This window comes from Castor canadensis, chromosome 4, assembly GCF_047511655.1.
Source record: "Castor canadensis chromosome 4, mCasCan1.hap1v2, whole genome shotgun sequence".
In the NCBI taxonomy this organism is placed as follows: Eukaryota; Metazoa; Chordata; class Mammalia; order Rodentia; family Castoridae; genus Castor; species Castor canadensis.
Genome location: NC_133389.1, coordinates 141,391,975 through 141,500,017, shown reverse-complemented (window position 1 = coordinate 141,500,017; position 108,043 = coordinate 141,391,975). Strand labels below are relative to the sequence as shown.

Sequence of the window (108,043 nt, the reverse complement as noted above, 5' to 3'; positions counted from 1 at the left end):
CTGGCTTACATTCTTTTGGGTATATGCTTAGGAGTGGTATTGCTAGAGCAAAAGTATTTTTAGTTTTTTGGGGAGTCCCCATACTGTTTTCCATAGTGGTAGTACTAATTTACATTTCCACTAACAGTGTAGGAGGATTCCTGTTTCTCCACATCCTTGCCAACATTTGTTGTTGTTTGTTCTTGATGATAGTCTTTCTAACAGGAATGAAGTGGAATATTAATGTGGTTTTTGACTTGTATTTCCTTTATGGAAAGGGATGTTGAGCATTTCTTCATGAGTTTTTGGCCATTTGTACTTCTTCCTTTGAAAAATTTCAGTTTAGTTCATTTGTCCATTTTTTGATTGGGTTATTGATTCTTTAGGAGTTTAGTTTTTAGGATTTTTTTTTTGAGCTGCCTATAAATTTCGATTATTAATCCCTTGTCAGATGTGTAGCTGGCAAAGATTTTCTACCATTCTATGGACTGCCTGTTAAGTCTGGTGACATTTCCTTTGCTGTGCAGAAGCTTTTTAGTTTCACATAGTCCCATTTGTCAATCCTTTCTCTGAGTCACTGAGCCACTGGAATTCTAATTAGGAAGTTATTGCCTATATATTCCAGTGTACTCTTTTCTGCACTAGTTTCAAAATTTCAGTTCCTATATTAAGGTCCTCAACCCACTCTTAGTTAATACTTGTACAGGGTGAAAGACGTGAAGCTAGTTTCAGTTTTCTACATGCAGATATCCAGTTTTCCCAGCAACATTTGTTGAAGAGGCTCTCTTTGTTTTGGGTGACTTTGTCAAAAATCAGGTGGGCATAGCTGCATGAATTCATATCTGGGTCTTCTATGCTGGTTCATTGGTCTTTGTGTTTGTTTTTGTGCCAGTACCATGCTGTTTTTATTGCCGTGACTCTGCAGTATAGCTTAAAGTTGGGTATTGTGATACCTCCAACTTTACTCTTTTTGTTCAGTTCTTACCTTTGCTATTCAAGATCGTTTGTGCTTCCATATGAGTTTTCAATGTCTGTGATGAATGTCATTGGAATTTTGATGGGGATTGCATTGAACATGTAGATCACTTTTGCCAATATAACCATTTTCATAATATTAATTCTAAGGATCTACAAGCATGGAAGATCTTTTCATCTGATCTTGTTCAATTTCTTTCTTTATTGCTTTATAGTTTTCATTGGAGAGGTCTTTAACTTCCTTTGTTAAGTTTATTCCTAAGTATTTTATTTTTTGAGGCTATTGTAAATGGAATTGTTTTCCTAAGTTCCTTCTCAGTGTGTTTATTGTTGGTGTATAGAAAGGCTACTGAGTTTTGTATATTGATTTTGCACCTTGCTATGTTGCTGAAGGTGTTTATGATGTCTCAGAGTGTTTTGGTGAAGTTTTTGGGAATTCCTTTTCTGTCATTCATCCCTGGTGTTGGCTTCTGGATATTCTTTGACATGTTATGGGTACTTAATTCAGGAGCATGTTTACAACCTTATATTCCCACACCAATGCAGATTTACCCTGATTAAAATGTAAATTATTTAATAATTATTCATTATTAAGTAATGAATGATAAAAAATAATAAATATAACTTTTTTATACTGACTTAGCTTTTAAATTCAACTTTTAAGAATTTCAGTTTCTCAGTTACAGTAGCCACATTTTCATAGCTCAGTAACCTCATACTCAGGTCTCGTACTGACCAGCAAAGCTATAGGTAACTGTAAGATGTATAACAGCAGAATAATAAATAAGCAGCAGTATCTTAGGAAGATTTGTTGTGGGAATGCAGAATGAGTTGCAGGGTGTGATGGTTTGAGGAAGGAAAGAGAAGTTAGAACTGGAACGTGTTAAAAGTCATTACTAGACTAGTAACAGTTGGGGTATTGAGAAGATAGTACAAATCTGAGAGATCTTTCAAAGACATAATTGGTATGCCTTGATCACTGATTGACATAGAAGAAGAAAAAATAATGTGTGATAGCTGGTTTCCAAACATCCTTAAAGATCTTTGCCTTCTAGCATTCAAACCCTTCCACACTGCATTGGGGTTTGTGTGACTAATAGAATGAGCAGTAGTGAAGGTATGTCACTTCCAAGATGAGGTTATAAATGATACAATGGCTTCTGTCATGGAGGTTCTCTCTTTAGGCTTTCTTGCTCTGGAGAAAAGCAGCTGCATTTCTCCAGAAATGTGGCTAGGACTTGAAGCCTGCCAACAACCACAAGATTTTGGAAGAGCTTCCAACTGACACAGGTGCCCATTCAAATATCAGAAATTCCAGCCCTGAGACCCTGAGCCACAACCACCAGGCTAAGTCTTTCCCTGATTCTTGGATTATGAGAGATTAAAAAAGTGTTTGTTGCTTTAAGATGCTAAATTTGAGTGAGGGGTAATTCATAACAGCACTAGCTAATAGTAATATCAAACAATAGTAAAATATTACCCAATTTAAAAATGGGCAAGAAAATTGAATAGGTACTTTCCAAAAGAAGGTAATTATCATATAAAAAAGTATTCATTATTGAAAACCAAAAAAATGAAAAGTTAAACCATGAAATGACACTATACTCACACCAGCATGACTAAAATTTAAAAGACTGATGATACAAAATGTTGATGAGGATATGGAGCAACCAGAATTCTTTTAAAAAATATTTCAAATATAATTCAAATACCATACAATTCACCAATTTAAGGTATATGAAGTGTAATCAATCAGTCCCGCCCCTAGCACACTTTTTCAAATGGCTAAACATAAAGTTACTATATGAACTAACAATTCCACTTGGAGATATATGCCCAAGAAAAATGATGAGTCCACAAAAAATATTGTACATGAATGTTCACAGAAACACTATTCATAATAGGTAAAAAGTGGAAACAATCTAAATGACCATCAATTGATCGGCAGGTTTTAAAAAGTTACATATCCACACAAGTATTATTAAGCAAGAAAAAGAAATGACGTGTTGTGGGCTATAACATGCACGAACCTTGAAAACTCTGCTGAGTGAAAGAGGCTAACCATAAAAGGCCACATATTAAGAGTCCACTTTTATAAATGTGCAGATAGGCACATGTATAAGGGATAGAAAGTAAGTAGGGGTACCTGGGGTTGGAGAAGAGATGGGAAGATTGAAGGACAACTAAGGGGTATTGAGTTTCTTTGTGGAATAATGAAAATATTCTAAAATGGGTAATGATGCTAGAGGCAGGAATGATTACATGTTTACACACCTAATACCAAATGAAAATGTGGGATGCCTTGTTCAAAATTTATTAATAGCAGATCTTTAAACCAAGCACAGGGCCCCTCTCAGTATTGAGCCATGTGAGACACAGGTTGCCGGCCCTTGAAGCTCCGGGGACATGGATGACTTGAACCTCATGCTCTAACAGGAAAGTCCATGCTCTTTTTTAGTAAACCATGACCCATTCATCTTTGGTGAATGAGATATGATGATGTCAGATTGTGATTACATGTGCTTGGTTGAAGACTGGTGTGCAGGTTAGGACTTCTTTTGTTCAGTTCAGTTCATATTTGACCTAGATCAGAAAAATCCTTTTTGATCCAAGTTTTGATAATGTATCTCTTAAAATGCCAAGGAGCTAAGAATAACTTCTTCAGAGTTGGAGGGAGAAAGCTCACGCTTGTCTAGCATGTTGTGGGAGGCATTGGGTTCCATCTCCAGCACTGCAAATAAAAACCGTGAGACAACTGGGTGCATCTTGAAGCAACTCAACAGTAGATCCTAGTGGTTTAGTTAAATCTTGGTTTCATTTAAGAATAAGCTACTTTCTGAATGTAGTTATGCTTTTGCTGATGACAGTAATTTTTAGTTTAGCTAATGAAGACATAGCTATTTTCTCTTAATCAGATATTCTTGTTGGTCACTGAGGAAGAGTGGGGGATCCATAGCATCCCAAGAAAACTGGCATGTGAAAAGAGTTCAGCTCTATTGGGTTAGGAATGACTACATGGAAAGCTCCCTGTGTTCAAGTACACTTAATCTGTTTGCGTCTCAAAGAATATTGAATTTACATTTTTATTTAAAATTTTTTAATGTTCTAGAAGTCACATCAGTCTGCTGGTCAAATTAGGGTGCCAAGCCTGGACAACAGATTGGGATTTTCCCAGGACAGACTCTAGAGGGCAATCTCTTTTTACTGCTAACCCAACTTGGCTACCTTCTCCCTCCCTCCCTCCGCCGGACCTTGTTCCTCTCAGCCTCCGCCCTGGCCCCGCCCCTCCGCCCTGGCCCCGCCTCCTGCCCTTTACCCATTTTCCCCAGCTGTCGTTCTTGCCCCGCCTCTCAGCGCCGCGCAGCGGAAGAACCTGCGTTGGCCGCTCTGGCCCCTTGGAGGACTTGTCGGTGCTCCGCGGCTCCTCACTGACGGCGCTGGGCGGGTCTGACGTGAGAAGCGAATCCCGCGCGTGACTCCCGGCTGCTTTGATTGTGGAATGTTTTTGGCAATGGGGCGGCAGGATTTGTGCGGGCTCGCGTCGAGGTGAGTGAGCGAAGGAGCGAGCACAGCGGCCTAGGGACCGCTCGCGGGACGCTTGGCCTGGACTTTTTGAGGCGCCCTGGAGGCGCAGCTCTCAGGCCGGCCCCAGCCGGCCCCATGCCCCGCCGCTCTCCCACCAGCTCGGGTCGGGCTTTCCCTTAAAATAGCGCCTGGACAGCAACGCTTCATTTTTTGCCCTGTAGCTTGTTAGACACCCTTGACCCCGCACGACTTTCTTTCCAAAAACCCCTATTTCTTTCTGTTCTTAAAGGTGGGATGGAGTTTGGAGACCTGTATCAACTTAGAGCAGTTTGTGGTGTGGGGTGTTTTGTGCTGCGTACAAACACGAGACTTGCCAGTTGTTGCAGCTGTGCTCGTGGTGTGATTGTTTTGCTTTGTCAGATGACTCCAGCATTAACACAGGCGCGTGGGACTTACAGGGTAGGGCCGTGGACATTTAACGTGTGCGGACCTTAACCTTTTGAAAGAACTCTCACTGCAGCTTGAGCTCCACACCGGACATTTGGTAACAGTCATTTTAGGATGCTAAGCCAGGATGCTACCACACCAGCCTTCCTCACTTGAGGGGAACCCATCTGTATTTCCTTGGAATGTCTCTTTGATTTATGAATAGTTACTGTTGCAGAGGAAAATATCTAACATTGTATCCACTGGCCTGATTTTCAAATGTTTGTTATACATTGAAGAATGACATTTATTGTTTTCTTAACGCTTTAAAATACCTTTAACCAGCTCAGGGAGAAATTTGGTAAATACAAAGGATATCATTACAGATACTCGTTGCTGCTTTTTTGTTGTCAACAAATACCAAATCATTTGAGAGACAAATGAGAAAGACATGTTTGTTAACTTAGTTGGGAAAGACCATTTCCACAGTTGTCTTTATTTCACCCCACCTTTCAAGATGCAGACTGACTAGGGCAGGCCAGGACCAGTTTGGCGGGTTTTGATCAGAGTTACCTTTCCAGCTCCAGCCCTTGAGTGGGTATTACCCTACCAAAACAGAGAACTGAGGCCAGGGTCATCCAGTTTACAGTAGCTGAATTCACAAATGTATGTTTCAGAGAGGAAAAAGGCCTGTGTGCCATGGTTGACATTGTTGGGCAATTTCTCTTGAACTTCAGCTCTCTTTGCTTCTCTGGCACTGTTCTTACGTTCCTACCACTACGCTCTACTATTTATCCTGTCCCATTGCCAATTTCGCCCTCGGGTGTTTTTTGTCCCCAAATGAATTCTCTGAAGATAACTCTCAAGTTTATGTGTCCAGTCTGATTTACCCTGAGCTCCAGTGCTGGTCACAGCCATCTGAATGTCTCAATTGAACTTCTAACGTTAAGTGCAACCCTGTTATTACTCATCTCTTGGTACAATCATTCTTCTAGATCTCTAGAGTTACCTAAGTTCTCCCACACTCCCAAACCTCACCTCTACCAGCTGACTCAAATAAGTACACACTCTCAAATTTATCACTTGTTATTTTTGCAGATTGATGGACTTACCTTCTTCCTAACTTGAGTAGGTTCTGTACAAGACTGCTAGATTAACCTTACTAATTTTTACATCAGTGCCTGTCTTCTGCTCAGAAGCTCTCAGAGGTACCCTTTTGCTCATGGAATTAAATTTAAAAAAACAAACAGTCGTTTCAAGGATTTGGCTTCAGTTTACTTTATGAATACAATAGTACTTAGTCTGTTCTAGCTGCTGGGAGGCACTGTTCTAGGCATGTCTTTTATACTGTAGCCTCTGGACTAGGTGTTCTTACTGTTCCTTGCAAAGGCCATTGGCATCTGAAAGGAGAGCAGATAGGAAAAAAGGCGTAGACAAAAATGGTATTTACTTACTATGATAAATGTCTTAAAGAAAAAGTACAGATATGAAGTTAGAAGTCAAAGGGGTTGCTCTTTTGGATTGTTAATAATACTCTTTTCTTTTCTGCTGTGTTTAAGAGTTTTGGTTCTTGCTCTTTGACTGCCTCTGTTCTCTTTTACTTCTACTTTAGTTGTTTCTTAGTTGATCAGAGGCCTAATCTTTGATGCTGTTATGATTTTCTGTGTTAGGAGACCAAACCCAGCATCTAGATGCTGGCTAGATGACAGTAGTGGGGACATTTGGGGGACTGGTGAGCTGGGGAGAATGCTCTGTCTTAAGGGGCCAGCTTCTCAGTTCTGGACATTGTTGCCATTAGAGAATGTATATCCAAGGTTTTCATAGTTATCCTTTTTTATTTTATTAAGGAAAAGCTGGAAAACTGCATTTTTAGGTGAAATCTCTTGCCTTTTTTAAATGTGGCTTTAAAATACTGTGCTGATAAAAAACATATTTGCAGACCCAGGCAGTAACCTTCCTGCCACTAGTTGCAGCTTTGTGTTATTTTTGCAGATAACTGAGAGGTTGTTCTGCCTCTTTGATTGCTCATGCATGTGACTTCCTGATATGTCTTTAGTCCTAACTTTTCTTTTAGTCTCCAGACTCTTCTTCATTTGTGGTCAGATGTTTCTACTTTTGTCATTACAAACTCTACTTAAGAGTCAAATTCTGTTTCATTGTATTAATCAACTGGTTTCCAATCTTTCAGGACTTATAGTCTCTTGCTATCCTTTCTTGAAATCTTAGTCATTTGCCTGGCGTTTTTATTTCATAACTTAGTAAAAATGCAATACAAACAGCTGTTCTTCATCCACTCATGCTTGAGTAACTTTGTCTCCTGGACTTGACTTTTCTGTCCTATTGGTAACTTCACCTTCCTACTTCTGTTATAAAAATCTTTAAGCATTACTTTCATTATATCCTCTTCTTGCTTGAATAGTTTCATGTAGAGTTGTTTAATTTTGTAAGCTCATATTTGTTTTATTGGATAACTGGAAAAAGTTTGTAAATAATAAAGTTTTTATCTTTCTAAGAGAATTGTTTTTATATGTTGGTATGCATCACAGTCACCTGGAGAATTTGTTAAACAGATTTCTTCATCCCACTCCCTCCGTTCCTTTTCAGTAGGTCTGTGGTGGGGCAAACAATTTATGTATCTAACAATTTTCCGGGTTATGTTAGTGCTGGTCCAGTGACCACACTTTTAGAACAGCTGCTGCAGGGAACCAAGTTGACATCACCAGAAGGAAATGACATGTCTGGTGACAAAGTGAATTTAGAAATAGGCAGTAATTGAGATGTGTATGCTCCCTTCCTGTCCACCAGATGGCAGTTTTGAGCTATTAGAAAGGAAAGGGAACACCATAAAATTAGAATTACTTGGGGACTGAATTTTCAAATACATATTTTTAGTTATAATTTTTTTGTCTCAAATATGCTAGGCAAGCACTGTACCACAGAACTACATCTAAGCACCAACATCAGACTTAAGTAAGAGTTGAACTTAAAGGGAAACAATGTGATTTATACAGAACCTGACAAGAAATTTTGTACTTAGTTTTTAAAATTTTTTGGTTTTTCCTTCCAGTAGTAATTGGTCCAGGGATTTTTTGGTCCTGTAAGTGCTGTGCACAATGTTTTCCAATTGTGTTTGTGTTTATGTTAACTTTCTCTGAGCGATACAAAATTCTGTCTCACAGAACTAGGACTTAAAGTTAGATCTGTGTTTCTCTGTTTCCTTTTTTGCCACAGACAGTGCTTAAACTGTTGCTTAAGATTTGCCAATCTGGCAAAACTTTGAGCTGACATTTGGGTACTGCCTCCTTAAGGAACTCAGAGTCTCTTTCTGGATCTAAAGAAATTAGTTTTTTTTTTTTTCCTTGCTGGGATTGAACCCAAGGCTTTGTGCATGCTTAGGCATTTGCAGCTTTTAAACATTCGGGTCTTAAAAGTTCCAAAAAGACATAAAATCAAGTTGAAAAACAATATGTTAGGAATGGTGTTAGGGTACATGTATTGATATTCACAAAAGTCTTTATGAAAACCCTATTTAGAAAATATTCCTAAATAAGCTAAAGTCTGTTGCTCCAGTTTAATTTTTTAGCAAGTATTGATTTTAATGACAACTTTTTTTATTCATTTGGATGGAGCTTCCAACAAAATCCCTATGTCCAAGTCCCATATCTTGTGAGTTAATTGATCTTTGGTATGACCTAAACTTTGGATTTTTTATTGGATCCCCAGGTGAGGCAAATTCAAAATATGCTCAGCCAGGTATGTAAAGTGTGACTGATTTAAACAAATAAGCAATTTCCCTCTTTGTTGTAGTTCTATTCAATTTGAGTGTAATATAAAAGGTAAGTAACTTATATTACAATTTTTTAAAAATAAATTCAGTCATCTAAGATGTGGTTACAAGTGGTAACAATGCTCATATGGCTTTTTTTTTTTTTAAGTCTCAGCTAGGCTATTGCCTTGAAAAAATAAAATAGCAATTTATTAGTTCCATCAAATAGTATAGTATCTGCAGATGTTCACAGGCCTTATCAGGCTGCTGTGGCTACTGATTCCTGCTTTCATTTCTCTCTATATATCATATTTAACTTGTTGAACAAGAACCATTCATCCCAGTACATTCTTTTTTTTTTTTATTATTAGTGTATTGTAATTATACAAAGGAAGGGGTTTCATTGTGATATTTCTATATGTGCATGTAATATGCTTTGATCATAGTCACCAGAAATTACCTTCTTATCCCTCTTCCCCTTTTTAACTTTCTTACAAAATTTTGTATGCGTTTCAGTGTGACCTTTTCATACAAACATATAATGTGCTTCAATCATGTTCTCTACCCCCTTTTTTCCCCTTCCCACTTCTTTTGTTTATGTTCATATTGTTGTCATCCTCTTCTTCTTCCTCCTCCTGTTTAAATCTAGATTCTGCATATGAGAGAAAACATGTAATATTTGTCTTCGAGTCTGGTGTATTTTGCTGAACATGACCTGTAGTTCCATCCATTTTCCTGCAAATGACACAATTTCATTCTTATGACTGAATAATACTCTACTGTGTATATATACCACATTTTCTTTATTCATTTGTCTGTTGATGGTCACCTAGGTGGATTCTGTAACTTGACTATTGTGAATAGTTCTGCGGTAAACATGGCTTTGCACATATCACTATTATATGCTGTCTTTTCATTGTACTCCAGTATATTCTAACTACAGTATTTCTCAAGCATAAGAACTATGTCTTTTGGCAAACTTTTTAAAAAGGACTAAAGCATAAAGATGTAATTTGGTGATTTTTCACAAACCAAACATGCCTAAATCACTGGCACCTGGCACAAGAAACGAGCTAGCACCAGCATTCTAGAAGCCTCCTTAGTGCTGCTTTTTGCTTTCTTATTTAATAATAATTTACATAAGGTACTTAAATGTACTGTTCTGAAGTTTATAGCATGGTGTGCAAGTGCTTGCAGTCCTGGAACCATCATCTTGGCTGCAGAGAGTTTATAACACTCATGTTTCTTCATGCCCCTTCCCAGCTTTTCCACCCTCCATCATTTTGACATCTATTATTATTGGTCATTTATGCAAAGCTGTGAATTATCCTTTTATTTCTCACCTAACACTTTTAAAACAGTAAAACTAGAAGTGTATTGTGTTCATTGCTTTGTAATTTGTGGGGTTTTTTGCAATTTGTGTCATAACTATTTTTCCGTGTCCTAAGTATTTCAGTATTTTTAGTGGCGGCATAATAGTTGAGTATAGATGACACAATTTAAAAACATTATTTGATATTTATTTCTAGTTTTTCTTCTTGTAGATAATCGTTGTGAACATCTTTATAAAACTTTGCAAATACTTGTGGAATTACTAGATGGAAGAGGAAGTTTTTTGTTTTTATTTTACTATTTTGTGATGGGGTCTTGCTATGCTGTCTAGGCTGCCCTCAAATTCCTGGGCTCAAGTGATCCTCTTGCCTTAGGCTCCTGAGTAGCTGAGACTACAGGTACATGCCCTCCCCCTTCTCCCCCAGATAATCTTTCTAAAGATTGTGGATCTGTATCTCCATACTGCTTACAAGAAGGGCAGTTCCAGTTTATACATCTCTTAGCAGTTTCTGAGAGTGCCTATTTTAGTGCATCCTCACCAACTTTTTTTATACTAACAGACTTTATTTTTAGAGCATTTTTAGATATATAGAAAAATGGAGCTGAAAATTTGAGCAGAACAATTTGACAAATGTATAATGCCATGTACTGTGGCATGCAGATTAGTGTCACCTTCCTATACATCTTCTGTCTCCATCTATTCATCTCTCCTCCAGAGCTTTGGCAACCATGGATCTTTTTATTGACTCTGGAATTTTGTCATTTTTAGAATATCATACACTTGAAATCATGCAGTATGTAGTCTTTTCACATTGACTTCTTTCACTTAATAGTATACATTTTTCATTTCCTCCATTGTGTGTGTGTGATGATAGCTGATTTCTTTTTATGGGTAATTCTCCATTGATGGATATGCTAGAGTTTTGTCCTTTATCCATTGAAGGACATCTTGGCTACTTATGTGTTTTGGCAATTATAAATGAGCTAACATAAAATTCATCCATTTCTTGTGGATGTTAAGTTTTCAACTCATTTGGTAAAACTCAAGGAGTAGGATTACTGGATCATATGGTAAGGGTATATTTAGTTTTGTAAGAAACTGCCAAACTCTTTCAAAATGGCTGTCTCATTTCATTCCTGTACCTATCAGCAATGAATGAGAGTTGTCTTTTTGCTTTTTTAAGTTTTTGTCCTAATATCTTTTAGAAGAGGCTTAAGCAAAAGGTGTTAATAGTATTTGTAAGTTGAGACATGGTTGTCCATGTCACTGTGCTCATTGTATTCTGTATTTTTTCAGGTTTAGTTTATTCAAAAGAACCAGTATAATTCTGCAACATCTGGTAAGTTTGGACTTCGTTTTGATGGTCTTATTAGTTTATGATGTTTAATTTTAAATGTCATTATTAGGGAAGTAGAGAAATACTGGGATGCAGATTACCTTGACCTTGGTACACTATTATTTTCAATTTCATAGTGTTAAGACTTGCTACCTCCTACGAGGCTTGTGTGTCATAAGTCTGTGGTAAACAGCTTGGGTAAGTCTGAATGCCTGAGTTTAAATAATACGTCCACAGCTTAATCTTAGGCAGATAGTTGGTCTCTTGTAGCCTCCCTTTTGATATCTATAAAATGAGGATAGTGTCTACCTTACAGTGCTTATAAATGATAAATAAGATAAGCATGTACCTGCTATGTAAATAAACATTTTATGTTAGCAATTATTGTACTTTGAAAGGCTTAACTATCCTTAGTTTATCAGAGTCTAAGGAAAATAATTTGTATTTACTTTTGTATCTCTTAGAGAGCCTGACAAGTATCTCATACATAAAAATAACAAGTCGTCTGCTACAGCACTAACTATGCCAGCTACTATTCTGAGTACTTGATATATATCAGCCCAGTTAATTCTCATAGTCCTCTGGGGTACAGACTGCAGATCTTTTATCCTCAGCTCTTAAGTTCTCTAAACTACAAGTTCTTGTTACGAGGTTTATGGTAAATGAACCTAACAGCAAAATCTGACTTATTGTACTTATAGCTGTTTTTTCTTTGACTTAACTAGTGTGAATCTTCATGGTTTGGTGCAAAAATGCAAAAGCAGTTGATTATATTATATTGACCCAGGCTTCACCTGGGGCGGTTTATGTAATAGGTGATAGGAACTGTGTTACTTGTCTAAGTTAAATGATGTGGCATCCCTGTTCTGTGGATCAGAAACCAAACAACAGAGAAGCCTGTGTCTCACAGCTAATAGATAATGCAAGGCGTGAGTTGAAACCAGGCAGTCTGCCTTCATTGACCACCTACTGCACTGTACAGCCTCTGATAAGAGTGGACATCAAGGAACTGTCTCGAAGTGTTCCTCAGTTATGTTCCAGTGAGATGAGGATGTACAGTCTGCAATATCCCTTCCTCCCTTATTCATTTTAGTCAACTGGGGAGTTTCCTAGTGAAATAACTTAGAACAGTGTCAGTTCCAGTGATATACATAGGAAGATGCAAAGAAAGGACAGACCAGATCACTTGGGGCCTATGGTGATATGGGGCATAAACCATTTTGAAGGAAGATAAACTGAACTCTTCTCAAGGCCTGAGGACTGAATGGTTCTAGGTCCCAATATTTGCTTTGACTTATGCTTCTGTGATAGAAAGGATGTATCCCAGGAAGGCTTACATCGTAAGAGCCATAGAGTCATGCTTTCTTTTTATTTCATAGGTCATGCTATCTTTTTATTTCATAGCATAGTGATGGAGCTATGACATTGATGGCAGTATTAAAAGCAGGGTTTTAAGATGGGACTCATTTGTGATAATGGTGTCATTCTGGGTAACCCTTCCAAGATATAGAGTGGGGAATAGAACCCAGAAATAAGGCCAAGGTAGTGAATTTCTGCAGATGGGACTTGAGAAGCTAATGAAAACTGGTGGAGCCTATTAATAAGGCCTCATTTATATCTTTGGGTTGATTTGTATATATTCTTACTACAAAAATATTCACGGAAAGATTTTTTTCTTCTTTCTCTATAATGTATTTTAATATAATGTGGGAAAGCTCATTTTTCAAGATAGGTCTTGCTAACTTTGCCCAGGCTGGCCTCAAACTCTCAATCCTTCCACATCTGCCTTCCAGGTAGTTGGGATTGCAAGCAGGAGTCACCACCATATCTGGCTTAGATTCTGTAATATTTTTTGCTCAAGGTCTGACCTCTGTAAATGCCCTGCAAGCATGGTTAAGTGTGTCAAGATCTATGCTTAAAGATACTATTGCAGTGTTGTAATAGCAAAGACTGGAAATTACCCAATGCCTGTCTGTAGACATTGATATGCAATAATATATTGCAAAGCTGATAAAATTAAGTATAACTGGGAAGTTGTGAAATCATTGGTTAAATGGTCTGGTTTCTTCCAACAAATTATAAGAGAAAGAAAGGAATAGATTAGAAGACTTTAAAGGTATATTAAAAATTTTAAAATGAATGAACTCTATGGATGGACAGTAGGTGTTTATTTTAAAAACTAAAAGAGTTGTACTTTTCCAGGGATGAAGACAGCTGTGACTGGAATAGTTTGAGTTAGGTAGGTAGAGGACTTTTGGGCTGCCTGGACAAAATTGACTCTATGATTTGATTTTACTCTACTTGTAGGTATCAAAATATCTGGACTGCTATAACAAATAACAAAGTCTGGGTGACTTAAAAACACATTTCTCACAATTCTGTAGGCTAGGGAGTCCAAAATCAAGGCACTGAAAGATTCAGTGTCTGGTTAGGGCCTGCTTCATTGTTCATTAGACAGATATGTTGGCAGTCTCCTGGCTGTTCCCTCACATGGTTGAAGAGGTGGGGGACTTTCCCTCAGTTTCTTCTATAAGGGCACTAGTCCCATTCATAAGGACTATGCTCATAACCTAATCACCCCTCAAAAATTCCACCTTCTAATACCTTGAGTATTAGGCCAGCATATGCAGTGGGTGCATTATAGGGTAGCAATACTGAATTTAGGGAAACTTCTGGTTTGCAGAAAGCTCTAAACAAGTCTGCCCTTTGTCTGGGAGGAAGAAATCACCTTCTTCAAGGATGCTCACAGCAAATATAGTCCTGATAAATAACCTAGGCAATGAGTGTTCATGCCCTTCTTGTTCATGGCATAATCAAAGGTGCATGGAAATTCCAGTGCCCATGGCAGATTGCTTTTCTCAACTAAGTGCTAACTCCTGGCCTAGTATTAACCAGCATTTTTGCCTTATAATATTTCAACATTCTACATTATATTTTGGGTGGTTTTCTCTGTGTTTGTATTTCATTTTACAGTAGAAACATAAAAAAAATATAAAAAGACAGCTTTACCTGTAGTAGTGACATGGGAATATGAGTGCTAAATTAGCAATGGGAGATACAAAATAACCTGTATCAGCATTCTATTTTTGTTGATAGTTTTATGGGAAAATGTCAAAGAATAGTAAAGAATCACTAAATTAGTGATGGTCCCACCCCAAGTAACTTTCATTGTAAACATTTTGCCAGTGATTACCACCTTGCATTTTTCTTTTAAAATATAGTTCAACAGGACGTGGGAAATATCTTTATTCTCCTTATTGTGAAAATGTTACCTTTTGTTACCACTTTATATAAATAGGCACCAGTGGCTACTCAGGAGGCAGAGATCAGGAGGATCAAGGTTCTAAGCCAGCCCAGACAAATAGTTCACTAGACCCTATCTCAAAAATACCCATCACAAAAAGGGCTGGCAGAGTGGCTCAAGGTGAAGGCCCTGAGTTCAAGCACTAGTACCACCAAAAAAAAGAAAAAAAAAGTCTTTATTTTACAGTAATTTGAGATCCACACAAAAGTTATAACAATAGTATATACAGTTCTTGTATTCCTTACCCACTTTCAATTTCCCCTAATTGTATCCCACATTACTGTTCTGTATGGAGTTATGTCCCCTTCTCTTTAGTCCCTTATGTTGAAATCCTAGTCCTGAATGTGGCCTTATCTGGAAACAGTGTTGTTGAAGATGCAGTTAGTTAAGGTCACAATGGAGTAGGGTAGGCCTTTATTTTTTAACTTAACATATTTAATTGGTATAGTAATTATACATATTTATACATTATGGCATATCAATATATGAATATTATCTGTAATGATCAGGTCAGGGTAATTGGTTAGACATATTATTTATTTTGGGAACATTCAAAATGCTTTCTGTTAGCTGTTTTGAAATGTTCAACTAATTGTTGCCAGCCAGTTATCCTACTTCACTATAGAGCATTCAAGGTTATTCCTCTTGTCCAAATGCACCCCTCATTTACTAATGTTTTTAAAGGCTCTCTAGCATGTGAATACCATAATCTGTTTAACTAGGTTTTTACTAATAGACATTTGGTCATTTGCACTCTCTTTCTCTCCCTCCAACTCCTCTCACTCCCTTTCTTTCTCTCTCTTTTCCTTTCTCTCTCTCTCTCTCTCTCCCCGCCCCAAACCCACCCCAGGATCTAACCCAGGTCCTCACATGCATTCTAAGCATATGCTGTACCACTGAGCCACACCTCTGCCTCATTTCTGGATTCTTACAAATGATATTGCTCTGACTAATGTTGTACTTGTTTCATTTGGCCCATAGGTAAGTGTAATCTGTGGGGTAAAATTCTGAAACAGCCGTTAGCGCGTCAGTGTGTGTTCTTTAAAAACAGGACTGGTGGCATATGTCTACAGTCCCAGCTCCTTAGGAGGCTGAGGTGGGAGGATCACTTCAGTCCACAGATTGTAGACAAACCTGGACAGCATAGTGAGACCCTGTCTCAAAAAAAAAAAAAAAAAAAAAAGTGTTGTCAGACTATTTCTCCTAGGCTCTGTGATTATGCTTCCACAGTCTGCTTACTCACACACAGGACATTATAGGCTATCCAAACTTTTTGACCTTTGTCAATTTGCTTAAAAAGTAGTTACTACAGTTAGAATCTTGTTAATTGGAATTTCTCTGGTGAGAAACTGAAATTAAATTTTAAAATGCAACTTTTTCTGTTTGATAGCCTTTCCTATAGCTATAGCTCTTCTAAGTGAATATAAATTATTTTTATTTTGTTTGGTAATGAATATTAATAAAAATTAATATCATTAAATATATAACATGATTTTATAAAGGAGAACTTAAACATTGTTTAATGCTATCAAAATGTGGACTTTGGATTTTATTAGATTTTAGTTACAAATGTGTTGTTTAGTTTTAATTGGCATACCCTAGTTAAAATTTTTAATTTTTTTTTTCATTTCTATGGGTTGAACTCATGGCCTTTCATATGCTAGGTAAGCACTCTCACTAAAGCAAAAAAAAATTCTATTTAAACTGACTTCCAATGTGAGGTTTAAAGTATTGTCCTTAGTAAAGGAAGATGTTAAAATTGGTGGTACATGAATCTGATAGCGTGTCACAGATAGAATCTGAAAAATGGCTGTATAAGTTAAACTCTGTTCATTATAGGTGTTCTATTAATACTGTATATCACATGAACTGTGAGACTTAGTGATTAAGTTATTGTCTGAGGCCCTGAGTCAGAACACAAGCAGCTTTTTTCCATCTTTACATGTAAGTCTGAACTTATTTTATAATCTATCCTCAAACTGCTTGTTCTGTCTAGCCTCCCATCAGTCATTTCCTCAACCAGCCTTTATTCCACTCATGTTTATCACCTTAATGTTTACAAATACTCATTGCTTATGGCTTAGTATGTTCTTAGAATTCTCTCTACAATTCTTACCACCCTTTAAAAAAATATACATCAAAGCTCAGTCCAGATATCCCCCCCTTTTTTTTAACTTGCCCATAGCTATTGTAGTCAGAATTACTTGCCTGCTTTTAATCATCTTTGCTTTCTAAGCACCTAACATAGAGCTCAAAATGCAGTAAAAAAATTAAAACATTTAAGAGTGTTTTATAGTTTAGAGAATTCTGGGAGTAAGCTATATTCTAAATCAGTTGATTAAGTCCACTCAGAACAAAAAAATAAAAAATTTGGAGGATGTGTAGTTTGCTTTGCAATATGTCTGTCTACAGAGTTTAAGAAACCTTTGTCAGATATTCATAGTTATCTGTTCCTTTAATTATTAACTTGAAAGATTTGTATTTTATGTGTGTTTTTCTGTGGCCTTATGATAAAAACTATATGAATTTTGACATAAAGTTATTCTGTGTTTACTCAGAGAATGTCTAAGCACACAGAAGCGGCAGGAGAAGTGTTGTTGGAAAGAAAAGGTTGTGCAGGAGTGATAACACTGAACAGACCGAAGTTACTCAATGCACTGACCCAGAATATGATTCGACAGATTTATCCCCAGCTGAAGGTCTGTAATTTTCTGAAAACATTTATATGGATTCTTTGTAAAGTAAGTTATAGTAGAAGATTTATGGTATTTTATCTGATGAAAACATAGGACTCTCTTGAATCTACATCTAGGCCCAATTGATTGAGTCCTCAGTACTTTCCTGTGTGATTATCCTTGAGTGCTCTTGCTAATAGAAAGATTGTTGCCTTATGAGACAGCCCCTTCTTCTTTTACATAACTCTTATTTTTCACAAGTTTCTTTTTTGTGTTCTGCCACTGCTTGTTTCTCTGGCATTTTGAACATTGATTCTGGCCCTGCTTCTGAGAATATGAGCGAACAGGTCTAATCTGCTTGTACATGACAGCCTTTTGGTTTGAAGACAGTTTTTAAACTGTGTGGCTCTTGATTCTTTCATACTATTATTTATATATTCATTTGTTCATTCATTTATTTAGTGGTGCTGGGGATCAAACTCAGGACCTCATACATGTTGAACAATCATGCATGATTGAGCCGTATCACCAGCCCTTTTGGTTGTGAGATAGGGTATCGCTAACTTTGACTGGGCTAGCCTCAAACTCTGAATTCTCTAGCCTCTGGCCTACTGAGTAGCTGGGTTTACAGGTGTGCATCACTGTCTCTGGCTTCTGCTGGCTTTTGATTCATTCATCCTTTTTTTTTTTTTTTTTTTTTTTGGTGGTGCTGAGGATCAAATCCATTGCCTCATGCATGCTGGGCAAGTGCTCAACCACTGAGTTGCACCCCAAACCCCCATCCTACCTCTTTATTAGCAGTCCTTATCAACTCCAGTTGCATATTTGATCAGTATTGGAAGTGGTTTCACTCTGTTCCTTATACATCTTTTCAGTAGAACAGAGCCCTGTATTACTGTGGTTATTGCTCTGTATAACCTTTGTGTTACCAGATTTATAAATTTATGTGAACTGTCATTAAGTATATAGTTATTCATCTTGGTCTCAAGGTTTTGGCAGATACCTGAAATACCCTTATGAAATTTGGATCATAAAATGGTACTCATGGAGCACCCTTGATGGAATAGACTCTTACTTTATCTCAGAGAAGAAAATGAAGTTCATTCCACAATGAATAGTATGAATGGGATCCATTCTTCTGGATATTTTATAAAGGGACGTGTATATATACACACATCTATATGAATGTGTATGTGTACATGTGATATGGATATATCATTATAAGTTTTTATTTATAATGTGCTTATACCATCTTATTTTGCCTTTGAATAGAAGTGGGAACAAGATCCTGACACGTTCCTGATCATTATAAAGGGAGCTGGAGAAAAGGCTTTCTGTGCTGGTGGTGATATAAAAGGTAAAGACTGCTTCCCTGCCCCCAGGTAAATGAGTTTCCCTGACTAGAACTGACAGAGTATTGGCAAATTTTGGGGTAAGGGGTGTTGGTAGGGCTCAAGTGGTAGAGTGCTTGCTTAGCAAGCCTGAAACCCTGAGTTCAAACCCCAGTGCCACCAAAAAAAAGAAAAGAAAAATTGGGGGAGGGGATTTATAATTTGCTTTGCATTTTAGACTCTTTTGTTATAGGTTAATAATTAAAATGTTAGAAAAAATTGGAGACTTATCTTTTGTAGGTTATGTTAGAAAGTGAGGGAAATAGGATTTTTAAAATTTTATTTACTCTTCTGAAATTTAGATACTTTGTTTCCTGCTATGAATCTTCTTAAAATATCTAATTATGGTATGTGGCTCCAGTTTGTATTATAGAGTGGATGATATTAAGCAGTTCTGTTAGTCACGCAGTGTGTTGAGTGACTTGCCAGTCCTCTAGTGTGACATGCATGCATGTCTTTCCAAAACTGTTCGTGTGCTTTCCTACTGCTCAGGATCCAAAGCATCTTTTGTGTGCGTGGTTTGAGTGGCTGCCCTATTGAATATACATTTTTCATGTGATTAAACATATAGAGATAAATTTAAGAAAAATCACTTTCTAATTGTTCAGGTCACTCTGTACATATTGAACTATAAAAGAGAAGAAATATTTGTTCTCAGGATCAAAGTTACGTAGTTAGTTAATATTACCAGAATATTCAAGATGATCATAGGCACTCCAAAAAATTTTCAAAGGTGATTTGTGAGCATCATTTAACTTTAATTTATAGGAAGCTAATTAATTAGAATCAAACAAGATTAGAATAAGATTAGAAGGAAATCTGAGAAGGTTTTAGTGTAAGACCTTCTTTCCAAAAGCAATACAGCTTACATTCATTTTCTTTTGGATTGGCACACATAAGGACAGCAGATAGGGAGCTTTTTCATTTATTCATTTATTTAATCAGTGAGATCTCAGAATGGCAAAATTAGATATGAGCTCTTTCTGTTAAAAACCAGGAAAAGAAGTCAATGTATGAAACATGGTGAAGGAAGATATGGTTGGCTTTTATATCTGCAGATTTTGCATCCATGGATTCAATTAATGGCAGATTGAGAATACTTTGGGAAAAAATTGCATCTGTACTGAACAGGTACAGACTTTTGTCCTTCTCATTTTTCCCTAGGCAGCCCAGTGTAGCAACTATTTACATTATATTAGGTATTGTAGGTCATCTAGGGATGACAAAGTACATGGGAGAATGTGCATAGGCTGTGTGCAAATACTGAGCCATTTCACATAAGACACTGAGGGCAGGGTCCTGGAACCAATCCTCCATAGATACCAAGGGACAACTAGCCTTAAAATTTAATCGGCAGTTCTTAGATAATCTTTTCCATAAAAATGGAGACCTGTACATTTAATTTGTAGTATAGCAGACAATTCTTGTAGGACATAAAGATAGGAAAGGCATGTGAGCTTGCAGTATATGGAGAAGGAAAGTTTGATAGCAGTCTTGATTGAATGGAATGAGTACAGTAGGGATGTGGAGTCTGGATGATGGAAGACTTCACTAGAATGAGGCCATTAGATAGTACCCATCAGGTGGCAGTGTGCTGTAGCACTGCCTTTGAGAAGTTCTCTCTCCATTGACATTATTAATAGACAAGGATGTTACTATCTTTATTTTCTTGTTGGCCCCTCTCGCCTCACCTTTTACCATTTCCTTTTAGTCTTTTAAAACTACTCGATTCTTTTTTTTCCCCTGTACTAGAGATTAAACCCAAGGCCTCATGCTTGCTAGGCAAGTGCTCTACCACTTGAATCATGCCTCCAGCAATGCCTGCCCTCCCCTCCCCCATTTTTAATTTGTTTTTGAGATAAGGTCTCATTTTTACCCAGGCTAAGCTTCAAAGTTGTGATGCTCCTGTCTTTGCCTCCTGAGTAGCTGGATTATAGGGATGTACCACCATGTCCATCCTAAAACTTCTTGATTTTACTCTTTTCTTTCTTGCTTTTGTGTGTTTGTAGGTACTGCTTCCTCTATCTGGAACTTTTCCCTCCTATTATTTTCTGGGAAATTCTTACATATTTTTTCAAATTCCTACCTATTTTGGCTCAGTCTTGACCTCTTCTGGAAAGTCCTCCTGTAATCACATCTTCCTGCTCACCATATATTTATTTATGCTATCTATAACATATATAGCACAAAAAGTGTACTTCTGTAGTCTTTTTCATTAGTCTGAACTCAAGGACAGCTGTCTTCCATTGTTGTCTTATCTGTAGCACCTAAAATAGTGTTTGGTCTGTAAGAGATGCTCAATAGATGGCTTATGCTTAAATTAATGTGGATCATTCACGTATGTATGTCTAACATACTTTATTTTAGGAATTGGTGTCAAAGGAAAGGTGTGTATTACAAATGTGTATTTAGGTGCTGGAAGGTGTAGTGTGTACCAATGAATAACTTCTAATTTAACAACTTTGTAAGAAGGATAATAGGAATGTAGTAAGTCTCTATAGTGAAGGAAAAATGAACTCAAGCTCAGTTTCTCTTACTGTAGTGTCACAACACAGATCACTTGTGATGCCAAATGTGTGGGGTTTTCCTACATACTAAGCAAGTACTCAGTTCTGTTTGGATGGCAGTTGGTTGTCCTCTGAGTCAATTCAGTTCTGATACTATCTACCTGGAGGTAGCGTCCAGATCCCACAGATTGAGGACTAAGGTTCCAAGACTGCCCAACCCTTCCATGTTAGATTCCAATTGCAAGCCCCAGGTTTGTGTACCTGTGCTCAGTGGGCATAAATGGGGCTCCCATCACTCCGTGCTTTCAGTTAATGTTTTGAGTAACTCCACCGTTTTGTGTGTTTGAGTAGCTCACAGAACTCAGGGAAACACACGTGCTGGTTTATTACAAGGATATCATAAAGGATACAAGGCAGAGGGCAAAGTATTGGGAAAAGCTTCCATGCCCTCCTTGGCTGCACCACCCTTCAGCAACTTCTGAAGCTCTCCAAACTTTGTTCTTTGGATTTTTCTGGAGACTTCATTTTATGAATACAAGTGAAATATGGACATCCTTGCAGAAATGTATTGAACAAAAATGGTACGATCTACTGCTAATACACTGAGTAGGGAAACCCACTGCCTATTCAAATTTTCCTTGCCTCTCTGTGCAGCATACCTTCCTCCCAGGTCCTGGGCAGGACTTCTCAACTGGGGGTTCTTATGATCTTCTGTTGGACAGGGAGGTGGGGCAGAGAATGTCTTCATGACCAGTTCCAAGACAGATGGGCAGGAAAAAGTAAAGTGTGTGACCTACTTTGGGGAAGAGAAGTTTCTATGGCTTGTCTTAGAGAATGGTTAAAAGAGCCAGAAACTGTGGATGAAAATAAAAATATATATATATCATAGTATCACAGTAAGTAGAATAAAACTTTTTGCCTTGAAGATTTGACATTGTCTGTGAATCTCTAAGTGTAATATGTCTGTGGCACCAGTAACTTTAAAACATTTACAAGCCATTCTGTAGTCCCTCTCCCTCCAGTACTCAGTTATCACCATTTTTTTAAACATATTTGACTATATTGACTAGAAACACTGTTCCCTTCATTCTTTTCTTTCTTCCATAGTAATCTCTGAAGCTTCAAAGGCAAAACAGAGGCTGGCTCAAGATTTCTTCAGAGAAGAATATATACTGAACAATGCCATTGGTATGTGTACTCTGCTAAGTTTTGAAAATGAAATCAAGAAATGGGATAGACAGTTTGGTTTGTTAGATGTTACCAATAGGCACTCTTTTTATTTTTTTACTCTTGCTAGGCAGGCACTTCTACTGTTTGAGTCACACCTACAGGCCTTTTTGCTCTGGTTTCCTTGGAGATAGGGTCTTGCTTTTTTGCCCAGGCCTGCCTAAACTTTGATCCTCCTGTTTTATGCTTTCTGCCATCACTGGGGTGACAGGCATGAACCACTGCACCCAGCTATTGGTTGAGATGGTGTCTCGTGAACTTTTTACCTAGACTGGCCTCAAATCAGTCTTAGCCTACTAAGTGGTAGGATTCCAGTTGTGAGCCACCATGCCTGACTCCAATATGTGCTGTTATTGAAACTTTTATAATCTATGTGTTTGGGCATAAATAAAGTTGATTAAACTATTCTGACTGCTTCTTCTAGAACAGTTGCATGTTAAGTATTTTCAGGCTGTGCCAAACTGCTAATTGTCATAAAATCAATATGAAAATATGGGTTCCTGATTGATCATGTAACTAGCTTCCTTGGAAAACAAAAAACTTGGGTCCCAGATTTCTGTAAAAAATGGAAGTATCAGGTCCTAATTTTTTAAAATTTTAATTAATTTGTTTGTTTGGTTGGTTTTGGCAGTATTAGGGTTTGAATCTAGCATCACATGCTTGCTAGGCTGGTGCTCTACCACTTGAGCCACTTTGACAGCCCTGTTTCCTAGTTCTTAAGGAACTTTGGAATGAAAATTTCTTCATAGTTAAGGTTTTAGGTCTCAGTGGAAACCAAACAGTACTTTTACTAAACACGTGTTTTCAAAAGTTAAATTACAGACAGTTACATAATATTTTTGTACCCACCAGTGCAGACATAACAGAAAACAGACAATATTTTGTTTTTGCTTGATGTTGTAAAGTTTATTTAAGAGAAATGCAGTACTATAAAATTTAAAGTTACAGTTTGTCCCATTTTGTGATTTTTTTCCTTTCTCTTACCAGAAGCCACCATTATCTATCCTCAAAAGCTGTCATTGTTATTAATTTGTAATATAACCTCTAAAAGTATTTTGTATCTTTTACTACATATGTATGAACTATTACTTTATGTTCTGAAATTTACATAAATACTATCTTACTATATACAGCTATACACCAACTTAGGATGATTCAATTTAATTCTTAAACTTTATAATGGTGTAAAAGCAATATGCATTTTGTAGAAACTACTTCACATTTTGAGTGTGGAACTTTTCTTGGGCTAGTGATAATGCATTATGATGCTCTTTCATGATGCTGCATCACAGCAGCAAGCTGTAGCTTCCTGTCAGCCATCAGATCACAAGGGTCAACAACGATGCCACACAATGTAATGTATTAAGTTGGGCATTGGGTAGATGTATTAAATTCAGTTTTGAAATATTTTCACCTTACAGTGGTTTTATTCAGACAAATTCCCATTGTAAGTTGAGGAGCATCTATATAGCATTCCATAAATTGTTTTTAAAAACAGAGTGTAACTGTTCTATAGCGTCCAAAAGTATGAATATACCCCATAATTAACTATTCTACATTTGTGAATATTTTAGGTTATTTTCAGTTTTTACAAATATAGATGGTTACACCCTTATATATTCCTTTTACTATCCATATGTTTCTCTAGAAAATAATACGTGGAATGGATGAATCATAGCATTTATAGATCCTTCATTTTGTTTCCAAATTCTCCCTCAAAGCATAAGACTTTTCTTTTTCTATGCATCTTTTGTCATAGCTACTATTGGATTTTTTGATCTTACATTTGAATTTAAGAATTGTTTTGTCTGGTTCCACAAAAGATTCTGTAGAGGCCTGGGGTGTAGCTCAGAAGCCCTAGCACTGGGGAACAGCAGCAGGGACTGATATCAATCTCTTGGAGATTTTTTATTGGAATGACAGTGAATTATGCATTAATTTGGGAAGACTGACATCTTTGGTACTGAATCTTTAAAAAAAAATTTATGGATTTATAATTTATAAGAATTCACCCATTTCAAGTTGCAGTCCAATAATTTTTAGCAAATTACCAAGTTGTGCAAGTGTCATCACAAATCAGTCTTAGAACATTTTCTTCCAGTTGGCTTTTTTATGTCCTTCCATAATTCCTTTAAATTTTCCCCATAAATGTATTGCTTTAACATTTTTTCCTTTTAAAAGATTTACTCTTAGGTAGCTTGTGGTTATTATTACTGCATTTAATGGTTATTTTCCTAATATGTTTTTTGAGTGGTATTTCTGTCAGATCTTTTTATATTCAACAATGCTGCTGAATTCTCTGGTTAATTCTGATGGTATTTCTGTAGATTTCCTTCACTTTTCTGCATAAGCAATTCTCTCTGCACATAAGTTTTTCACGTCTTTCTAATCCTTGTGTTAGACTTTTCCTGTTAATAGTTTAGCTAGAACCTCTGTTTAATGTTGAATAGTTATAGTGTTTTTTTGTTCTGGGTATCAGTGAGAAAGCTTTTTAAATTGTCACATGTGGGTGTAAGTCTCCTTATACCAAGTTAAGGACATTACTTAACAATATTTCATACTTGTTAAGGGTGTTTTATTTGTTCAGCCCTGATGGTGGTAATTATTATTTAGAGCTTGAGCATTTACTTTCTTAGCCTTTTTCTCTCCTGGAGAAGGCTTGCATCCTTACTGAGTTCCAGGATCAGTAGATGGAGTTCTAGCCTTGTTTATAAATGAAATAGCATCTTTTAACTTGGAGCTTTATGCATGTAGCAGATTGTACAGCTCATAATCTTTGGCTGTAGCTTACACTTAGCTTTTAACTTTGAGTTTCTTATGTGTTTCTGGCACCTGAGAATTTCCCAGGTTGACTTTGAATTTGGGTGTAAATTGAGAATTTCTTTGTTCTATAAATTCTGTGGTTTTGACATAGGAAAAGGGGACTGTTTTCTACTTAGCTCAAATTGAATGGACAGCTATCTGCTGTTTTAAACTAAAAAATTCCACATATAAAATTTTCTTTTACAGTTATTTTATTTACCTAAATATTTGCATATGAATACTGTCCAATAGGACTTTCAGCAATGATGAAAACATTCTGTTATGTATGCCATCCAGTGCAGGGGTGGTTCAACATACGAAAATCAATAAACGTAATAAACCACATTAACAGAAGCAAAGACAAAAACCACTTGATCATCTCAATAGATGCAGAAAAAGCCTTTGATAAGATCCAACATCATTTCATGATAAAAGCTCTAAGAAAACTAGGAATAGAAGGAAAGTTCCTCAACATTATAAAAGCTATATATGACAAACCTACAGCCAGCATTATACTTAACGGAGAAAAATTAAAACCATTCCCTCTAAAATCAGGAACCAGACAAGGATGCCCACTATCTCCACTCCTATTCAACATAGTACTGGAATTCCTAGCCAGAGCAATTAGGCAAGAAGAAGGAATAAAAGGAATACAAATAGGTAAAGAAACTGTCAAAATATCCCTATTTGCAGACGACATGATCCTATACCTTAAAGACCCAAAAAACTCTACTCAGAAGCTTCTAGACATCATCAATAGCTATAGCAAGGTAGCAGGATATAAAATCAACATAGAAAAATCATTAGCATTTCTATACACTAACAATGAGCAAACGGAAAAAGAATGTATGAAAACAATTCCATTTACAATAGCCTCAAAAAAAATCAAATACCTAGGTGTAAACCTAACAAAAGATGTGAAAGACCTCTACAAGGAAAACTATACACTTCTGAAGAAAGAGATTGAGGAAGACTCTAGAAAGTGGAGAGATCTCCCATGCTCATGGATTGGTAGAATCAACATAGTAAAAATGTCTATACTCCCAAAAGTAATCTACATGTTTAATGCAATTCCCATCAAAATTCCAATGACATTCATCAAAGAGATTGAAAAATCTACTGTTAAATTTATATGGAAACTCAAGAGGCCACGAATAGCCAAGGCAATACTCAGTCAAAAGAACAATGCAGGAGGTATCACAATACCTGACTTCAAACTATATTACAAAGCAATAATAATAAAAACAGCATGGTACTGGCACAAAAACAGACGTGAAGACCAGTGGAACAGAATAGAGGATCCAGATATGAAGCCACACAACTATAAGCAACTTATCTTTGACAAAGGAGCTAAAAATATACAATGGAGAAATAGCAGCCTTTTCAACAAAAACTGCTGGGAAAACTGGTTAGCAGTCTGCAAAAAACTGAAACTAGATCCATGTATATCACCCTATACCAAGATTAACTCAAAATGGATCAAGGATCTTAATATCAGACCCCAAACTCTTAAGTTGATACAAGAAAGAGTAGGAAATACTCTGGAGTTAGTAGGTATAGGTAAGAACTTTCTCAATGAAACCCCAGCAGCACAGCAACTAAGAGATAGCATAGATAAATGGGACCTCATAAAACTAAAAAGCTTCTGTTCATCAAAAGAAATGGTCTCTAAACTGAAGAGAACACCCACAGAGTGGGAGAAAATATTTGCCAACTATACATCAGACAAAGGACTGATAACCAGAATATACAGGGAACTTAAAAAACTAAATTCTCCCAAAACTAATGAACCAATAAAGAAATGGGCATGTGAACTAAACAGAACTTTCTCAAAAGAAGAAATTCAAATGGCCAGAAAACACATGAAAAAATGCTCACCACCTCTAGCAATAAAGGAAATGCAAATTAAAACCACACTAAGATTCCACCTCACCCCTGTTAGAATAGCCATCATCAGCAACACCACCAACAACAGGTGTTGGCGAGGATGCGGGGAAAAAGGAACCCTCTTACACTGTTGGTAGGAATGTAGACTAGTACAACCACTCTGGAAAAAAATTTGGAGGCTACTTAAAAAGCTGGACATCGATCTACCATTTGATCCAGCAATACCACTCTTGGGGATATACCCAAAAGACTGTTACTCCAGAGGCACCTGCACATCCATGTTTATTGCGGCACTATTCACAATAGCCAAGTTATGGAAACAGCCAAGATGCCCCAGCACTGACGAATGGATTAAGAAAATGTGGTATCTATACACAATGGAATTTTATGCAGCCATGAAGAAGAACGAAATGTTATCATTCGCTGGTAAATGGATGGAATTGGAGAACATCATTCTGAGTGAGGTTAGCCTGGCTCAAAAGACCAAAAATCGTATGTTCTCCCTCATATGTGGACATTAGATCAAGGGCAAACACAACAAGGGGATTGGACTATGAGCACATGATAAAAGCGAGAGCACACAAGGGAGGGGTGAGGATAGGTAAGACACCTAAAAAACTAGCTAGCATTTGTTGCCCTTAATGCAGAGAAACTAAAGCAGATACCTTAAAGCAACTGAGGCCAATAGGAAAAGGGGACCAGGAACTAGAGAAAAGGTTAGATTAAAAAGAATTAACCTAGAAGGTAACACCCACGCTCAGGAAATCAATGTGAGTCAATGCCCTGTATAGCTATCCTTATCTCAACCAGCAAAACCCCTTGTTCCTTTCTATTATTGCTTATACTCTCTCTACAACAAAATTAGAGATAAGGGCAAAATAGTTTCTGCTGGGTATTGAGTGGGGGAGCGGGAGGGGGTGGAGTGGGTGGTAAGGGAGGGGGTGGGGGCAGGGGGGAGAAATAAACCAAGCCTTGTATGCACATATGAATAATAAAAGAAAAATGAAAAAAAAAATGTATGCCATCCAGTATGAGAGCCACTAGCCACTGAATTTAAAATTTTATTTTATTGAATAATTTTATTTATTTAATAGTAATTAAATGGTTACATATGGCAAGTGACTATTAGTGTAGTTTTTTTTAACTAAATAAAAAGGAGATGGGAGAAAATAAGTAGTTTGCAAAAAAGAATTTGGCAAGGCAATACTCAGTCAAAAGAACAATGCAGGAGGTATCACAATACCTGACTTCAAACTATATTACAAAGCAATAATAATAAAAACAGCATGGTACTGGCACAAAAACAGACATGAAGACCAGTGGAACAGAATAGAGGATCCAGATATGAAGCCACACAACTATAAGCAACTTATCTTTGACAAAGGAGCTAAAAATATACGATGGAGAAATAGCAGCCTCTTCAACAAAAACTGCTGGGAAAACTGGTTAGCAGTCTGCAAAAAACTGAAACTAGATCCATGTATATCACCCTATACTAAGATTAACTCAAAATGGATCAAGGATCTTAATATCAGACCCCAAACTCTTAAGTTGATACAAGAAAGAGTAGGAAATACTCTGGAGTTAGTAGGTATAGGTAAGAACTTTCTCAATGAAACCCCAGCAGCACAGCAACTAAGAGATAGCATAGATAAATGGGACCTCATAAAACTAAAAAGCTTCTGTTTATCAAAAGAAATGGTCTCTAAACTGAAGAGAACACCCACAGAGTGGGAGAAAATATTTGCCAACTATACATCAGACAAAGGACTGATAACCAGAATATACAGGGAACTTAAAAAACTAAATTCTCCCAAAACTAATGAACCAATAAAGAAATGGGCAGGTGAACTAAACAGAACTTTCTCAAAAGAAGAAATTTAAATGGCCAGAAAACACATGAAAAAATGCTCACCATCTCTAGCAATAAAGGAAATGCAAATTAAAACCACACTAAGATTCCACCTCACCCCTGTTAGAATAGCCATCATCAGCAACACCACCAACAACAGGTGTTGGCGAGGATGCGGGGAAAAAGGAACCCTCTTACACTGTTGGTGGGAATGTAGACTAGTACAACCACTCTGGAAAAAAATTTGGAGGCTACTTAAAAAGCTGGACATCGATCTACCATTTGATCCAGCAATACCACTCTTGGGGATATACCCAAAAGACTGTTACTCCAGAGGCACCTGCACATCCATGTTTATTGCGGCACTATTCACAATAGCCAAGTTATGGAAACAGCCAAGATGCCCCAGCACTGACGAATGGATTAAGAAAATGTGGTATCTATACACAATGGAATTTTATGCAGCCATGAAGAAGAACGAAATGTTATCATTCGCTGGTAAATGGATGGAATTGGAGAACATCATTCTGAGTGAGGTTAGCCTGGCTCAAAAGACCAAAAATCGTATGTTCTCCCTCATATGTGGACATTAGATCAAGGGCAAACACAACAAGGGGATTGGACTATGAGCACATGATAAAAGCGAGAGCACACAAGGGAGGGGTGAGGATAGGTAAGACACCTAAAAAACTAGCTAGCATTTGTTGCCCTTAATGCAGAGAAACTAAAGCAGATACCTTAAAGCAATTGAGGCCAATAGGAAAAGGAGACCAGGAACTAGAGAAAAGGTTAGATTAAAAAGAATTAACCTAGAAGGTAACACCCACGCACAGGAAATCAATGTGAGTCAATGCCCTGTATAGCTATCCTTATCTCAACCAGCAAAACCCCTTGTTCCTTTCTATTATTGCTTATACTCTCTCTACAACAAAATTAGAGATAAGGGCAAAATAATTTCTGCTGGGTATTGAGTGGGGGAGCGGGAGGGGGTGGAGTGGGTGGTAAGGGAGGGGGTGGGGGCAGGGGGGAGAAATAAACCAAGCCTTGTATGCACATATGAATAATAAAAGAAAAATGAAAAAAAAAAAATTCTGTATCTAGATGCCCACCAGTCACTAAAGAATAGAAGAGAAGCAATAAAAGATGCTTTCGTGTCCCATTCATCACCATGTCATCCTCAGATGCAGACATTGTTTAGCACTGCTGCAGAGCCAAAATTTGGTGCAAATTAACATATACTTCCTGATCTGAGATCATTTCCCTTCCATCACTTGAAAATAAATCAGCCTTTTTTTCCTCTTATTTTTCTAAGGAAAAAAAAAAAAAAAAAAAGAATTTGGCAAAGTGTTAATATACAGAGAGAAGCCTTCAGGATATGATTTCAATACATTTTAATGACATGTAGTCAATAAGAAATTTGGTAGATTCTATATTCATGTCCTGCATTAATTAGTGCTTGATATTTTTTATCTAAAATATGTATCTTTAGCTGAAGTGCAATCTGTGTGTACATATATGTTTCCATTCTGATCAATAATTTCTTTCCGTAGAAAGGTCTAGGGAACTGTAGGTCAAAAGTGAGGGCAATGGATGTGTCTGTAAACGTGAACTTTGAGTTGTATTTTGGTGACTTCTTGGGTAACTGGGAATACTTTGAGAATTCCTAGATGGATCAAAACTCTGCAGTTTATATTGACCTTCAGTAAGGAAGTAATATTGGCAATAAGCTATAATAGAAGCTCAGTTATTTATCTTTTTGTTATGTTCTGTGCAACTCTTTCTCTGAGAGGTAAAATAGTAAAAGTTTTTATGATAGTTTTCAAGCTGGAACTTTCAAGTTGAGGACATACATTTAAGTCTTATTGTGCAGATGATGAAACATTATCTGATATGCATAGATATCATATATAACCAATATGTTTATCATTTAATACCTGATTGAATTGTCAAATAATAAAGCTGGAACTAGAATTTGGATCTTATAACTCCCAGTCCATGTTTTTTTTTTTTTTTGTATGTTGTACTTCTCTATATCCAGATACTTTACTTGTATAGGAGCAAATATGTTCTTTAAAATACAACTGTATACATTTGTAGCTTAAAAGACAGATATTAATTATACTTCTCAATAGTTGAGTAATGTAAGACATTTGTTTCAAATTGAGATGTTAAGTTATAACAAATAGTTAATCAGGAGTGTGTAAGTATTGGCATTTAAAAGTTACATATTTGATAAGCCATATAGTAGTTTTCTTTGATATTTCTTGCAAAAAATTTCTAGGAAAAATAGTCCATATAATGTGATTTTTGGAAAAAATGAATATTTTTTAAACATTGCAACTAAAGCTATACCTCTATTTCTTTTAGGTTCTTGCCAAAAACCTTATGTTGCACTTATTGATGGAATCACAATGGGTGGGGTACGTTCACTCTTTACTATTTTCATTGATATGAGTGAGTTGTATTAAAGATAATTGTTAAACAGAAGTGAAGTGATGAATGTAATACAATAGAACTCATTGAAACAAAATCATGTGTGGATTGGATTTCAGATGCTGGCAGATTTGGGATATAATACTTGATTATAGCACTTTTAGACTATCTCAACACAAAAAAATATTGTATGTTCTTAATTATATTATATTCTATTTTAACTTTTTGAATTGCAAGCTTTCTTAAGCAACTGAAACTGATTGCATGTTTTGTGTATGTACAACCTTTTTATCTTTTTCAGCACTGCTAGGGATTGAACTTGGGGCCTTGTACATGCTAAGCAAGTGCTCCACCAGTAAGCTACATCTGTAGCCTTTGGTTTTTTTGAGTCAGGGTCTCCCTATGTAGCTCAGGCTGTCTTAAACTCATGATCCTCCTACCTCAGCCTTGTAAGTGCTGGGATTGCACAGTGTGCCACCTCACCTTGCTTGGTGTTTGCAGTCTTTATAAAGTTCTTGAAAACAGTATTCTATAAATTGACAAATATTTACTTTACCTTTGCATTATTATAAAGGAGTCTAAAACATTCCTGGCTTTGAGTAACAATATGGAATAGGAGAAAACATGAAATTATTACAGAACAAGTAGTAAATTGTGTGGTCCTGATTATAACAAAGATAAACCTTTAAAAGAAGTGCAGGGTCAGACTGTATCTTCATGGCAGAAAAGGGATTGCATGGAGAAGATGGTGAATTGAACTGATCCTTGAAAGAAAGTGTTGGGGAGAAAAAGTAGCATCTCCTGACTCATTACAAGAAACACAGGTGACACCTCTACAGCAAAAGATGATCAACAAGGGAGAAGCATAAAAAAGCTGCTATACACAACACAGGAACAAACCTTCTGAAACAAAGACCTGCAGACCCAGGTTTTATGTTCAGATTCAATGCAGAATGGATGGTTGGGTAAAAGTATGCTTGGATAAAAGGGGTAGGACCCAATGGTAATAAATGAGGAAACTTAGCAAGGCCTGTTTGCACAGATTTTTCTTGGCTACTGTGTACTATTCCTTTTCTCTGGATATAAGGCAGGGCAGCTTTCACATGAGGATATAATAAAGTGCTTCAGGAGATGTAGGGCAGAGAATTGCTTTAGTACTAGCTCTCTTACAAAAAGGGGGGAGGGAGGAAGTCAGAGAGTGACCTCTAAAATATGGCCCCTGGGTGTTCATGCTCTGAACCCCAACAATAGATAGGACTTAGGTATATAAGTAGTAGGAGGCCAAAGGGTGAAATTTCAAAAATTCTGTCCATTCAATATTTGAGAGATTCAGTTACTTGGAAAATAAGAAGTCCCTCCTCTATTCTCATAGAATCATCTTAAATGAAGCCTCTTGGGTACCAGGACTTGCTTAGCTCTTGCACATCATTTGGAAAGGGATTCCACTAGCAGCTGTGCAGTTAGAAAGCACCCTCCAGAGCAGTTTGTTCCTCTCTTCTGGTTGGCAGATACTGGGCATGATTTGGTTGTTTTGTCTTTGTCGATGAAATGCTAACCTGAGGAACATAAAAGTTCTGGAGTGCCAGGCATGATGGCTCATACCTGTAATCCCAGCACCCCGGAGGAGGAGACAGGAAGATGGTGAATTGTAGGCCAGCCTGGGCTGCACAGTGAGACCTTCTCTTAGGGAAAAAACAAAACAACAATAACAAAAACACTGTATGGGAAGAAGGGGAAAGGAAATAATGTGAAGCATTGAGGTAAAGCAAAGAGAACCAGGGAAAAAAGAAAATAAAGCAATGGATGTGTCTAATATCATGTAAGAAAATGTGATGCAAAAAGAAAAAAGCGCTGTACGGTCAGATGAAAGGTTGAAAGGGGAAAAGGTAACATAAGGAAGGATGCATAGGAACTAAAATAGCAGAACTGACATTCCACTTTGAAAGTAGTAGATTAGAAAGAATTGGCTTGATATTACAAAGATTGAAGTTGTATCTGTGAAGGTCAACTTTGAGAAGCTCTCACAAAGCATTCAAAAACACTTAAAGGGTATAAATGATGAGAGTGGGACTGGGAGTTGTGGCTTAACAGTAGAATGTGTGCTTTGCATGCTTGAGGTCCTGGATTCAGTCTCCAGCACCAAACAAGCAATCCACTGTATGTGATGACTTAGCTTCTGTCCTATCTCTGGCTTATTCTTCTAGAATGCTACTGGTTATGTACAATCTGTAGGAGAACTGAGAAAATGGCCACACCATTTGCAGTGATCCGTAGAACCCCTGAGTAAGAATTTCATTTTTTGAGACAGGGTCTCACTTTTTTGCTCCAGACTGTCCTTATTCAAACTAAGAATCCTTTGCCTTATCCTCCCAAGTGTTGAAATTATAGATGTATACCACCATGCCCGGCATCTAATATTACATTTTATCAGTTCCCCTTTAAAATTAAAAATAGACTGTCATTTCTTCTAATAAGGTCTGCCCACCAACACACATCCAATTCCCTCTTTTAACAGTTATAAAAATTAGATGCAGTTTCTTCTGCATCTAATTCAGAGTTCAATCTGAACTCTGAATTTGGCATTTGTATTTTATTGTTACTTCAGAATATATCCTATCTCCCAAGTATATTAGATCCTCTGTAAAGGCAAAGACTATAATGCCTTTTCCCCAAAACTTCCCATAACAAATAGAAATCCACAGTGTGTGTATAAAAAATACATTGTTTATTGAAACAGACACTAATAATGAACATCGTGTATAGTCTTTGAAATTGTAAAATTAATAGATTGGCACGAACTGACTCTTTTTTGTAGTATGGTTCTTTATGTGTCTTGGTTTTGAAAGTTAATTTGCCTATCTTATTTATACTTTCCTTAATGTAAGTCTCTTCAAGAACTTTAGCTTTTAAAGCCATAGTTCTGTAGATCAGTGGCTTTCAATCTTGACTGAACTGCAAAATCATTTGAGAAGCTTTTAAAAATCTCAGTGCTCAGGCTTTCCTCATCTCCCATAACCATTAAGTCAGACATTGGCATTTGAGTTATGCATTTTTAAAGCTTCCTAGTGACATCAGAGTGCAAGTCAGATAATTGTTGATCTCTGTGTAGTGCCTTAGCTAGTGTGTGGTTCAGTGTCACCTGTGGACTTCTCTCTAAATCCCCCAAAGCCAATGGTTCTCATACTCCTGTTTGAATAAGAATCACTTGGAGGACTTGCTAAAGTGTAGGTTCCTCTTCCCACCCCTTTTCCAGTTCAGTCAGTCTGGAGTGTGACCCAAGAATTTGCATTTTGAACAAGTTAGTTTTCAGATGTTGTTGTTGATGCCAGAGGGAGGGCTTACTTTCCAAGATATTTCCTTAAGATGTGGAGAACACAATTTATTACTCAAAGCTTTTATTTTCATAATTTTAAATAGAATTTTAGTGTTTTATAGTTTCATATAAATACATTTTTTAAAATTGTTGTGCTGGGTGGGGGAACATTGTGGCATTTACAAAAGTTCTTACAATATATCGTACTTGAATTCATCCCCTTCACCATTCTCCTTCATCCCCCCTCCCCCCATTCCTGGAATAGTTTCAACAGGTATCAATTTTCCATTTATATACATGTGTACACTGTGTTTGCAACATATTCACCCTCCTTCACCATTATTTTTATAGACTGAACACAGAAGCAAAGTAAAATTTCGTTATTTGAGCATGGTCTTATCAGTTGGCTACTTGTGATTGGCTGTTTATTACAAAACTATACTCCTAAATTAGATATGGATTGAAGTGCTAAGGTTGGGTTTTGTTAGTTTGTTACATAGGAACTCAAGGTACAGAGTCAATCTTAGGCCAGTGACCTACTTATTTAATTTAACCAACTACAGAACCGAGAATAAGATGAGACAAATAAGCTTAAGAAAAAGTATGAATAATAATTGTCTCTGTCTTTGTTTTGATCTGGTCAGTACATTTTTTCTTATAGGAATTTTGTTAAGAATTTGAATAGTCCAAAAAATAATACTATAGAGCTTGGTTCCTTTCCCTCCCCCTTTTTTTTTCTATGGAAAGTATATTCTTGTTTTTCCAGCATGGAGAAGTTTTACTATCACAGTATCTGCCATGGGGAGTAAAACAGGACTTTGTAGAGGAGATGGCTAAATTCTACTAGGTTTCAGATTTATGAAATTTAAAGTTACTCAGTATTTTGATAGATAATAAAATAAAAATGTTACTGAGTGATTCTACACATAGTTGATCAAAATTGTGTAAAATTATTGACCTCCAGTGTTTCTGAAAAGAAATAATTGTTTATAAAGAGATGCTTGAAATACTTCAAGAGATACTTGAAATACTTTTTTTTGAATAACAAAAATTTTTAATTTGTTTTTCCCTTTAAACACATTTCTGAATCACATTTTCTAAATCACATTTTCTGAAGCTAATATATAACAGGAAGGCAAGTTTGTTTAAAAATTAAAATTTAAGCAGCTATAGAAAAGAGGAAAATTCTTTAAATTTTATTAAACCATTGCAGTCCTACTCCTATTTCTCTTCCCAACCAAACTGGATTTAAAGAAGAGTTGTTTCTTTCTTCCCTCTCTCCCCTTCTTTCATCCTTCTTGCAGTATAAACAGTATTGCCCCCCCATGCCAACTCAAATTATGGATGATATTGTTTTTGTATTTCTCAAAGCGTCTTTAGGATCCTGCTAGCAGGATTTGTAGAAGACCAGTGTGCCAACCCAAATGGACCACTTTATCATAAGGATTGTTCTGAGATACAGCAGGCATGGGAAAAGCTGTGAATATAGTGCAAGGTATCCCTTTTCAAGGAAAATTACATCAGAGGGAAAAATCTCCATTTATAAGGGTATCTCTCTCTGCACTAGGAAGAATGAGATGACTGAATCATCAGATTCCATACCAGTGGAGAAGGTACCAACTTTAACTATAAGACAGGCTGGGCACTGGACTACTGCCTGTAGTCCTGGCTGCTCAGGAGGCAGAGATAAGAGGATTGTGGTTTGAAGCCAGCCTGGGCAAATCGTTGAAGAGACCCTATCTCAAAAAAATCCATCACAAAAATAGGACTGGTGGAGTGGATCAAGGTAAAGGCCCTGAGTTCAAACTCCAGTACCATAAGAAAAACAACAAAACCTTGACTCTTGTTTGCCATGCTTTTTCTGGTCTCCTTCCCATAAATGCCTCTCCTACATCTTTCTTTTAGTTGAAGAGGTTGTGTAAGCTAGAGATTTCTAACTTTTCTCTGGATGCTCCTCATGTGCACATTTATTTTTCTCTTGATCTGTCTTTTGTTATAGGGGTCCTGGCTAAGAACTCAGAAGGGTAGAGGGAAAGTAATTTTCTTCTCTTTTCCATGATCAATGATGAAAAACTATGTTTAAAAGCATATTGTAGCAAGCGTTTGTTACAGAAGTTTTAGGCCAAAAGTCCTAGCTCTGGGAGTGTGGATGGAATAGGACTCAACACACTAAATTAAAGGGACGAGCAGTGGTAAAGGGCAGAGAAGGGAAGAACAAAGAGATTTAGTGATGCAAGATCTGTCTTCAAGGATCTAACAGGAACTTTGAGGTTGTATAGGAAAGGGAAACAAAGGTAGGGGTTGGAGATTAGCATAGCTGGCAGATTTGCACAGCTAACAGAGCAGGTGTTCTTGGTCAGGCTATGGTTTTCTTGATCATTTTCTCATTCTGGTTTAGCAAGGTAGTTCTGGAGACATTATCTCTGTCATTTCTTGAGAGAAGCAATGTGGTTCCTATGAAGGGTTTTTTCCTGTTCCCAGGTATAGTCTCAGTTCCCGTCATGGAGTCATTGCTCCCATTTGGAGGTGATCTCACCATTGCTTTGGGGATTGTTTCACTTCCTTGTCATAAAGGTGTTTATCCATCAATCCTGTTGTCCTTGGAATCCATGGTATCTGTAGAATAGAGTGACTCAGGAATAAAAAAGTTAAAGAGGCAAAATAGAGCCAGAGAGGAACAGAATCGAATTAGGCCAGTGACTGAATTCTCCTTTGGTATATTCTGATTGAGAAGTGATAATTGGAGTGGAAACGATACCTGGATCACTTTTTTAGGACCTAGACCAGCTACAGGGAATGTTGACTAGTGCTTAATTAAGTGGGAGCGACTGAAGCAGATTATATCAGCTACTATTGAGTGTCACTTGAGACATGTCCCTCATGAAAAGAATGAATAGTCCTCTAAGGTATGTTAATATATTGCAAAGATCTGTCAGATATAATTGGTACTTTCTTGGTTTTAAAAGATATTTTTCTTTTGTTACTATTAATGATACTTGAAAAGATGACATTTTAAAAACCTTCTTTTATTATATTAAAGTGCTGGGTTTTTCTTAATAACATTTATTGGAACCAGAGAGCTTAATGGAATCTGAAAGAAGAGATTAAATGATTTATTTTACTAAGTTAAAGACTTTCAGAAAAACTTGAATTCTGCTTCCTTTGCTTTACCCCCCCATCTTTTAAGTCTCTTTCTCTCTTATTTTTAAACACTTTAAAACTCTTTTATTTCAATTTTTTAAAATTTATTGTTGTGCTGGGGATTCATTTTGACATTTACAGAAGTTCTTACAGTATATCATAGTTGAATTCACCCCCTCCATCATTCTCCTTTACTACTCCCCCTTCCCCCATTCCTACAATATTTTCAACAGGTCTCATTTTTCTTGTGCATACATGTGTATACAATATTGGCACCATATTCACCCTCCTACACCCTCTCCCCACCCTCCTACACCCCTATCACTGGTATCAACCCCCCAGGCAGAACCTGTTTTGCTCTCCTGTTCTCCATATTTGTAAAAAAACAAAATGACATTTTTGAGTAAGATAGCTATACAGGAAGTTTCCTTGTGACATTTCCATGTTTATATGTATATAACCCAAATTGGTTCATCTCTATTTTTCTCCTTTCTACTTTAGGCCCCTTCTCCTGGTGATTTCAACAGGTTTAAAGATTCTGTATTCATTCTCGTACAGGAAGTACATCAACCATACTCACCTTCCTAACTTCTTTCTTTTGCCATCACTCTCTTATAGTTGACCTCCCAATAGTGTGACCTGCTTTTCATAATATTGCTTGTATTTATATTGCATCTATATTACACACATGAGAGAAAACATGCAGCCTTTGGCTTTCTGAACCTGGCTAACTTCACTTAAGGTAATGTTCTGCAGTTCCATCCATTTATCTGCAGCTGACAAAATTTCATTCTTTTTTATGGCTGAATAAAATTCCATTGTATATAAATACCAAATTTTTTTAATCCATTTATCAGTAGTGGGGCTTCTTGGCTGTTTCCATAGCTTAACTATTGTGAATAATGCTGCAATAAACATGGGTATACAGGTGCCTTTATAGTAACCTGACTTATATTCCTTCAGGTATATTCCTAGGAGTAGTATTGGTCGATCATATGGTAGTTCCATTTTTAGTTTTTTGAGGAATCCATACTGTTTTCCATAGTGGTTGTACTAATTTACATTCACAGCAACAATGTATGAGGGTTCCCTTTCCCCCACATCCTCACCAACATTTGTTTTTGTTTGTATTCTTGATGATAGCCATTAAGGTCCTTAATCCACTTTGAGCTGATACTTGTACAGGGTAAAAGACATGGATCTAGTTTCAGTTTTCTGCATGAAAATAATCCAATTTTCCCAGCAACATTTGTTAAAGAGGCTGTCTTTTCTTCATCATCTGTTTTGGGTGATTTTGTCAAAAATCAGGTGGGAGTAGCTACGTGGAATCATATCTGGGTCTTCTGTTCCACTGGTCTTCATATATGTTTTTGTGCCAGTACCATGTTATTTTTATTGCTATGTCTCTGTAGTATAGTTTGAAGCTGGGTATTGTGTTACCTCTAGCATTGCTCTTTTTGCTCAGCATTGCCTTGGCTAGTCTTGGTCTATTGTGCTTCCAAATGAACTTTAGGGTTAATTTTTCAGTCTCTGTGGTGAATGTCATTGGAATTTTGGTGGGGATTACATTGAACATGTAGACTACTTTTGAAAATATAGCCATTTTCACAATATTAATTCTGCCAATTCATGAGCATGAGAGATCTTTCCATCTTTTCTAGTCATCTTCTTCAGTGGTTTATAGTTTTCATTGTAGAGGTCTTTCCTTTGTTAAGTTTATTCCTACATATTTTATTTTCTTAAACTGTTGTAAATGGAATTGTTTTCCTATATTCTTTCTTAGTCTGTTCATTGTTCGTATATAGAAAAGCAACTGAGTTTTGAAAATTGATTTTGTATCCTTCTTTGCTAGAGGTGTTTATGATGTCTAGGAGTTTTTTGGTTGAATTTTTTGATTTTTTCAGGGTAAGATCATGTCATCTGGCAGTAGGGATAGTCTCCCTTTCCTATTTGTATTCCTTTTTTTTTCTTCTTCTTCCTGTCTTCTTGTTCTCTCTAGGAATTCCACAGCTGTGTTGAATAAGAGTGGAGAGAGTGGACACCCTTGTCTTAGTCCTGACTTTAGAGGAAATAGTTTCAGTTTTTCCCCATTAGGTATGATGTTAGCTATAGGCTTGTCATATATAGCCTTTATTATGCTGAGGTTTGTTCCTTCTATTCCTAGTTGTCAAAACTTTCCCATGAAAGGATGTTGAATTTTGTTGAAGGCTTTTTCTGCATTTATTGAGATCATAAAACACTTTAAAGCTCTTTAAGAAATGAAAAGAGCCTCCTTTAAGACTGAGATATTAGCAACATAGGAGGAACTGTGAGAGGAAAGTGAAATTTCCCTTGAATATCTAGTGTGTAGGCTATGTACGCCTATGCATTCATTTTTGTATTCACTGATGGACTTTCTCCAAGTGCGAATGGATATCTTCTTTTTTATGGTAGAATCTCTCCCACTGAGATTCTCTCTACTTATGATTTCCTTATATCTTACTAAGAAAGAGTTAGAGTTAGGATTGCTTTTAGTTTCAGAATTTCTCATAGTAAATTTTAAGAGTCAGTTGTGGGATCAAGGTTTTTCCTACATGCTAGGCAAGGGTATTGTCATTGATATACACCTTCTAGCCCTGAGTAAGTTACTTAAAGAGCCTTTTTCATAGGTAAGCATTGGATTATATTAATTTTTCAAAATGTAATGGATTATCCTCTAATAGATGTTCCTATGCTGCTTGGCAGTCTACTTCAGTCTGTTATCTTACCACTTGCCTGTCTTGTTAGAACCCTTTATTTTCTGCCTTCCTGTACCCCCGACCTCAGAGATGTTTAAATTCAGCATTGAGGAATGTTTCTAGTTCCTCAACCAACAACTTGTCTTCATTACCCTCTCCCCCGTTTTAAGATATTGAATCTGGAAAATAGAACTTTGACTTCCGAGGAGTGTGAGTATTCCTGGCAGCTCTCGCAGACTTGTAGATTCTCAGATCTACACAGAGCTCTTTTTCCTTTCCCCTTGTTTGTTACTATAGTTGTAATGGTCAGCTTTTTGACTCACTTTGTTTTTAATTGTGAAAGCATCATAGGTATAGGTCAAGTGGCAGACTCCTCTCCCTTATGCCATTCTTGTTCCACCCCACCATGTTGGGCTGATTGTTGATGGTCTAGACAGTTCTATTCTTTATGAAGTATCAAAATAGTTCATAGAGAAGAAAGGGGAATGGGGAACTCCTTTTGCATGGATAAAACACTTATTCTTCTAAGGATGTATAGTTATATGAAGTTTGAAACTAACCAGGGCCTCATTCTGATATTAGCTATTATTTGAAAGTGTTCTCAACCATTTTACCCATGCAGCAAAACTTACTGGATATCTACTATGTGCTGGATACGGGGGATAAAATAGTGAACAAGGCAGACAGGCTTTCTTTCCTCATGAAGCTTTCTGTTTCTACAGGCAAATACAGGGTGGTGTGACATCAGTGTTCCATATTCATACATGTGTAGAAAATACATCAACCATTTTCATCCTCTTTTACCCTCTTTATTTAGCCTCCTCCTCTCAGTAGCACCCTTCCCTTAACATGACCTGTTTTATGTTCCTGTCCTCCACTGTTTAAGTGTCTGTTCATTGTTCAGTGGGGTTTTGCCTTGGTATTTTACCTGTGAATGTATTGTATTTTAATCAGTCTAACCCCTTTTATTACTCTTCCTTATCATTTTCTCCCTACCCTGTACCATTCAGTGTATTTCATTGTGTCTTGTTCCTCTACAAATATGATGTATTTCAATATTATTCATTCTCTCATTCTGTTAATCTGGTGCTAATATCTATTGAAATGCATCAATATGTAATCAACATAAAATATACAGGAATATGCAGCATTAGCCTATTCACATATTAATGTGTAAAGTGTTTTTACTGTGTAGCCTACTGGTCTGTCTGCTAATCTAATGCATGTAATCACAAACATTTATAAAACTGTACCATAGTGAAACTGTATATACTGAGAAATCTGTTTAAATTCTATCAGAGATATACACCTATTTCAAAGCACCAATTTCAATCCTGAGTGATGGCAAGAGGAGATTCTCACATACACTCCAAAATTGCTGTGCAGTGTTCATTCTAGTCAAATGCTTGCTCATTTTCTCTTATTAGCACTTAAGTCCATGACTTTTTATGCATCACTCCATGTCTTTCTAAGTTTGTCGTTTTCTTTTGCAGTACTGAGGTCTGAACTCAGGGCCTCATACTTGCTAGGCAGACGATCAGCCACTTGAACCACAAAGCCCACCCATGTTTTCTTGACTGGTTATCAGCTCTGTTTATTCTAGAGAATTTAGTTTTTACACACCAAATTAAATTTTTTACATGTATCCATATTTTTGTGTGGGAAAATTAATCTTATTAATATAAAATCGTGAGTGATTGACTATATCTTAAAATAGCTTTAAATATCTTCATGATTACCAGTTTTTAAAAATTAACATATGTGCAATCTAGACTTAAAAAAAAATACAAGTGTAAAACAGGGAATCTGTTTTGGTGTGAGAAATAGTGAGAAGGGAGAGAGTGATGGGGGTAAATATGACCAAAGTATTTCATAAACATATATGAAAATAGAATAATGAGACCTGCTAAATTGTTTTAAAAGGGAGATATAAAAAAGAAAAATATAGAGGGTGAGTTTGATCAAAGTACATTATATGCATGTATGGAAGTATCACAATGAAACCCCTCTAATTATACACTAATAAAAAGGAAAAAAAACCTGCTTTTTGTCTAGAATAGCAATCTCTAGAAATGTAAAAGTAAATGGTTATTCCAGTTACTGTATTAACATATTTATATTTTTTGAAGGATTTAGTTGTTCACTTAAATAATTATAATTAGATTTTCTTTAAAAGCCTTAGAGCTATGTCAGTGCTTATTTAAGTGTTTACTATTTTATATTTTCAGATTTTGGAATAGTTGAATATATGTGAAATATCTTAGGGATAGGACTTAAACATGAAGTGCATGTGTATTTCATGTGCATCTCATACACATAGACTGGATGTGTATTTGTACAGTATTCTTAGTGTGCTTTTTGTTGTTATTTTGAGATAGGATCTTGCTGTGTTGCCCAGACTGCTCTTGAACTTCTGGGCTCAAGTGATCCTCTGGTCTCAGACTCCCAAGTAGCTACAAGTGTGTGCCACCATGCCTTGCTCAGTATGCTTGTGTTTTGACTGTGACTGATCACATAAGGTCAGATGTGGAATTTTCCACTTGTTATGATGTATACACAATTTTAGATTTGGAGCATTTCAGATTAGGAATGTTCAATCTGTTCTTATTCTGTCTTCTGTTATTTATGCTTGTCTATGTTAGCATTCATTATAGATTATATTACTGTTCAAAGGTGATTGATTGATAATTGAGTAAAAAACAAAGAATGTCAGAATGCTTGGTATACCATAAGTAAAAGGCACAGAAGGGTTATTAAATATATAAGAAAAAGCCTTCCAATAGAGAGAGAAAGCTGGTTTATCTATTTAGAATCAAATGGGAAAGGATATTTCATAATTGTAGAATGGTTAGATACAACATCTGAAAAATGTACAACTAGTTTCTATTATGTATCATTTCTTTTTTAAAAAAAATTTATTGTGCTGGGTGTGGGGGTACATTGTAACATTTTCAAAGGTTCTTAGAAACTCATTCTTGGATTCCCCCCTTTACTGTTCTCCCCTTTCCCCCCTCCCCTGATTCTGGAACAGTTTCAGCAGGTATTATTTTTGCATTTACATATATCATATAGGTGTATACATTATTTGCACCATATTTATCCTCCTAACCCTTTCCCCACCACCTCCCCCCTCCCACCAGTGCCAACTGCCACTGCCCTCCTATTCTCCAATTTTGTAGAAGAAAAAACATAAAAGATAAAACGAGAAACATGATAGCTGCACAGGGAGTTTCCTTGTGTTGTTTCCATGCATATGTGTATTACAGCTTGATTCACCTCTTTCAGTCCTCTTCACTCCTCCCTAGTCTGCTTCCCATGGTGGCCCTGGCCAGTTTAAAATTTCTATATTCATTCCTGTACAGTGAGCACACATCCTCATTCAAGTTTTTGGTTTCCTTCCCTTGCTCTATCCCTCTCTTGTATAGCCTCTCTTTAGTGTGACCTGTGTCCCATAATATTGCTGCATTTGTTTTAGGTCTACAATCCACATATGAGGGAGAACATGAGGCTTTTGGCCTTCTGAGTCTGGCTAACTTCACTGAAGATGATGTTCTCCAATTCTATCCATTTACCTGAGAATGACAAAATTTCTTTCCATTGTGTATAAAAACCACATTTTCTTAATCTACCTGTCAATAGTGGGGCATCTTGGCTATTTCCATACCTTAGCTATTATGAATAGTGCTGCAGTAAACATGGGTGGTGTGCAGATGCTTTTGTTGTAACCTGACTCACATTCCTTCTGCTATATCCCTAGGAGTAGTATTGCTGGATTATATGGCAGATCTATTTCTAGTTTTTTAAGGAGCCTCCATACTCGTTTTCCATATCGGTTGTACTAATTTACATTCCCACTAGCAGTGTATGAGGGTTCCTTTTTCTCCGTTTCATCACCAACATTTGTTGTTGGTAGTGTTCTTGATGGTAGCTATTCTAATAGCAGTGAGGTGGAATCTTAGTGTATTTTTTATTTGCATTTCCTTTATGGCCAGGGATGGTGAGCATTTTTTCACATCCCTGGTATTTTTAGCCATTTGTTCTTCTTTATTGGGTCATTGATTTTGGGGGAGTCTAGTTTTTTGAGCTCCCTGTATATTCTGGTTATTAGTTCCTTGTCTGATGTATAGCTAGCAGAGATTTTCTCCCATTCTGTGGGTGGCCTCTTCAATTTAGAGATAATTTCTTTTGTTGTGCAGAAGCTATTTAATTTCATGTAGTCCTGTTTGTCAATTCTTTCTCTAATTGCTGAGCTGCTTATGTTCTACTGAGGAAGTCCTTGCCTATGCCTATTGCTTCCAGTATATCCCCTGATTTTTCCTGTACTCGCTTGAAGGTTTCAGGTCTGAAATTAAGTTCTCTAATCCACTTTGAGATGATACTTGTACAGGGTAATAAACATGGATCTAGTTTCAGTTTTCTGCAGGCAGATATCCAGTTTTCTGAGAAACATTTGTTGAAGAGGCTGTCTTTTCTCCATTGTATGTTTTTGACACCTTGGTCAAAAATTATATGGGCATAGCTTCATGGATTCATATTCTGTTCCACTGGTCTTTGTATCTGTTTTTGTTCCAGTACCAAGCTGTTTTTATTGTTATGGCTCTTTAGTATAGTTTGAAGTTGGGAATTGTGATACCTCTAGCATTGCTCTTTTTGCTAAGTATTACCTTGGCTACTTATGGTCTCTTGTGTTTCCAAATGAACTTTAGGGTTAATTTTTTTAATCTCTGTGATGAGTGTCATTGGGATTTTGATGGGAATTGCATTGAACATGTAGATTGTTTTTGGTAGTATAGCCATTTTTGCTGTTGATTCTGCCAATCCACGACTATGGGAGAGCTTTCCATCTTCTGTAGTCTTTTATTTCTTTCTTCTGTGGTTTGTAGTTGGGGATTTTATTATTTTTTTGAGGCTGTTGTAAATGGAATTTTTTTCCTATATTCTTTCTCAATCTGTTCATTGTTGGTATTTAGAAAGGCTACTGATTTTTGTAAGTTGATTTTGTATCCTGCTACTTTGCTAAAGCTGTTTATGGTATCCAGGAGTTTTTGGGTGGAGTTTTTCAGATCATGTCATCTGTGAATAGGGATAGTTTGAGTTTTTCTTACCTTTATTCCCTTTATTTCTCCTTCCTGCCTTTATTGCTCTGGCTTGAAATTCCAAGACTATGTTGAATAAGAGTGGAGAGAGTGGACACCCTTGTCTCATTCCTGACTTTAGGGGAAATGGTTTCAGTTTTTCCCTGTTATGTATGATGTCGGCTATAGGTTTGTCATATATAGCCTTTGTTATGATGAGGCACATTCCTTCTATTCCTAGTTTCATCAGAACTTTTATCATGAAATGGTGTTGAATTTTATCAAAGGCTTTTTCTGCTTCTGTTGAAATGATCTGGTAGTTTTTGTCTTTGCATCTGTGAATATGCTATATTACATTTAATAATTTGCATATGTTGAACCATTCCTGCATCCCTGGGATGCTACTATGTATTGTTTCTCTTTGGCTTTAGCCGCTCGGTCTTTTCTTGTATATTTGATTACCTTTAATTGAGTTATTTCTAGTTGATTATTTAAAATGTGGAGATTATTTGAGCCATCGAATGACATTATTGTCTGTTATCTTTGTCTACAGTAAGTGTTGAGGCTAAGGACACAGTGATCCCAGATTATGTCAATCTAGTCAGTAGAGGGAGGATTCAAAGCTGGGTGTCATGCTGAATCCAGGCCACCCTCACTTCTAGTGTGTAGCCTTTAGGGACCCAGCATGGCAAGCCCTAAATTCCAATTTTTTGCTCCAACAGATAGAGCTTGGCTCAATCTGTTGAAAACTGTGTTTAGCTTTTTACCCTCTTAAAATCATGTAGGTCAGACTCTGGAAATAATTTTATCTGCTATAATAAACTATGGGAAGATAATAAATACTTACCTAAAATTCTCAGTTTATAACTGAGTGTGAAGCTGAGCTAAATGAGTTCCATATTATACAATAGAATATTAGTGTTAAAACTTAGGCTGAGGTTTGTTTCTTTGGTTTCTATCTGATACAACCTTCTGTTGTGATATTTTGAAACATTTAAAAATAGTTCAGCTTATTAAAATAGTAGAAAGTCATAGAATAAATAGATAAAACCATAATCATAGAAGATTACAGTTTTTCTTTTAATAGTTGAGACAGACATACTCAGTATATATACATATATACACATGCCTTACATGCATAAAGATAAAAGTGTAAATATTTTAGAAGATAATATGAGGAAATATCTTCATGACTTTAGTGGTAGAGAAGATTACTTAAATAACATACCAGATGTACCATAACAAAACCCAATCTTTGGATTGTTTAAGGACTTTTGTCCATTCAAAGACATCCTTAAGCCGGACGTGGGTGGCTCATGCCTATAATCCTAGCTACTGAGGAGGCAGAGATCAGGAAGATCATGGTTCAAAGCCAGCCCAGGCAAATAGTTCAGGAAGCCCTATCTTGAAAAATCCCTTACAAAAATAGGACTGGTTGGAGTGGCTCAAGGTGAAGACCCCAAGTTCAAGCCACAGTACACAAAAAAAATGACATCCTTAAGAATATACAGATAGCAAGTAAACATAAAAAAAAATTTCAACTGCATTACTCATCAAGGTATTTCAAGTTAAAACTGCAATGAAATACAGTTGACTCTTGAACAACACAGGCTGGAACTGGCATGAGCCAGATTTTCTTCTTCCTTTTTTTTTTTTTTTTGAGATTTATAACAGTTACTGTGTGGTCAAGAAATACAGAAAAAAATGTATAAAATATGTATAGATAATCTCTTTTACTACTGTAAAATATAGGCAAGTCTATTATAAAAGTTAAGATTTATTAAAACTTACGTACACAGGTTGCATGTAATGTCATTTGTGGTCAAAAGCAATGTAAACAAATAAAAGTAGTATTAAATCTTAACTACATAAATTAACTGTAATAAACTACTGTAATAATTTCATATCCTCTTGCTGCTATTGTGAGCTCAAATGTTGTGAGGCATTTATCATTGCAGGTGAGCATTTCAACTCTGCAGTAAATTGTGTATCACAATATGTTAATTAGTTGTTGATATTATCGGTAAGGATTCTGGTCGAAAGCAGAGTGTAGGGGGCTGGAGGTGTGGCTGACGTGGTAAAGCATCTGCCTAGCAAGTGCTCAAGGCCCTGAGTTCAAACCCCAATACCACTAAAACAAAGTTATATGTAGGGCTGAGAATGTAGCTCAGTGTAGAGCACTTGCCTATCATGCATGAGTTGTTTGGTTTAATCCCTACCATTCCCTCCTCCCCACCAAAAAAGTTATATGTGGAGTTTGATCGCTAGTGGTAACAGTGTACACCCTAGAGTGCCTAGAGCAGCCCCAGCGCTAGCCTAGTTACCTTCACACCCTACAAGGACCTGCAGTTGCCACAGCCAGTCACCAACAAGCAACAATGAGCAGCAAGACCAAGACTCAGCAGCCACTTAAGGCTCCTGCCACCTGAATCTGTGTTGCTGACTCTAAGCCCTGTTCCACAGACAGTGGTGGCACCTGCTGGCTGAGACAAGAAGCTCATTGCAGCAAAGGTTTGGGGAGCCATAAAGTGGTTCAATGGAAGAAATGGATATGGTTTTATCAATGGGAATTCATTAAGGAGGATATATTTGTACACCAGACCACCAGAGAGAAGAACTACCCTAGGAAGAGCCTTTGTAATTTAGAAGATGGAAAGTCTAGTGTTAAAAGACAAGAGGGTGCAGAGACACAAATGCTGTAAGCTGTGTGGAGTTCCAACTCAAGGGAGTAAATAAGCAGTGTTGTAAGCATTATAGATGCTCTTCATATCACAGTGATCCTCCATGTAATTCCCATCAGAAACATAGGTAGTGGCTGGGGTGTGGCTCAACTGCTGGAGGTCCTGAGTTCAGTCCCCCCACCCATAAAAAAAAAATCCACTAAAGTTGAATGTGAGGATCGAGGATTGGAGAGTGTTCCCAAGGGCCAGGTGTAACAATGCTGACCCTACTGCTAGCAAAGTTTCCCTCCTTACTGCATGCAGAGACCCTATATAGGTATCAGGCACAGTATTTTGACCCTCGGGTGCAAGGAGAAGGCTACTCAACCAGAGTGCTGGAGAACTAGGTAGACCAATGAGAGAATCTTATAAGATTGTAGACCATAATTTTCCAGGGGCCCTCCTTGCCAAAGACAGCCTAGAGAGGACAAGGAAAATAAAGGAGCTAAGACCCAAGGTCTCAGTCATCTCAATGTTGGTACTGCCACAATGTTAGTCACCTCCATAGTTATCCAGGAAATACTAACCCACTGATCCTCCAGCTAAGAATCTGTCCACTCCTGCGGCTGAGTAAATGTTAGCTTTCCATGTGTACAAATCATCTGGTTATTCAACAAGAAGAAATGAATGTGAAATTCTAGCAGTAAGAAATGATTAAAAAATTGGAGCTGAAGACTGTAAGTGCTTGCTTTGTGGCCAGATAGCTAGAACATCTGTGTTATCTGAGCACTATAATGCTTTATTATTTTTACCTAAAGACATCTCTTTTTGGTAATGACAAACATGCTTTGAAAAAAAAAAAAAGCCAGGTTTTTCTCAGTATACTTTTTTTTTTTTTTTTTTTTTTTTTACAGTACTGGAGTTTGAACTTAGGACCTTGTGCTTGCTGAAGCAGGTGCTCTGCCACTTGAGGCATAACACCAGCCCTTTTTTGCTTTAGTTATTTTTTTTGGATATGGTCTTATGTTTTTGCCCAGGGCTGGCCTCAGACCTCAATCCTCCAACCTTCCACATAGCTGGGATTATATATATATATGCACCACCACACTCAACTTCTTAGTTGAAATGAAGTCTTGCTAACTTTTTGCCTAGGCTGCCTCAAACTGTATTCCTTCTGTTCTCTACCTTTTGTAGAGATTAAAAATTAAAAATTAAAAATTTTGTATAGCTGGGGTTACAGGTATGAGCCACCATGCCTGGCCCTCAACATACCTTTAAAGGTTTTTAAATTGTGTCTTATTTGGTCAAGTTGAGATTTTTAATTTATGATAAAAGTCTACAACTTGATTTTTTAAAAAACACCCACCAAATTGCAAGCCCCAGTTAATAAAGGTTTTAAATGATTAAAATAACAAATCACATATGGATTTGCAACTGTCTGTGGGTTGGCACCCCTAATTCCCACTTTGTTCAAAGGTCAGCTGTACTAGCATACATTCATCAAAATGGCTAAAATGTGAAAGACAACTTCAAGTGTTGGTGAGGGTGTGGAACAACAAACTGAAGTACCACTGATAGGACAGAGATTGGTACTACAGCTTAGAAAAGTTGTTTTGGTGTCTCTTGAATGGATTAATACTCTTTGACCCAATATCACTCCTATACCAGACCAAAATGTATGCACTTATGCACCAAAAGATATCCCTAAGAATGGTTATTGAATCATTATTTGCAATTCCTGAAAACTGGAAACAACCTAGATTAGCTATGGTGTGGTATCTCAGAGCCAAATGAGGTGTATTAGATAGGAAGCAGCAACTCTGTCAAATGCTGTTGGGATTTCCAGTTAGATGAAAAGTGAACTCCTCTATTGGGCTTGTAGGATGCAGGGAGGGCATTTGAGGAGAATTAAGAATTGAAATAAAGTGTTATATTGGGGAATGAGTTGGTTTAAGCACTGGTTAGTACAGGAAAACTTGAAGGTCTGGAGTCTGTTTAGTATAGCAAAGGCATACCTGCTAAAATTAATAGGCCGAGTATGATATTAAATTTCAGACATTTTAAGGGGGAGTGTTACAAGTGCTATGTCCTTTGATGTAAGACACACAAAACTTAGTGTGAACTGCCAGTGGGCGTCCACATCCAGAGCAACATGGATCAGCATTATGTTCTAAGATCTCCAAGTCAGGTGGCTCAGATTTTCCTAGGCTTCATCTTTGTGAAGGGCTTTTAAATGGACTCTTGGCGATACTTGTGTCAGTGATCTGTTCTCAGAACTTTTTTGTTAAAAACTTTTTACTAACATATTGGGGTCTTTTATTTCATTCATTATTTGGTTAACCCAGGCTAAAACAAAAATGTATTATGTAATATAAAATAGAGTACTGAATTAGTGAATATAGGATCTATAACTTCTATATGAAAGACTGTAGACTGCAGGAGGCAAAGAGAAACTGGTCTCTTGTAAAGGAATGAGGATTCCCAAGGCTGTATTGGAATGCTAGTTAGGACGAGCAGTGCTAGGAGAAAAACCACAGAGAGTATTGCCTTAAGTATATACTGGAAACCAAAGGAATAAAATAGCTTGTATTGTGCGAAGCTAAGCATCACAAGATGTAGGTCAGCTGTAACTGAAAATCTGATAAAGAGACATTTTTTAATTGAAAAGAGCAGAGATTTGCTCAAACAGATCCACAAGAGAGAATGGGGCAGTTGTTAGACAAGAGCATGGGTCAAATGGGAATCCAAAAGACAAAAGAACATAGCTTACCTTCCTGCACACTGAACTGCAGGTGTGGACTAAAGGTGAATGTTAAGTAGCATTTGGCAATTTTTCTCTCCAGCTGTTTCTGCTTCTTTTGTGTGCTTTGTTCTCTGTGTTGTGCAGACTGCAGCCTTCTCAGACTTTTTTGTCTCTACCCCAATGAAATTTTAGCTTTTACTTGGCTGCAGTGTTATGCATATTATAATGTATGAAATATGTATAAATAGTTGTACACATTTGTTCAAATATTGCTAATACGCAGGGAAAAATATGAAAGGTTACTTACCAAATTGATAATAACTGTGTACCTTTGGGGAGAAAACCCCAAGACTAGGATTGAGAGAGAAATGAAACCTTTCATATTTAGTGAACACTTACAGAACTCTTATTGAGGGCTTGACATTGTTCCAAATACTGCACATGTTTTAACTCACTTAACTCTGATGTCAAAGGCAGAGTACTGGTTAAACAGGATTAAGAATGAGAAGAACTAAACAATAAAAAGTCCTCAATAATGTGAAAAGACTATCATACAAGCAATTTTAATGACAGCAACTGACTTGAACTTGGATACTTCATCTTCAAGTGTACTTCCTATTTATGATATGTCTGTTAATGTCATATGACTATTGTATTTGTCCTTTTTAGTGACATTTAAGTTTGAGATAGACTTTCAGCCAAATCTTTTGGTGACCAATTTTAAGAGTTTTATAATTGGCCTCATTAAGTATTATGTGTGAAAAAAACTAATGTTGCTAATTTTATTTGATGAAATATGTAAGTAAATAAAATACATTTATTTTCAAAATTACTCAATAAACTGGAATAAATTTTTGTGCTTTTTTAAATTATTGGTGTCACTCTGGTTTTAGGAAGAGTCAGTTATTTTGTACATTTTAATGGGTTTCATCATGACATTTTTTATACATGTATAGAATGTGCTTGGGTCATCCTCACCCCTCCCCAGTACCCTCTATTATGCTGCATCTATTTGGAAATGTGAGAACTAGGTCAGAATCAAGAAACATAATACCGATGGAAACCTCTCATTTAAAATAAGTCAATTTTAGATATCGGGTTCCCTTATGTGTTTTGTCCTAAAAATTCATTTGAAATTGTATGGCTAAGGACTTTCCTCTGACCTGTACCCTGAATCATATTCCTGTGGAATATAAAAATAATTTACTTGCTTTGTAATATTTGAGGGTTTATGCTTTTAATTTTTACAATATTTTGAACTAAGATCTTTTCCTTATTTCCCTAGGGAGTTGGTGTCTCAGTTCACGGTCAGTTCCGAGTGGCTACCGAAAGGACCCTGTTTGCAATGCCAGAAACAGGAATAGGTAAAAAATAACCAGAAAGTTTTTATAATTACTTTTGAATCATCTTCTTTTGATATATTTCAGATTATACCGCAGTTGTTGAAGGATTCAGTGGAATCTTGTGTGAGATATAACAATGAAAGAACTTTTATTTTTATTTATTTATTTATTTATTTATTTTGTGGCATTGGGGTTTGAACTCAGGGCCTCACCCTTGCTAGGTAAGTGCTCTACCACTTGAGCCACTCCCCGAGCTCATGAAAGAACTTTAAAAAAAAACAAATTAAGCAGGAAGGTACCTAAAAGTTTATATTAGCTCAGTCATTATGTCAAAACACCAAAGCAAGAATATTTAACTACAAACACTAATACCTTGTAGTGAATTTTAGATAAAGGATTATTAAGGAAAATTTTCTGACATATTTAGCTCTGTGACCCATTTAAAGTTAATCTTCACATATCATGGGTATAGATTGAAGCTTATTATTTTGTGTATGGAAATCCAGTTGTGCCAGTACCATATGTTGAAAAGGCTCTTGTTTACTCACTGAATTGCCTTGTACCTCTGACAGGTGTCTGTACTATGTGTGCCGATCCTGTGCCAATGTCATATTGTCATATTGTCTTGATTGTTGTTGCCTTATAATAATTTTTGAAATTAGGTAATGATAATCTTCCAAATTTGTTTTTTCTCCCCCCAAGTTGTTTTAGCTGTCTAGGTCCTTTGTATTTGTACATGAAATTTGTCAATTTAAAAAAAAAAAAGTCTTCTGTTGTTGTATTTGGATTGTCTAGAATCTGCAGATGGATAGATGTCAACCTAGAATTGACATCTTAACAATATTATGTCTTCAGACCTTTCAAGCCAGGTATATTTCTTTCAGTTGCTTAAGTCATCTTTATAGGTCTTATACATATTTTTGTGAGATTTATCCATATTTCATGTTTTTTGATATTATTAAACCTTCTGACTTAGGCAAAAGCATTCAGTCTTCTACCAACTAGTTACTACGTTTAGGTTTCTAATAGCACCCTTTATCAAGGGGAGGAAGTTTCTACTCCTGTGTTGCTGAGGAATGGTGTTTGGATTTTGTCAAAACTTTTTTCTGCATCTATGAGTTGATCATTGGTTTTCCTTTGTAGCTTGCCTAATGGTTAATTACTTTTTTCAACATGAAAATATTCTTCATTGCTAGGAAATGTCTGATTCTGATATGATGTGGTATCCTTTTTATATGTTTCTTTTCCTTTATATGTTATTGTGTTTGATTTATTAAAATTTCATTTGGAACTTTTACATCTTTGTTAATGAGAGATTTGGTTTGCAGTTTTCTTGGAATGTTCAGAGTAATGCTGACTTCATTTTCTGGAAGAGTTCATGAAGAAATGGGATCATTTTTCTGTAAATGTTTGGTAGAATTCATCAGTGAGGCCCTCCAGGCTGGGAGTTTTCTTTTCTTGGTAGTACTGGGGTTTGAACTCAGGTCCTCATGCTTGCTAGGCAGATGCACTACAGCTACTTCATTAGCCCTTTCAGGAAGGTTTTTACTTAAAATTCAGTCTTTAATAGATAAACAGCTATTCAAGTTACCTATTTGTTCTTACATCAACTTGGTAGGTTGGGTCTTTCAAGGAATTTGTCCAATTGTTAGCATAAAATTCATAATATTTCCTTTTTATCTTTCTAATCTCTTTAGAATCTGAATGATGTCTGGCTCTCATTTTTGGGGGGGAGGGGCTTTATCATTCAGTATCTTATATTTATTTATTTTTAAAATTTTTATTTTATTCATATGTGCATACAATGTTTGGGTCATTTCTCCCCACATCCCCCACCACCTCCTTTACCCCCCCACCGCCCCACCCCCTCGCTACCCGAAAGAAACTATTTTGCCCTTATCTCTAATTTTGTTGAAGAGAGAGTATAAGCAATAATAGGAAGGAACAAGGGTTTTTTTGCTAGTTGAGATAAGGATAGCAGGGAGTTGACTCGCATTGATTTCCTGTGCATGTGTGTTACCTTCTAAGTTAATTCTTCTTGAACTAACATTTTCTCTAGTTCCTGGTCCCTAACTCCTATTGACCTCAGTTGCATTAAAGTATCTGCTTTAGTTTTTCTATGTTGAGGGCAACAAATGCTGTCTAATTTTTTGGGTCTTACCTATCCTCATACCTCCCTTGTGTGCTCTTGCTTTATCATGTGATCAAAGTCCAATCCCCTTCTTGTGTTTGCCCTTGATCTAATGTCCGCTGTGAGGGAGAACATATGATTTTTGGTCTTTTGGGCCAGGCTAACCTCACTCAGTGATTTCTTCAATTCCATCCATTTACCTGCGAATGATAAGACTTCATTCTTCTTCATGGCTGCATAAAATTCCATTGTGTATAAATACCACATTTTCTTAATCCATTCATCAGTGGTGGGGCATCTTGGCTGTTTCCATAACTTGGCTACTGTGAATAGTGCTGCAATAAACATGGGTGTGCAGGTGCCTCTGGAGTAACCTGTGTCACAGTCTTTTGGGTATATCCCCAAGAGTGGTATGGCTGGATCATATGGTTGATCAATGTTTAGCTTTTTAAGTAGCCTCCACATTTTTTTCCAGAGTGGTTGTACTAGTTTACATTCCCAACAGCAGTGTAAGAGGGTTCCATTTTCCCCACATCCTCGCCAACACCTGTTGTTAGTGGTGTCGCTAATGATGGCTATTCTAACAGGGGTGAGGTGGAATCTTAGTGTGGCTTTAATTTGCATTTCCTTTATTGTGAGGGATGTTGAGCATTTTTTCATGTGATTTTTGGCCATTTGAATCTCTTCTTTTGAGAAAGTTCTGTTTAGTTCACTTGCCCATTTCTTTATTGGTTCATTAATTTTGGGAGAATTTAGTTTTTTAAGTTCCCTATATATTCTGGTTATCAGTCCTTTGATGTGTAGTTGGCAAATATTTTCTCCCACTCTGTGGGTGGTCTCTTCAGTATAGAGACCATTTCTTTTGACGAGCCAGAAGCTTTTTAGTTTTATGAGGTCCCATTTATCTATGCTGTCTCTTAGTTGCTGTGTGGCTGGGTTCCATTGAGAAAGTTCTTACCTATACCTACTAATTCCAGAGTATTTACTACTCTTTCCTGTACCAACTTTAAGAGTTTGGGGTCTGATATTAAGATCCTTGATCCATTTTGAGTTAATATTGGTATAGGGTGATATACATGGATCTAGTTTCAGTTTTTTGCAAACTGCTAACCAGTTTTCCCAGCAGTTTTTGTTAAAGAGGCTGTCTTTTCTCCATCGTATATTTTTAGCGCCTTTGTCAAAGACAAGTTGGTTATAGTTGTGTGGCTTCATATCTGGATCCTCTATTCTGTTCGACTGGTCTTCATGTCTGTTTTTGTGCCAGTACCATGCTGTTTTTATTGTTATTGCTTTGTAATATAGTTTGAAGTCGGGTATTGTGATACCTCCAGTGTTGTTCTTTTGACTGAGTATTGCCTTGGCTATTCGTGGGCTCTTGTGTTTCCATATAAATTTAACGGTAGATTTTTCAATCTCTTTAATGAATGTCATTGGAATTTTGATGGGAATTGCATTAAACATGTAGATTACTTTAAGGAGTATAGACATTTTTACTATGTTGATTCTACCAATCCATGAGCATGGGAGATCTCTCCACTTTCTATAGTCTTCCTCAATCTCTTTCTTCAGAAGTTTATAGTTTTCCTTGTAGAGTTCGTTCACATCCTTTGTTAGGTTTACACATAGGTATTTTTTTTTTTAAGGCTATCGTAAATGGAAATGTTTTCATATATTCTTCCTCAGTTTGCTCATTATTGGTGTATAGAAATGCTAATGATTTCTCTATGTTGATTTTATATCCTGCTACCTTGCTATAGCTATTGATGATGTGTAGGAGCTTTTGAGTAGGGTTTTTTGAGTCTTTAAGGTATAGGATCATATCGTCTGCAAATAGGGATATTTGACAGCTTCTTTACCTATTTGTCTTCCTTTTATTCCTTCTTCTTGCCTAATTGCTCTGGCTAGGAATTCCAGTACTATGTTGAATAGAAGTGGGGATAGTGGGCATCCTTGTCTGGTTCCTGATTTTAGAGGGAATGGTTTCAGTTTTTCTCCATTAAGTATAATGCTGGCTGTAGGTTTGTCATATATAGCTTTTATAATGTTGAGGTAATTTCCTTTTGTTCCTAGTTTTCTTAGAGCTTTTATCATGAAATGGTGTTGGATCTTATCAAAGACTTTTTCTGCATCTGTTGAGATGATCAAGTGGTTTTTGTCTTTGCTTCTGTTAATGTGGTTTATTACGTTTATTGATTTTCGTATGTTGAACAACCCCTGCATTCCTGGGATGAAGCCTACTTGGTCATGGTGAGTGATCTTTTTGATGTTGTTGTATTCATTTTGCCATTATTTTATTGAGGATTTTTGTTCATTAAGGAGATTGGCCTGTAGTTCTCCTTTTTGGAGGTGTCTTTGCCTGGTTTTGGGATAAGTGTAATACTGGTTTCATAAAATGTGTTAGACAGTTTTCCTTCCCTTTCTATTTCGTGGAACAGTTTAAGGAGGGTTGGTATCAGTTCTTCTTTAAAGGTCTGATAGAATTCAGCAGAGAATCCATCAGGTCCTGGACTTTTCTTTTGCGGGAGACTCTTGATTGCAGCTTCAATTTCATTTTGTGTTATAGATCTATTCATGTGATTAATACCCTCTTGGTTCAGTTTTGGATGATCATATGTATCTAGAAATACGTCCATTTATTTAAGATTTTTGAATTTATTTGAATATATGTTCTTACAGTAGCTCTGATGATTTCCTGGACTTCCATGGTGTTTGTTGTTACCTCCCCTTTTGCATTCCTGATTCTGCTAATTTGGGGTTTTTCTCTCCTCATTTTAGTAAGGTTTGCCAGGGGTCTGCCAATCTTGTTTATTTTTTCAAAGAACCAACTTTTTGCTTCATTAATTCTTTGTTTGGTTTTTTTGGTTTCTATTTCATTGATTTCAGCTCTTATTTTTATTATTTCTCTCCTTCTATTTGTTTTGGGATTTGCTTGTTCTTGTTTTTCTAGGAGTTTGAGATGTACCATTAGGTCATTAATTTGGGATCTTTCAATCTTTTTAATATATGCAGTCATGACTATAAACTTTCCTCTCAGGACTGCCTTTGCTGTGTCCCATAGGTTCCAGTAGGTTGTGTTTTCATTTTCATTGATTTCCAGGAACTTTTTAATTTCCTCTTTTATTTCATCAATGACTCATTGTTCATTAAGCAATGAGTTATTCAGTTTCCAGCTGTTTGCATGTTTTTTTGTCTTTATTTTTGTTGTTGAGTTCTAGTTTTATTGCATTGTGATCAGATAGAATGCACGGTATAATTTCTATTTTCTTATATTTGCTGAGGCTTGTCTTGTGCCCTAGGATATGATCTATTTTGGAGAAGGTTCTGTGGGCTGCTGAGAAGAATGTATGTTGTGTAGAAGTTGGATGAAATGTTCTGTAGACATCAACTAGGTCCATTTGATCTATGGTATATTTTAGATCTAGGATTTCTTTATTGAGTTTTTTGTTTGGATAACCTATCTGTTGAAGTTAATGGGGTGTTAAAGTCCACTATGACCACTGTGTTGGAGTTAATATATGCTTTTAGGTCCTTCAGGGTATGTTTGATGAAATTGGGTGCGTTGACATTGGGTGCATATAGGTTGATAATTGCTATTTCCTTTTGGTCTATTTCCCCTTTTATTAGTATGGAATGTCCTTTATCTCATTTGATCAAAGTAGGTTTGAAGTCTACTTTGTCAGAGATAAGTATTGCTACTCCTGCCTGTTTTCAGGGGCCATTGGCTTGGTAAATCTTCTTCCAGCCTTTCATCCTAAGCCTATGCTTATTTCTTTCGGTGAGATGGGTCTCCTGTAAGCAACAAATTGTTGGATCTTCCTTTTTAATCCATTTCGTCAAGCGGTGCCTTTTGATGGGTGAATTAAGTCCGTTAACATTAAGCGTTAGTACTGATAGGTATGTGGTGATTCCTGTCATTTAGTTGTCTTAGTTGTTTGAAGGTTTGATTGTGTGTACCTAAGTTAAGATTACTCTCTACTGTCTTGCTTTTTCTTTTCCTGTGGTTTGGTGCTGCCTGTCTTTTCATGGTTAAGTTGGGTTTCACTTTCTGTCTGCAGAATCCCTTGCAGATCTTTTGTAGTGGTGGCTTTGTGGTCACATATTGTTTTAGTTTCTGCTTATCTTGGAAGACTTTTATTGCTCCATCTATTTTGAATGATAGTTTTGCTGGGTAGAGTATCCTAGGGTTGACGTTATTTTCATTCAGTGTCTGGAAGGTCTCACCCCAAGCTCTTCTTGCTTTTAATGTTTCTGTTGAGAAGTCTGCTGTGATTTTGATAGGTTTACCTTTGTATGTTATTTTTTTTTTCCCTCTTACAGCCTTTAATATTCTTTCTCGGGTCTCTGTATTTGTTGTTTTAATGATAATATGCCATGGGGTAGTTCTATTTTGGTCTGGTCTGTTTGGTGTTCTCGAGGCCTCTTGCATCTGTATGGGCATAGATTTCTCTAGATTTGGGAAATTTTCTGTTATTATTTTGTTGAATATATTACGCGTTCCCTTTGCTTGCACCTCTTCTCCTTCTTCAATGCCCATGATTCTCAGGTTTGGTCTTTTGATGGAATCAGTGAGTTCTTGCATTTTCTTTTCACAGGTCTTGAGTTGTTTAATGCATAGTTCTTTGGTTTTTCCTTTAATTACCATTTCATCTTCAAGTTCTGAGATTCTGTCTTCTGTTTGTTCTGTTCTGCTGGATTGGCCTTCCATTTTGTTTTGCAAGTCTGTTTCATACTTTTTTCTGAGGTTTTCCACATCCTGAGTTCCTCCTCTTTGATGTTGTCTATTTTCCCCCTGAGTTCTTTTATCTCTTTATTAATTGTGTTCTCTGTTTCACTTTGGTGTTTGTATGTGCTTCTATGGTTTCTTTTATTTCTTCTTGTGCTTTTTCAAATTCTCTATTTTTGTTGTCTTGGAATTTCTTGAGTGTCTCCTGTACATTTTGGTTGACCATATCCAGTATCCTCTCTATAAAATTCTCATTGATTACCTGTAGGATTTCTTCTTTTAGATTATTCTTGTGGGCTTCATTGGGTTCTTTGGCATAGTTTATCTTCATTTTGTTGGAGTCTGGATCTGAGTATCTGTTGGCTTTGTTTCCCTCTGGTTCCTGTACTAATTTTTTGCTGTGGGCAAACTGGTTTTCCTGTTTTTTCTGTCTTCCCGTCATTGCCCTTGGTGTTGTTATTGTCCCTGTACTGTGTGCAATTAAGTATTTTCTAGCTTGTAATAATAACAGTGGTGATATTTAGAATGGAAGGGTGAGAGGAGTTGGAAAGCAAAGAAGTTAGAAAAAAAGGGAAAAACAAAGAAGTATAAAAAAACAAAACAAACGAACAAAAGTTTCAAAGATATGAACAGGGAAAGATAGTGTACTAATCATCAGTAAGCTATATAGGCACTAGAGAGACAGAGGATTGAAAAAAACAAACAAACAAATAAACAAAAATCTCCAAGTTCAAATGCAATAAAGTTTCAGTCTTAATAATTTTGGTTTGTCCCTCAGCCTCCAATCCTGGAGATGGTGTGTCAGAAGTAGTTCTGTCCTCTCATCAAAGGGGAAAAAAACCACTACAAAGTGTCCCAAGTTCAAATACAATACAGTTTCAGTAAGTTTTTCAACATGCAGGTGTAGTTCGGTTATTGTCTCATCAAAGGAAGAGAGAAAAAAAATAAAAGAGTCTGGAGACAGTTCTTTGAATGGCTATCTGAGGGTGCAACTCACCTGCCTGCTGCAGTCATCCTACTGTTGCTGGAGGCTTTATTTATGTAGATCTCAGGAGTGCGCTTAACACTCACTTAGCCTAGCAGGCTTTGTTTACTTAGTTCTCCTAGGTACGACTGCCACTGTTACAAGCTTTCCCCTTTCCAAGCACACTGGGGGAGGTGACACTGCACCTGCTTTCTCAGGCCAGTGTGTTTATTTACAGTTCACATGGGAAGTGGGCCTTCCCCCCCTCCTGTGGAGTTTTCCTCCCACCACCACTTTTACAGGCTTTCCTGCCCCTGGTTGCTGGGCGTGTGCCTCCGCTCCTGCCTTCTCCAGCCCGCTTGTTTATTTACAGATCTGTGAGGGATTTTCCCTCCCCTCCTCTTTGGTGCTCAGGGAGCCCCGCCCTCTTTGCTACATGTCTTTTTTGTTGTTATTGCTTATTATTCTTATTGCTTATTTTTTTTCTTTTTTCCTTGGGTGGGGGTCGGTCTGTCTAGGGGGCTATGCTGATCTGGCCCAGTGCTGTCTGTGGGAGTACTGCATGCTCCTTAGCTCACCTTGTGGTCTGCGTCTTCCCAAGCAGTCTGGGCGTTGCTGTCTGGCTGTGGTTCGGGAGCCCTCCTGGTTTGTCTGTTTAATGTGAAGTGGAGATGCTATACGCAGGCTGGAGGTGTGGAGGAGTCAAAGTTTGGCCTCTTCTCGGTGGTTTTTCCTGTAAGGTATATCTCCAGCGTCTCTACAAGATTTTATTTTAGGAAGCACCCTTTCTGCTTCCTCCCTCTAGCTGCCATCTTGGAATCCCCTGGCTCTTATTTTTGATAATTGTTTTTTGTGTCTTTTCTTTTTGTCCCGATAAATCTAATTAGAGATTTATTAACTATATTGATCTGAAAAATCAGATTTTGGTTTTCTAGTCTCCTCAGGTAACATCTTTGTTCGTTGGTTTCAGATGTGGTTATAGAATTCTATTCTGGTGTGATTTTTAATTTTAGTGCAGTCTTAGACTTATAGGGATCTGACCTATCATTTTTCCATATACATCAGTAGAACCTGTACTTCAGGTTTTGAATTTTGATCTTTTCCTAGGCTAGCGATATGTGGTAAGGTGCTGTCTGTGATGCTGCACAGAGGCAGTGAGCTATAGCTGGGGGTCACCCATGTGATGAGAGTAATGACAGATGCTCTGCTGGGTGCTGTGTTGCGATGCTATGATCTTCAGTAGGATAAGTATATTAATACATTAAAATTTTTATTATCTTAAGTTAAATGTACAAAAGGGTTTTATTATGATAGTTATAACATGCATACAATGTACATTGATCAAATTCACTCCATCTGTATTATTCTTTCTTTTTTTAAATTTTTTTATTTTATCGCTTTTACATTTACTCACATGTATATACACTGTGGGCCACCTCCCTCCGCTCCTCCCCATGTTATTCTTTCTTAATCACTTTCTCCCCCATCCTTTTTACAGCTTTTTGTTGATTTCATTGTGCTATTTATATACTTATATATAGTACACTTTTATAATATCCCCCCCATCACCCACTCCTTTCCCCATTTTGACTTAGACTATTTTCAACTGGCAATGGGTTTATTAGGATGTGACCCCATTGTGAGTCAAGGAGCCACCTGTACTTTAAAGATGTTTTCATTGTTTCCTGTGAAAAATCCATTCCTATCCTCATCTCTGTTCTGTGAGCAAATGTATTTTCTTCTCTCTGGTTGGTCTGAAGGTTTTCTCTTCACCTGTTTTCATCTATCTCAGTCTATTTGATTACAATGTGCCTTGATGCACTTCTCTTCTTGTTTCCTTTTCTTTCTTTGGCAGTACTGGGTTTGAATTTAGGGTTTCACACTTGCTAGGCAAGTGCTCTACCACTTAAGCCATGCCCTTAGCCCTTTTTGCCTTGGTTATTTTCAGATAGGGTCTTGCACTTTTGCCACAGTTGGCCTTGGACGTTGATCTTCCTTCCTCCACCTCCTGTATAGCTGGGATTATAGATGTGTACCACCATGCCCAGCTTGTTAAGAAAGGATTTCACTAATTTTTTGCTCAGATTGGATTCTATTGGAGATCTTCCTATCTTTGCCTTCCAAGAAGATAGGATTACAGGTGTGGGCTACCATGCACACCACTTCATGTCTCATGCATGTGTTTATTGAGCTACTTAGATTATTTTTTGTCAAATTTGGAAATATTTTTGCAATTATTACTTCAAATACTTTTTATTAGGTTCTAGACATTATAAATTTTGTTGAGTGTTAGGTATTTCTGTATTCTCACAAATATTCTTGAGTTTTTATCTAGGATAATGTAACTGTTTACAAGGTTTGATCCTTTGAAATGTCTAGGGTTTGTTTGTAGTATTGTTACTTTGTAATAAAGAATTTGAGGAATGCTTTAGCTAGGGTAATGGTTTCTCACTATTAAGGTAAATCTTCCTGGTTTGGCCAGTTGGGAACATGTACCATCTCAGCCCTAAGTGGGTTCCCAGTCATTTTCTGTAATGTTTTCCTGTGCTTTGAGCCTCAGGTGCTTTCCTCACACATATATATTATCTAGTTCTAAGTAAACACTGAAAGGAAACCTGCAACTAGCCAGAGTTTAATTTCTCTTGCTCTCACTGTCTCCCCTCTGGGAATTCTAGATGCCTTAGTCTCCCCATCATTTTCTCAAATGAGGGATCATACCACACCTGGATTCTCTCTCAAGGCATTAAGTTGAAGCTATTGTAGGGTTTACCTTGCTTGTTTTCTGATAATTAGAGACCATTTTCTTTGAGTGACTAATATCCAATGTGTTGAAAACACTTATTGCATGTGCGTCCTTTTTTTTTTTTTTTTTTTTTTAATGAAGTGCTGGGGTCAAACCCAGGCCATGCACATGCTAGGCAAGTACTCTGCCACTGAGCTACATCCCCAGTCCTTCATTGTAGCCCTTGGTCTTTTTTTTTTTTTTCTCCTGTTTTCTTCTTTTGGTGGCACAGGGTGGGAGAGATGGGGATTGAATTCATGGCTTGCTAAGGCGGTACTCTACTGAGTCATACCATTAGCCCTTTTTGTTTTGTTTATTTTTGACATAGGGTCTCACTTTCTGCCTAGGTCAGCCTGAACCTCAGTCCTCCTATTTGTGCTTCCCCTTGTAGCTAGGATGACAGGCTCAGGGCACTGTGCCCAGTCATTTGGTTGAGATGGGGGTCTCAAGAACTTTTTGCCTAGGCTTGACCTTGACTCACAGTCTTCCTGATCTGCCTCCCAAGTAGCTGAAATCACAAGCTTGAACACTGCACCTAGCCTAACCTTGGTTTTTTTGAGATAGAGTCTCACTATGTAGCCTTACTGACCTTGAATTTGTGATCCTCCAGCCTCTGTTTCCAAAGTGCTGGAATTAGAGGTGTTTGCCACCATGCCTGGGTTGTCTGTTTGTATAGTTGTTTCAGGTAGGTAGTAAATCTGGTCCCTGTTAGACCATCTTGTCCAAAATATAAGTCTCCTCGATGGTTAGGTTAGGTTGAATGGTTAAGGAGGCAATCTAAGGAGATGTCCTTTAAGCTGGGATTTGAATGATAGAAAGGAGCCAGCTATTATAAGACCCGAGAATGGAATGTTGTGGCATTTAGAAGAATTGTTTCAAAAATCTGAAGATAAGAATGAACTTCTCCTGTTCAGGGAACCAAATGGAGGCAACTGTGTCTGAATCAAGGGTGGAAGTGATGTAATGTGCTCTTGAAGAGGTGCAACAGCCACCTCCCATGAAGAGTTGATTTAAAGCAAAGCATGATAGGATGAAGTAGGGAGCAACTTGATCTGGTTTACATTTTAATACCATCATTTTGGTGCTTTGAGGAAAATGTTTTATAAAAGGACCAGAACAGTAGCAATAAGATTAGTTAGGTGGTCATTATCTTAGTCTAGAGCTAGTGTCCAGCACTGTAGCCACAAGGTCCTTTTGGCTACTTAAATTTAAATATAACTTAATTGAATTTAAGTTAATTTTGTTTATCAGTTGCACAGCCACATTTCAACTGTTTAATACCCGCATAGCTGGTGGCTACCTCATTGGACAGCACCAATTGCAGAGCAGACCATTTTCACTATATTGCAGCACATCATATGGGACAGCACAGATCTAGAGTAAGGAAACAGCAGCTTGAATAGTGTGGCAATAGAGAATTGAATAGCATGAGTAGGTCTGGAACACATTTAGACTTAACTGGCTTGCTGACAGGATGAAGCAGAGGTGACTCCAAGGTATTTCGCTTGTGCTGCTGAATGGGCAAAGCTGATCAGGGATGGAACATTAGAGTTGAAAAGATGTAAATCAAGAGTTGGGATTGCCTTGTTAACTGATAGATGCTTATTAACCATGTAGTTATACCTGGAAGACAGATCTAAGAGTTTGGTATTCAAGGGAAAAGGCATAACTTGATTTGGGAGTTTATTAGACTGCTGGGGTTTCAAAACAATGTATCATAGACTGAATGACTTAAATAACAGATGTTGAGTTCTGGGGCAAAAGTTAAAGATTAAGGTGTCAGGAGGCTTGGTTTTTCCTGAGGATTCTCTCCATGGCCACCTACTTGCTATGTCCTCGCATGGCCTTTTCTCTGTGTGCATGCATCCCTGGTATCTCTTGTAAGGACACTGGTTCTGTTGGATTAGGGCCCCTCCCTTATGATATAAATTATCTGTGACCCTATCTCCAAATATGTTCACATTTTGGGTTAGGGCTTTAACTTAAGAGTTTTGAAGGGACACAATTCAGTCCATAACAAGGAATAATCAGCATATAGATGTTACTTAAACCATGGGAGCTAAGGAAAATATATACATAAGGAAGAAGAAGTAGTCTAATATTAAGCCTAGGCTCTGCAACACTTAGCAGCCAAGCAAAGGAAATAGAGCTAGCAAGGGAAACTGCAAGAAGCAGCTATTGGGGGTGGAAGGTGAACAGGTGGGAAGAGGGAATATGTTCTAGAAAAGACCAGAGAGGGTGTTTTCACTTGGGCAGAATGCTTCTGAACTGAGCCTCTGGGGCAGGAAGGACAATAGAGTGTTGGGCAAATGAAAGATCAGGTGGCTAGAGTTTAGTGAGTGAGGAGTAAGATGTAATAGAGTTGATTAAGATCCTCGAAGACTTTGGTAAATCTAAGGGAAATAAAATGGGCAGCTGTGGAAGGGTTTTAGGAGTAGAATACAAGATTCTGATCAAAATTTGTGTTTTAAAAAGATCACTCTGGCTATTGTGTGTGGAGAACCTTTGGTAGAGGAATTAAATAGGAAGTGGTTACTGATGGCATTAAAAGGAGTGGTATGAGAGAATGCATTAACAGTGAATGGTTGTTCTCTTTGTGGAGGTAGGTGATTCTAGGAGTAGATGGAGTCAGGAGTTCAACTTTAGACCTAGCCAGTTTGATGTACTAAGAGAGATTTTTATTTTCAGTAGCATGATACTTAGTCTTTTAATTCTAGAAACTGGAAAAAAATTTGAGGGCTTTTAAAAAAAATCTCAACTTTACTGAATTAAACAGCTATAGAACAGTTCTAAGAATTTTTAAACTAGAGGGTTGGAATTGTTTAAGGAGCTTTTAAGTATCAAAAAGTAATATACTGGCCATTATTTATGTACATGCTATTTCAGTTGTTACCAGTAGGTGGGGAATATTGAAAATACTGATGATTAAAAAAGTAAATGCAAATGACTTTATTAGTTATAAACTTGCTCCTTTAGCAAAACTAATGGCTGTTGCACCAATCTTTAAATATCTAGAGTACTACACAATCCATATAGTTTGGGGGATGATTTAAATGATGTTAATAAATTTCTCATAATAGCCCTTGGATTATGTATGTTTTTCCTATATTTATCATCTGTAAAGAAGATACTATTTCAGTTTTTACCTGTTTCAGAGATTCTTTAAAAGTATTTTAGTGGAAAGAAAATTCAGGTAGCATTATTACTTGTAATATATAAAACATTGTGCTATCAGACAGTTTACTGACTTCTATATGAAATAGGAGGACTTTGAAAAATATCCAAATTAATTTAGTATGATTTATAGCAAGTTTTTGTGATACTGATTGCATTGTGTAGTATTTAGTTTAATAATGTTTATCCTGTAGGTTCAAACTCCAGAGAGAAATAGCTATGTAACTTAAATCAGTTATAGTTATCTTCCATTTGAGTCATTGTTATCTTTTTTGGTTATCTTTAATTGCAGGACTATTCCCTGATGTGGGTGGAGGTTATTTCTTGCCAAGACTTCAAGGAAAACTGGGCTACTTCCTTGCATTGACAGGATTCAGACTAAAAGGAAGAGATGTGTATAGAGCAGGAATTGCTACACACTTTGTAGATTCTGGAAAGGTAACTGTTTGGATGTTTGTTTTGTATTGGAAGGCAGTATGTATGAGAGGTTGAGATCATAGGTTTTTGGTTGATATGGTGTGAATCCTGTACTTCTATGACCTGGGGGTAAAGTATGTAAACTTCCTAGTCCCCAGATTCCTCATCTATATCGGAGATAGACTTTTGAAAGATTCTCTTAGCTGTGAGTTTCCCTAGTGTGTTTAAAATGATTGCATTATAAAAATATAGTTTATGACTTTTCCAAAGCATATGTGCTATAAGGAATACATGTTACTTTGCCTTTTTTCTTTTTTTTTCTAACTGTGTGGCCAGTTTTCTTAGTACATGATAGCATAGTAGCAAACAGTATGTAGATAGTTAGCCTTGGTTTTAATCCTAGACTGAATTTGGCCTCTTTCCAGTTTTTCCATCTGCAAAAGGGGGATGATCATCATAACTGTTGAAACTCCTTGTGTTACATGTAGCATCAGTAAACCAGTTTGAGGTGGTTTTGCCCCAGAATTCCCAGCAAGCAACCTGGGCTTTATTCTGCTTTAACTAGTTAGTTTACACTGGCTGAATTGGATTATCTTATCTCTGAACCATATCAGTGGGTGGACTACAACGACAGCCAGTCTGTCCTATGCAATGCTCTCTATCTTTGGAGCTGTAGGGTAAAGTGTGCTTCCCGGGAAGCACGTAGTCTTCACATGAATATTGATCTTGAAGACGGTGTTTTAGGATAGGGGAAGGAAAAATTTAAAAATTAAATTTGAAAATTTGTGTTACATGTTTAGTTCAGTAACCAGTACATGGTAAGCATTCAAATTTTAACTGTATATATTTTTTAAAAGGCAGCACACACGCATACAATTTTAGAGGTGACCAGAGTTTTTCATTGAGATCTTTTACATTTCGCAGCATGTGTCCACATACTCACTTCATAGCATTCTTCTGTTTGGGGTCCTGATACCAAAGATTGCTTTGACCCTTGGACATTGTAGGAATCCATAAGGACTTTTAACAAATTATAATTCTTTAATCTCATGCATCCTCGTTGGCCTGTCAGACATTGAAGTTAAAACAGTTTGATACCATAATTGTATTGTTTTGTTGTAAATAGAATTCTTTTTATAAAGGTGATAAATTGGCAGTTTTATGTTGTCAACTTTGGTGTAGTTTCTCACACTGTTATGAATCCTGTACAATGCATGAAGTATGCAAGATTAGAGGCTGTCCCTGTGCCCAGTTATGAGGCCCTCTACCACATTTGAAATTCCAGATTTTTCCCATATTGTGAGCATCCTCCATCATGCTGAGTTGGTAGCTGTCTCTTCCTTCCCTTGAGCTGTAAAAGGAGGCACACATGGGCCCTCCATTGTCTACTCTGGAAGTGATGCCCTTATATATAGTGGACTTAGTTAAGCATAAGAGAGAAAGCTGCTTCACAACTCTTTCCCCTCTCTCCAGCTTGCCCAATGATAATATCTGCAGCAGCTACACTGCCAATCTCAGGGCACATAGAAGATAAAAAAATGAGTAATACACATTAAGGATGATGTGAAAGGAGGAAGAGCTTACCTGTAAGAAGGAACTAAAAATTTTTCAAATAGGTTGCAGTTTGCTGGTCTTAACATGAGTATTGTCAGAAAAAGGCATTCCAAATAGAATAGAATAAACAGAATGAATAAGCCATTGGGCCAGAAAACATTAGCTGTGCTTTGGAAACCGCAAAAGGTCCCATTTGGTTGTGGGTCAGGTTTCTGAGAGGTTAGAGGAGAGGTAAGAGGGCTGTGTTATTGTGACTAGAGTATCCACTAGTTATGTGGCAATTTTACTTAAAATTAATTTCTAGCTCAGATCTTTGGTTGTAATACAGATTGAGTATCTTTTATCTGAGATGCTTGGGACCAGAATTGTTTTGGATTTCAAACTAGGGATGCTCAACTTGTATCACATTTCAAGTGTTCCTCAGATTCTTCCATTTCTACCCATTCCTGTGCAGGCAACATTTGTTGTGTGGCAATGTATTTGCATTCAACTTTAGTCCACATTTCTTTCAGTGACTCAGCTTAAGAGAGAGCATCATAATTTTGCTAATAAAAATAGATAAAAAGATAGGGATTCTAAAAAAGAATAAGTGATACATTTAAAAAGCTTTCTGGCCAGGCATCATGGCTTATGTCTATAATACCAACTACTTAGGGATATCAGGAGATTAGGTTCAAGGCCAGTCCAAACAAAAAGTTAATGAGACCCTATCACAAACAAATAAACAAAAACAAGCCAGGTGTGTTAATGTGCTACTGTGGTCCCAGCTACTGAGGAGGTGGAGGTAGGATTGCAGTTCATGGCTGGGTTGGGCAAAAATGTGAGACACTATCTGAAAAATTAAAGCCTAAAGGTTTAGGGGGTTGGGGGGAAGGGCGTTGTTCAAGGATAGAGCACTAGCCTACTAAGCTTAAGGCTCTAAGTTCAAACCCTAGCACTTAAAAAAATTAATAATAACTTTCTATGTTTTTATGAAGTTTCAAATCTGTTTTCCTTTTTTCTTCTCCCCTCCTACCTTTAGTTACACATGTTAGAGGAAGATTTGTTAGCCTTGAATTCTCCTTCAGAAGAAAACATTGCACATGTCTTAGAAACCTACCATACAGAGGTACTATTGTCAATGTTCTAACCTTAGGTTTTAATTCATTGGGAAAGTAAAGTGATTAAAAAATTAGCAGTTGGTAAATTCTATAGTTTGTAGGTATAAATCGGTGTACTAGGGATTATTTACTTTAAAGCTTGGCGGGATGGTCAGCACTACTCAATTGTTGTGATAGTCAGCTGGTAAGACATCTTCTTAACGTACTTGTGAACTTCAGTTCATGGCCTTTTAGCACTTGGAAGAACTTTTTACATTGCACTGTGACATTTTTGTATCAAAGGCTGTGTTCACACTATTTGTGAGATGTTAAAGTGAAGCTCTGGTATGTCTCGCTAATAAAATATATTGCATTGTTTAATTCTTTACTTACATTATTTAACTTAAATTTTCTAGTACAAGTCATGAATCTATTCTATACAACTTCTCGTTACATATTGAATATGTGCATTTTTCTAAAACTCAACTAAAATTATAATAAAGGAATTTTTAAAAAAGTATAAATCCACAATCAAACAGATAATACAGTGTCAGACATTAGAAGGCAATATACTGGCAGCTTGAAAGCAGAAGGATCAAGCACCTAACTTAGACCTGAGAATGCTGTAGTCATCTTGCAAAGTGGGAAGCCAGTAGGATACAATCTAATTCCTGCCCTAGACTCTTCTGAAGGAATCAGGAATCTTTGAAGGCTGGGTACAGGGGTAGGGATGTAGCTCAGTAGAAAAATGTTTACCTAGCCTGCATAAGGTCCTGGGCACTGTTAAAAAGAGAACGAGAAAGACTAGAGTATGGGGTGGGGCAGAAAAACAGGAAGATTGCTTTGATTTTTATAAGAAGCAGTTAGGCCTCCAGAAGTCCTGTACATCTAGGCAAGGGCAGGAGTGGGTGAGATGCTATACTGAAAAGAGTCAGAATACACCAAACAGAACCAGTGTAGACTATCCCACTCCTAAGCAATACATTGGAAGAAAAAGAAACTCTATAGATGCTACATTCACAGACCCCTTGATCACATATCCAGGCAGTTGCCTGATCATATATAATGCATCATACAATTGATAGCTGTGGTTGACATTACATATAAATTTACTAAAGGTAAACAAGAAACAACAAGTACTAAACTTGTAAGTATAGGATGGAAGAGGTGTAATCTGTATGGCACAAGTATATATATTTCTTTTAAACAGTGTTAATTGATCAAAGGTCAGTGTAAATAGAGCTAGAGCTGGTACTTCTGGTAAAAAGTATCGTGTCCAAAGCAAAGAAGGATGTGTGGAACTCTATTGTACTTTGGTGTGATCCTGCACCACCTGCAGCTAAGTTATGTGTTCTACACTGTAAGAATGACCATGGTAAACTGGGACTTGTTCATAAAAAAAGATCTAGATTATGAGGGACACAAAATTGTACCATGTGTGGAAATGAAAGGTGATTTTATTTTTTGGCCCAAAATTAAATTTACTAGTTGTTGTAATTGTCAAGCACTTGTGAGCTTCTTCCTGAGTTGCTTTTTTTTTCTTTTTTTCGGCCACTGGAGGTCAGAGCTGCAGGGATACCAGGGATGATAGTAGGAATTTCTGGTTCTGTGGAAATTTGTCAGGATAAACTCTCAGGTCCCTCTGGGCTTATAGATACATTTAGATGATAATATATGTAATTTATATAATGACACAGAAATTAAAACACTTTCTAGACTAGAGTACTACACACTGTCTGAATTTTGAGCATATGGCAGTAGTTATTTATGAGACTGTTAGGTATAATTTTACTGAAAGTGATAATCTGTCACAAAGTACGTAATTAAATATGATGTTTTTAAGGATTTTAAGGAAATCTGAGTTGCTGCAAATTATTTCTTTTCAAACAGTCCAAGATTGATCGAGACAAGTCTTTTATACTTGTGGAACACATGGATAAAATAAACAGGTACTTAAAAAGAGATCTCAGTTATGTCTGTTTCTTTGGAAAGAATCTATTAAATTGAATTTGCTAACATTGTAATTATATTGTATTTTATAATGCACCAAATTCTGAGATCAGATAGCATAATGCTTTTATTTTTGCTTATAGTTGGAAGTGACTTCTTGCCCACTCTTTCAAAGAGAAATAATCATTATATTTAAGTAACCTTCCAAATACTAATTCATCTTAATGCAAAATGCCTTTTTTAAAAGTGAGGAGAGAAGCTAGAAAATAGTAATTAACTTTTATCTTTGTCAGATCATCTTCTCTAGAGATCTTAATAGGCCAGTCGGGAGAAGGGTTTGTGTAGTGCTTTGAGAAACTTACAGACTGGCATAAGGAAAGAAGAGTAAGTACACTGTTGGAAAATAATATATCTATCTCTCACAGTTGAGAGGTTTATTTACATTTAATTTCCATCAATGCAAGAAAGCAAAAGAAAGATATATTTTATTTTGCACTAATGATGGTAGACTGCAAACACCCTTATTCATGGAAGTAATACTCGATTTCATTTTCCTATAAGATATGTTTTGGTCTGGGGGTATGGCTTAAGTGGTAGAGTGCTTGTTTTTTAAGTGTGAAGCCATGGATTCAAACCCTGGTCCTATCAGGGAGGCAAAAAATGTGAGAATTTTGGTATAGCACCTACCTAGCAAGTATGAGACTGGAATTCAAACCCTAGTACTGCCAAAAATTATATTTTGGACTGGAGGTATGGCTCCAGCAAAGCACCTGCTATTTTTAATAGTTTTAAAAATTCCTAGGTGAAGCCTGCATTCAGATTCATTGGTGTCTTAGAAATAGACAATCACTTGCACATTGGTGAAATCATGTTTCTTTTTTTTTTTTATAGTTGCTTTTCAGCCAATACTGTGGAACAGATTATTCAAAATTTACAGCAAGATGGTTCACCTTTTGCTCTAGAGCAATTGAAGGTAATACATGGATCCTTTCTGCCCTATGGTAAAGTCTCAGGACAGAGAACCCTTGGAGGGTTGTCAGTGCTCCATTGGAGTGATATAGTATCTCAGAAAGTAGTTTCTCTAAATGTTGACCTAAACCCAGTTGCCATGTTGAGGTTACAGTCAAGCTGATTTTATGTTCTTTGAATGTAACAGAGAAGGATTTTAGTAACCAATGTTTCATTTCCAAACAATCCCTCTTGTCCCATGGGGGTAGCTTTTAGGAACATTACAAGTATTGGGTGACTGAAGAATGGGTGAAGAATGGGTGACTAATGATGTATTGCAATTGTGATATTAATTTTAAATTCTGTTTAATATGCAATATGGGCTTTTAAAACAAGAAGTTTCATGAAAAAGTGATCTTATTTAAACTAGAAAGGGACTTCATCTACCCGCCATAGCTAAATCTTAAAGTGTTTCTCAGAGTCAGGGAGATTTTGATTCTTTTGTAACATCGCTGATAATAGGAGAAGAAAAGTTGTTTTGCTGTAAGTGTGTGTGCACTAGATATTGACATTCAACCTATCATAGGATTATGAAACTAGGAGTATTTCAGAATTTTAGGCAGAGGAAAGAAAAAGTATGTTTCCTTATACTTAAAACATGCTTTAGCTTGTCTTGATCTGATAGTATTTTTCTATTTGTAGGTCTAGTGACAGCATTTCAATTCTCACATAACTTACTGATAAAAAATTTTAATTTTAATTTGCCTATGAAGGTGAAAACATTTCCTCATTGCTACTGTGTTCTTAAGGGAGAATCCCAAGTAATTTTGTCTCCTAGGACCTTATCCAATATCAGAATTTTATAAATTTCAAAAACAGGTTACCTGATTCTTACCGAATAGCTAGTAGTTGTAGTGCCTTAATGCTCTGTGTGAAAGGGCCATGACTATTGCCTCTCCTGAAGTGTCAATACATAGCAGATGCTCTGTGGCATGTGTAGGATTGAGGTTACAATGCAGATCATTTGATAAAGAAAAAAGAAGCTGACTCTTCAACATATAGGAGACAACTAATTTTTTTTCTTTTTCTTTTATTATTCATATGTGCATACAAGGCTTGGTTCATTTCTCCCCCCTGCCCCCACCCCCTCCCTTACCACCCACTCCGCCCCCTTCCTCTCCCCCCCATCCCCTCAATACCCAGCAGAAACTATTTCGCCCTTATTTCTAATTTTGTTGTAGAGAGAGTATAAGCAATAACAGGAAGGAACAAGGGGTTTTGCTGGTTGAGATAAGGATAGCTATACAGGGCATTGACTCACATTGATTTCCTGTGCGTGGGTGTTACCTTCTAGGTTAATTCTTTTTGATCTAACCTTTTCTCTAGTACCTGTTCCCCTTTTCCTATTGGCCTCAGTTGCTTTTAAGGTACCTGCTTTAGTTTCTCTGTGTTAAGGGCAACAAATGCTAGCTAGTTTTTTAGGTGTCTTACCTATCCTCACCCCTCCCTTGTGTGCTCTCGCTTTTATCATGTGCTCATAGTCTAATCCCATTGTTGTGTTTGCCCTTGATCTAATGTCCACATATGAGGGAGAACATACGATTTTTGGTCTTTTGGTCCAGGCTAACCTCACTCAGAATGATGTTCTCCAATTCCATCCATTTACCAGCGAATGATAACATTTCGTTCTTCTTCATGGCTGCATAAAATTCCATTGTGTATAGATACCACATTTTCTTAATCCATTCGTCAGTGGTGGGGCATCTTGGCTGTTTCCATAACTTGGCTATTGTGAATAGTGCTGCAATAAACATGGGTGTGCAGGTGCCTCTGGAGTAACCTGGAGACAACTAATCTTTGAAGGGTCAGGTAAATTGGAACACTGACCACTCTCTCACAAGTAAAAAAAAGTTATGTGAGTACAGAATTGAATCAATATGCATTTCTGCATAATAATCTAAGTCCTAATCATTAATCAAATTTTCCAAAATATTGGTGTGTTCCCTTCTTAATGATTGAAGCAATAGCATATGAGCTCTGTGAGCTCTCTTCATATTCTCTTTGATTCCTCTAACACGTTTCTTACTTCTTTGCCAAGGGAAACATCCCCATCTGTGCTCTCATTCCATCCACTATGAGTTAACTGTATTAGTCATTTCCCTTTTCAGTATCTTCAATTTTACCTTCTTGAGTTACTAGAACATCTTATTTTCTATTCTTTTACCCCTAAAAAAAAGGTTTAAAAGTCTGCCTTTGCCCCTGTTTCCCCTCAAGTTACCTTACTTTGTCTTTCTCCTTGCCATCAAAATTACCCAAAAAAGTTCTAGGTCACTTCTTTTACCTGATGTGGTGTCCTCTTTCCCATCCTTTTGCTTATTGACTTCTTTTCAGCCGTTGACATTTTCTGACACATTTATAGCTCTGCATAGTTAAAGGAGGTAGACTTTGGATTCCAGCTCTTTGCCTTTCTTTGTGACCTTGGATAATTCATGTCAGGGCCTGCTTCCTCATCTATAAAAGGGACATACCACCTCTTTTCCATAGTGTGATTGAGCATGTTAAAGTGCTACTCTGAGAGCTGAGATAAATGTGCTCAGTAAATATTCCTTCTTTTCCCAGTTTTGCTAGGTTTCTGACAGATTGTACTATCTGTACTACCTTGCTGTCTGTGAGGCAAGCAATAGTATCACCATTTTACAAACAAGGACATGATCAGTTATCCAGGAAGCAGGATGTTAATCTTTATGCTAAATTGCCAGCATACAGAGTTGCTGGAAACTAAGGACCCTTGGGTTGTGAGTATACCATTTTCTTCCTTGATATCTCATACAAAGATATCTTTTGATAGTTAATATTTAATGAGATGTCTGAATGAACAGAACACTTTGAATGAGGTTTTCTTCCCATATTTGTGTATGTGTGACAAGCATGGATAAATGGGGCCTCTGAGTGGCCTTTGTTTTTGTGAAATTAATTGGTAGTCAGTCAGCAGAGAAAGTATAACAAGAGACTATTTTTTGTTTTTAAAAATCCAGCTGGAACCAAGATACAGAAACCATAAGCAGTGAACTATAATGGGTAGTGCTGAGGAATAACTGTGGCTCACCCACTATAACACTGTTGGTAAGGGAATTGCAGCTTTTGTCACCTTGCAGATTAGAAAAGCCAAAAGGTGGCTATGTTGTTCCCATAAATATACCTTTTAGCAATGTGAATGAGGTTCTTCCAAGTTTTCACCTGAGATGATGGGGGTTTTGCTCCCACTAAAGATTATTAGTGGATCTTTCAGCAAAATGAACCTGTGGTCTGCTAGCAAAAGGAAAGTCCTTAGCAGTGTGCAGGCTGCTGTGCAGAAGTCTTCATCTTCATAGTCTGCAACCAGAGAATCAGGAACATGAAGTAGGGTTGCTTTCAGGGCCAGTCTGTGGGCTCATGTCCATAAAGTGCCTTGCTCAGAAGACTGAATTCCTTTGAAGAACCGTCCATAAAAACCCTTACTTGTTTGTTTTCCCTTCAGCAGCACAGTGGCTGCAAGTTGTTACTGATCTTCCCTAAGCTTTTCTAGCATCAGTTCTGGTAGTGCTAAGGAACATACTGTTCTACCCACTCAGTCTCTTCCTTGAATCTGTTTGCCAGACTCAGGATGCTGCAAAGAACATGGAATCATTTTCGGGGTTGGAGGATGGTATTGGGGTTTTGAACTCAGGGCCTCATGCTTGCTAGGCAGGCGCTCTACCACTTGCGCTATGATCCCAGCCCTTTTTTGCTTTAGTTATTTTTCAGATTGGGTCTCATGCTTTTGCCTGGGTCCAGCCTCAGACTGTGATCCTCTTACCTATGCCTCCCCATACCTGCGACCACAGATGTGCACCACCTTGCCCAGCTTGTTTGTTGAAATGGGGTCTTGCTAACTCATTGCCTGGGCTGGTCTCGATCTGCATTCCTCCCAATCTCCACCTCCTGAGAGCTGGGATTACAGGTGTGTGCCACCATGCCTGGCCCCTAGAACATGGAATCTTTTTTTTTTTTAATTCATATGTGCATACAAGGCTTGGGTCATTTCTCCCCCCTGCCCCCACCCCCTCCCTTACCACCCACTCCGCCCCCTCCCTCTCCCCCCCACCCCCTCAATACCCACCATAAACTATTTTGCCCTTATTTCTAATTTTGTTGAAGAGAGAGTATAAGCAATAATAGGAAGGAACAAGGGTTTTTGCTGGTTGAGATAAGGATAACTATACAGGGCGTTGACTCACATTAATTTCCTGTGCGTGTGTGTTACCTTCTAGGTTAATTCTTTTTGATCTAACCTTTTCTCTAGTTCCTGGTCCCCTTTTCCTGTTGGCCTCAGTTGCTTTTAAGGTATCTGCTTTAGTTTCTCTGCGTTAAGGGCCACAAACGCTAGCTAATTTTTTTGGTGTCTTACCTATCCTCACCCCTCCCTTGTATGCTAAAGCTTTTATCATGTGCTCAAAGTCCAATCCCATTGTTGTGTTTACCCTTGATCTAATGTCCACATATGAGGGAGAACATACGAGTTTTGGTCTTTTGGTCCAGGCTCACTCAGAATGATGTTCTCCAATTCCATCCATTTACCAGTGAATGATAACATTTCGTTCTTCTTCATGGCTGCATAAAATTCCATTGTGTATAGATACCACATTTTCTTAATCCATTCATCAGTGGTGGGGCATCTTGGCTGTTTCCATAACTTAGCTATTGTGAATAGTGCCGCAATAAACATGGGTGTGCAGGTGCCTCTGGAGTAACCTGTGTCACAGTCTTTTGGGTATATCCCCAAGAGTAGTATTGCTGGATCAAATGGTAGATCAATGTTTAGATTTTTAAGTAGCCTCCAAATTTTTTTCCAGAGTGGTTGTACTAGTTTACATTCCCACCAACAGTGTAAGAGGGTTCCTTTTTCCCCCGCATCCTCGCCAACACCTGTTGTTGGTGGTGTTGCTAATGATGGCTATTCTAACAGGGGTGAGGTGGAATCTTAGTGTGGTTTTAATTTGCATTTCCCTTATTGCTAGAGATGGTGAGCATTTTTTCATGTGTTTTTTGGCCATTTGAATTTCTTCTTTTGAGAAATTTGTTTAGTTCACTTGCCCATTTCTTTATTGGTTCATTAGTTTTGTGAGAATTTAGTTTTTTAAGTTCCCTATATATTCTGGTTATCAGTCCTTTGATGTATAGCTGGCAAATATTTTCTCCCACTCTGTGTGTGTTCTCTTCAGTTTAGAGACCATTTCTTTTGATGAGCAGAAGCTTTTTAGTTTTATGAGGTCCCATTTATCTATGCTATCTCTTAGTTGCTGTGCTGCTGGGGTTTCATTGAGAAAGTTCTACGAACTCCAGAGTATTTTCTGCTCTTTCCTGTATCAACTTTAGAGTTTGTGGTCAGATATTAAGATCCTTGATCCATTTTGAGTTAATCTTGGTATAGGGTGATATACATGGATCTAGTTTCAGTTTTTTGCAGACTACTAACCAGTTTTCCCAGCAGTTTTTGTTGAAGAGGCTGCTATTTCTCCATCGTATATTTTTAGCTCCTTTGTCAAAGACAAGTTGGTTATAGTTGTGTGGCTTCATATCTGGGTCCTCTATTCTAGAACATGGAATCTTGAAATAGGGAATTCCTTGAACTCATAAAGTAAAATTTAAACTTTTGAGATAGTCATTCAATAAGAAGCCTAAAATTATGCTGCAATATAATGGAAAGCACAGGCATCAGATGTACACAGCATGTAGTGGGCCTCTTGCATCAGCCAGGAGTTCACAATCATAAACATGTTGTGGAACACTAGCAATAGAATATTTAAATTCAAAACAGGTAGAACAGTGATGTAGTCAAGGAGTCAGGTACATCATTTTTATTCTGTTAAATATTTAAATACTATGGAAAAGTACCTCATAGTAACAGAAGTTGTTTTCTTCCAAGGTAAGTAGATTTATTTATAAGTAAAGAGCTCAATTCAGTAAGACACTTCTCCAGAGTCATGTGGTGGGAAGTGAAGACTACTGCCTTTCTGTTCTTTCACTTTCTTTACTTTGTAAGATAAAGTGTTCTCTGTACCTGTCAGTGATGTGTAATGTGTGTATTAACTTCATTTAGGCATAATCGCTGCTGACTTAACTAGTTGAGATTATAATTTACGCCAGGCAAACTCCAAATACAGATTTTTTTTTTAAAGTTATAGGTAAAGAATTCACTTGTGTGGAATGATCTTTTTTCTTTTTTGTACCGATTAGAAAGCATTTGTTTGGTGCTGTGGCAGGATGAGACTAAGGTATTATCTTTTATGAGACTTTAACCTAACAGAGTAACTTTAAAGAGCATATTTTACTATGACCTATGTAGAAATTCAGCTACTTTATTATAGTCAATAAATGAACTGTTGGGATACAACTACTAATTTTTTTTCCAAAGGTCATTAACAAGATGTCTCCAACATCCCTAAAGATCACACTAAGGCAACTCATGGAGGGGTCTTCAAAGACCTTGCAGGAAGTATTAACTATGGAATATCGACTAAGTCAAGCATGTATGGTAAGATTTTTAAAAAATATGTTGTTTTCTAGAAAAATATATTGTTTTCTAGTTAGGAAAGTAATATATCTTCATTGTAGAACATGTAAAATACTGAAAAGGATAAACAAAAACTTAAAATTGCCTGCAAATCTTTTTTATGAAAACAAACAGGCCAGTTAGCTTTACATGTTTAGAAATATTGCCACCCAGATTATTGTGAAGCCTTTATGAAATATCAGTTATATTTGTCTATAAGTGTATGAAGGCCTCTAACTTCATGTGGAATTCAGAATAGAAACTAACCATTTATCAGGTATAAGCCTATGACCTTGGACAAGAAACAAAAAATATGAGTTTCATCATTGGTAAAAAGGAATATTACTTATAAGCAGGCATATATGTATATATACTTCCATTTGTATACAAATGGAAGTCATTAGTCTGCACGTGTTTTCATTGATAGATTAGCATTAAAAGTTCCATTGTAAATATAATTACTAATTGCAGGGAATGTTGATTTCATGAAGCATTTCAGAGTCATACTTCTTTTTCCATATGATAAACTTTTTAAAGGCAGAATAATCCTACATGTTCAGAGGATCCTTAAAAAGCATCATATTCTTTAGATTAATAAATTTAAGGTCAAAAGGGAATATTTGGTTAACCAGAAGTCAGACATTCCTAATGAACTTGGTGCCTTAAAATAGTTATTAAGATATAGAAAGAAGATCATCTAATTAGAAATAAAGCTCTTTTAGTCTTTAAAGCTTTCAAAGTCATTCCTTGGAGGATGTCAAGGGCAGCTGAAGTCCCTTAAGTATTTATTGTGAGCAGGTGCTCTGCAGAGCACTCCATTAAGTCTGACACAGACTCTGGAAAGATGTATACTATTATCCCCACTTTACAGATGAGAAAATTGTGGCATAGAGAAATAACCTGCCTGAGATTGTGCAGAAACGAGGCATGCGAAACCAGATGGTGTTTTGGCTAGTAGCCTGTATACCTGACAGAATCCATGTTTTTCACTGTACTTCCAGTGGGCTCCTTACATAGATTGATCCACCTCCCTCCCTTCCCAAATGTTACTGTGTAGTAGGCATTGTGTTTGTTTATTGAATAAGGAGACACAATCCTTTGTTTTCATTGAGTTAGTCTGCTGAATAACAACAAAATAACTATAAATATAGTAAATGCTCTAAACAAACCATATAGGATTGGAAATAAAAGAATGACACAGGGACAGGAGGGAGCTGGCAAGGCAAAGGTAACCTCACGTGTGACAAAGAATAAGAATTTTTGTGTGTGTGTGGCACTAGGGTTTGAACTCGGGGCTCACACTTGCTAGGAAGGTGCTCTCCCACTTGAATCACTCCATCAGACCTTATTTGTGTTTTTTTTTTTTTTTCAAGATAGAGTCTTGCAAACTATTTGCCCAGGCTGGCTTTGAATCTCAATCCTCCTGATCTCTGCCTCCCAAGTAGCTAGGATTACAGGTATGATCCATCAATGCCTGGCTGAGACATGAGAATTTTGAATAGCCTGTTGGTTTTTAGCAGAGGATGACTTAATTTTTCATTTGATTTCATTTGTTTTAAGTAGGTTGCTAGGTGGAGATAGTGTCGGAGGGGTTCAAGAGAAGATATGGAGATCAGATAAGAGTATAGTGTAGTGATCCAGGTGCAAACTAGGAGGGATTTAGAATAGAGAGAAGGAAATGGATTTGGGACAAATGTAGGAGATAGAATTGATAGGATGTGGTGATGGATAAGGAGGGAAAGGAGGTGTTAGCAGTTGGAGCTTACAGATATGGGCTACAGATTTAAATCTGAACGACAGTAACACCCCTTTAAAAAAACAAAACCTTTGGGAATCTATTTACTCTACAAATAAATGTGTTACTGATGCTAACCATAGGTAGACAAAATCCCTGTCCTGGTGGAATTTATCTTAGAGTGGGGAAATAGACTTGTTAATAAGATAAATACAGAAATATGTATCATCTGATTGTAAATATTAAAGGAGAAAAATAAAGCCAGGAAGGAAGAGAACATAAAGTGATGGGGAGGGGTTGAATTGTAGATGGGATGACCAGTGAAGATCTAACTGAACTGTTTTCTGAGTGAAGACCTAAAGGAAGTGAGGAAGCAAGCCTGGCAGATATCTGGAGAAACAGCATCCCAGGCAAGGAAAACTGAAAGTGCAAAGCTCTAAGGCAGGAATGTGCATGGCTGTGCTAGGAAGAGCAAAGAGGCCACATGGGAGGTGTGGAGGGCATGTGGTAGTGAGTGAGAGATGAGGCACAGGAAAGGGCCTTGTGGAGCACACAGAACCTTAAAGATTTAAGGACTTCGGCTTTCGTTCTGATGAAAATGGGAAGGCACGAGATGGTTTTGAGCAGAAGAGTGCTATAATCTCACATTTAACAGATTCCATCACTCAGGCTGACGTGTTGAGCACTGAATGGGTAGGGTCACATAGAAAGAAAATGGAAGAGCCCAGTTTTGGACCCCAAGAAAATCTACCATATTGGGTTGAGGTACAGAAAGTACAGTAGGAAGAGGGGAAAAAAAAAAAAAGCACAAGAAGTAGAGCCAGGAGAATAGGCTGTCACACAAGCAAGAGAGGAATGTTTGAACTGGGGTGTAGCTCACAAGTAGATTATTTGCCTAGCATATGAAGCCCTGATCTTAATCACCATCACTGAAAAAAGTGTTTGAAGGTGTAGAGTATAATGAACTCTTTCAAGTACTGCCAAAAGGTCCGGCAGATGAACTTGAGAAATATCATTTGAATATGGTGACACTGAAGCCATAGGTGGTTTTGGCAAGCAATGTCAAAGAAATGGTGGAGATAGACCTTACAGTGCAATAAATTGGAGAGGAAATGAGTAGATAGGATATGTAGAGGTAGAGAAAAAATGTGTATACAACTTTTTCTTCTTGAAACAGAAATAGGTAGATATTCGGATTCTCATTTTATTTTGTAAGATGGAAGATATTAGAGCATGTTTATAAATGATTGGGAATGATCCAATAAAGAAGAGATTATATTAATGATAATAATAGCAAATACTTAGTCCATGCCAGACACTGTGCTGGGATGTGGATTAAAATAATCCTATGATGGATGTATTGCCATTTCACAGAAGGAAGGAAACTGGGCATTAGAAGAATTACTAGCCAAGGCAACAGTCACCATGTAGTAGAACCAGGACATGAATTCACATATTTGAACTGGCTGTACTCAGCCACTCAGTTATGCTGACTCCATTGATGACACCAGGAGAACAGAGAAGTGGATGACCTCATGTAAGGCTCCTGAGAGGGTTAAAGGGAATATGAACTGGAATGCAGGGCCCTGCAAGAGGAATGGTCCTTTCTTCCCCAGTCAAGAAGAGAAGGCAGATATAGTGCCATAGTTGGCTGCAGGTGTTTTAATGGTGTGAATATAAGAAAGTTCTTGTCAGAGGGCTTTGTTAAATGAAGGATGGTAAACCATTAGATGAGAATGAGAGTATTCACTGGGGTAGAGGCTGAGAAAGCAGAAAATACCTTGGGAAGTAGAGGAGAGATCGTGGATTCCATGCCCTAATTTTAAATGAAATCACTCACAGTTGTATGATTTTCTACAGCAAGATTAAGATGGAGGGCTCAGCTGTTGTGAGGAATTTGTAAGGACAGTATAAGAGAGAAAGGATTTGAGTCTTCCCAGTGAAAGTGACCATATTAATGGCCTGGGGAAACTGGACTGGGTGAAAAGGAAAGAGAAGCCAGCACAAGTGAGGAGAGGCAGTCACAGGATCAGCAGACCTCTTAAGGATCAAGAGTGTGTAGCAGCAGACATACCTGAATGAAAAAGATTAGGAGGTGGTGATCAGAAAGTAGGGATAAGAGGTGGGCCAAGCTCTGAATGTCATGGCTCAGATTGTGGTTATGGAAGTGAGGCTGAAGTTGATGGGGGAAGAGAGAAGATCGTCAGGAGTAAGGATGCCTAGAAATTACCCATTTAATCTCTATTTTCTTTCAGGAAGGTCATGACTTTCATGAAGGTGTTAGAGCTGGTAAGTGACAAACACATTTCCTTCTTGGCTGTTGGGGAAACAATTTGTGAGCATAACATTATAGGTTGCAGTTTTATTAGTAACATTAAACTTTCATAAAGATTGCAAAGGGTGTGTGTGTGTTTTGTAAAATACAACCATCTGGAATATAAGAAAATCAGTCTTTGACACTAATATTATTCTTAAAATTCGTACAAGTTGGTCTCTGCTCCCTAATTTCTATGTAAGAGGCAGTCCTGCTTCTGCAGTGATATGGGCTGACTTGGAAGCTTCTGAATTCAGCCTGCCAAGATTTTGGAAAGGTGCATTTATTTCCCACTAAAAAGTCTCTATTCTTCCCTTTCCCCTCTTTTGTACTGTCCTGGGACAGTGAACAATGGTCAAACCCTACCGTCTACCTCTTTGCCTGTTTCTGAGCAGTTAGACATTGCTGAGAAAAACATAGTACATTATACTGTCCATTTTTGCTTATCATCTCCAGTGTCAGCATACTTAGAAAAAAAAGTAAATTAAATGATTTTTCTTTCTCTAGCAAACTTGCAACAGTTCTTTTTTTTTATGGACAGTCTTTATCTCTATAAAGAGCTGTTATTTGTTGTATAAATTGAGTTGTTTTTTTCTGCATGTATTTTGCTTATCTGTGTGTGTGTGTGTGTGTGTGTGTGTGTGTGTGTGTGTGTGTGTGTTACTGGGGATTGAACTCAGAGCTTTGCACATGCTAAGCAAGTTACTCTACTACTGATCTCCCCCCCAGCTCTTGGCTTGTTGAGACAGGATCTCATTATATAGCTCAGGCTGGCCTTGAACTCCATTCTACCTCTGGGTGCTGGGATTACAAGCATGCATTAACATGCCTGGCCAATTTTCTTATGTTTTATTAATTGTTTTAATATAGTACATACTCTTTTAGCATAGTCTTTATTCAGAAAGAACATCTGTTCTGGGTAAAACTGTTTAGTGTTCTTGCTCCAGTTTGCTAACTATAAAAATATGTTAGCAAATCAGATAAAATAAGTTAGCAGATTAGGGAAATGGCTGTTAAACATTCTTACTCCTAACATCTAGAATAAACCCCTTTCTTGTTATAGAATGGATGGATTATCTTAGTAGAGCTCAGTAGCTACCAAATGGAGCTTGAGTGGGTATCTCAGGAGACCTGAAAAACCTGAGCTGCCCACATTGCAAGAATTTAAGTTATATCTATTCTAAGAAAAATGTTTTGTTAGCTTAAAAGAAAAACAGCACACAAGATTAGGTTAGTATTTCTTTTCTATCATCCTTCAGTGGAATCTGAAGGAGGTAGATAGTACTGGACAGAAGGCTTAAAGGGGAAGAGATTCTCATGGAAAGAATGACCCAGGAGTGTTTGTAGTTTTCAGTATCTGTGGAATATAAAATTCAAATTGGTTAGAGATCAAAACACCATAGTAGACAGCCAAACCTTAAAAACCTCCTGTGTGAAGTTGGGTATGGTGGTAACAACCTGTAGTCTCAGCTACTTGGGAGGCAGAAGCAGAAGAACTAGATGAATCCACCAGTTTGAGACCAGCCTGAGAAATGTAGAGAGACTCCATCTCAAAAACAGAACAAAATAAAAGCAAAACATCTCTCTAATATCTGGATTTAATTGCGTATAAAGCTTCCTTCCCTTCCTGCCCATGTAGCCTTCTCCTTGGTTTCCAGGCTGTTGCTGCTTTAACCTTTTAATGCTTAAGTTAGCTTTTTCCAGTTATCAGTATAGTTTATGTATTTAAGATTTCCATTCTTCACTAAAATTACGGATATTTTAAGTGTGGTTGAAATAGAGGAGATGAATCAATTAGGGTTATAATAAATATACACATGGAAATGTCACAAGGAAACTCCCTGTGTAATTAATTACTTTAAACAAAAATGTCACTTTTTTTTTCCTCTTTCAAAATTGGATAACAGGAGGGCAGAACATGTCCTGGGGTCAGGGCAGGGGGCGGATTGGTTCCAGTGGGAGGGGTGAGGAGGTGAGGAAAGGGCATGGGAGGGTGAATATAGTGCAAATACTATATATACATATATATAAATGGAAAAAAAGATACCTGTTAAAACTGTTCCAGGAATGGGGCAGAGGAGGATAAAGGAGAATGATGGAGGGGGTGAATTCAAGTATGATATATTTGATATATTGTAAGAATTTTGTAAATGCCACAATGTACTCCCACCTAGCACAATAAAAAATCAATTAAAGAAATTTGCTACCCACAACTATACTTTTAAAACTTTTTTAGATAATTGTAGAGTCATATATATTTGTAAGAAATAATATAGAGATCCTGCATACCCTCCACCCACTTTCCAAATAACATTTGTATAAATATAGTATAAACCAGAACTATGGTATTACAACCAGAAAATGGGCATTACTCTTTTCTATTTTTAAGAGGTTACAGATTACCTCACACTAAATCCTATGGGAATATTATGTAGCTACAACAAGTGATGACTGCACTGAAAAAGGAGAAGTAAAAGGTTTCATGATAAACCTTACAGTGGTCTGATATTTTAATTCACAGCTGTCTGAGCTAGAGGATTTGCCTGAACAACAGTATCCACATTTAATTAGGCATAAAGTCCCCTTCCCTCTACCTTAAGTGATTGATTTTTCCTCCCCGAACCAAACCAAATGTGCTGGAACTTAAAAGGCAGATCTGGGCCCTCCACCCTCCTTTACTTTTCCCTTAAACTGTACTAGTGCTAGAGTTAACTTTTATAACATGGAGATTTCATTTATTATTTTGTTTGAAGAAAGCATTATTAAAGCTAGAGATGTGAAGCTCACCCTAGCTGTCCAGCCACATTCTTTGAGGGTTCAAGTTAGAAGAAAAGTAGAACACAAAGAAAAATATTGCAGGAAAAAAATGTGCTATAGCAAAATCTGCCTAGTATAAGATAATTTCTTTTAATACATTGATTAAAATCTGATACCAGAAAGAAATGTACTAACATCTTTTTTTTTTAAACAGTTTTAATAGATAAAGACCAAAGTCCAAAGTGGAAACCAGCTGATCTACAAGAAGTTACTAAAGAAGATGTGAATAATTATTTCAAGCCTCTGGGAAGCAATGACCTGGAATTCTGAGGTGGCCAGCCCTTTAAGGTATATTTTGGAGCAGGGATTGGCAAACTACAGCATGTGACCCCCATCTGGTTTTTATGCAGCCTACATGATAGGAGCGGTCCTTCCATTTTTAAATTATTGAGAAAAGAAATCAAAGACCAGTATTTCATGACATGTGAAAATTACATGAAATTCATATATCAGTGTGCAGAATTAAAGCTTTATTATAACGTAGATGCACTCATCTGTTTACCTGTTATCTGTGGCTGCTTTGAGTTGAGTAGCAAAAACACAGATTGTACAGCCTGCAAAGCTTGAAATGTTTACTTTCTGATTCTTGTTGGGAAACGTTTGCCAATCTCTGTTTTAGAAGATGGGAAAATTCAAGGTCTCTACAGATCCTTGAGTTATTATATCTAATTGACATGGGAACTTTATATTTGGTTTTCAGTGGTTTATATGCTTATTAAACAAACTTAAACATATGTTACCAAAAATAAAATCTGGGGGGGATATTATGTTAATGTCTCAGAATTTTCTTCTTTATATGAGTGTATTTTAAAATAATTGAGTCACTATAGCAGAAGTGTTCCCTTTTATAAAGATTAAAAATCTCAGGGCTGCCAGAGTGGCTCAATTGGTGAAATGTCTGATTGCAAGCATGTGGCCCTGAGTTCAAACTCCAATACCTACCCCCACTCCAGAAAAAAAGATTAAAAATCTCCAATAAAGAGAAAAAAGGTTTTATGAAGTTATCCAGTATGTTAACTCAGTGTTGGCATTCTCCAAAGTAATCAAAATACCTTCCTCTAATAAAAATGAACTCATTATTTCTTGTTACTTTTAATCTTTGTTAATTTGACAGAATGAGGAATTATGAAACTCCAGTCTCTTAAGAGATACTGTTTTTTTGCAATTTATATTAAACTTTTGAATGATAATGGTTAAAAACATAAATATCTTCAATAAGAGTATTTGAAGCTATGCAAGAAAGTACAAGGTATTTCAGATGAAGGACCTTACAATGCTAGGTAAGAATAATTCTTACATTAAAGGTTATTTTATTTATTTTGCATCTTGTTATAGTTTCTCCTTCATCTCAGACCACTCAGAAACTACTTGAGGAGTGTAAGAACAAAAAGACAACAGAATTGAAAAGGACGTCAGAGATTATGTCCTACGCAGAAGATACTGCTTTAAATGTTCTCAATTCTTAATCTATTTACATGAAGAAACTTCCAAAAAATTCAGGAACAAATCTGATATTCCTCAAGATCCTAAATTAGATCTTAATGATTTAAGAAATTGTTTGTATAAATGGATTTCTTCTTACTTTACACGTTAGCAATACAGAATGTTAAGTCCTGTGGGTTTTTTTTTTTTTTTTTTTTTTTGGCAGTACTAGGGTTTGAACTCAGGGCCTCACTCTTGCTAGACAGTTGCTCTATCACTTAAGCCACTTCCCCAACCCTCAGTCATTTATTTTTAAAAAGGTCAACGTATACATACTGAAAACGGTTTGCTTCAATTAAGTGAGAAATCACAGCTAGCTAATTGTAACTGGCCTTTTATTAATAATAGTTACTAAAAAGTCACAAAAAATACTTGGAAAAAACACACCACTTCATAGCTAATTCTTACAGCAAAGAAAATTTGCTAACAAAACTTGAGATTTTGAATCAAAATGCAGGTACTTCTTCAGTATCAGTGCTCTGGGCTCCAAAGAAGTCATTTATTTGTCATTTGAAGACTGGATGAGGGCATTTTGATTAACAATATATTTATTAGAACTTTGTTTTTAAATTACCATTTCTTGACATTATTTGTAATGTGCTTTGATTTCTAAAATCATGTAATACAAAAGTATATACTTCTGCCTCATCTCATAAAATGCCAATGACATTGACTAGGATAGAAGCGTCATTCTATTCCTGTGTGTTTATTTTTACTACTTGTAAGGCAGTTTGACACAAATTATTCCTTTAAGAACTAAGATAGTAATTTGTCACCTTCAAAATTGTGCTTTAAGTGCTAATAACCATTGGCAGTTTGCAAAGAACCGATAAGGCAACTAAACAAGGAGAATTCTAGGATCAAAGGCTTGTAATTTAAAGATAACAGTACAAAAGAGAACTGAGGAAGGAAGCAGTCAATGTGTCTTTGTAAATAACACTTCCTCTGGTCTGCCACCTGGAGCTGCTTGTGCTGGTGGAGGTCCCTCTGCCCTGCCACTAATGTTCCAAATGTTTCCCTTTCAACTAGCTAGTACTTCTTTCAGTATTCTATTTTATAGGTCTCCTTTCTTCCCAGTCTACTTCTTTTTCATGAAAGAACTTCAGTGTGAAGAAAAGCCAATGTCTGAACATAAAATCAGGAAAGCTAATTATCAAAGATGTTCTCATTGTTTTCAAGGCCAAACCGTATCCTGAAACTGTGAAATGTAGTATAAATTTTGTTTACTCAGCTCTTTCCTTTTCCCACCTGGTTTTAACTGCTGAGTATGTGAGCCTTGTTTATGGGCTAATACAATATACAACATATATTGCAAAGTCTCTTGGAAGATATTATATATGTCATACCCTAACAAAATATGACTCGGGGCAAGGGGGTGGTGCTCAGTGATAACTTGTCTCACTGTAGTTGCTGACCTCTTGCTAGAATGTGAAACTGGCCCTCATCCCTTTTACACTCCTGGGAAATCAGAGCAGAACAAAGAAGGAACATGAGCTTAAAACATTTAGATAGAACCCAACACTAGTCTCTGTCCCTATGTATGTTGAAAAATTTAGTGTGACCTGCTGCTTTATATGGCTTTGTGTTCTCCCCAAGTACATATTATTTTATATACACAGTTACATCTTTTGAGTAGCAAATGATCTTGGAAGCAAAAGTGAGCTGAAATACAATGAATGAAAACAAGAGTCTACTCTTTTATCTTAGTTATTAGTCAGAACATTCAAAACCCTAAACTTCATGAGCGAGAAATATGTTGTGTACATATGAAAAGCTTGTGCCTTCTATTCTGTGCTTAGCCTTATGACTCAGATCCTAGTATGAACAGGAGTGGTCATCTCTATTATGTAGGTTGCTAGATTGCAAGTATGGTGGAACAGTTCAAAGCCTAGGGCTCAGTGAAATTAAAATGGAGTGATCACGTGTCAAAAAGCAACTGAAAGCACTTATTTTAATTATCTTTTTCTTTGCTCATGGAACTTGGAGAATTCACTATTTGATTGAGGGCTTCAAAGTAATATTTTTAAAATTGGATGTAGCTTTTCTGCCTGCATGCAAAACCAAATGCATATTTATCTCATTAAAGAGATATGCAAGCCTTTTTCTGCCTGCCTTTAGATCTCAATGACACTGGTGTATTATCATAATAAAAGGATCTAGCATAAATGGGCTAAATTTCCTTTTGAATAAACTCATTTTGTAGCAAATCTTGGTAAAAAGATCATTCTAGAATCTCAGTTCCATTTTTTTCCTACAAGTTCTGTCTTTTCAGTATTTTTCTCTCTCTCTCCCAAATATTATGTTACTATTGATCTTTACCAGTACTTAATTCTTCAATTAAAAAGTCTGTGGCCTGTAATCCTAGCTACTCAGGAGGCAGAGATTAGGAGGATCGTGGTTCAAAGCCAGCCTGGGCAAATAGTTTGTGAGAGCCCCGTCCGTCTTGGAAAAACCCATCACAAAAGAGGCCTGGTACAGTGGCTAAGGGTGTAGGCCCTGAGTTTAAACCCCAGTACCTCACAAAGAAAAAAAAAAGTGTGGGTGGTATGACAGTATTAAAAAAAAAAAAAACACACCTAACTTATGAAAATAGTGTAATACATGACAAAAATCAACACATGAATATTACCCTTGCAGGAGTGTTGTATTTTGTTTTGTAACACAACTGCAAATCTTCATGTATTGTCTGATCCCACAGTAATCTGAATGATGATTCACCACAAAATTGCTGGGAACAAGTACCCCCTGTACCAGCATCTCTGAACAGTAAAGCTTCACAGTTAACCCTGGCAGGCTCTGCTTTATATCTTGCAGACCAGGCTTGGTTTTTTTTGGCAGTAATGGGGCTTGAACTCAGGGCCTCACACTTTCAAGGCAGGTGCTGTACCACTTGAGCCATTCCTCCAGACCCAGACCAGGCTTTTGTTATTTTTTTAAAGGTACTTGAGGGCTTAATTCAATATAATAAACAATGTCATAACTTCTGTAAGTTGTATCTTTTTAAGATGGCTTTAAATGCGAAATCTAAGTCATCTAATAATAGCTGTTGTTAGGGCCTGAGGCTCAATGTGGTAGTTATGTTTTTCATCTACAAAAATAAATCCTTCATTCAGAATAGGGTTCAGGATGGACCTCTTCTACACAGGTGGTTTTCTAATCCTAGGTCATTGATGTCAAGAAGTGGGGATCTTTGACACAAATGGTTTTGACAAACAAGGCCCATGGGGGATCACCGTGGCTTGAGAGCCATTTCTTTACCAAGGCATTTTGAAAAAACCCTTTGCATGTCTGGGTTTTTTTGGTATAAATTAACAGAAATAGTTATTTTAAAGGCAATCCTTTAACCATGTGGAACTTGGGGCACTTTTTTTTCTTTGGTGATGCCATGTATGACATACTACCGATAGAGTGCCAAAGGACCTTCATCCAGCCCTTCCATGGCCAGAATTCAAACTGAGCAAATACAAATTGCTGCTAACTTATAACTGCTTAAAGCACATTTCATCTTAGGTATTCCTACACTAGTGACATTAGCATAGATGTGTTTTTACATCCAGATGGAGTTATTTGCACTTACTCACACCAGGTTTTGCTTTCGTCTTATGTATTTGAACTAGCACCAACTACATGGAAAGTTCAAGGAAGTGTCATTAACCTACAGTGTCAGGGCCCTCAGTCTCAATGTAGGGAATGTCATAGTACTTGATGTTATTGCGTGCCCACTGCTGCAAGGCGTCACGAAGGATTTCCTGGGACAGGCGCTCTGCATATTCAGTGACCTCAGCACTGGGCATTGGGGGTTCCTTCACTTCCTCTCGGACGGTGCCTGGAGCAGGTATCCTAGGTAGAAAGCTGTCTTCTGGCAAAAAGGTTTCTTCACTGTCATGTTGTTTCTCAGTCCCAAATGTGGTAGGAAATGGGAAGGTTTGCTTTGATTTCATGCAGCCCATGTTAGCACTTTGGCTGAGTGAAGGAAAGCAGTACTAGCAAAGACTACTTCAGCATCTTTGGAAAACAATGAAGGTTGACCACGTGATGTTGACCAGGGCTTTCCCTCTCCAGGCCACTTCTGTAATCAATGTCCCCTTTCACCACTCTTCACATGTGTTGTTTGTCTGTCAAGAGAAGGGAGTTTTCATTTTCAAGTGCATTTTAAAGTGCAAAATAAGATATGACTCATTGACATATAGTAGAAACATTGTAACAAGTTTTTGCTTTTGTTTTCCCCCTTCACTATGGTCACTTGTAGGAAAAATTAGGTAATAGCAAACAGCTTTCTATTATTAACTGAAGGGAAAAAAACCTAAAACTAAAAAGAGTTAAACCTTTGCTAAAGTATTTTGGAACACAGCCATGTTCATTTGTTTATGGATTGTTGATAAACATGCTAGCAATGGCAGAATTAAATAGGTGTGACAGACTGTGTTCCACAAAGCCAAAGATACATACCCTCTGGCCCTTTATTAAAGATGTTTGCCTACCTATGATCTTTACTGTCAAATGAAACAAACAGCAAAATATGAACCTGCCACAAACTTCAGGAGCAGCGCCTCTTGGCCTACTGTTAGAAACAGGCTTTATCCCCTGGTCAGATAATTTCGACTCAGGGAGTCACAGAGAATGCTGGTCTCTATATTAGTGCCAACTCCAAACAACACAGGTTACACATAGCAAAGCCACCTTTTTTTCTTCTTAAATACTCCCTATAAAAAGCTCAGATTAGTTTAAAATAAGATTAAATCTTTCTCCTCCCAAGTATCCTCATTCCTATTCTTATTTGATGTTTGGACAGCCAAGTAGGCTTCATGCTTGTGATGTGCCTTCGATGCTTCCCAAGTAGGTGTTGTCACTGAGTGAACTTGTCTTAAGATGGGACATCAGAATAACTTAAGGCCACCCAAAACAATTTCACTGTAGAGAAAACTCATCATATAGGAGCAAAGGCAAAGTGTGAATGAGCGATGATAACCTTAGTTCTTAGACCACAGACATAACTCTAAAAATTCATAAAACTTGATTGTGTCTGAAAGCTAGTCTAAGCCTAATTCATTTTTAGTGGTTCATGTTAAAGAGGTCTAGAAAAGTAATCTTTGGCAGGTTTACTGCTAATGTTTTTCAGTTTTCTACAAATTCTCCCTAGTGATACAGAGGGTGAAAAGGAAATCCAGCCTCTGCTTTAACTACCTTTGGTTCTGCAGACTCTGCTTCATGCTACAAATTTCAGAGATGTATTTCAAAAGAGAACAAGGAATGTGGGTGGTGTCTGTCTTGTTTACTAAAATCTGACTGTCTTTGTAGTGCATCTCCAGCATGTAATGACTTACCACAGTATCTGTTCTGTACTGTTAAGGATAGTTAAGAAACTGAACATAGTTTCCATGAAAAAGACTACTTAGAAAGCTCAATGGGTGTCATATATAACAAAGGTAGAATCATCAAAATATCCTGATTTCTGGGATCTCTGGTTTTATTTACATAAGCAGTTTTTTCTTACCAATGCAAAGTAACTAGTGCAAAATTTGCCCTCACAACAAAAACAGCTTTCAACTTGGACACATGTAAGCAGGTGTTTCCTCCAGGCATTGAACAGTAAGCAACACAGTTCTATGTTCTCTTAGAGGAGGGAGACAAAAGTTGAACATCCTGGGGTTTTGCTTGAAGGTATCTTTTAGCATTATCACAGAGGAGTTGAGTACAAGCAGGGTGGTACTTCTGAGCTGAAGAAGCAGAGGTTTGGAATACTGAAGCAACTGGACTGTGTGTGTGTGTGTGTATACACACAGATTTTAAGAGAAAAGAGAGCTATAGGATAGAGGTGGAGATTTGAATGAGGACTTATTAAAGATATGGAATGTGTATATGTAGCAGAAGCTTATCTGCTCTGAGACTTAGTGTTGAACAGTGATACCACACATTATGTAGTACCAGGAATCCGTAGAGTTACAGACCAGCCAGAATGGAGAAGCCTCATGAATAATTGAGGCTTAATTGTTAAGAAATGTAACACCTGAGGAGTGGAAGCATACCCTAGAACAAGGGTTGGCAAAGTTCTTAAGGAACTCGATAATATATGTCTAGGCTTCCAAGCCATATTACTGAAGACTAAGTCCTTATGCCCCACACCCCAAATTCTTATGTTTAAACCTAATCCCTAATGTGACAGTATTTGGAAGTGGAATCTCTAGAAAGCAGTTGTTATAGTATCATTGCCCTTATGAAAGAGACTCCCGAGAACTTCCTTGGCTCTCAACAGACAATGAATCTGTGATGCCTTGACTGAGTGGACTTCCTAGTCTGCAGAATTGTGAGAAATAAGTTTCTGTTGTTGTAATCACCTGTGTTTGGTTCAATGGACTGAGACACATATATTATATGAACTACTCATCTCTGCTATTGTAGCACAGAGGCAGTCACAGACAATCTATAAATAAATAGATCTATAGATTTACCAATCTGAAAAAAGGGAGAGGGTAAGTTTTTAAATACTAAACATAGTACCAGTAAGAAGATAATGCAAGAGTGACTTCAAAAGGGGGAAATTAAGATACTTTAAGCCCAGAAAAGACGGGAAAGGCTGGAAAAAGAAAAAGGGACAATTAGAAAACAGCATGACCAACTTCCATATTTAAAAAAAACTATTTGAAAGGAAATGGACAAAATTTCCTGTTAAGAAGAGATGAGGCTAGGGGTGTGGCTCAAGTGGTAGAGTATTTGCTTAACAAGCATGAGGTCCTGAGTTCAAATCCCAGTACCACAAAACAGGATTTTTTTTATATGAGATGCAGATGTAATCCAGATCACACAAATATAGTCAACTGACCTTTAGCAAAGGCAAAACAATGCAGAAAACAGTCTTTTCAACAAGTATTATGATAACTGACTATCCACATACAAAACAAACCTAGACACAAAAAACAAACCTAGTCTTCACAAAAATTAACTCAAAGTAGTTCATAGACCTAAATATAACACATAAAACTATATCACTCCTAAAACATAATGTATAAGAATACATATGTATCCTGGGATTTGGTGATGACCTTTTTAGATATAACATGAAAGACATGATCCATGAAAGAAATAATTAACATTTTGACATCACTAAAAAGCCATATTCTCTTGAGAAGACAAACCACAGACTGGGAGAAAATGTTTTAAAAGCATATTTGATAGAGTTGTTACCAAAATATACAAAGAACTCTTAAAACTCAATAAGAATATGAACACCTGATTAAAAATGGGCAAAAGATCTGAATAGACACCTCAGCATAAGAAAAAATATTCATCATATGTCATTAGGGAGTTATGAATTACAGCAACAGTGAGATACCACCACGACCACTTAGAATGGCAAAAATCCAAAACACAATACCAAATGCTAATGAGGACATGGAACAACAGAATCTTCATTGCTGGTAAGAATTCCAAATGGTACTGTCACTTTGGAAGATGGTTTGGCAGCTTCTCATACAAGTAGATACACTCTTCCTATATGATCCAGCAATTACACTGCTTCAGTATTTATTCAAATGAGTTCAAAACTTATGTGCCACATAAAAACCTGCACTCAGATATATTTATTCATAACTGCCCAAACTTAGAAGCAACCAAGATGTCTTTCAGTTGATGAATGGATAAACCAGTACATCTAGATAATGGAATAACATGTAGCATTAAAAAGAAATGACTTGTCAAGCCATGAAAAGAAAAAGAAGAACCTTAAGTGCATGTTACTAAGTTATGAAAGCCAGGCTGAAAGGACTATGTAGTGTTTGAATCCAACTATATGATATTCTAAAATAGGCAAAAGTATGGAGACTATGAAAAGATTGTGGTTTCAGGGTTTATGGAGGAATGTGGGATGGGTAGGTTCAGCACAGATGATTTTAGAGGCAGTGAAACTATTCTCCGTGATACCATAGTGATTGGTACACATCATTACACATTTGACAAAACCCAGGAGTGAGCCATAATATAAACAGTGGGCTTTAGGTGGCTGTGATATGTTAATGAAGTTTCATTGATTATAATAAATGTACCACTCTGGTGTGGGATACTGATAGTGTGGGATACTGATAGTGTGGGAGCCTGCGTGGGTGTATACAGTCAAGGGTATATGAAGAATCTGTACTTCCTACTCAGTTTTTGTGTGAAACTAAAGCTGATTTCTAAGAGTATACTTACAAATAGTCATTATATGCTATCTATAAGAGTTGCACACTAAACATAAATGTGTATGTCACCAATAGCTTCAGAATACATGAAGAACTAAAAACTGACAGAACTGGGAGAAATAAACCACAAGCATAGCTACAGATTTAAATGTTGCCCTGTCAGTAACTCACAAAATATCCCAAGACAAAATAAAGAATATACTTTTGTAAGCATTATGATCCAATTTGAGTTAATTGACATTTATAGAACAATATACTCAACAACTAATACGTATTCCCAGCAAGTGCTTATGGAATATACACCAAGACAGACTGTGCACATGATAGTCTCAATAGATTTTAGCAGTTTAAAATCTTACAAAGTATATTTCCCAACCACTCTAGAATTAAATTAGCAATAAACGATAATAGAATATCCAGACAAGTCACATATATTTGGAAAATAAACATCACATCTTTAACCTGTGAGAAATCACAAAGATTGTTAAAACATATTTTCAACTAAATAAAAGCCACAGTATATCGAAGTTTTCATATCATCTTTAAAGCTTTCAAATGCTTATAATAAAAGGGCTTAAATCAGTTATCTAAGCTTTCACCTTAAGCTAAAGAAGAAAGAGCAAATGCAAAGTAAGCAGAAGGAAGGAAATCTTACAGATAGTGCAGAAATCAATGAAAGCAATATGATTTCTTTAAAAAGATCTAATAAGCTGAGTGTGGTGCTACATACCTGTAATTCTAGCACTTGGGAAGTTGAGGCAGGAGGATTGACAGTTCAAGGCCAGCCTGGGCTACATAATGAGATCCTGTCTCAAAAAACCAAAAATGTTATAAAATAGGCAAATCCCTATTCAGACTAGTCAGCAAAATAACAAGAGTCACAAATTATCTAAGATGTGCAGTACAAAAAAGAAAAAGATGTTTCTGTAGATCCTATGTACGTTAAAAGGGTAACAAAGGAATAATAATGAAAAACTTCATGCCACTACCAAATTGCCAAAACTACAAGAAAAAAACAGAAAATATGGCATAATATCAATTAAAAAAATTGATGTGGATTTGTAACTTTAATCTTTCCAGAAAACCCTTTCAGGTCCAAATAGCTATCTAGAGATTTATGGCAAACACTAGGAAAAAGCAATACTAGTCTTACCCAAATTCCTTCTATATGAGGCCACAATTGCTCTGTTACCAAGACTAAAGACAGTTATAAGAAAAAATATACAGGCTAAGATCCCTCACACATGTAGGCCTTGGTATTTTACTTTAAATGACAAATCTTGCAAATTAAATCTGAGGATTTAAATCAAGGATTCAAGAAATGCAGTATAATATTCGAAAGCAAGACATAATTCACCAGATTTAATGTAAAAACCAAATGAACATCTCAATAGAAGCAGGAAAAGCATCTGATGAAACACCAATTCCTGATAAAAATTCTTATCAAATTAGCAATTAGGAGGAGCTTTTCAAACTAATGTTAAACTTAGTGGTGGAAGATAATACATTTTCCCTATGATAAGAACAAGGCAATGATATTTGTTATCATGATTTCTATTTAATACTTTACTAGAAGTCTTAAGAAGGAAGAAAAGAGGGAAGAAATGAAAAGCATGAAAATTGAGAGAAAAAGAAAATTGCCTTTATTTGTACATGACATAACTATACATATAGAAAATCCTAAAGATTATATCCCCAAATTACTAGAATAATTTCATAAATGTCTTAAAACACAAGTCTAAATACAAAAGTCAACTGTATGTCTATGTGCTTAGACAGGAAATAATTGGAAGAGCAAATCAATGCCTAATAGAGTCAACAGTGTGGCTCAAGTGGTGTATCTCCTGCCTAGCAAGTGCAAGACCCTAAATTCAAATCCCAGTATTAAAAAATCACTTTGTAGGGATCATGAATCTAAATACGAAATGTAAAACTATTAACACTTAAGAGAAAACACAGAAAATATTTATAATCTTGGGTTACACAATTCCTCAACATGACACAAAAGTATGAACCATTAAAGAAAACAATGATTTAAACTGGATGAAATCAAAATTGAAAACTTTGCTCTGAAGAAAAATACAGCTAAAGGAATGAAAAGATCAGCAAATTTTTAAAAAATTGCAAATCATCTGTCCAACAAATGACTTATATCTAGAATATATAAATATCAAAACTGAACAGTGAGAAATGCACTCAGTTTTTAAGATGGATAAAAGATGAAGGCAAACATTTTACCCAAGACCACCTATGAATGGCAGAGAAATACATGAAAGGTGCTCAGTATCAAGGTGCCAGTCGTTAGCCATTAGGAAAATGCAAACTAAAACCATGATGAGATGCTACTATATATCTATTAGTATTGGTTATATATATATATAAGGGTACCCTAACATATATGTAATATGTGTATATGCACACACAGCGATGTGTGTAAAATAAAATAGCAACTGGAACTCTTATACATTGCTATTGGGAATGCAAAAGACATAGCCGCTCTTGAAAACACTTTGAAAATTTCTTATAAAACTCAAACTATTTACCATATGGGTCAGTAATCTCACTTCTAGATATTTATCCTAGAGCAGTGAATATTTGTGTTTACGTAAAAACTTTTGTACAAATGTCTGTCAGCTTTATTCATAATTGCTAGTCATCAAAAACAACAAACATTTATTCTGGTTAATACATACCAGGATACATACATAAATGACTTCTTCATGTATCCTCGACTCTTAAATTACTGAAGAGGCTGATCTTAAAAGGTTGCTTACTATATGATTCTATTTATTGACATCTTGGGAAAGGTATAGCTGTAGGGACAGGAAATCTGTGGCTGATGGGGTTGCAGGGGAAGGGTATGTTGTGATTACAAAGGGGCAAAGATAAAGATCTATACATTAAAACTGTAGGTATAGTTAGTTTGCTGATAGATTAAAGAAGGTATTTTTCAAAACTACAATGTCATTGCCCACTAGGATTACTAAAATTGAAAATCTGTGAGAACATGGAATAAGTATATTGCTGGTGAGTATAAAATGATAAAATCACTTTAAAGAACTATTTGAATGTTTCTTACCAAAACTGAACTTTCTCTGTGAACCGGCTATTCCTTTTCTAGGTATTTGTCTAAGACAAATGGAAACATGCCTGTAAAAACCTTGTATATCAATGTTGACAGCAGCGTCAAACACAGTTGCCAAATCTGGAAACAACCCAAATATCTGTCAATATGCAGATGGATAAACAAAGTAGGAATATCCTCCAAAGGGAATACTATTTGACAATTAAAAAAGATTGGGCTATTGATACATGACAACATATTGGGCCAGACATAAAAGTCTGATCATATTTAAATGAATTTCAAGGTTGGACAACACTAACCCCATGATTAGAAACCATAGCAGTGGTTCCCTTTGAATGAAAGGTAATAAGGACTACTTGAAAGGGATGAGAGAACTTTCTGGGTGATGGAGTTGTTCTGTTATCTTCATTGGGGTGTTGATTACATGACCATATACATTTGCTAAAACTTATCAAATTGTACCCTTAACACCTGCATATTTCACTCTAATTTTCACTTTATTCATTTACCGGTAGTACTGGTGTTTGAACTCAGGGCTTTGTATTTCCTAGGCAGGCTCTCTACAACTTAAGCCATGTCCCCAGCCCTATTTTCATTTTAATAAAATGTACAGCCGATTTTGAGAACATTTTGGGGTACCTAAATCCAGGGGACTGATAGGTTTGTACCTGATAAAGACTGCTTGAAACAGTAACACCAAGTTTTGAAACCAGTTTGAATTTCCTGTTCCTAAAGTGATTGAGCAGCATTGAGCGCTTTATTGACCAGCTCCTGGTGCTGTGTGCCTCCAGTGCTAGGCCTCTTGTTTCCTTGTCTCCTTTGTATACTAGACTAAAACCACCCCAAATCCAGTGGTCATAATTATTCTGGAGCTACAGAAGAGCAAGAAGCCTGCTCCTTCCTCCAGTTGCCAGTTCAAGGGCTTTCTCACTTCCTTTGGGAACATGTGGTAAAAGCTTTGATTTAGAATCATGGCAACAAAACAGAAACCAATTTGGAAATTGGATATGATGTCCTTTATTGTTAACAGTGTGGTTTCTGAACCTGTAGTGGGGTGGGGTGGGTGAAGTGGAAAGAGCTTATCCAAGAACAAGCTTAGTAAGATTGGTAATATTCCCTCCCCTCCTCCATCCTCTTTAGTCTGGTCATATTATGAGATCCAGTACCTAGCTAGCAAGAAATTTGTGTCAGCCTTCTGCTAATTTAGCCACTGTTCTTCTATGAAGGATAGACTACTGTTCTTCAATTATTCACTTCAGATTATTGATTTATATTATGTCTACCATCTCTTTGCAACTAATAGATGAAATAGGCAAACATGTCTAACTGCTTTCACTTGCAGAGATGGAGCTCCCACTCAATTCCATACTTTTCTTGGAATAACAAAACTTTCCAGTCATTTAAGTAGTCAACTTCTTCCACTTCTTGAATGCACAGGACTTTCACTCCCAGCTTTGAAGTTAATTTTTGCTAGACAAAAGAAGCTCCTTCTCGGGTCTCACTACTCTCTTCTTACTCTCTCTATCCTTGACCTGGTGTCTAGACCGTCAGTAGGAACACTATGACTCAGAGCTTCCCAGGCTCCTAAACAGTGTCTGTAGTCACTACCCCAGGACCAGCTGTCATCTCTGGTCTTCGATCCTGCCTTGGGTAAAATGTCACTGACATGTTTACGTCATTAGACAATCAATTGCTCAGATAACTAGTTATCTAATGGGGTTGCTCATCATATGTTGAGAACATGTGGTTACCCATGTACTTATTAACATAATCGGATCTTAGCTCTGTAGTTTCCATCCCACAGAAGCCTCTTAAGATTTACCATGAATTAGAAGGCATGATCTGGACTCCAGATGTAGCTCAGTGGCAGATTGATTGCCTAGGATGTGTGAGGCCCAGGGTTTGACCCCCAGAACCACACACCACATACCTTAAAGTCAGTGCTAAAGGGAGAAATTTTTATCCACAGCATCTACTGTTCATAATTGCAGCTATTCAAATACTTGATAGACATTTAAGGCAATTGTAATCCAAGCCTGTGCACTATCGAAGAACAAGTAAGCTTTGTATAATTTTAGTCTCCTGTAATAAAATAGTTGATTCATGAGTTTCCATAATGTTAACAATTAATGTATGTCAGTACTTTAGCAGATTATATGATTCACCTTGGAACAGAACACACAGGATTGGCTGTCCTAAGTTAATTTTTAGGCTGTATTAAACATATATCAAGTTGGGAAGTTACCATGACCATCAGTTGAAGGCATGATATGCCACCAGGAAAATTATTTTGGCTTTTTTTGTCATTTTTAACTGGCTGATTACAGAAATATGAAACGTTCAAATCCATAATTTTTCAAAAATATTTACATCCACATCTTTTATACATTAGTATATAACCTCGGGATAGATAAAAGAGCTATTTTTATCTAAGAGAACATCCTTTAACCATTCAACCAGACTATATGGAGTGTTGAACTATGTGTTCAGGACCAATGTTCATCTGAGTGTGCTTTCAAAACTTACCTAACAAAATCAGAAAAGGTGGGGGGGAGAGAAAATGAGATGAGAAATTACTGAGATCATAAGTAAGGTACATACCCAGAGAGCATCCTTAATTTGTTTTATGTTGCCCTAGTAGGTGAAATAGACTAATTGTTCTTGGTACTGTCAGCCAAAAGTAAAATTTAATGGTGCCTTTCCTCCCTCTTTTCTCTAAATCCCAGTGCACAAACACATTCTTACACATCATTCAGCCATGCATGAGGAAAAGACAGCCCCTATTACATGTTTCCTCAGTGTCATTTTGAAGCCTTAAAGTGTTGCCTACATAAGTGTCAGGCCACAGCCCTCCTTGGTGCATCTCAGGAAGTCTAGCAATTACTGAGCCTTCTGTTGGGTCCTACAAAGAGAAAATGTGATTTACTGCAGCCATTCTTTATAGCTCATTCTGGGGCTGTGATTCGACATTCTGGGTGTGATGTCATCAACTCCTTGGGAATATGCCAGGGAAGGTAGGATTTAAAAAAAAAAAAGCCACAACTTGGGTATAAGCTGGGCCCAAACACTAGGGAATAAAAGGCTAAAATCTGCTGGGTAATAAGCAAACTGCTAAGTCCCCTAGAGTCCATCTTAAACACTAGATGAATAAAGATGGTTTTACTAGTGTCCCATTTTATGACATATGCTAAATTTTTAGCAGGTTTCCATGAGGCTTCTATCTCAGGACTTAAAATGGATTCCACCTTGAACTAACGCAAATCTCTATATATAGAATCAATTTTAATCTAAATATACAATAAAAATGTTAATTCATTAAAAGTACACCTTAGTTTATTTAAAAATTATATATAACTTGAGTTGTTATTGGCATGTTTGTTGTCATTTGTTAATAGGTACAAAGAGTGTATTTTCTTACAGGGATCCATAAAAATTGGACAGAGATGGGTCTTTGTTGTGGGAATATTTAGAATCACTGATTGTAAATTCATAACGGCATCAATGACCAGTTAAACAAGCAGACAGAAATGGACTTAATGTTCTTTCTCTTTCACAAAAAGTAAAATCTAGTTGATTTTTTTTCTCTCTGAAGGTCTCCAAAAGACTATCACAATAAAGGCCTTAGACACTGAGAAGCTGGTCTCATCTCAGGTACACAGAACACATGCTGTGTGCAGCAGCTCACCAACAGGGCAGACTTGCTGAGATAATTCTTCAGGTGGTCACACTTGGGGCAAAATTTCTCCGTGGAGGGGTAGAGAAAATAACATTAAGAGAAAGGACGATGTCTAAGATTCTGATAAGTCTGAATAGAGCTGGGTGGTATAATTTTATATGTAAATTGGATGCCCTCTTAGACAACTATTGTAAAAATTAAGTGAGATCCTATGTGTGAAGGATCTATAGCTACCTTGGAACAGAGGTGTCCTATGTTATTTCCTTTCCTTTTCTCTCCAGATTGTGCCCTAAACCTATGAACATCATTATTAATTATTTTAAGTGCTTTATTTACATCCTAAGATTGTAGTTAAGAAATGTAACCTATGAATGTCAACGGTCATTTAGGAATTTCTTCGTAAGACAGGTGTGAGATCTTCCAGGTGAAGAAGAGAACCATACAGGCATTTCCTTCCATCCTTCTGAGCTTTACCATGTGGCTTCACCAGGCCAATCCTGTTTATGAGGACAAATATTGAACCTGAACCTACAGCAGTTCCTCCAGCATTGTAAAATGGGTCCTTGAAGGAAAATGAAAAGTAGCTTCTGACCAACTAATTAAGAAATACAATCTAGAATCTTTGTACTTTTTTTGTCATTTGAGATGGTATAGATAAGCCTCCATGGGCCACATTTCTTTTGTGAACTGCTGGGCATCCATACATAATTAAATCTGTTTTCTAATCGTGTTGTCTTTTGTTAGTTTTGTTCACATGCCTTAATCATTGACATAGAAAGGTGCAAGAAGAGCTTTTCTCCCTATAAATTCAACTTTAGTTTATGTTATATAGTGAAACCAGTTCAAATACTTTAGCACAAGTAGGAGGCATAAATAATAAAAGTGTATTAAGTGCTATGCACTGAATTAAATTCCAGGCAGCAGTATATTTAATTTTGAACACTGAAAAGAAGCATTACTCTGATAGGGAGACAGAATACGTGTTCAATGCACTTGGACTCTAGGTCAAAGACCAAGAATTCAGAAAATTTTGCTATTTAAAACTTAATTCTTTCATGTTACATACACTACACTTCTTTCCCTGAGGAGTTATTATAGTTTCTATTGTTTGTGACTGATCGTACAGTATTTAAGAGGAAGGGAAAGTACACTTAATTTAAACATGTTAAAAGCTCTGGCTTTACCCACTGCATTTCCTGCTAATGCAAGGAAATTTTTTCTCCCAACAAGTAGTCTCCTTGCCACCTCCATGCCCATTTCCTCCTCCTAGTCCTTAAGTTGAAACATTCAACCTCCCCCTTATCTCCACCCAGCACCCTTTCCCGTTCCTACTTCAACCAAAGCACTATCTTCAAGGATAGGGGAAAGCCCTCTACTTCCTGTATCCTTCCCACTATTCTTCTAACCCTTCCTCAACGTCGTCTTTAACTGGTGTCTACACCACTTAATTTATAAATGTTGTCTGTCTCTGATGACATTCAATATTCCTTACAAGCAGGAGTCATTTTTTGTCCGTTGTCATTCTACACAGAATAGTTTTCTACTATCAAGGCACTTAATGAATCTTTTTTAAAGTTTGGTCACTTATCTAATTCCCATGTGCTTCCAGTGTGTCAGATACTTGTAATAAAACAGTGAAGTTTACATGGTCCTGCCTTGTTCGGGCTCGTGTATGGAGGCTGAAAGCTTGCAGTACTGTTTAGCCAGTGCAGTGTTTATAAAGCGCTGTGGATTAGGATACTGCTAAATAGGGCATTTTCTGTCTAGTTCACAGGTCTCTCTTAGAGCCCTCATCTCTGTTTCCAACCAGCTTCAATAATGTGTTTCCTTCAGCTCCTTGTGAAACACTCTTAATTTCATCACTCTTAACTTTTATGAAATAAATTAATTCTTAAAATATAAGGTTCTTCTCATCACATACTAACTAGAGTTATTTTTATTTACTACTGTCAGAACTCAACATTATGATTCCATGAATGGTTTTATTTCTCTATATGCACCCAATTTGGTGCACGTTGTTCATTGTACACTTGCTATGGAAAACAGGCTCCAGTTTAAAAATTCCTAAATTCAAAGACAGATGGTATATTAATTAATTAACTGGAGAAAAAAAAAAAAACGAGTGCTCAGCAGCTGTTTTGCTGCCTTAAAAGCAAATGAGCTTTTAAGCTGGAAAGGATAGAAACTCCATCAAGAGAGAGCTAAGGTGTTAACAGAAGAGGCCACTTAAAAAGGTTAGTGCCTCATATTGGATGACTCAGACTCCAGGGTCCCAAGAGAACTAGCAGGTGTGAACACAGGAAGAATCTGATAACCTCCAGAAAATCTGGCAGAGGGAGAGCTCAACGTGTTACAGAATCTCATATACAACTTTCACCCCAATGTTTATAAATTTTTAATACCTAAAACTGAAGAAAAGAATTAGAATTCCTAAGTATTACAGGCCAGTTAGTTTGACACCAAAAGTCAAGACTTAAAACAGGCAAGATTTGGTGAGGGAAAAGATTGGAGATTTGTAGGAATTAGCTGTTCAATAAGAATCATTCATTCTTCAACTGTAGTCACTTTTGTGCTAGATCAGGGAATGCTCAAGGTCTTTATTTTTAGCAAGGTGTTTAATTAAAATTCTCTCATTATGTCCTTAGGGAGAAGACCTCTGTGTGGACTGACAGAGTCTGAAGTTAAGACAGTGCTGAGTTCAGCCGATTCCTTAATTCAAGCAGCATCTACTGAGGACCAACTACATTTCCAGCCAATATTGTACTTTGCATTTTCAGTATTCTGAATTTAGGATACAGGTTACCAATCTCATTTTATTGATAAGTGAAAGAGTTTTTGAAGCAAAGCTTGTAAGTGTCAGGACTAGACTCCAAAACTATGATTCAGAAATTAGGGCATTTCTACTAGATGGGCAACCTTCATAGTAAAAGGACTTGTCTTGCATATTATCAGTGACTTGAATTCCTGGTGAATAAATACATCAAATGTGCAGAATTAACATGATGAATATAAGAATCAAGATTAAAGCATGTCTAGGCCAGGTGCGGTGGCTCAAGCCTATAATCCTAACTACTTGGGAGGTGGAGATTGGGTGGATCACAGTTTGAGGAAGGGAAAAAATTAGTGAAACCCCCATCTCAACCAATGGCTGGGTGCACTGGCATGCACTGTCATCCCAGCTATACAAGGAGGTACAAATAAGGAAGGTCACTGTCAAGGCTGGCTTGGGCACAAAGAAAGACTCTGTCTCCCAAACAACCAACACAAAAAGAACTGACAGAGTAGCATAAGTAGTAGAGCATCTGCCTAGCAAGCACGAGGCCCTGAGTTCAAACCCCCAATTCCCCCACAAAAAAAGATGAAAACATAGCTAACAAATTGGAAATTGGAGAGAGACTTAAAGTAGTACATGTTACAAAGGGAAAATGAAGTTCTGATTGAAGAAATGCTCAACTGCACAATTTAAAAATAAAGCCTACCTTGTCAGCAAAGTGGGGGGAGAGAGGTGTGATGTGTTCAGTCAGTTTTGCAGAGTTTATTTGAAGGTGGGAACTCATTGTACTCTGTTTGAATTAACAGAGTTATTAACAGACTTGTTAACTTCAGTGTTAGACCAAGAATCTTTAGCACAAAGAAGGTTCTTAGGTGAAGAAGGAAACATAAAATACTTACTAAAAATAACTAACACTTACTGACTTTAGGGCACCTATATGTACTTTACAAAGATTATTAATTTCATCCTCACAACTTTCTGGACAGATAGATTATATTACCATTCCCATTTTACAGATAAGGAAACCGAGGCTCTGGGATCTGAAAGGCTGTCATATAGACAAAAAAACCCAAAAACCTTATTTTGTATTGCTGTTTTTGGTCATGGACTTTTTCAGGCTCAGAAGTTTTAGATCTTCTTTGCAGAAAAATCCTGCATATAATTTCAAAAGTTGGAGGGTGATTAGCAAAAGGAGGACTCATTAGAAACAGGCTCAAGAAAGCAGTTGTCACCTTAGTGTAAACAAGGCCTTGCTAGTAGTAACAGGAGGGATACTCTTTCCTGTCACTGAAGTGGCCAGTTGAAATGTGGCTGGTCTGTCAGGAGTGCTGTTGAGATACTAAAATGGGCTGGAGGACAGTGGATGGTTGACCCCTTTGCTATACGACTGTGGAGCTAAATGAGGACTTTTTCTTGATGGCAAAACACAAGTTTAAAAAAACGGTTAGTATTTACCCAGACTGTTCTGCTACATCTAAATAATGTTATTTCCTATCTGTATATGATAGCGACCAGGTACTAGAAAACAACCCATCCAAAGGAAAAAGGGAATATCCAATTGTTGATCTTGGCTTGATTAATACTTCGTCATAATAAAAGATTCTTTATCTTTATTCCCCACACTTCTTATTTTAAAATTTCCCTGTGATAAATATCATATACGTCAGATACCTAAAAGATACAGTTTCTGATGTGAATATTTACTAGTTTATAATGCGATGTTAACCTAAAGTTTAACATACAGGATGGGGGGTCAGAGACATAAGAGAAACTGTTCGTCTTTGCCCCTCACTCCTCCTCTAGTGGCTGAAGGATTCATTTGCATTATTTTCTCTCAAGATTCAGCCGCCCACGGCTCCAAAGAGTACAAGAGCTAATACTTTGCTCATCTCATCATATGCCACTCAGAGCACAAGCCTGACAGCTTGGCATACGCATAAAATGTACACAGGCAAACCTATTACCTGAAGATCTTCATTCACTCTTCAGGTGGGGAGGAGGGTGAACCTGCGGCTGATCATGAAGTATCTATCTTCCTTTTGAGAGCTCAGAACAAATGGAAGGGGCGAAGCTTACTCGCCTCAGTTAGGGGGCTTAGCTGTCAGGCTCGATCCTGACAGCTGGCGAGAGCGAGAGCTTTAATGAAAGCCTGCTGTAACTCGCGGGTCTCTCCCACTAGAAAATCAGAAGGGCACAACTGATGAGCCAAGACGGACAGACACCTGCCCGGTAGCCCGCCTCCCAGATGTCCACTTACACCTAATCGCTGGGGCAGCTGCGTGGCCATCGCGGGTGTGGACGCTATGGGGCCCGGGGTGTCCGGCGCGCGGCGGGCCATATGTCCCCGCGGTCCCCGCGGATCCGGAGCGCGGGGCTCCTCGGAGGGTCTCGCCGGCGTCGGGGCGCACGGGAGGTCGGGCCGCGCGGGGGCAAAGTGCAGCCGGGCTGCCAGGGCAGTGGCGCCGCCTCCGCGCCACCGCCCCGTTCGTCAGGTGGCCGCGTTTGGAGGACGCCCCGTCCTTCGGCCGCGCTCCCGGCCCCTCCTTCTGCCGCCGCCGCGCCCGCCGCGCGCCCCTCGCGGGTTCGCGCCCCGCACCCGGCCGGCGGAGCCCCGCAGGTGGCGGCCGGGGGACGCGCAGCTCCGGGACACGCCCTCTGCGGGGCGGCGGTGACGTCCGCGGCGCCGGGGCAGGACTGAACTGGGTAGACCCGCGGGTCCCGGCCACTGCACGCACACGCGTCCACCCTCAGTAAGCTATCGGCACTGCCGCCAGCGCCCAGCACAATCCACAACCCGAAAGTTATGAGAGCTCAGCTGGCAAGTCACTTCACGCCCCTGCCACCCCCCCCCACCCCCGCATCGGGGCCACTGGGCCAGCTCCCCTGACCTCTGTCCGGGCTGGAGGAGGCGCTGCTCTCCAAGGCCACACCCCGGTGCCATGGCCGGGCACTGACCACAAGGCAGGTGAGCTTAGCATCCTGGCCACCGCCTTCCCGCTAATTCTGGCGCTCAGGAGGGGGTCAGGTTCGCCTCAAACCCCACACCTTGCAGTGCTACACCGGAGACTCTGCTCTTCCTAACTAGTTTGCACCGTGAGTATGCAGAGCAAAGGTGGTTGGAGTATTTAAAGGCTTCATCCCCAAATACTCAACATTTTCCAAGCTCGTTTCTCCTGAAGACATCTTGAAAGGCCATTTTCTTACTCTTTAAAGAATCGAGAGCCACTACCACAAACATAGCCTTTATTCTGTCACACTTCCCCACACATTCCGTGTGGTGCCTG

General features: G+C 37.3%; 2 protein-coding genes across 8 annotated transcripts; one reads left to right on the top strand and one right to left on the bottom strand.

The window, feature by feature from the left end:
• The first annotated feature begins 4,308 nt into the window (after nt 1–4,308).
• On the top strand, nt 4,309–106,372 carry Hibch (3-hydroxyisobutyryl-CoA hydrolase). 7 transcript variants are annotated; one of them, XM_020179890.2, is made up of 16 exons: nt 4,310–4,500; nt 11,301–11,343; nt 15,495–15,625; nt 17,203–17,343; nt 18,592–18,676; nt 22,325–22,405; nt 31,353–31,405; nt 52,353–52,431; nt 66,477–66,622; nt 69,177–69,263; nt 71,125–71,183; nt 72,076–72,157; nt 78,566–78,685; nt 82,694–82,727; nt 85,724–85,857; nt 104,632–106,372. In XM_020179890.2, the coding sequence occupies exons 4-15, from the start codon at nt 17,206–17,208 to the stop codon at nt 85,837–85,839; spliced, it is 1,080 nt and encodes a 359-aa protein (XP_020035479.2). In that variant the 5' UTR covers nt 4,310–4,500; nt 11,301–11,343; nt 15,495–15,625; nt 17,203–17,205; the 3' UTR covers nt 85,840–85,857; nt 104,632–106,372. The 7 variants fall into 7 exon arrangements, with proteins under 7 accessions (XP_073927371.1, XP_073927373.1, XP_020035479.2 ...); XM_020179891.2 differs by lacking the exon at nt 15,495–15,625 and adding an exon at nt 13,543–13,579; XM_020179889.2 differs by lacking the exons at nt 15,495–15,625; nt 104,632–106,372 and adding an exon at nt 86,905–90,906.
• On the bottom strand, nt 89,474–91,001 carry C4H2orf88 (chromosome 4 C2orf88 homolog). Its single transcript, XM_020179892.2, has one exon. The coding sequence runs from the start codon at nt 90,999–91,001 to the stop codon at nt 90,702–90,704; it is 300 nt and encodes a 99-aa protein (XP_020035481.2). The 3' UTR covers nt 89,474–90,701.
• Nucleotides 106,373–108,043: the final 1,671 nt, after the last annotated feature.

Coding starts and splice junctions, on each gene's coding strand:
- C4H2orf88 (XM_020179892.2), bottom strand. CDS start 91,001: ATGGGCTGCATGAAATCAAAGCAAACCTTCCCATTTCCTACCACATTT.
- Hibch (XM_020179888.2), top strand. CDS start 4,454: ATGTTTTTGGCAATGGGGCGGCAGGATTTGTGCGGGCTCGCGTCGAG. Junction 11,344..17,202: donor GTATAATTCTGCAACATCTG/GTAAGTTTGGAC, acceptor GTGTTTACTCAG/AGAATGTCTAAGCACACAGA. Junction 22,406..31,352: donor TATACTGAACAATGCCATTG/GTATGTGTACTC, acceptor TATTTCTTTTAG/GTTCTTGCCAAAAACCTTAT.